This window comes from Centruroides vittatus, unplaced genomic scaffold (genome assembly GCF_030686945.1).
Source record: "Centruroides vittatus isolate TY-2023 unplaced genomic scaffold, ASM3068694v2 contig_364, whole genome shotgun sequence".
Classification (NCBI taxonomy): Eukaryota; Metazoa; Arthropoda; class Arachnida; order Scorpiones; family Buthidae; genus Centruroides; species Centruroides vittatus.
Window position 1 is genome coordinate 1,331,134 of NW_027122188.1, and position 144,179 is coordinate 1,475,312.

The window sequence follows — 144,179 nt, forward strand, 5'->3', positions numbered from 1 at the left end:
TGAAGAAATTCAAACTGAAGATGAAGAGCGCAATGATGATATTGAGAAAGATGAAGAAGACTTTAGTTATAGTATTGATTTTGAAAGTGTTTTGTGTGAGCGTTTGGCTGAAGATCCTTTCGATATAGATATTTCATTTGAATTACATGACACACTAGGTAATGAAATAGTCTGTTCTCAAATCATTAATAAGGTTAGAAAAATAGCAAAATTTTTTCGCAAATCACCTTTAAAGAATAACATCTTACAAAAATACGTTGAACAGGAACATGGGAAAAATTTGCACTTATTTCTGGATTCCAAAACCCGATGGAATAGCCTTTTAGCCATGTTAGAGCGATTTATTAAAATAAGATCATCCATATCGAAAGCAATCATTGACTGTAATAAAGATACGGACAATTTTGATCTTGACAAACAAGAAGTTACTGTAATTCGTGACATCGTGGCATCACTGCAGCCATTAAAAGCTGGAGCAGAAAAGCTTGGCAACAGAGGATCGACTTTACTTTCATCGGAAGGTATTTTTTCTTTTATTATAAATGAGTTAAATCAACTAAACACACCTTTTTCAAGAAGACTAAAAGAGTCGTTTATTCGACGCATAGCAGAGAGAAGAAATGTAAAACTGACTGGCCTCATACAATATCTCAATAGTGGAAAGAATTATGGAAAAGTTTCAACTTTCCCAAGTGAAAAAAGTTTGCCAGCCTTACCAACCAAGACTATGTTAATTTTATCAGCAAAACAGATGTTAGATCGTCTTTTTGAAGTATCTACTGATTCTACTTCCGGTGATACAGATCAACTACCAGATGTCGCAAGCTCATCTGCAATGACTTTAGCTGAAAAGCTTGATGCTGCTATCAAAGAAGCTGAGATAGACAGATCAAGAAAAGTGGACAACAAAAGCAGTACTGAAACGCGTCTCGAGAACGAAATAGAAATCTTTGAGGCTACAGGTGAAAAAACACACATCATCTGTCTTCTGTTAAATGCGTTAAAAACGATTCCACCCACATCGATTGAATCAGAAAGGGCATTCTCGGCAGCAGGACTTTTTATTACCAAATTAAGAACCAGATTGAGTGATCGGAGTATCGACCATCTTTGTTTCTTAAAATCTCATTATAAAAATTTACAGTAATATTTGTATTATGTTTTATTTAAATAAAAAATATCATTTTCTAAGTTAGAAGTTTGATCAAAGTTCAGTTTTTTTCTTTAAATTTTTAACTCAATTCGTAGGCAATTTTTGTTATAAGCAGTTTCGAACAAACTTTAACAAATTTTTTTTTATTTGTGAATTTTCTACGTAATTCAAAGGTATTTTTAATACATATTTTACACATCATTATTAATACGATTTTGGAGGTTGTAGAACACTTAAATTACTTCAAAAAATGAAAAATAATGATATCATTCGATTTCAAGATATTTTTTATATTTTAAAAATAATTTATTATATCCCGGGATCCCGGGAAACAGTTCACTTTTATCCCGGAATCCCGGGACAAGCAAAAGACCGGGAAATAAGAAACCCTATATGAAGTAGCACAAAAGTTAAAAATGAGATCGAAAACGTACGAATTTCTAATGTATTTAGCACGCATCATTAAAACTAACGAACTAGAACGTTTTATTGTGTAATTCACCAATTTAAAAAAACCCCAATAGAAAATTATAAATATAAATTTTTATTTATTTTTCTGGTATTATTTTTTTGTGTGTTTTTTTTTTAAATCGTAAAATCGATTTAGTTCTATAAATCGTCGCGAGATGGCAATACACGCATATATTGTATATATTTCGTTTACGAACTGTAAAATTACAATTGGTCAATTAAACCTTCCATTAGTTACCTTCGCAATAACATTAATAAATAATTAACACCGGGACGGCTTAATGGAACCAGGACGTCTTTAACACTGGCACGACTTGCGGTATATAAATGGAAGGAAAATGTAATCATTCAAATATATATATATATTATCAAAAAGATGGAGAAAAATAATACTTTTAGGTAATTAAAATAATTTTTAAACGGCGCGGAGTGTTTTAATAAAGAGCGTGTATATAAAATATTTCATTAAAATTCTAATTAACTTCAACCCAATCATTCAATTTTTGCGGCCTTTTTTCTTCAATTAAGGCTGTTGTTTGTATCTATTAATACTACCATTTATTTAATTAGCATCGAATTATATACGTATTTATTGTGTTTAAATTAAGTGTGGATCGTAATTAATATATAATTAATTGAAGTATAATTTATTATTTCGGAAGCACTTACAACATTAAGCGTTTTTTAAAAGTTGTTTCTAATGTTTTAAAAAAAGAATTCAATGATTACAATAGCCGAAAGGTCATTCTTATATTTTAGAAGGTGCATTAATCTTCTTCGACTCGTTACCTGAGAAACATGCATCTATTCTCATTCGGAAAGTATTTTTAGCAGAATTCTCCCAAACTATACATTTATAATGGTTTGGAAAACCTTCCACTTAAAATAATTGCTGGAATTTTTCAGATCGTAGTTAAAATTTATATATATATATATTATTTTTTTATTTTTAATTATTATTAAAGGTAAGTAGGAATTTAATTATTCGGTTTAATGTTACAAAATCGATTAAAGATTATAATTAGATATTCTATTCCAATTCCTAAAATAGCTTTGCTATTAAAATAGTGGGGAAGAGAGCATTGAGAATTATTTATTTGAAGCATCGACTTTCTTCCAAATATCCATTTACAACTGTCAAAATTTTATGAATGCATCCTTCGTGCTAGGAATTATCAAAATTTTATCGATCCGTGTCAACATTGCTATACAAATCGATCAAAATTACGTTCGAAGACAATCCACTAGTAAATTTGTCAAAATTAATAATGTCATTTTCTCATTGCTCGTCTCTCTCTATATATATTTTATTTATTCTTCCACGAAAGATGGTCGTGAGTGTGGGTAGAACAGGCCACCGGGTTATCCCACGTTCCTCACCCACCATTAGCTAAAGGTTATCTTCAACTGTGGATAAAAGTCGCAATCGAATGTTTTGACATCAACGGTAGATTGGTCGGAAAACTTCTGATTAATTTCACCGTGGAAAATTTCAGAAAATGACAATTACTTAAAAATTGCCTCGAAATCTTGCACGCATTTTAAGCGAAAATAAATTAATAAAAGGGGGGAAAGCACGAGGAAATTCGCTGGTGAATTATTCGTCGCTTACGTCATTGTCGGCTTTTATTAACTCTACAGTAAATTTCCTCATTTGTTACATTAAACAACAGTTTTATGAATTATAAAAGCTTTATTAAGTCATTAAATCTTAGAGTTTCGGACATTTCTCTTTGGCAAATTTTGCATTAAAACTCGCTTAAATCATCCAACTTTTGTTTTATACAAAAAATTAAATAGAATAAGATGGAGTCGAATAAAAAGATAATTTTTCGATCAGGAATGACGTCACGGCTGTATATTTTAGATGCGACGGAAGTAAAGACTTACTATGGAGAGTGGCTCCTCCCCTATGGTGCTGGAATGGCCCGTCCCGTCCGTATTAGTCGAGGCAGCAGCTGGTCGGAGGGACAGACAGCGACACCTTGTGGTCGGAGACGTCTCCAGGGGAAAGTTTCTAGGAAAGTAAGTAGGACTGTATACCTTACACCTATTTTTTGTCCGTTTAATTCCTCCAACAACTTTGTTTTTATGCAAACGTAATTCGATTAATTTAATAAATTAAAAGCCCCAATTTTACACGTATAACTTCTTTTTGTAATTTTAATTAGTTAACTTAAAAAGGTAATAATTTTCTTCCATCGAGGGATGATTATATTATAGTTTATGGCTTTACCATAATTCCAGTGGTACATTTTCTTTAACGTTTTTAGTTTCGATTTAAAGTGTCATTAAGAATTCGTTCTATAAAGTTGAATCGAAGCCTCGAAACGCACCGCACTATTTCTAAATTGTTTTTTTTTTTATTATTAATCAGTAACAAAAAGAATATTGATGAGTGAGGAGAAAGCACGTGATTGCCACACCTCCTTAGTAGAGTACACTTTTTTTTATTTTGTCCAGATCGATGACGATTATCTGCATAATCGAATCACATCTTATCATCCGAAACTGCCATTTTTTTCCTTCTTATTTCTTCAAGTAAAAAAAGTGAATTCGCACGTGCTTTTTATAAATGCCGAAATGTATATTCTCTCAAAATTTTTTTAAATCGATATTTAAAGAAATTTTACTATTACTTGGGGAAGATTTTGGTGAAAATGAATATTTATTCTTTGAATATAAGGGGGTGCTTTATCATTTTACGGACTATAAAGGAGAATTTAGGAGAAAATGATTTAATGTAGGACTGTGGAATCCTCTTTGACAATATTAATTTTCGGCTTTCCGGCCTCTGTAAACAACTAAAAGAGCAAATGAGTATTTCAGAATTAATGAAACTGTAGTCGAGTAGAGAACTCCTCATCGATCGATCCTATTCTTTCAAAATTCAAAATTAGAAACAAAGAAGATTTAAACTGTTCGTTAGGTAAGTTGGATCTCTCAGATACGAGCATTGTCGTTCAACCTGCGATTCGGTTTGTTCTTCCTCGAAGTAACGCAACTGTCATTGGAAACGAGTGGCTTGTCAATTTCGTACAACTGTTAATGACTCCATTAGTTTCTAACACCGACCTGTTAATGGCTCTTTTCTTCAAACCTTCGCAATCTTCGCCTTCGGTATTCACTAACTCCTTCTCTCCAATTATTCTCAGTTTTTTTTCCTTCTTTTTACGGTTAAACTGCGACTTAATCATTTTTACGAGTTTCTTATATTACTAGATCTATTTTAATTTTCGAGTCGAGGACAAAATGAACTGGATATACGTCATTCGGGAGTATTTTCTATTCCAAGTTATTTTTTTTAATATACATTTTTTACTTAAATAAGTAAAGCAAAAAACAGTATCACGTATGAAAATTAATCCAGTAAGGATTTCTTGTAACAATAGTCATAAATAGTTGTAGTGTAGAATAAGTATTTATGCACCAGTTATTCTTTCCCCGCTCTGAATAATGATTAGTCGTGCTAGCAATCATGCGTATTATACTTCTTGGATAATAGAAACTGTGAATTGTATACGAAGTAATTTTCTCTAGCAAGCTAGCGACAAACATCATTCGAAGCCCTACTCAAACTTAATTACAACAACGTCCATTTGGCATGCAGATATCTGCCGTTTGTTAAAGCATCTGTCGACAAAGACAAGTTTGGAAACATTAAAATTATTTACACTTTAAATGCCTGATAAGGTACAAATCTCGAAGGGAATTTATAATTCGGTGACTGTCTAACGTTCAAAGTAACGTCTTTGACATCGCTAATTTAATTTTTAACATAAAAGATCGACTTTAGCGTACAAGAGTAATTCCGAATTGTTTGGATGCGAGTATTTATTGTTCCGAACACTCTTTTTGATAAGAATTTCCGATCGAAAATATAATTTTGACGAGAATACGATCGACAGATGATAGAGTCCCAGTGGAAGTGAGTCACAATACCAATGTAACCTAACCTGAAAAAATTGAAAGTTTTTTTTTTAACTTTTTGTTTGTCTATTTTTTTCCTGTTAAGAACTCACGTCATCAACTATTCCCTGTAGGTATCATATCTATAAGTATGAAAGAACTGAGGTGCTTCTGGCTCATTGTGTACAAAATTGATAAGGAAAATTGCCCAGAGATGAATCTATCCTTATGCAATAGCCTACGTACAGTGCAGAATATAAATTAGTTACTTTTTTATTGAGCAAATCTGTGAATACTTGCATTTTTCTAATACTACAATTATTGGTTTCATTTTCTTTTTCCTTGAGAATGATAAGAATGAAATTAAATTGTAGATTCTTCAACGCTCCAGACAAATGCTTTTCGCCGGAAGAAAATGAAAGGGATTAAATAATTTTGATTTATTTAATTTTATTTAATTATTGTCTTCATTGCTATACACGACTAATGTCATTTCTGTTTTATTACCATTAATTTTCCTCCAACTATTTCAATATTAGCGACAGCAATATCATTGCATTGAAGAAAGAAATGGACAAAAGACCGTGTTTAAAGGCTTCTTGATATTAATGCCCGCACTTAATCACATAAAAGGTCTTTGACTACATATGGCTAGGGTGGTACTCTTATATTAACAATTCAAGCGAGAAAAAGTGGCAGATGAAACCGCGTTAGTAAAATGCAATTCGGCCAACTCTCGGCCATGTCAAATTTCGAAAAACTGTCATCAATTGTTGAAAAATTCGATCGTTGTAGAGAGTCGACTTTCGAAGATTACTTTAATATAAAATATACGTAAAAAAAGTTATTACACTGTTAACCATAATTATTTGATAAGAGACAAATTGTAATAGTTATGGAAAAAATTGCAAAATCATTTAGATGTCGATTGTTCTTAATAAAACAATTAAAACACGGACAAACAATCCCTTTCGGGTTATTTGGTCATCTTAATTGACATCTTTATTATTATGGATTGCTAATTAATCAAATCGTTTCTTCTGTGTGGAGTGAGAATGAAATTATTTTTCGTTGCGAATGATTTGTAGACAGAGACGTTAATTGAATTAATACGAGACTAGAACACCAAGTAATTTCTAAGCATTAATCTGTAATTTTATAGCCATTCGTTGCGGAATGTCAAAGTAAAATAAACAAACTTACATTTCTCGATCAAGTAAACTTTTAAGGAATCATTCACCGTTTGAATATCAAAGAAGAATCTCGATTCTAGCGAAATTATACATATAATAAATCCGGCCCGTGTTTAATTTGGTTACTAGAAAGGGAAATAATGTATTTTCCATCCCAAATTCTAGTTCGGAAGGATCTAATAGCCTGTATAGTTATTTTTTTTTTTACAATAATAAAACATTTCGAACAAGTACAATTAAAACATTTAAAGAACTAATTAAAATTTAAATTTAAAAAAAAATCAGAAAAAGGCAATTAGCATTTTAATCGATAAGTTGCATCGATAATGTAATCTTTCAAGGAATAATTAAATAATTTTCTACGAAGTAATATTTTCATTATGAAATTAGTCGATTTTTAAATTCGGATTGAAGTAATTTTAAACTGATAAAATAATATTTGAAGATTAATATAATGCGAACGATCGAAGTCTGACAAAATTCAAATAATTTTAGATGAAAGAATATTATTAAGAATTCTAATATTTAATCAAATTATTATTTACATTCGACGATTTAAGTAAGGTTTGTCGAATCATTATAAGTTTAACGATGAATGGATAATTTAAGAGTTACGTTATCATTTTACGTAAATGATAAAAAATTAAGCGAACAGAATCGAATTATCTAATCTTTTTTAAATTATAATTATTCAATATTTTTGTTTATAAGACCCGACGTCGTCGTGTGTATATAGCACGTGTTGCTAGGCAATCCGGTTTTAGTGACTTTCGTAATATTGGATTTGCTCTCTTCTTTCTTTTGTACAATTACTACATTTCTTTAACATTCTATTAAATAAAGTAACCACGAATTATCGCTTTTCGTAATACGTTAATCGATTATTTTCACACGTTTCCTACATATATAGCCCTATAGCATATTAACGTTATTGAATTTTGTTTTATTTTCATTAAATACGTATTCAGTTTAAACGTAAAATTTGAGTTTATATGTATCGTTTAATGCGTTAATAATAATTAAAATAAACTTTGTATTTATTGCGTAGAAATTGGAGAAAATTACCGTTTAAAATAACGTAATCCATACACACTTCTATATTTAAATTGATATAATGTATTTTATTATCAAAGTTGATTATCTTAAAACACTACTCGAAGTGAATTGAGTAGTTTCTGCTGTATTATCAGATAATAAACAAGTTTGAAGCTCTGGTAAAATGTTTTCCTTAAGATAAACCAAGCACAAATTCTTTATGACAAAATTTTCGGAAAATGTCGTTCATTGCCAGTTTCAGATTTAAGAATTTTATGATCCTTCTAGAGAATATTTCTTTCTTTTTTTTATTTTATTTTATTTCTTTTGAAAATTTCGAAAATACTTAAGCTTAGGAATCATTATTTGGACAAACGATCGCAAACAGATTTGTAAGGACAATACTTTAAAATTCAGTCTAAATCTGTTTTCGGAATCTCGGCATCTATAATAATCCTGGAAAAAAAAAATAATACTGAAAAATCCCTGTTAGAAAGAAAGTTTTTTCGTCCCGCTTCGATTTTGCTGCCTTATCGAATACTTCGTGACCAACAGGACAACACACTATCTATGAGAGTGTTCGAGTGGAATAAAGCAGTACGACGTAAACTTTTTCCTTCTTTAATTATCATTGCAGAAATGTTTGGATAGATTTTTCTTTATCGAATAATACGGTAAATCAAAATATGGATAAAAATCACACGAATAGTTACTTTAGTTAACTTAAAAACGAAAAAAAATTCTACAACAGATGACTTAAGAAATTTTCTGTGTTGAAGGTTAGTCACGCTTTTTGCATTCTTGCCCGTATCGCTCACGCTGAGAGATTTATGACATCCTCTCTTGCAGATTAAAGAAGAGGTTTTTCCTCTTCCATAACTGAAAACTTAGAATTTAATTTAATTCTTGTATCGAAAAAACTTTCTTTTAATCTGGCAGCGTTATTTTCTTTTATCAGATTAAATCAAATTTAGAAGGAAAAAAAAATCTTTCAAAGTGATTATCGAATGGTAATCCTTTTCGCTTTTATCCTTTGAAATGTGAGGTTACCAAATATTTCACAACAAATGACGTCATAGATCAAAAAGTGAAATTCTTTTGTAACTGGAGCTTTTATAAATCTTCTAGATAAAATTTTATGAATAACATCTGAGGTCAAAAATATTATTTATTTTCTCTATATTTAGAGTAGTGTTTTATTATTATTATTATTATTATTTATTTCTATTAAATAAATATTTAATTTTATCGTTTCTTAATGCAAAGTAAGCTCGGATATTAAATACCTTTCGACATATTTTAATTTTTAATTAATGTTTTACCGTAACCGCATGCTAAAGTATAATTTTCGTAATAAAAATAGCTTTGTAATAGAGGAATTTTTCACCAATCGTTCACTCACGTGGATCTATGATCACTCGCATTTGTAAAATCGATTCCGAATCAATTAAGCTATTTAAATTTATACCAGAAACTCTCAATTAATCTTAGTCAAGGAAGGATATCAAATATTAATTAGTTTTTATGCCGTTCGATATATCCGATATCAAAATTTCCTAGAATTTAAATGAATTTTAGTTTTATAAAAATCGAAAAAAAATTATTGAAAACTTTTCATAATTTCGATATCCTTCTAAAACATTTTCCCATTAAAGAATAGGCCGATCGGTTAATTTTATATTAAGTTACAATTTATTAAAAGTTTATGTATTAAATTGCATTATTGGATGATTAAAAATAAGATTTAAAATTTTCAATAGATGTATATTTTTTTAAATATATAATAATAATAAAAATATTTAAAATAAGTGTGCAGGCAGCCTGTGTAATATACACAAAGATAAGAGTGAAGACTGGTTATTGCACATTTATCACATTCTCGTAAAGGTGTTGCGTCACAATACCGGACGAAATCCGTCGTACGACTTTTCTTCTGTGTTGTATCTCTCCCATGCACGGCGCTCGGTAACTATCAATATTTGGCCATATTCCAGATCGCTCCCACCTGTTCAAAGCTCATATCTAACAATTCTTGGTGTTTTGCTCGCTTCGGTATCGCTACGACGTCATCTCTTCGCTCGTAGTCACTCCCGAAATATAAAATCGAATGGCGTGATTAATAGGAGACTATAAACAATTAAATTTCTGTGTATTTTTTTGAACGGTTTCCTTTTTACGGTTCGAGTTCTATCCGCGTCGAAGTTGGAGCCATAACTGCGAGTATTTCCGAGCTGAAGAAGAATCGTCTCGACACTTTACTCTAACATTTGGACATTAAAAGTTATCTCCGGAAATAGGGTTGTAAAGTTTGGTTTGATGCGATCCGATAGAAAATCGATTCGGGCACCGTAGAGATTAAAAAGCAAGAAAATGTACTCGCCATTTTTTTTTCCATTCGCCATTTATCGAATTACTAAAACTAGATTTTTAACTTGTTTAACTCATTAGTACGTTTCTTTAAATCGTTCGTCTGCCATCTTTTTATTTTCTTAAATAAAATTGCTTTTATTAAATTTTGTTATCGGGATTTCCTGTAAAATTTCAGGATATTTTATGTTGTTTGTTCATATTTAACTGGAGAGTAATAAAAAGTGAAAGACATATGGAACACTCGTAAAATTGTTCTTTCAAAATTATCGGTTAGACGTGTGAAACGAGGACATTCTTTCTCTTCTGAGAGGTAAGTAATTTTTGTTAGAAAATTGAATTCCCATAAATAATGTAGATGGCATCGTTAATATTGTTGTTAAGCTAAAATAGGTGGAAATGAGTTAGTTTCGTCCATGTATTAAAGAAGAGTTCTTCGGAAGTTGCTTCGGGTGGGATGCTCGAGGTGGAAAATCGCCTTTTTTTTATTGTTATTTTTTTATTTTTCTTTAATTGATCAGGGATGTTGTTTGGAAATTATTCTTCCTTTCTGTTTTTATCGTTACGTGGTAGAAATTTCCAATGAAACTGGAAATTAAGTCGAATTTAATTATAATCCGGTCGGTTTTTTTACATAATGAATCACACTGATAAATGAATTTTTAAATGCAGCCACTTAGGTTTATGCAATTAAAAGTTTTAATTATTACATTTTTGTTTGAAAGTTTAATATAGACAAATAGTTAAGATTCTTGTTAAATTTTAGAATTAACAAATTTTTATTCAAATTCAGTTTTTAATTTGATTTCAGCATTTTAACTAAAGCTTTTATATCGTATTTCTAGCTGTTGGTATTCATGATATTCATAAATCATTTTGCTTACATATAATTGTTTTGTTGAAGTTAAATCAGATAGTTCCTGTCTTTTCTAAGAATTATTTCGCTATCAATTATTAAGAGCAGCCGGGAGATGAAGGTCTTTAAAATGTCCAGAGACGTAGTCAAATTTTAAAGACCTTCATCTTCAAAAAATTTTAGACAAATATAAAATAACGGATGTAATTTTATCGCTTTGTGTATTTTTTATCTCCCGTATTCATTACTTCGAGATACTTAGATGAATTAAACGAGAAATAAACGATCTAGATCAGTCTTTCCCAAAGTTTGTAGTTAAGAGTCTGTAGTTTACAGTAATTTTCCTTAACACTCATCTGAAATGATAATTTCCATCATAACTATCATCTTACAAAGCTCATGATAATTGTGAAATATTATGTAATAAGATATTTCATTTAAATAATAATAATAATAAAGTTTTAGACCATCAAATTTATTATTTTGTAATGTATTTTAAAATTTTCCATAGATCGGTATCGAATTGCAGCCATATTTTAAGAAACTCGGATCTAAAGCATACGCATATAACAATTATAACACAGAAAAGACAGTCAAAGAAATAAATTTAGTATTTTTACTAGTAAATAAATTAAAAATGAATAATCATATAAGTTTGATTCACTTTTAGACACGTAGTTAAAGAAATTAGAAGTCTTTCGAAGTTCATTAATCGCTTGCGAAGTATTTTTAAACAGAGAGAAATGAAAGTAAATAGCAGGATGACACGAATGGAATTCAGTTGCATTCCCATTTAAGAAAGGAATTTCTATTCTTTTGCATCAATTCGGAAATAATCACCCGAATTATTTTAAAAACTTTCCTTCAATATCACCGGTTTGAACTACTGTATTCGTATCGATCACGTCTTTTCACCATTTCTGGTATCTCTGAATCTGTAAGAGAATCGATACGTGTAAAATCGCATATTTTAGCTTTTGAATAATTCGAAATAGTCTCGTTTCTTCTGAATTTATATTTTATGTAGAATATTCCTACTTTATTTAAAGGTTAAACATCTTTTAAAAGAGTACGCTGCTCATTCTTAATGAATATTTTTATCTTTTTTATTGCTTTACCGATATGCTAATTTCTTTTCAAAAATAAATTATCTATTTGCTTCGGAGCGTAATTTACTTTAGATTAAAGACATATTCATTTAAATTTTCTTTATTTATGAAAAGAAAAACATTGAATTATATAATAAAATACTAAATGATTAAATTCATTCTTTCAATTTCGTATTTCAGTCATTTCGTTTAAAATATGAAATTTTAAAATGTATTTAACAATTTAAAATTACTAATAACTGAAGAAAAGTAGCATCGCGGTCGAATGTATAAATATTGGAGGGGATATATATAATATTATAGTTAGTTTGTAGTATGGTGTAAAGTAAAAACACGTTGGTCGGGGGCAATTTGTCGATACAAAAATATTGGAGGTGGATACGTCTCCTCTGTCTCGTGTGGATTGACCCCCGTAGAAAGTAGTATTTATAGGAATTTTACAGTAAAGTAGCGACGAAAAGAAAACGGTGTGAAGTTTAAAATCCAACAAGAAACTATTCTTCACGACGCCAAAAATAATTGCATTAAATCTTTACGTTATGGAATGGAAAAAAAGAAAGAGGAAAAAAAATGCTTAGAGATCAGATTTAATGAGGATAATGCCTTTTAACGAATACTACAATCAACGACTGCGATCGGAACGAGACTTACTTTAAGCTGTAGGCAACTTTAATTAGTCGAGATACACGGAAAGCAATAGAAACGATTGTTTGACAGTTTCAATTTACTTCGTCGTCGAATAAAATCGAATGAAAATATGAATTTAACAAACATTACTCCTATTTACAATAATGAAAGAGAGAAAATGCAAGAAAGTCGTCGCATTTATAGCTTCCGAGGAGTTCGTCTTTCATCTAAGAAAATATTTCGATGTAGTTCGAGTGGATTCTCAAAGAAAATTGAATTCGAATATTTTTCGTTTCTAGTGAAAAGAACTGAAGAGAGTAAGCGGTAATGGATAGCTCATAGGTGTTTTCCCCATTTACCTCGGAACTTACATTCTTATCAAAATGGCTTGCCATACTTGTCAATAGCTTCCCGCATCGTAAAATACAAAACATTTTCCTTTCGAAAACTGCTAGCCAATGTCTGCGATTAGGCTTCTTTACTCTATATAAAGCTAAGGAGGTAATAAAATAAACAAAATAGCTTATCTTGTAATATTTATCCAATAGTAGAAAAGATTTCTATAAATATTGTATTCGACGGCTATTTTCTTTGTTTATTATTTACTCAACTACGTAGACGTATCGTTAATTTTGTATAGAATATTCTCTATTTATTGCGAAACAATTGAGTAAAATTCTACTTATTGTGATTAAATTATAATTTTTATTAATGTTTCTTTTTACAGAATAATTAGAAGTAAAGTGCTATTCGAACAGTAGCGCGTCATTCTATGGAGAAAAAGGGCAATTATTGCCCGAGGGCCCCGAACCAATCTTTTATAAACTCGTTACTGTAGTAAGAATATCGAAATTTAAATTTGGTATTTTTTGGAGGGAAGAATTCCCTCGTAGAAGAACGTTTGAAGTCAACACGGTACATTGGACCTCCTAATTCAAATTTGCCTGGGCCCCCATAAAGCTATAACGCGCCGCTGTATTCGAATAATCTTTAGATATTCAAAGTTTCGTCTACTCCATAAAATCGATGTCATAAAGTTATATTTCTACCGAAACGACTTTCTAGAATGCAAGAGGCTAAAAATAGAATTTTGTTTGCCGAAGTCTTAGTATTGTTTATAAAATAAGTTAAACTGTAAAAAATCGAAATATTTACGTCGTTAGAATTTAAAACCAGAAGGAAATAGTAGAGAGTGTAATTGTTCGTTTGAATATCGATCGGGAAATAGTGGAGGAAAGTATTCCGTCAAAAAATAATTCTCTTTTCTGCGCACGACAGAAAATCAATTTTGACAACTTATATTATTTATTGCGAGAACTAAAACAAACTGGCTTAAATCAGTTTCTCTTAATATACTAATTACTTACAACAGGGTTATTTTTGTTGGTAGTGAACAATTCATTTGTGTTCGACGTAGAGGAATTTACACCGACAATACTGTCAGAGAGCGAGGCATTTCGGTCATCTGTGTCGACATTCTCGACAAATTTCATAAATTTATTAAAATTAATTCATAAATAGAAACGGAATATTAGACTTTTTATAAAAATTCTCACTTTTAAAATCAATTCTAATCGTTAATTAACGAGTTTAAAGAATTATAAACTTTACGGAAAATTTTAAAGTTTAATAATAGGAAAAAAAAGTGTATTAAATTAATATATTTTTAAATCGTTTCTAATAACTCCTAGATTTTAATCGAGTAGCCGGGTTTTTTTCCGTTATTCAGTGCAATACATTCGCTTACCTCACTAAAAAAAGAGTAGCAAACGTTATTCTTTCGGGTTGGTTGCCAAGATCCCAAATACTTAATTTTATCTGGATAATAAATTAGTTTTGAAATTTTAAGTTATGAATAAGTAATGGACTAAAATAAAAGTGAATTCCCAAAAAATAATTAAGAAGAAAGTCTTTGGTGATCCTTTTTTTTATTTCTGTCTCTTTAATTACGAATCAAACAGCGTTATGTCATTACACCCATTCAAATGGAAAACCATTCTTTCATTTTTCTAGCTAATCACAATTGTTTTTTTGTTCCCGTTCCGACAGACTTATTTTTATAGTTTTATTTCTAGAAACGTGTTCTAATTTTCCACAAATTATCCCGTATCGAACGTTGCGGAATCGCACATTTTGATTAAACGTCATCCTTTCGCTGTGGTAATATTTATTTTGATGAACAAGCGGGATGTATCCGTCGACTAGTTTTTATCTTTTCTATTCTCTTGGGTATATATATATGCCCTTTCCTTTTCTCGTCTCGTAATTTAAAACTGAGGCAATTCGTACTTTCGATGCGGTGATCAAAGAAGTGAGTACTGAAGATGAAACATCTCGAATGACAGGGCATGACGAGAATTCTTTACCGAGCTATCACAACAAATCGGGAGCCATATAAGGAACGTGTCACATCCTCTTTACTTTCGCCTCGTCACACCACTAGAAAAAACAAAATAAAAGGCACGAAGAATGATAAATATTATTTCGGAGATTACACATAACGGCGATTTTAAACTTTCTGAATATATTTGAAACGAAAATAAAGGGCTACTTTATTAGAAACATTTGATAAAACACTGAAAAATTAGTATTTTTTAATATATAAATAATAATAAAAATAATTAAAAAATTTAAATATCTTCCAACACTTTGTAATTACCGTATTTACATACGTCGGATAAGATTTAATAAAGTTGTTAATAAATGATTTAATAAATTCCGTATCTTCAATAACGGTTGAATAGAATTTTTCTCGAATGTGTTACGGTTTGGCCTTTAACGAGGAGGCATTTTATCAGTAATTAATGTGGATATCGTTCTCGTAGACAAGACTTAAACGTCGTTCCCCGTGGTTGAAATACGGATGTTCTCCGAAGATACCTCACACATCTTGGTAAATAAAGCGTTGCTCGTTGCCAGTCACGCTCGGTGGTCCATTGATAGACGATGACTCGTGACTGGTCACGGATATAATTACGAGGAAATATTACTATCCGGGGACGAGAATCTCCCGTTGACATTTTCTGTCTACGTCATATTAATAAGAATATTATTTTGGTCCCCGCGGGTCTCGAAACGGAAACGAAGCTTCGGATAATATTTGCTACCATTAATAGAGATGGGAATTTTTCTACCCTATTAAAGCGCCTAAAGTGAATATTTATGCTCCAACGTTCTTCGTTCTTTGATTTATATTTGCTAATATTTTTTTATGCGTATTTTGATGCCCGCAAAATCGGCTTTCCCTTAATATAGAACCTGTAATTGTTTTCACTTTTTTTCAATCTAACATTTAAAAAAAAAAAAGCTAAATTTATTGCTCTATATCGCCGTTATCGGCAATAAGAAGCGACGAAAAGAGCTTCGGGCATAGTTATAAATAAAAGAAATTAATTAATTTTTAGGACCCGAATGCATTTTTGGTTAATTTAGATTTTTATTATAATGCTTTGGAATTCAATTTCGAAAATCTATTTACTTTTATTACAAAGCAGTCTCGATAATCTGAACGGAAACGTTTTGGTTAAATATAATCAAATATGATTTTATTGCTTAAAAACGGCTTTATATAATGGTATGAAATGAAAAAATAAATCGGACCATTAAAATTATTACATAAAATATACTTTTAAAACGTCATAAATGAAATGCACCGCATTCAATTTGCAATTGCTATCGAAACCAATTATTGAAATCGAATTTAATAGCATTTTAGAAAAAAGAAGAGGATGGAAAACCGATTCAATGCAAAGATCAATAAATTCTAAAAACTCCGTGAAAAAAATTCCTTTAGTAATTAAGATGGAGGAAGAAGCGATTTGAATTTCTTAAATTATAAAAATATACTTAACAATCAATTAATTTAATCTTTCTACTGTCGTAATTGGGCAATATTCTGTTTCCTCTATTGTTTGGGCGAACGTTTCTCCTCTCGTTACTATTGTGAAGTAAATTTAGAATTTGAATCTAATTCCGGTCTTCCTGATTCTTTTTTTTTTTACTATTATTACTTCTGATCGATGTTCCTTTCTTCTTATTTTTCACTTATGCTGATCTATTCGATTAAAGAAATGGATTTCCGATAGATTCGCTTACTGTTAGATACTGGTTCGAATCCGTTTCGTATCATTGCGATTCGTAATGAACAGATCAGATCGGAGCTTTTGTTTTTTTTATCATTATTTATGTTACCCGATACCATTAGAATTCGTGCTTTTCCATAATGTTAGAAACAGAGCTAGCTACATAAATCGGGCATTATTCGTGGTCTTATGCAAAGCCCAGATGTAACTCTAAACATTTTTAGCATTACATTATTTTGTTACTACATTGTAACGAACCGTACAATGTGTTATTTCTTTTCCTTTTCAGTAATGCACTATTCGGAGTAGTTGAAGTATCTGAAGTTATAATCGAGCTAGAAACTCTAGAATATGAAAAAGGATAAAAAAAATTCTGTACAAATGAAACATCAAGCTCGGGATAATCAAAAAGCAGTAAAATTAAACAGAGACAATAACATTCGTCGAATAATTAATGACGAGTTGTAAAAGTCAAATGTTTATTGTGGTTAAAACCGATTTATTTGGCGTTTTAATTATCTTGCTAATTCATTGTTGAGATTGATAAAAGATTCTATTACCAATAACTCTCAACACGAATGGCTTTCGACTGTTAAGTTCGACCTTAATTAAATTATTATTAATGTCGGTAGGAAGATAATAATTCGAGTAAGATATGTTTCGTTCCGATATTCAACGTAATTAATATTATTGCGTTCCTAGTTTCTGCTACATACATACACTAATTAGTTTTTATGGGACAGTAAGCGTTATGAATCAGAATCTGACCGTCGGCCGAATAAGTTACTACACGTAGATTCCAGAACGTCATTACATAGTTGCTCCTATCTCGATTAAAATACTAAGTAATTGATTGGAATAGCATTTATTTTCTTATTTAGAACGTCAAATATTTGTAAAATCGCACAAAGGGTTGGCACAAAAGAATCATATCTTTTAAATATATTATCGATTTTCTACCAACGGTTCTATTTATTTGCCTTTATAACAGTTACAAGAATAAAAGTACGTATCGAATTTTATATTAAAGCACTAGAACGTTCTACATTTAGTCTTTAAAAAATACTGTCGGTGTAAACAGAATCGATTCTATCATACTCGGTGTTGCACGAATTGTTCGTTCGAATAAACTGTTGCGTGTCTAGAAGATTACTTCTACCGTATACGGTCATTGGACTTCAACGCAAATTTGCTCACATAATTCACGAAATTCTAAATAGGAGGGAATCCGATTAGAAATACTTTAAAAATTGCTGCAGTTTAATAAATAGGTTTCTGAAAATTGATGACGATTATGTAAAGTTAATTAAGTTCAAATAAGTTTAATATAGTTAAAGTAGTAACGATTAAACTGCTTTTATTTGGTCAATAACTTACAATTTAAGCAATTTAAAAGCCTACGGATAAATAAATTGTCTCTTGAGATGTTTCGGATGTTTGCTGTAATTTTTATTGGAATAAAAGTTAAAGGTGTTTTAAATGAGTAGAAAATTCTTTCTAAATAAAGCATATTTGTACATATGCATTTTTAATGAAATAATTAAAGTTAAAAATTTTAATTTTCTTTATTTCTGTCTTGTTCATTTGAATAATATTTTTTGTGTTTGAAATCGAACAGAAGAGTATCATATTATATCTAAACTTCAAATTAACTTAGCCTTATTTTAGGCTAAGTTAATTTGAAGTTTAGGTTAATTTTAAGAATGCTTTCAAATTATTTTTTATTTCTACGACGTTATAATTTTAATATAAATCAATTTATCTTTGCAAAAACTTATCAAAATTAGAGTTTCTTTGAAGGAAGAACATCGGATGCACTTCAATCAAAATGCAATGCGTGGAAAAAAGTAGATGATAGAAAGCAAACTCTGAGTTTTGATGAAGCGAACGACTGAATTTTTTGGTGCAAAAAGATGTCCAAATGACAGGCATAGAAACTTATCTATCATAACGTCGAAGCAAGACTGTTGCAGACAGAAACAAATAGCCGAGGTCTTTTCAATTTCTCCATCTATCAATGCGCGATAAGATAGCATTTTTTGGATACTTCTGCTAAGATTATATTGCTTTGGAAATTTTAAATATTTTCTTTTATAAATAGAATATTTTTAAAAGATTACTTTTAAAAAATATTACATTTAACTAAAGAATTATTTATTAATTAATAAATCGCTTACTTAGTATAGAATTACTCAAAATAATTTTAGTGGCTTTTGACGAGACTTACGGGATCTATTTTGCATCTGAAAATCGTTATGTCAGTTTAATTCTACAATAATAATAATAATAATAATAAAATTATTAAAAAACCTAAATGTACGTTTTTATGTAGGCCTATATATGATTTAATTGATCTGCATAGATATGACCTACGATGTTTTATGAAGATCCGTTTGAAAACTTCCCGTAGAAAATAAATAAAACTTGGAAAAACTAAATTTATTCAGTATGCTGGTGCTGGAAAACCGCCGAACTGTTTATTTTATCAATTGGCGTGACAGCAGCGATTTGTATGGCAGTTGAAACTCATTTGCATCGTTTGAATACTGTTAAGGGTTTTCTACTAAAACATTCGATTCGTGGATAATTTATGTCAACGAAACTTTAAAAATGAATACAAATGTCTTACACAAATACCGATCACATTTTTTAATATACTGTCTTAAAATATTTCAATTCAGAGAACAATATTAAAAACTTGTAGACTAAGTATATCGTGGAAGCTGTCGATCAAATTGTAACAACCACTTATTCGATCGTACGGTAGAGACGATACTTCTATTTAATAAAGCAGAAGTAAATATTGCTAGAAGAATTAGTTAGCCATGTCCTTGTCATTCAAAGTATAAAGATTTATGTATCGGGAAGATGCGAGTGTCATCGGGATCACTCGTGCGTATTACCTTCAACATATCTTCATTCCGAAGACTCGACTAGGATTTAACTTTACTTTTCTCTTCCTTACATCTATTCATCTTCACTTCGCTAACAACGTGATTACTGCAAAGTAGACACAGATGTCATCTTCTTGTGCTAACGATTCGTCTTTTTTCCCCCTCTCTCTAAATGCTCTGCACCCATCAAATAGATGTGACAGATGGCATCTCATTAACGCTCATTCTTTTGGCAATATCGTAAATACCTTTTTATTACCTCAACTATGTAGTTTACCCTTTAATAAAAGGTGTTATTTATTCATATCATTTCTCACTCGCTAATGTATTTTAATAATTAAGAAGTAATGTTTCGGATAAATTATGGCTTCGAGAAAATTTGCAATGTTGTTATAAAAAGCCTATAGAATATCGAAATCGTTTCTTAATGAAAATAGTCTGGCATATTAAAATTATCTAAGATTTATAATTATAAAACTCAATAAACTGTGTGATACGTATGAATATTTTTTAAAGTTTTAGTTAGAAGTATCGCAATTATAGTATTAATTGATCACAATACCTAATTGAGAAGTATTACAATTAGATATTTAGTCAATGAAAAATCGATTTGTGAAGATTGACATATTTTAATCACGTTTACTGCAGACACTACATACTTCCTTACAAGAATAGTTTCTGATATTAATTACTTGTTTACAAGCTTCACTTCCTCCTTTCTTTAATTAAAATTATTTATTTTTAGTATTAATATTTTATTGTTGATAAGGACATTTTTAAATTTTTGTATAAAGGTAAAGTAGAAGTGAGTAAATTTTTCTATGTCTCGAATGTATGATACTTCTTAAATTAGACTTGTAAAAATTAAAATGAAATAATATAAAATTGAAGTGAAGCGTGTCTTCGATTCAATAGGATAAGATTTGCGTGTGTTGGCTTTATTCTGGTCCATTGATGCTGTCTTTAAATAGAAGAGATGCTGGCGTAGACATTAAATAAGTTCATTTTCTATCTTGGCAACCAAATGCAGTTTGTAGTTTTGCTGACTAAAGAGAAGTTGATATTTTTTCAAATGTATTATATCAAAAACTTGGAATATTTGTTTTTGTATTGTTTTGTTATAAATAGAATTTCAGAATTGTACCATAAAAAATATGTTAACTCATCGTTTAGAAAATTAAACTATTAACAAATATACTTTTATTTTGTCCTTAGAAAACAAGAAATGATGATTTTATTTCATAGATATTATAAACTAAATTGCTAGTGTAACCTATGTAAAATATTGAATATAGGAAAATATTTTTAAAGATAATAATAATAAGTATTTACCGAAGGATATATTTTGTAGTCCGGCACGCTATGACTTTGTGGTTAATTTTAATTTTGCATTTTGTATTCGCTAGCATATTGATGAATGCACTATGCATGAAGGAAGGAAACAACGTCTATGAGGAGGGAACCGAAGGTTCGAATTTCACATTCTTCATCTTTCACATTTCTAGTCAAGTGGCATTCATCTGTCACATTAAGAAAAATTGAATAATTCAAAATAATTTAGCTAAGAATATTATAATAAAACGTGGAGAGAATGAAATTACTGGACTCGCAATATCTATGTATGTAAAGACATTCGCTGTACACAATTGACGTGTTAATCTAATTAAAAGAATACGTCAAGTTTTCTGTTTAAAATATGTTATTTCAATATACGGTAGGATCTATTTTGTTCAAATTATTATTTTGAATAAAATTATGAGAGAAAATTTCCACCGATTCAATAAAGATGCGCTATTCATTTTAAAATAAATTGTTTTTAAACATTATATAATTAAAACATCTTATATTTAAGTTAAGTATAAAGTTTTCTATAAAGGATCATATAAATATTTTACGAAACAGATTTACCAATTAAAAATAATAATCTTATTCAAGTATTAAAGACTATCAAAATACAATGACATTTTTTACAGTTAATCTTTATAAACTATTTGTTTTTATTTAATATTGAATTGTTTTAAAATATTTTGGCATATTATTCAGTCTTTCCATTTTATATTATTGTCATAATATAGAACGGAAAGCCTGAACAGTAGTTTAAAAGTTAACTATAAAAAACGTCATTATATTTTTATAATCTTTAATACTTGAATAAGACTATTTTAATTGGTGAATTCGTTTCGGAAAAATGTTATTTATATGATCCTTTATAAAAAAATTTCATACTTAAAATAAATTATTTCAGTTATATTTTAATACGTTTAGAATAATTCCATTGTAATGTTTTAGCATTAACAATTCGTTTTCCAAAAATTAATTTAAATTTAAATCTAACAGTCAAAATGAACTCAACCTTGCACAAAACAAAAATATGCTGTACATTCATGTATGGTAGATTTTATTTTGGTCTAATTTAAATAAATAAAAATGGATGAGATTACTCGAAGAGATTATAAATTTGCTTTACTGTAAGTGAAAAAAAAACAATTTAAATGTGCATATTATATATCTTATAATATGGCGGTCATTGTTAATTGGTCACTAATTATGGAAAGAAGTTTGGTTCCTGGCTTTGTATTAGATAAAAATCAGTAGGCTTACGTCTACGTAACTTTCACCTTATTTTATCAGAAAGCAAATTTAATAAAAAATACTTTGGCGTATTCAAATTTAAAATTGAATAATATTCCGTGCAGATGTAGGGAAAAAAGAGAAATGCAAAATTATCTCTAACAGGAAAATGAGAGATGGCAATTAAGTTCAATTTGACCAATCAGATGCCTATTTTTGTACTAGTGTACTATGAGAATGCAAAAGTGAACATAAAACATCATATGCAGCTATAATCGTACAAAGTTTTTCTTTTTAAGAGAATACAGCCACAGTTGTAGTAAAATTGCCACTGTTTCAAAGTGTTATCCTAGTTTTGTTTCGAGAACTCTCAAAAGATGTAAAGCTACCGGCGAGGTTGCCGATAGACCGCGTACAGACCGAAGCAGAATCGCGTCTTCTCGAGGGGATCGAATTTTCCAGCGGCTGTCACTCTCTGGTTGTCGCCTGAATTGTAATGAACTTCAGCGCCAGATGTCAGAAAATCACAATGTGGCTATTAGTGCACGCACGGTCTCACGTCGACTTAAAGAAAACGTCCCGAAAGCTTGTAAAGATCGAAGAAAACCACTGGTTACTGAAAGCGACTCTATCGATGTGTCGAGTGGGCAAAACAGAACAAAAATTGTACTGTGGAAAGTGAAGGAAACTCATTTGGAGTGACGAGACTGTTTTCTTAATTTCCCAGATCAATGGCAACACGTGGATTCGCCGACGATCAAATGAAAAGTTCATTCCTGTCTGTATTGTTTATCATCGAGCATCCTTCAAAGATGATGATTGGGCTTGCGTGTCAGTCTGTTGTATGGGCCAGACGCACATCGTGTGGGGCTCAATGAACGGTGCAGAATATGTTGAATTACTGGAATGGAAATTGTAGCCTTTTGCACCACGCTTATTCCTAACAATGACTTCATTTTTATGGGTGAAAACGTACCGTGTATTGTCATCGTGCCAGGTGTATTCAACAGTGGTTTGAGCAGCGCAACATACAGAAATTTCCTTTGCTCGCTCAATTTCCATACATTAAATTTAAAATTTTATTTATACAAATTGAAATAGCGCAATATACTATTTTAATTTAAATAACGCCCGAAACAAAGTTTTAAAATATTCGTAAATTTTGATAATTAGAAATTTATAGCTGCGAGAGATTGAGAAATTTACCAAAATTCTAATCAGGAAATGCTTTGGGTTCGATTTCCATACGAGTGTGCTTAACTTTTCTCCATTAATCACGTTGTAATGAGTTCCAACTTTTTGTTTAGGTAATCGTTAATGTATCCAAGTAAAATAAAAAGACTAGAAACTAAATAGGTACGTGATAAAATTGAGAGTATTCTGTGTTTATATTTTTGCAATTTCAAAATGAAAAAAAAACTAACGACAAGTTTTTCTTATTTCGGAATCAGAATTATTTTTAATGACTTTTACATTTTCACGTTTTACATTTATTTATACGGGCGCAAGTAAATCCGACCTAAATATTTAGGTGCGATGATATCATTTTTAATATAGTTTTTAATCTTAAATAATAAAAAAAGTTTGGCAAACTTTTCCTGGTAAAATTGATAACTGGAAGCTTGGATATTAAACCGACGACACGGTTTAATTTGTTGTACTGTATAGCGAAAAGCGCTCGTTCTAACGATGCGATAGATCATCCCCTTCTAATAGATTTCGGAATAAGACCGAGAGAAAATCCTGAGACAATCGCTTTATTCTGTAGAGGACTTTGCATAAATCGTGTTTATCCATTCAGAAATACAAAATCAGATAAAGGAAATTGTAAAATTTACAATTTACAATTTACATTCTCGTCGTTTCCGGTCACGGCTGGAAAGTTTCATATTTCGTAGGACGATAACCACTCTTTCTCTCGTTAATTGAAGTGCATATAAGAGAAATTTAATATTTCGAATCATCCATCTCACATATTCTGGATTCTTTCAATCAATAAGAGCTTACTTTCCCGATTGTAATTTTATGGCTCACTTAATAGGTCTACATTGTTGTCGATCGAATACTGCAGGCCGTATTCATCCATCAAGCAGGAAATTGTTACGTGTCTGAAGTTACACATACAAACCGAATGCCATAAAAAAAGCTTTATCGAATCCTTTACCTTTTATAATTTCAGAGTTGACCTAGCGATGGCGTGTCCACTGTCGTTGTCGTCGTCTAAAATTTTGAAGTTACCCCAGAGGATTTTTTAAGATTAATAATTAAAGTTTGTAACTAAATAAAATTTAATATTCTTTCTTTTATTATATACTTTCGGGATTTATAATAATTGTTGCAACTGAATTTAGTTCGTGTCGAAAATGAACCCGGCTACAGGCAGACATCCGATATCCCCTACTTTCTTTCGTTTCTACTCGACAATGTCTTTCCAATAAGCCTCGTTTAGTTCTTTAAATGAAGCTATTTTTTACAATACATTTTTAAAACTTTCAACTTAACCTTTTGTTTTTTTTTATTATTATACTAAGTCGTGTAATTTTTAACCTTATTACAGAAGGGTTAATTTCATTGGTTACGCACCATCGAGTGCAAAATTAATAAGTCTAATGATCATCACTTTCTGGTTGACGATAACAACACCAAACTGTTGCTTTAATAATAATAATAATAATAATGTATACTGTACTGTTATATATATATATATATCATCGATGATTTTTCATAAATATTGAGTATTTTCATGTTTAAATTGGTATTAAATATTAGAGATAAAGGTTATATATTTTAAAAACTTAAAAATTTATTTAATTATAAAACTTTTGAAATAAAAATTGAAAGTATTTTTATAATAGAAATGTTTCTAATGGTGTGTAGTAAAATATGTGGATAGGCGCTTCTGAAGAAAATAAAATGAAATACGCAGGTGATAGAAATGTTATAAGACAATATACTCGAACCCATAACGTGATAAAGAATCATTAAATTTAAAGAAATATCTTTCAATCTTATTTAAAGTTTCGTTAGACTTAAAATCGATGGTTTAAAGAAAAATGGGTTTGGATGAAATCCAATAAGAAAGCGAAAATTTCACAATTCTTAAGCTAATCTAGTAGGTGACTAGATTTACCTATCGAGATTCATATTTATTTTACTCGTTCGCGCTTTCTAACTAGTATAATTTGCATTTTCAGAAAAGGTACAAGACTGAAAATGCATAATGGCTCTACATAAATTTCCTCGGCGACTAATCTACATTTATTCGAAGCTCTAAACCGATCTTATTCACTTTTAAATTTTCCTTCTTCGCCTCTCTAATCTGTTCAAGTAAATAGGACAAAATCGAAAGTGACATTTTATGGAAGTTTGTTGATCGGGTTGCAACCAAAACTAAATTAGGAACTCCGCTTTCCTCTCTGATAATGCTTAGTGTTTAGACTGAATTTCGTTTATTCTCTTATTTACAACGGATAAAATCTCGTTCCATTTTAGATAAGATTCTTAATTAAAAGAATAAAAGACGATTTTTAGTTTAAAAATATTAAATTTCGTTATTGTGTTGAATGCGTAGAAGAGCCTGAACGATACTAAAAAAAGATTTTAAAATGAGGGAGGAATACATTATATATATATACCGAGCGCAAAGATGTGTTTATAAGGCGCATTGCATAGTATGGACGAAGTAGAGCCGTCGACAGCTGTTTTAGACAGTAAAGACAGATGGTAGACGCATATTCTTGATGCTTCTTATTCTTAAAGGCAGAATTCTGTTTATCTATAACTGCTGGGCAGGTCTCTGTTTGAGACTATTATTCCCCAAAGATTTTCTAGAAAAGTTATAACTTGTAAAAGATACAAATCTCCGGACGGTGGGCGTTAGCGTATCGTTATTTTTCAAATGAAATATTTCGATTAAATTGGTTTAGCACCCACGCGGTTACTTTCAAAGACAAATTTCGTAAGTCGAATTATCGATCGATCGATCGAATATAGTAGAAAAAGAATCATTTTAATTTCCGCCATATTAAACATTTAACGCCAATGATCAATTTTGTTTTATCCGGAACCACTCACAAAATTGAAGAAGGGAAGCTTAAAAAAATGAATACAATCGATCGAATTCAGACTATTTATGGTAATTATAATAACCCGATGTATTTAATACGCTTATTATTTATTTAAATCGATTAAAATTACGGTTTTATCTCGAAGAAGATTCATTTACGTTCCGATTTATTTAGCACGGTAAGAAAGGAGAGACGTCTCGGATGCTATTACAAAGAAAAGATGGCCGCAGAGTCCTGTTACATTTAAATTAATTGAGTTTAAAGCATTTTTTTTTTTAAAAAAAAAAGAGAAAAATATCGAAAATCGATCGGTTACAGAATTAAACGAGAAAAGTCATTGTTTCAGCTGACGACCGTGACGCCCTTGACCGTGGCAAGGGCACTCGACGCCCGATCTCAACGAATATTACTAACGACTAACGCGCCATTTCGTAACCTTAAAATTATTAACGCTAATTACAATTTATTAACCACTTAATCCTTATTTAGAACCATTCAGGAGAACATGTTTGGTCGGTGTGAAAAGAGTAGAACCTTGTATCCGTGTAAAGAAAAGGATGTTTATCTGGACGCTGAAGTTTATAGAAGACATCATTACCGAGTCGCAAAATTTCATTAGCACCAGATAACGCCACCGGTAATGGAAGTTTTGTCGCCCCGCTGCAAATCAAGTTTACTCTCTTTCTTTTTATTATTATTTTTCAAATCACCAGAACGTTTATATATATAAGAATCATCGGTCTGCGGATAAATATATTTATTAAATTTAAATTATTCATGCGTATTCCTGAATATTTTCGTTGCTTTAAAAAAAAAATTATTTATTCTTACGATTAGATTAATAATTGAAAATATACGAACGGTAAGAGAAATAAGAATTTATAAATTATTTAAAGTAAATTCTTCAACAAGTATTTAATTTTTTCGCCTTCTTTATTTAATAGTAAAGTGGAAATATTTATGTTTTATCCATTACCTTGGATAAAAAGGAGGGAAACGAAACATTAATCGTATATATAAATATATATATATATATATTTTTTTTTTCTGGAAATATTTTTTGAGTTTATTGGTCGTCAACGATTAAAATTTTTTTTTACTGAACATTGAGATTTTTTAACAGCGTGTTTGCTCTCAAATTGAAATGGAAATCCAATGTCGATATACTTGGGTTTCTGGTAGACTTAACACTTTCCAACTTCTAATGGATGCGTTTCTGGTCGAGAGAAACTCCGAGTTGGACATTAAGTCCAGCTTTTACTCCTTAAGTATAGAGCCCGTTCGAGGACGTTAAGTTTGGACACACGTTCGATTTATTCTATCTTAATTCATCTCCGGAGATGACGATAATCTGTACGCGATTCTAAACTGTCGCAAATGTCGTCTTAATAAATTACCGAACATAAATGTTAGCGACTTTGGGTTTTCGTCGATACTGTAAATTAATAAAATGAATCGGACGAGCTTATCTTAATCGAGATAATTTTTCTTTTTATATTTAAGTCGATTTATTATTTTTCGATTAAAGTAAATAGAATCGAAATTCCTTTTGTTCTATTTCTATCGATTTATAGATAAATAATTTATATCGTAGTTAAAGTACGGATTTCGATTAAGATATAAAACGGCTTAAAATTGGTTCTTCTTAACCTCATAAAGCAAAATTTGAAAGACCTTCTGCGATAAAGCCAACTGTTCGTCCGTTTTCAGCCATGCTACAAACGAGAATGACACATTCTATCCAGTTTCTTCTCGACAAAGAAAAGTTGCCGAACATTTCTTCTGCTTTTCTGCTCTGTAGAATCCTAGGCAACTGACTTGGAAAGAAGAGCCCTTGCACCAGTCTGATTGAAGAAAAAGCTAAATTCGAATATCCAGATATACGAGAAAATGTTTCTACTGCACCCACCGCATAAGAAGTAAAAGAGTTTTGAGATTCGGATACCTTAAAATATTTCATAGAATGCATGTAAATGGTTAGAATAAATTATTATATATATATATATTGTTCTGAAAATATAATGTGTATTCTGTATTATTAATATTTATTATATCGCGGCGAAAACTTATGATTAAGATGAAAATTAAGATTTAAATAAGGAAGTAGAAGCTGTAAGACCTCAGAAATCAATCATATTACTCGATAACCAGTGACTTTTCGAACCGTTAAGTCCAAAATGATTTTTAAAAAAGATTTAGAAATAATTCATAATTTGAAAGCAATATAAAATCATAAATAATAATACTATCTTGAAGAAAGTTTATTCATAATTTAGTATAAATATAGTATTAAATCTCTTGTAGTTTCTCCGCACTTGCCGCGCGATAACGATATAACTAATTGCAAATGAAAATGACCCTCGTTCAAGTTTCGCATCGAAATATACTTAACTAACCGCAGTTAAATGTAATCTTAAATTAATTCCATAATGTAAAATGTATTAACGGTGTGGAAAATTGATTTTTCTGAATTTACTCGATACGAAGAAATGAATGAATTATTATTATTTTTTTAATCCAACTTATCTTTTCAGATAAGCAAATAATAAAAGATTTAAGGTGAAAAATGAAAGAATTAATGTGAATATCTGTCGTACGTGCAATGTTGTATTAAGCATTATGGAGGTTAGGAAAAGATGACAAATTGAATTAAATCGTTCAGAATATGATGTCGACAAATATAGTGTCTTTCATGAAAAAGGTAGGCAATTTTATCATTCAAATATATCTACGTGATGAAAATTTAAGTGGTTTTAAAAAATCTATTGACTTTTTTTACATGTATAAATTTCATTTTAGTCACGTTTTACAATAGTTTATTTTAGTCACGTTTTGAGTGACGTTAGTAATGAATTTTTATTGCGAAAGAATAGCGCTAAGATTAAGAGAAGTGAGGTATATCTACCGGTGGATTCAGTAATTTAATTGGTATGGTGTTTTTTTTTCAAGATCGTTAAAGGTAGTGGCGGCGAAGATGCTATTCAGAGAACAACGAAACCCGTTCTGTCTCCCGCCGTTCAGGAAAATCCATCTGGAAGGCCTTCTCCGGGAGATTTGAAACATTTAACTAGCGAAGAAAAGCACATTTTGCAAAGAGTTTGGGAGAAAGAAGAAGAGTTCGAACAGGAAACACAACGATTGAAGTGAGTGTTGTTGTTCTGTTATCTTCAGTGGAACGTTATCCTATGGGCGAAAAGGCAATTGGCTGGGGGCCCAAACCTTTATATACTCATTACTGTAGTAAGTATATCGAAATTTAAACTTAGCGTCATATCTGGGGAAACTAAATTGCCGGTGTAGTTCAAGCGCAGCGTAGAACTTAACCCTCCAGAGGAAATCAGGTCCCCCAAAAATTCCCCCAAAGAAAAATGCCCGAAGTCAATCCTGTACGTGGGTTTCCACCAATTCAAATTTGCCCAAGAAGCTATAACGAGCCACTGGTTATCCTCTTTTTACATCTCGGAAAAAATTTTACAAAGTTTTATTATTTTTTCCCCATATTTAGAGTAAATACTAAAGCAGAAGTAACAGAAAAATATGTCAAACAGCCTTGTAGAATTTGTAGAAAAATTTTAGAACCCAACGAGAAGAGTTACATGTGTGATGGATGTCAGCAAAGAGTGTGCGACGATTGTGCTTCGTACACATCAGAAACTAATCAGGCGAGTCGAATTATGTAAATTGTTTAAAGTTAACGAATTTAAATAAATTAATTAATACCAATTTACTTTTTATACTCTCGCAAAATAATTGAAAATGTGTATTAACTTCGAAATATTATAAATTCATAAATTCATAGCAAACAAATTAAAGTGGCAAATCTTACTTTGAGATTTTATTAAAGAAAATTGGTTTAAATAAACTTGTATTTTAGTTAGTTTACTACAAAATGATTTTATAATACGATATTGTTCTATAATTTGACGAAATTAATAAAAAAATTTCCACAAGATATTTTTATAAGCTGTAAAATCATACGTTAATGTTACCTTAGGTAGCCAAGATGGCGGCTAGTCTCTAATTCCAGCAAGGAAACAGTGGGACGCACGTTCTAACCTAACCTAACCTATTCTAATAAATTACCATAATTATTAGCAACCAAATTATTACAATAGGTTAAGTTAGAACGTGTGTCCCACTGTTTCCTTGCTGGAATTAGAGACGAGCCGCCATCTTGGCTACCTAAGGTAACATTAACCAAACCATATATTGTACTTCTGTGTTTGTTTATTTTTATTGTACAAAATACGAAGAGTTTGTAGAACGTCATAGTACGTGTTGTTATATGGAAGTATAATACGTGATTTTACATCCTGTAAAAGACTATCTGACACTAAACTTTCTATTAGTTTCTGTGAATTACAGGACACTATCACATCATAAAATCATTATGTAGTAAATCAATTGAAACATAGGGGTTTATCTAAACCAGTATCCTTTAATTAAATCTCGAGTTGGGTTATACCTTTTAATTTTACTTCATATAAATTTATGAATTTCACAAATTATAGATCTATAGATCATAAATTCATTGTTACATCATAATTCCTGGTAATAGCAGAATTTCTGTATTGTCTAATGTCAGTCCAAATTCGATAAATGCACGAAAGCAAAGAATGAGAAAAGTTAATATTAATTTTGCAGAATTGCAAAAAACTAATTTTATTAATTTCTTTTATATAAAATATAATATTGATATTTAAAATTTGTGAAAATGAGTGAAAACTTTTAGCTTATATTTTCCAAATTTCATATGCTATATAAGACTATGTAATAAATGCAATTTGGAAATATTTTATAAAGTATTACAAAGTAATAGATTAAATTTACAAATTTGAATTCATTTCTCTAATATTGTATAATCTAAATAAGAAATCTTAACGTTATTTATAGATTTTTTCAAATATTCTTAAAATAATTTCTCTTATCGATTACTCAAATTAATGATCACTGCTTTTTAAATGTATATTCTTTTTATTTTAGACACAGATAATTTAATTACCTTATTATTATTAATGACTAATTTTTAAGTCTTGCTATTCTTCCAGATTAAGTCGGACACTAGAATTTTTTTTTTCCTTTCAGCTTGTCTTTATTATAATTGAAACAAGATACATCTCCCGCCTTTGTCTCTCCTCAACTTTTACAACAATTCTTTGCATAATCCAAATACATTAAAAGAGATGAAAGGCACAATTTGGAAGAAAGTTTTGTATATAAATTACTGTTAAAAATACAGTTTTGGGGGCTTTCTTCTAATATTAAACCTTGTTACTATTAAGGTGCCAATAAAACCTTATTTTGGTTTATACGAATCCTAAAATTTCTGTCTTAAATGTTTAAAAAATTCGTTTATTAAAGAAAGTTTTAGACACTCGCGACTTTTAAAGGAATTAAAAACGAATTTACCAAAAGTTTTATACTTTTTAAAACATTTTTTAAGCATTTTAATTGTAACAAACTTTTAAAATTAGAAGAGAAATGAAAGAAATTTTAACATTTTTAACAGTAATTTATATGTAAAGATTTTTTGTAGTCACGTTTATTATCGTTCTTTGGTATGTTTAGATTGTGCAAAGACATTTAGAAGCAAACGAGGAAAGGCAGAAGCTCGAAATACGTTTTGTTTCAATTATAATGAGGAGAAATTGTTGAAGGGAAAAAATCTATTTTCTTATTTAATCCGGAAAATGACAACAGTCACAAGTTTCTTTAATAAAAAGAAAAAAAATGTACAGTTTTCATTAAATAATTTAAGTCTTGATGAAAGTTCTTATTAGACTTCGAGATATTAATATGTTTTCTCATGTAAAAATCATTGTCTCGAACAAATGCTTCTCAAAATAACAAATATATTAACAAAAATGCTTTTGTTAAATTATAAAGAAAGGGATAATATTCGAGTGTACATTTTAAATATATAAACAGTCAAATTATACAACTTACAAAACGAAACAATAAATTTTATTTCTAGATAAATGTATTAAAATTCCTTCATTGAATTATTAGATTAAATCAAATTATAAAACGCAGTGACATAAATCTAACTAAATTTTAATTCAGAGAATTTATCTTCCTATCATAATTACAAAAAATATGTCGGTAATTAAATTAATCGAATTACGGTAATATTTTGAATGGCCAGTGTCTGTTTCTACAACATAAATCCAGGGGAATAATAATTCGAGATGTAAAGCTGACACCTTCCTTTGTGACGAGCTAAAAATTTAATCATAATTGGTTTATTTCATACGAAGTTCGTTTCTTCAACTGTTATTTATAATGATAAAAAGGAACAGACAGTTCTTCATTAGTTAATAAGAATTTTAGTGACATTCTGTTTCAGATAAAGATTTAAAAAAAGGTTCTAGATCGAATAAAGAGATTTTAGTTTGCAAATCACTAAAAACTGAGCTGTAAATCCGATGATAGAAAAAATAATTAAATATAAGAAGTAATTCATAGTCTATTCGGGACAATTACACGATTAAAAAACGCATTGGAATAGTAAGAATTTGAAAGGAAGAAGAGACATTTCGTTCGTCTTCCATCAAATTTTTCTTTGCTGTAGGAAATACACATAAAGACATGGATCGAAATTAATAAATGCGTGGATATTCATCATCTTTTAAAATATCAAGCTGAATTTGAAAGACAACTGGATTCAGATTTATTTAACTGAATTTGAAATTCATAACCGGCATTTAATAAACTAAAATATAAAAAAAATAGAATAAATTTCTATTAATGTTACTTAAATATGTTTATCTCGATACCGAGGATCATTCAAAATGTCTTCCGTATTATCTAAACATATCCAAGAAATAAGAAAAAGTCAGATATTATTTTGTATGCAATTACTTGTAACTATATTATCAAAAAATAAAAAATAATATTAATTTAAATAATTATTTACGTACATAATGACATAAATTTATTTTATTTTATCTTATTAAATAAAAATACAAATATAAAAAAACACAGTCATCGAATAATTTTATTTATATGTTTTATAAATTTTTAAAACAAGAACTCGTATTAAATGTATACATTAAAAACTTAAAAACAGAATGCAGAAAAATTCTGTACTTTATTTACGTAATTATAGAAATATTTCTGTATTCTTTTATCATTTTTTTAATTAAAAAAAACATCCAGTTGTTGAAAATTATCTTTCCAGAAATGGATCTCGGCAGAACTACAAAAAAAAAAGGAAAAATAAATAAATGTTCTTTGTGATATTTTATCTAAGACTGTACTTTCGAATAATGTAGGTTACGTGTCATATTAAGATTAATTCGACGTCCGTCTACCATGCAAGATAAAACAACTTTGAATCCTCCGAGAATCCAAGTTTCGTTCTATTCTCTATTCAAGTTTGATCCCGCTGTGGATTGGTCCATTCGTAATGGACTTGCGTAATTGTAGCTGATTATACACCCTTAATATGTCAGCGCCTAGCGATAACTAATCAATGAATTAATTTATTCGGTTTCCGAAGCCTTTCGGAGTTCGAATAAATGTATTAATTATTTGAAAATAATCCGAGAAGTAACTAAAACTTGAAGCACCGTGATATCTGAAATTTTACGAAGTGGTCAGCTGCTGAGGTCGCTTAGTAAAGTTTATACAAGTTTCTATTTCGAGATGTCTCGGTAATATAAGAGTAAAGAATCTTACAAATGTATCAATATTTTGTCTATTTAGTCTATTCATTTGATTTTATAAATATTAGGAGACGTTGGATGGATGAACAATGCGGTTTAGACATCGGTCTTCCACTCTAGTGGATCCAGGATCGAATCTAGACGGTCGAAAAACTCCATGAAGGTTTTGAAGTGGTTTGTTCTAGATATTCAGGTCCGGTCCCTCACCTCCGACCGTCCCATTGTGTGCACTAAAAAGGTTTCTTTTTAGTGCCCACAAGTTAGAGACCTGAAAACGAAAAAATGTATATAAGGAGGACTGTTTTCAAAACTTACACATTTTGTTAATATTTGCCATTAAATTCTAAAACTTTCTGCTTATCTAGGCCTACAGTTTAAAATATACAGTAATTTTATTAAAGTTTAAATATGGTAAATGTAATTGCATGTAGAATTATTTGTTAGTTTCCATTGCAGAGCACTTAAGTATTTAAGAGGTAACCGCCGCTTTACTTTCTTATTCGGAAGCGACCGTATATTTTAATATTATAAAATGATAGATAACATTTACTTTCTTGTAGTAACAGATCATTTATCATTAATAATTCTACGGATGGAATACAAGATAGAAGAATATTTTGAAATCAAAATAATTTATGTCTTCCATCGATAAGCTCTTCTCGATGGATGTCCTCTTTTATGGCATACTTCGTAATAAATATTATTCGAACACTAAACGAAACATTTTTAGATTTTTCTATTTAAATGCTTCTTTTACGATTATTTGTTTTGATATTGAAACACAAAGAATATTCAAATTCAAATTCTTCTTATGGCGTATCAAATTCGTATATATCAGTCGAAGTAGAGGGTGTTATTCATTTATAACACATTTAAAAAATGAATATTGTTCGACACTAACATCGGAAATAGTCTAAATTATGCAAATAACTAGATCGAGATCGGTTTAGTGGAGAGTTTTCGATTAAAAAATGAACGTTATTTGATAACTATTAAAGTAAAATGTCCACTTTTCGTTTCAGGAATGGAAATGTAGCTTTTGCAGAAGACGCCATCACAATCAGGTTTCGAGAATCACGGTAAGTCGAGCATGTTGTAAATACTTAGATAAACGACTTCTATATTTCAAGGGAACGAGTTTACGGCTATTGTAAGACTCGCTAATAAATCATTGGCAGTGTCGCAGAATCAAAGAAACGGGACGAAAGTAATAAAACGAAAACTAACACGTCGTTGTAACGGCCGGAAACTAATTCGTTGTAATCCTTGTTGGTAAATCTTAGAAATATCTCTCTAATTGCAAATGGCGCTTCTTTAATTACACGTTATTAAAACAGAAGAAAGGAAAAATCTTATAACTTAATCCTTTGTTCTTGACATTTAATCTTTTTATTCTCTCTTAGTTGATCATCTGTTCTTATAAGTGATTTCCAATTCGCGCAAATATCAAAATATCGTGTTTCGTTTTATTTTAATAATTAAAACTTACGATAATCGATTTAACTTGCAGATAAAACTTTCTAAGTTATAGCCACCAATTACAGTAATATGTTTATATTACGCTTTAATGTAAATTTATGTTAACTCCGGTGAAGAATAGCTGAAGAAGTTTCATTTATTTATTTATTTCTTGTAGTAAGAAATGCTTTATTTACCATATTGAATATTTCAGTTAATTATTTTCAACTTAATCAAAAAATATCCTTGGAAAAAAATATGAGTTTCATATATTTTTTCAAGATATTTACTTCTTAAAAACCTCATGCATTGAAATAATCAGCTAGCTTTATTTCCTTTAATTACATTAAAGCATCATTTGATTATGATACATTTTAATAATAATTTATTTATTTATTTTTTTTTTACTTTTTTAACGATATTTTCTCGTTACTTAAGTTAGAATTTTATGGGTCCTATATGGCACGACTCTTACAATCCTTTTCAAAATATTTTAAAACGGGCTTTAATGGATTTTATATTTTCATTTTACATCAATTTCTCGTCATTTTCTCAGTTATCAAAAAAAATCTTATTGATATTTTAATGTATTATTAAAATATTTTTATTAAAAAGTAAAGAATCAACGTAATCGAATTTAATTATTGATAAATTTTAAAATATATCAATATATTGATAACTTATTTGTTACTTGTAAAATAGGTCATCTTTTTTCTTATTTTTATGTCATTAAAAGTTTTTAATATCAATATAATGAACACGAGATAACAATTTCATAAAGAAAGGTGCATTTACTGTCTGAACTAAAACAAATATCGCCAAATGCTCTTGTTCTGTTAGGTTTTTAAGATAACAGCTTTTTTTAATCTGGAGTGCATGAGAGGTAGAATGGAGAGTATCTGGTAGAATCTAGTAGAGGTAATTCTACATCTGTCAATGTCTTACAGATTTTTCAGTTGCTTCTCGAAAGGTTTTATATTAGCCTTATTCTATACATCTAATAAAGTAGAAAAAGTATTAATAATAAGAAATATACTAATATTAATAATTATTTTGAAAGAACTAACACCCAAAACCACCGTAAAATAACGTATAACACTTGAACTTTTCGTAATAAATATTCAGTTTCTATGTCAAATTCGAATTAATTATAAATTAAAAACAGCACTTTTTATTTGCGAATATTTTTTCTAAATTGAAAAAAAAACTGAAATCAAACATCCAAGTTATATTTTATTATCATTTTTGAAATATCTTTAATTAAATTCATATGTAAGAGATGTAAAATTTTTAAATTTATTTATAAATACATTATCAGTTTATATTATCTCGATTCAAAGAAATAAACTGTGAAGTACTACGAATTATTATTTTTAATCAATTAAAAATGCAAAAATTTGTAATGTTCAAGCATGTTTAATGAAAAACATAAAATAGATTTTGTTTTTATATTCTGTAGGCAAATTTTTTTATCATAATAAGTTTCAAATTATGCCTTTGGCAATGAGAAAAAGTTCAGATAAATTATCGATTTTCACAACGCTATGCTGTTATTAAAATTGGAATTTTCATCCGAATTCTTAACCATTTCCGTACATGTGTAGATGCGAATAAATATTTATTTTTCCAGAATCAAGACGTATCAAAAGAGATTCCGAAAGAAAGCTCGCAAATTAAGATGACAGAAAAAAAGCACGCGGAACCGATAGAAAGAAGCAAGGACGAAGAATTGCCGTTGCCTAACCAGAAAATTAAACGAGAGCTTTCGAAACAAGACACTCGTAGAAGTAGACCTCCAGTCGAAAGACAAAGTAAAGTTGATGTTCCGGAAGAAACGGAAACAACTTCGAAACAAAATACACGAACGTCATTTTCCCGTTCACCCGCGGAAAATATAAAACCCGATCAAAGTAAATCTCATTCCTATTCTCATAGCGATTATTCATCAACTACGGGTCAGCAAAGACCTCTTACACCATCCGATTCCAGTAGAAACGATCATCCGGATCAAAGTTCATCGAAATCAAAGCGGGGAGGTTCCGAACAGTCTTTCTCTCGACCGGTTGATCGGTCAATTAATCAAAGTATTAGAACAACGAAACAAAAAGCAGACAACGAGAAATTTGTGCCGCCTCGCATGTTTTCTACCTCAGAGAGTTCTGTCGAAGATCCAGAAGACGAAGACGAAAAGAAACGAAAAATTAAAATTAGAAAGAAAAGCAAATTTCAGAAATCTAGAACAGAAGTGGATAGTCCTTTCAATAGCATGGGATCATCTACCGAAACCGGAAGTGCTTTTGAAAGCTTCGACAACGATTCGCGCACTTTACTCACCGTACAACGAAGAAACTCCGACAGCTCCGACGTTAGTGATCTTAGTGGAGACGGATCTCACGACCATAATCATCGACACGGCTACGTCGATAGAAGAAGGAACACCAGAAGAAAGTCGCTTAATTATGATTCTGACGGTCCCGCCATTCGAGAAAGTCACAGACATAGTAACCGTCTTTCTTCGCAGAAATCTTATTCTTTTGAAGATACTCCTTCGGAAGAAAGAAGAGCGAGGAGAGTTTATACCGAGGACTTTCCCATTCGCAATCGTGCAATGTCTTTTGATCATGGTCTAGCCATTGACGAAAGAAGACATCGAAGTCTTCCTCGAATACCCCCAGTCAGACCTCGATATCACGATGGAGACAATATTAAAATAATCATCGACGATGTTGACGGCGAATCCGTCGGTAAGTTTTGTAACTTAGCTTTGAGACACGTTATTTCTTTTTAGAAACCGAATAGCAAGAATTTCAATTGGGTTATCATATTTTTCTTTGCAAAAGAAAAAACGTTTTATTTATTAATGATAAATTACGGTATGAAGTTTATAGTTATTTAGTTTTCTTTGACGCCTGGCCTGTAAATACTGTATTTACATTATAATTTTAATGAATTGCGAATGCATTCTAGATTTACTTTTGAAATCATATAAAATTTTACTGTATGGAAAACTAATATTTAAAAAATAACTACGTGAACGTGGATTGACGACGGGGCTAGTAAATTTGTTTTGTATTTCAAAAGTGTTTTCATACTTACTTTTAATGTTCTTATATGGGTGATCTGTCAAGGGGTAAGTGCCACCGGGAGGGCTTTCTATGGGAAACTGATCCCTATTCAAGTGTTAGACACGTGAAGAAAGCCTGAAATATTTCATATAGCCACCCCGTTGGCGTGGCGCAAACCCGCGACCAATTGTTCGATAGTTTTATCCACTCGGTCACTGGTTGGCGGCTGGTTTTCAACTGACTCTCTACCAACCTCCAGATCAGTGAATCTCAACTTTTCTAAAACCGCGGAACACCATTCATATACTTTTTCTTACAGGGAGCATTAGCATCAATACATTCGAAAATAGATAAGCAATTCCATGTTTACTATTCTCGGGAAACAATGAAGCAATAAACTAACAAACTTTAATATATTGAATAAAATAAAAACATAAAATTGCCTACGAATATTGCAATGGGAATAAATTTGAATAAAAGCTTTAAAATCTTTTCTTTCGTGGAACACTCGAGGAACACTGGTTGAGAACCACTGCTCTATATAAAGCTCCAATCTTTCGAAATGTGCATAAATATATACCAGTGAGACTCCTATATCACGGTACTGTACGTTAGGTACTGTACACAGCAATTTCCTTAGCATGCCGAACTTGCTCCGGTTTCCTATATTACTGCATTAACTATAAATATTAAACCACAAATTAAAATAGATATATTCTGTGTATTTAAATTTCAGTCGGACGTCATTTCAGCTGGGAAGATCGACTGAGCGAACCTCCATACAATTCTTCTTACAGGCAAGTATCGATAACATTTCTTTTCCAATGCAAATACTGTATTCTCATAATATTTTATTTGCTTCCATTTTAACATATAAGTTTAATTGTATGTGTTGTCTGTCCATACAAATCACACGATTTAAACAGTAAATACGCTGTAAATGCAAATATGATAGATAAGAAAATGGTAGCGAATTATTTTTATATAAAATGATTTTGCTTGTAGGAGTTATAAATAAAATATTTGATTGAATACATCAGAGTTCAAAATTGGTATTTGAATGTGTATAAAAATTGGGGAAAAATTGAATTTTTAAGTTCCATTTTGTTACTTCAATTTCTTTTATCTAAATATAACATTGTCTGATAGAATTCTAGTCAATTCTTCTTTTAAATTCTTCTTGATAAAGTGAATTGTTATAACTGATTAATTGCATACTAAAAGACGTTTTAAATTTTCAGATATTGAAATATTTAATTCTTTTAATTTCATTTGTTTTCGTGATAATTTATCTTTCTAATTACTGCCTTTTACTAATTTCTCTTACTTATATTTTTTATTAAGAATTAGGTATTTTACAGAAAAGGATTCTAATACAGCAAAAACCTGTCCAAAACGGAACCCGAATAAAGAAACAGGAAAAACTCTTCGGAACAGAGCGGTTTTCTATGTTTAAAAAAAAAAAAAAACTTGTTCAAAACGGAAACCTACCAAACCGGAAAAATATTCGGTACCGTGCCATTCCGGTTCACACAGGTTTTACTGTATTCAGAATTAGAAAGCAAGCAAAAGGATAAAAAAACAAAAAAAAAACAATTATTGCCAAACCTCTACACTCGCGCCTCACACAAAATGTCCGCCGATAGGTTGTCCGTTATTGGAGGTTCGACTGTTATATCACGACAACGATAATGTATTATATCTCTATAAATCTCTTAAAATATTGAAATTGTAAAGCTTGTGAATGTAATCGATAAATTTAATTCATAAATATAACTGATTCGTAGGTAAGCGTCGAATTTATTATTGAATAAGAACTGTTCAAAATTTGTAATAATATAGTAATTAACATCATAGATATGACTTTTAATTAATTGAAGATAAAGATTATTCATTGTGTTTGATATTTACAATTACATTAAATGGTTTATATTATACGATTCATCATTTTAAATTGAAATGTTTCTGCCGATTCTTAACATTAACATATTTATTATTCTATTTACAATAAACTGTCTAGATTCTAATCTTAAAGCGAAAAGTTTGTCATAATTAGGAATTAAACAAAGTTTAAATTAATACGATAACACGAACAAGACAACACGCTGTTACCAGTTTAGTTTCAATGTATTTATTTAAAATTCTTCGCTTTTAAGAACAAAAGTATACTCGCTGAAATTTTCTCTGTATAAATCTTTAAATATTTCATAAAAGCGATATTTTTATAGCGATATTAAAAAACTCAAGTCTATAAATTCATTTTTAAATAGCCAGAATGGTTGGTTTTTATTTATTGAAGTTTTTCGTGTTTTTAGACCTAGCCATAACAGACGAGGTAAAGGATCATCTTCTTCCTTGTTGTCCTCGGGTAAGTTTATTGCAATATTATTTTAATATATTGTAGAGTTCAATAAAGCATTATTTTTATGTAATTTATATAATAATTGATAGAATCAAATATGATACAGTTCTATCTGTGGTGTACATAATTATAATATGCCTAAGCAGGGCCGGATTTACCAATCCAGGGGCCCTGGGCACAAATTCAGTGGGATTCCCCCTTTTAGGAGTAGGCAAATTTGATGATTTAGAAAGTTTACACAAAATACTGTACTTTCAATTAGATTTGAACTAGGAAGTTGTAAATTTCATTTAAAAATAAGGTTATTGTAAACATACATACATTTTATTGTGTAAAACTAATTATTTTAATTTAACTGAAAAATACCTATGTGAAATTTTTTCCCGAAATTTTCCGATGTTTTATAGCTTTTTTTTCCCGGGTTTGGTTTTCTCTGCCTGTTGCCCTCATGATTAGGCAACACTAGGCTGTCGCGGTAATAGAAAAAAAAATTATGTTTAAACATAATTTTTTTTAGTTTTGTGGGGGCCCCTATTTTGTGAGGGCCCTGGGCACAGGCCCCAAATGCCCTTATGTAAATCCGGCCCTGTGCCTAAGTGTAATTTATAGAAACTTACAATAACGTAATGTTTTAATACATTTATTTAAGAAAAATTTCTAAAGGTGAATGATTAAATGAAGTAATCTAAACCAGAAGCAATCAAAATTTGAATGTTCGACATAAATTTCTATGTGATTCTAAAAACAAACATCTCAATAACGTGTACGAGTTCAATTCGTGCTACTGATTTATTATTCTATTATATAAAAACGTGAGCGAAACAATGAGTTTATCGATTTTTTTTATTTAGAAATAAAAATATATCATTTCTATGGTTTATATTTGATGAAAATCTATTTATAATTTATTATTTATATCGCTATTCTTAAGAAATCCTTTATGTATACAAGCATTATAATTTGTGAAAATATTATTATTAACACTTATCTTACGGAGTAACGAATGTAATAGAGAAAAATTTAAAAAATTTATTTACTCTCGTTTGTCTGCACCGAATAATTCTTAAAATAATATAATAATTATGTAAGTAATTATTGAGTCGCGTGTACCAGCACGTAGCTAATTACGAGAGTCGAAACAAGAGACTTATCTAGCTTCTCTTATCAGAATGCATAACACAGTTTCTTTAATATTTCCATTCATTAATGTAAACGTTGTTTGTTTAATCAGATTTTAAATTGAAACCGTGCATAAGTGCGTCGGATATATATTTAATGACGATCATTTTGAAACATAACGAATGACTTCTTTACGTTGGCATTTAGACACACGAAACTGTTAGCTGCATTATTATTTGATAAATATATTTCGAGATGTGCATCGTAACAGATGAAGAATGAAGAAAATGTCCGGTTGAATGATCTGGCAATAGGATAATCGGATATAAAGGATGTACGACTGAAATCATTCCGTTGTTGTTATGGTTTTTGAGTCGAGAAATTGGATTGGTCAACTCTGCTACGGACTGAGTAGCGTGCAATTGCAAATATTCATTGTTCGGTTCAATACTTTAGCATCAATTCCATGTGTTTATGCTAAATTACTGGAAAAAATTAAAATAATAATATATGAATTTATTGCTTTAATTTTCTATACATAAATATATTTTTAATAGAAGATAGTTCAGAAACTGAAGTATCACAGGTTCTATCAGTGAGAAGAAAATTGCCTAGGACACCAGTAAGTAAAATCTGTATAAATATCCAGAAATCGTATTTCATGCGAAGTTTTGCAAAATGTAATTTTAAATCATATTACTAAAGGATCGGTACAGTCGCAATAATGGCGAAGTTAGCTTAAAAATACAGTATGACCAGATTCATATGGAGTTAATTGTAACAGTCATGGGAGCTCGGAAACTTCGTTGCAGAAGGCATTCCATCAGCACTTTACCTCGTGCATATTGCAAACTTCGTATTTTACCACCATCGTGAGTAAAAATATTTATTTTGACGTTTATTTTACAGTTTTTTTTGTGCATATTAAATCTCTACTTTTCCATTTAGAGGACAAGCATCAAGAAAATCGTGCATAGCGGAACCAAGTATTAATCCCGAATGGAACAACGTCTTTGTCTTTACTGACATATCTACTGAAGACGTAAGTTATTAGTAAATTATTCATTAAAGCGTTGTTTACTTTAGTCTTGTAAATTCTGTGATAATCGTGCGGGATTGCAACGAGGCAGGAAAATTTTATTCAATTAAATAAAACTGAATAATTATCAATGATTAATAATTATCAATTAAACAGTTTTCTTGCCTGGTATTTTCTTCTTGGTTATCGATGGCTATAATTTAGCATTGTTAATACTTACTTCTTTCTACTAATAATTTATAAATCATTATAATTTAGCACAAACACATTTTAAAAGATCTTATCAGCCGTTGAAGAATTGACGAGTTTTCCACGGGATAAGTGCCATAGATAAATTCTTCAACGTCTAGATAATTTATCACTTTAATCTTGAATCAGTAATTAGTAATTTTCATTTAATATTTTGAAATATATTATATCTGAATATTGTAAATGATGAATACGACAATTTTCTAAATTAGTTTGCTGATATACAATTATTCTTACGGATTTGTCGATAATTAAAGAAGCACGGATTTACGTTATGTTATAGCTTCATATGTTATAAAGTTACAACACAAAACATTTTGGGACGGCCGGATGGCTAAGGCGGTTAAGGCATTAGGCCCCTTGCTTTGGGGGATTCAGGGATTTCTCGGGAATGGTTTTTCCCGGCTTTGTTGGCCTCGATACCTATGTCTAAAAATGCGCTCGTGGTGCACACAGGGCAGAAAGAGTCAAAAATAAAAACGAAAGAAAAACCATATCATTTCATATTAAATTTCGCACTAAAAGTGTCTTTTTTTGCAAACCCTTAAGTGCTTGCTAAGAGAGACTCTCTTAGTGTGCCCACTGAACGGAAAGAGTTAAAAAAGATAACATTACTGTGAAATTTAACCTTTTATTGTATATTTATAAAAACCAAATAACAAATCAACGTTAGTGATTTCATTGCATAGAAAAAGGAAATGCTATTATATTTTAATGCATTGTTGTCAATTGTATGATATTTTATGTCTCACGTATGCACTGTGGATGTCCGATTACGAGCTTTGTATACTTTCAATATGAAATGAATATAATTTCAAACAAGAATAAAAATTTAAATAGTATGCGAAGAAGTGCATGGCCTATTAAATTTGATTTGGAGCCTATCTCGTCTCCAGCTGCAGAATTCACTTACTGACACCGACAGCCTGGAAACAGTTCGAATCTATTTATGTAAGGAAACATTTCCATAATTGCGGGTTATGTAAATAATTATAAATTTTAAAGCTTTGCTGAATATTTATAAGGAAACATTTACATAGGCTCTGGCCCTGCTTTTCCATGGCTGTGTTCAAACCATATAAATCTTAGTGACTGTTGATCTGCAAAGTCTCCCCAGATATTTAGGCAAAAGCATTATTGGAGTTACAACCATTAAAAAGGGTTTTTTTTTTTTTTTTTTTTTTGGACGAATAAAACGAAATCTTATGTCCTTCGAATCCGACGTTCACCCAAGTTCAAGAATTACACAGAAGACGAATTTTTTCGCAGATATTTTATTTTAAATGCATTTCGGATCGGAGTTTTCGCCGCTCCCTCTTCAGTAAAAGTACAATCTGCGACAAAGTTTACACCAATTATTAGAGCCTCTTCGATATCAATTAGGGTAAAAACTGAGTTTTACCGCGAAGGACATAACATTTCGTTTTATTCGTCCAAAAAACCCCCTTTTAAGTGGGTATAAAAGTGAATTATATATTTTTATCTTATCTTATGATGTATAACACAAGAAAAGGTAGAACTCGTGCTTATTAGGAGAGACAGCATGTTTTCCTTTGTGTTGTGAATCATCAAATGAAAAGTTTATTGCTAGGAGTAGACTTTACGATGTCCTAACTAGTCGTGTTTGTTACTGCTTCTGTTATACGTTAAGAGAAATACTTAGGCCTAAATCTTGAATATATATTTAATACAAACTATAGGGATAATATACCTATTATAAACTTCTTGCAGTCGTCTCGTCGCCAAGTCTACATGCAAGCAAGCTTTTTGTTTAATCACTCTGTATTTTGGCTGGTTGGTGCAAAGAGCAGTTTGGCAACAGTTCACTTTGGACTATTTAGCTTTTTTTGCTCCAAGGACACTAAGAAGACCTTTTTATTAAACACTTTTATTACCTCGTTTTATATTATATCATCAAATTTTGTCTATTTCTAATTAAGATAGAAGGTTAAAACTTTGAAGACATAACTATGAATACACTTCGATGACTAAGCATTTTAATAATGTTTTAAGAGGTGGCTCAACCTTTACCATCCTCTCTACTCCGAAACCCGATAAACATAACCAAATATAAAATTTAATCACGTGTTTAATCATGTGTGTGTGTAAATGTATTGTAGGTGATGTATATGAGAGGAGGTGTCATCAGCTCCTATCTTCCGCCTCAATCTCAAAAAATTTCCAATAATAGAGTGTTTGTTTGTTAAAGTTTAGTTTTTAATATATTAAAATTATTTTAAATAATACTCATCCTGAATTAGGATAGGCGTACAATAAGGGCAATCGATTGGTGACGGACAAGATCAGACATATCCAGAACAGACCGTCCATGAAAAATTTGAGGCTCCTGATCTGGACTTGAGTTCAGATCCTCCAGAGAGGCAGGCTGACGCTTTTAAACACCTCAGCTACCTGCCATCATCTAGCGTTAACGAGGATGCACCACAAGGATGCATTCCACATTACATAAAGGATACGTCTGTAATGATTTAATTCTTGAAATATAAAAGATTCAAATTTGCTTACTTAGATCGTATACGTGTGGATAGAAAAATATAGAATTGTTTTTGTTGGACACTTTGTATGTGTCTTTTCACCCGTAGTCTGGTTTCTAGTTCGTTTCCGAGATTGTAGTACTTCTCTTGCTCTTTAGTATTCTTGATTTGTCTGACTCGGCTGCTTTAATAGCGGCATCGAGCTTATAGCCCGATAATTCGGCAGTTCGTTTGGCTTTAGTAATTAGGTTTATGAAGAAAAACTTCATACTTGCAGACTTCGTAGTCGTTTGTATCCTTGCCCAATTTGCACAACTTAGCGTTACGCAGTTATTGAAGCTACTGGAGATGGTTAAAAATTAAGACAGCATAAGCAGAATTATTCCAGATATTACAAGTTGTGACAAGTAAAGAATTTTCAGAGTCCTGCCACAAATCAGCTTCGTATTGATTATTGGCCATTTGTGACATGCCATAACGAGGAAAAATTAAAAAAAAAAACTAATAAGTAGGTTTAAAATTAATAAATACAAATGTGTTCTGACAGTTTATGAATTCATTATACTGTCTATTGGCAAAATTTCCACAACCTTAACATAAAATAAGAAAAAAGTGAATTTTTAAAAAATTTTCGGGATTTCCCTGGTTAAAAAAACAACCGGGATTCATCCCGTTTGTGTAACTCTATCAAATACATCTCAAGTTTCGGCAATTTTATTCTTTCAAAATAACAAAAATTAGCAGCTTAACTTCTCTATCGATAAAATATCAATTAGAAAAATAACTGGTGAACAAAAATCATACATCTCATAATAATATACGAGGCAATAATTTAATAAGTAACCTTAAAAGTACTGTGAAAAATCCACAACAATTGAAATTTTTTATTACAGTGGAGTTTCCTAGGAGTTGCCTAGGACGCATTATAGAGCAAATCTTATCGTACAGTACATGACAACTTAGTACAACATGCACTATCACGTCAATACTGCCAGTACAAGATGGCAGCATTTCTTGAAGTTTATATCAAAGAAGGACACCGTTCTGTTATGTATTTTTTCAAGTGAAAACCAAATTCACGACTGTTATCTTCGATAAAAGGTATAATGTTAGTATCTGCCTATTCCTCAAGCAAGTCAAATCATTATGTGAGGTTTTGCAGATGAATGGTAGTTCAACGCGTGATAAGCAACAGCGTTGGCTCGGCTATGATACGTTGCAATACGAAAAGTGTCCGTCAATTTGAGAACTCACGGAGTTGATGCTAGAAGTGAAAAAAAAAAACAATAGTAAAATTTGAATGTCTTTTTTCGTCCTCCGTACGCTCCATACTTGCATTGTCAAAATTACCAAACCTTTAGACGTACGGAGAATCTTGCAATATCCCCTAATTGCCCTTAATAAAGCATATTAAAGTTGCGGTGATACTGTTGTTATGAGTAGGGGTTTTATTTAACTAAAAGTACAGAATTTTTAAATAATTCGTATTTAGATTTTCGGAAATTGTCATTTTTATATTAAAATATGTGTTTAAGAAAAATAAGAAAGAAAATTATCTGTAATTATAGCAAAGTATAAGATCTGCTAGTGTTACAACTAAGCATACTGTAGTTATTTGAATACCTGCTATAAGTAACATTTTATTATCATGTAAATGTGTGTTTGTACTTTAATTTTGATATAAATTTATATGAAAAAATAGAAATTATTTTTATGATTTTTGTTTGTTTTCTTATTCCATATAAAATTCGGTTATTCAAAAAAAACCACAATTGGCAATAATACAATATTGTTCGATATTTTATATTAAATTATTCCCATTGTAAGAGGAAATAATTTTATGATTTTATAGCTAATGGAAAAAATATTGGACGTTACTATTTGGGATGCAGGAGTTTCCGAAAATCATTGCTTTTTAGGAGAAACTCAGATTCCATTTAGACAAGTAGAGCTACATAATACTCCAAAATGGTATTATCTATCATCTCAAACGTTATTATTGCCTTCATATAAAGCTGGATCAACAGGAAGTTTGGTGCCTTCTACTCCAGCTCACGACATGGCTAGACAATTATTGAGAAGAGGTGCTCAAAGAGAAATGTTACAGTCGCGCTCGCTTACAGGTACGCTATTATAAATTTGAAAATATCTAAACACATACACAATAAAACTAATCATATAATAATTATAACGAAGTAATTAATAGATTATCATTTTTAGATGATTATCCTTATTGTCGAGATGAATGGAAACTAGTTAAAAGCTCATCGATGGATTCAACTTGTAAGTAGGTGTGTTGCCTCATTTTGTGTATATAGAAATTTATAAATTATGCACTTTTTTTCATTCATTCTTGAAATGTTTAAATTGTCAAATTCGCCTTAAAACTTTAAAAGTTTAGTATCGAATATGAAAACGATAATGTCCTGTAGCTTATCCTCAAAAAGATGCTATCGAAACGCAACGATAATTATATTTAGGATATTCATTTTATTTAGATATAAAATAAGATTTCAGTTAAAGCATGTATTTAATTTTTCGTAAAATATAAGTAGAGTATGAATTTGTATTTAATATTTTAAACTGTAGGTAATTGAATTAGAATACATTAATCACTATTCTGTTCCGAAATTTAAGACGTAACTCGACTTTAGAAAAGGGTTTTCTAGAAAAAAATGCGTTTTAGATTCGAAATAATATTATTTATTTACGATAAAATAAATAAATAATTCAAAATTTCAAATGACAACAAGTTTTAGTCAAAATATTCATTTAAGTTCGAAATGTTTTCTGAACTTAAGATTTAAAAATCAATAAATATTTTAATATTTAAAATTTGTGAGATATTTTCTGAAAATTTTTCTCAAAAATAGGCAAAGGAGGATAAAAAAGTAACCAAATGGTTAAAAAAAAGTTTCCTAAGATATGTTATAGACTCCAGAGCATGCTACATTTTTAAAAATAAAATATTTAAATATATAAGGACAAATACCGTATTCAAATAATATGTCCATATATCAGGCAGATCAACGAGCTGCTAAGCATGGCTGGAGGAATGATTTTTAATGTCACGCTACAGGTTCCGGACCCATAACACAAACGAAAAAATTGAGCAGTGGAAAATACTTAAATATTACATTTATAATTAATTTGTTGACCGTTCAAAACAATCTTCCATTCATTTTTATCATTATTTTCTTTGCACACTCCTTCACTCTAAGCACAAATTTGAAATAGTCGTATTGTGTTTAAATACACCTTTTTTTTCTTTCGTGTTCCTTTCTTTGAAGAATAGACAACGTAAGTTATAGCCAAATCTGAGAAGTGTTACCATTTGGCGAAAATCAATTACCAATAGCTTAATCTCTATATACTGTATTTAACATCATCAGCGGATTTCAAGACCGTAACATTACATAACGTTTACGTAAACATCCCCACTCTCTAGTAACGCATCGTAACGATTACCGGCATACTCACCCATATCTGTGTTACGTAATTTATAGACAGCCTTTGTTTATTACTATTCGTGACTAACATTAACTGAAGAACTGCACAAAATATTATTTCGCAGTAAATACTTAAATGATATATGATGCTTAGTTTTCTTTAAAATTATGTACTTTTCTGCGGGTAAGTTTATCTGTCACACGTTTAATGTTAAAGTGCCAAATTCGACCCTTACTAACTCCACGACCAATTAACCGATTTGGATGAAATTTAAAATAGTTAGTGTCCGCGATAAATACTATGGACGTCTTAAATTTTGAACAAATTCGTCGGATCGTTTTGGAGTTAAGCGATCGGCATTTTGTCTTCCGTATTTCCAACGAAAGAGAATAACGATACCAACCTACCAGGGTTTGCATATATTTAAACATATGCAGGTTCCTTCTAGATTTAAAAACTCGTTTGAGAATCGACCACTTGTTATTTGCTTTTTTGAAAGTTTTATTTTAAAATTATTGAGTATTTATAAAATAATAGTCCGTTTTTAAATTTTAACATGTTATTGGTCAATCAGACGTAGTGCAAGCTATCGCGTTTACTGTCAGATGAATATAAAACTTACTTGAAATCCCATTAAAAAAAAAACTGATGAAACCAGGTTGAAAGGTAAAGCTCGATGAAAACATTTAAATAAAAGAACACGTGATTAACATGTGAATAAAGTACACATTACACAGACTACAACTACAGGAAGTTTTGGATAAAACAGTCACCATGATAATAAATCAGGAAAACAAGCATCGTTATAGAAAAAGGCTTCGAGCTTTAATTTGTGCCTTAAATTTCATTCATTAATACAGTTCAAAGATGCTCTAACATTCAGACAAATTATTATAGGTGCGACGATTTTAAGGCACAAAGTAAAACTCGAAGCCTTTTTCTGTGACGATGCTTGTTTTCTCGATTTATTATCATGATGACCGCTTCATCCAAACTTCCTGCAGTTGTAGTCTGTAATGTGCACTTTATTCACGTCTTAATCTTACTGTCAAATCTGGTTCCAGTATTCTTATGCCACGACTTTCAAAAATTTCTTTTATTTAAATGTTTTCGTTGTGCTTCACTTTTCAACCTAGTTCCACTAATTTTTTATGGGATTAATATTGAATTGATATTTCGCATGACTTGTTACCGAAAATTAATTAATTAAATTACGTTTAAAATCTCTTTTGTTTTATAATAAAGTAACTTCAATAATATGAAAATATTTTAAAATTATGCTTTAAAATACTATATAGAATTATTATTTAAAAATCTATACTTAATACGGCTTTCTGTCAGATATATTTTCATCGATTGTTTTTAGTTTTTCATTTTTTCTGTCCTCACGACTCTAAAGTGTCTTTTTTCGTATCTCATTGTGACTTCGGTCAGACTCAAAGGGGTGGCCAACGTTTTCGGGACAGACCACGTCTGAAAAAATTCTGAAGTTCCTACCCAGACCAGAGTATTTTCAGTGAAATGTTCGTTACTGACGATTCGGATTTATTCGAGTTTGATACGAACTTTTATAATTTTCACGAGAAATTTGGGTTAGGATGTCTTACACCATTCTTCTACCATCTGCCCGATGACATTACATTACGAAATAAACTGTGCCTCATTCAGAATGGAGTCGATATAGACCACGTGTCTCTTCCTCAGAAAAAAATCCGATCTAATCTCTTGGTTAAGACAATATTCCACAATGCCGGACATAAATATCTTCATATTTTATTATATATAAAAACAATATATATATATTGTTATTTTAAATAATAGCTTAGCCAAATTGTATAGTTTATATTTTATTAATACAGTGTTGATCTTGTAACAACCAAAACTTTATAATTCCAAATAATTCAAATTTTAGATTTCGATTTTCGATATTGAATCAGCGATGTCATTAAAATCGCTTTTCTCTATAATTAATTCAAGATTGCTATCACTTAAATTTACCTAACTTAATATTTGACCCTACAAATAGTAATTGGCAGTAAAATCTTAATAGAAATAGGCCTACTTTCGAATGAATATTAAGGCATATTTTTATATCTGGTAGTAACATATTTAAATAATTGGAATTATTTGACTAATGCAAGAAATTAATAAATAGACGGATAACTTATTACGTTGTCAAACGAGTCATTTAAATTTATTTGGTTCTGATATTAAGGATATTTATGATTTACTAACGACGAACAGTTTCTCTGACAGTCACGATTAACTACGAATATCCAAAATTGATTAATGTAATTAAAATGTCATCTGTTATCGAAAGGAAATATTCTTTACAATTTCATTATAAAATTTAAAAAATTATATTAATTCAGCTATTCGAATGTAGTAAATGAAAAATGAAAATAGAAATTAATTAAAATGCTCAAGCTATATGTATATAATAATATTCTCGATTCTTCTATCGCTTTCTCTGTTCGGATAATAAAAAAATAAACAGAGAAAATAAGATTCTAATTTAAGTTTTAAGTTAAAACGAAAAGTGTTCCTGTTCCTGCTGTATTTGAACTCCAACACGTTAAATCTAGTCGTCCACAGCCACATACGAAATAAATTAGATTTAACGATGTTGTTTCCAAATCATTTCACACATAAATGACTCTATCGAACATAATATTTGAATCCGTCAATATTCTCATTTCACCTCCAATCATTCGTGACTCTAATAATGAATATTCGTAGAACATTTAAATGAGTATTTATTACTTACGTAATCTTTACTTTATTCAATGGTCCCATCAGTTTTATTCCCCCATCTCAAACTATTATTAATTAGTAGTAATTTATCCAGTGTTGTTTGCCTGCTGTTTTTGCAATACCGTTTTAAACAACTAGCGTAACAATTAAAGTAAAATATGTTAGCAATTGAAACTATTATATTTCTATCAAAAACCATTTTAAACGATTATTGTTTAATGTTTATAGCATTAATTTAGCTTAATAATGATTGAAGGTTATCAGTCGCTTATTGAGGCCGATAGTCCAAAAAAGAGAACTTAAAAACGCCAATTTATCTGAAGATAACGATAACTATAACCGAAACTGATTACAATAAGCGAAGTTTTATAAGTGTATTTTAATTAATGCTAATTCTGATAAAATATCCGGGATTTCAGTAAACGGATTCTACTGTAAATGTTCTTTTTGAGAAATGAAAATAATAAAATCTTTATTTTATTGATTATCAAACGCTTGTACTTACTTAATTGCTCGAGCCATTTCTTTTATTTTTAAATAGTTTTTCATTAAATATTTTAAATTTTTTAAATATAACATATATTTATTTCCGCACTATAAAAAATATTATTTGAGATCGTGTATCTTTAACAAATTCTTTTTATCAATGATTTTACTGTTCAATGTCCTTCTAGACTTTTCTTTTGGGTATGACTCGTATACAGTGGTACCTTGGTATTCGAACATAATCCGTTCCAGAAAGAGGTTCGAGTACCAATATGTTCGAACTCCAAATCATTTTTTCCCATTACAAATAATGTAAAATAGATTAATGCGTTCCAATCCCCAGTTGATTCGCTAGTATGTTTTTTATTGTTTCTTTATTCTTTAAAATAGTCGATATCGTCGACTTAGCCATAGAATATTTGACAGCAAGATCCGAAACACGCCCTCCATTTTCGTGTTTAGCAATGATTTCTTTTTTCAGTTCGATTGTTGTTCTCACTGTTTTCTTTTTCACTTGACCACTTTCACTTTTATTCTTCTTGGGACCCATGTTTAAGAGCTAATAAATCAAAAGAAAAGGATGCTAATTCAAAAAATATAGCACAGCGTAAGTTAATGTGCATGCCAAACAATGACTGTTTCGTAAAGACCAACAACTGCCGTATTATCGGGCTAGCAAATGGCTATAGTAATATTAATAATTTAAGATAATTTGGTACTAGAGTTAGGCGTTAAGCGCCATCTCTTGCTAAATTTAATAGTTGGAATTTTAATTAAATAATTTAAATAAATTTAAGCCTAACTGGACTGTCTCGTAACTGACGCCGCCGCCGTCGACTTGGCGGGCTTTCCCGTTCGAGTACCAAAATTTTGTTTGGGAACTGGGGCATTTTTTTTTTTTCGAAATTTTTGGTCGAGTACCGATTTGTTCGGGCTCCGAAACGTTCGAGTACCGAGGTATGACTGTACTTAGATTTTATTGTTAGGATTTGTTATATCGAAGGGAGTGAACCCACACAAATTCGTATTAAAATTCTTTATTGTATCCTTAAGCTCAAGGTTACAATAAAGAATTTTAATACGAATTTCTGTAGGTTCACTCCCTTCGATATAGCCAATTCCCTCGAGTGTGACGTGGCTAAGTCACACTCAATATTATTCCATATTTAGCAGTTCCGTTCGAGTGGTTTTCAAATTTACCATATAGGTTAGGTGTAAATTTTAATATCTATCTAATAATTATCTATAGTACAAATGATTTACAGATGGCTTTTATTATTATTAAAGTAATAATGGTAAAGTTTTCAAAAGAATTGTGATTTTGTGTCAGGATTGCTTACCAGTCGATGTAAAAAGGAAAAGCTATTGTGCCAGGTCAGGCGGAAATTCAGAATAGTAATTTATAGATATATTCGACATTCCCATGTTAAAGAGCACAGGGACGATCATAGCATCTTCTATTAGCCCCAGCAGTTAAAACTATTCCGATAAACGGCCCAGTTCCTAGTAACAATTTTTCACGGCGATGTCGATGCTCCAAGAGTGGAAAACCGAAGTAATTTACTTCACACAACTAAAATAGAAATCTAAGTGTATAGTAAAAATATTTCGACAAAATTATGGATATATTCAGTGGAATATATTTTACCAAATATAATAGTTTTCTTGAACGAATATATGTCTTATTAATAATGTATTGATATTATGGTCTAAATTACATGCTTCAGAAATGATAATGTCGATGATATCTCAAATGATCTTTCAAGCAGAATAATCAACTCTCGATGTCAGCATGAAACACTTATACACGTTGTAAGTTTTCAAAATAAATGTACTCTAACAGATGTCTTAAACATTAGTTTGAAAATTTGAAATACGTTTTGGTATTGCGGATATCTTAGCAACTAGCGATGAGATGTTGCAAAAGCAGTAAAACCAAATCCGTGGTGCTAAGTATTAAAGTTGGGTGGTCTGAAAGAATTGAATAGATCAAAAATAAGATTTTTAAAACATTTATTAACTGCTTAATAACATCTTGAATAAATAGTAGGCGTACTCATTCACAATTTATACGTTTAATTTTGGGTATAACGACGTCACAGCTGCTGCCTACCTCATTTACATATGCATTGTGGTCCTATTCTTCCCGTTTCCCTGCTGGCAGCAACTTTAGTCCCAACAAATTATGGGTAATTGTATACTTAGGTAAACCTGATGGCGGCACTTCCTGAATCTCTATAACAAGTCTATTCCAGTTTTTATGGAAAAGGTAGACCTCAAAGGATTTTTTTCCATTATTTATAATCAGATTTTCTGAAATAAATGTTGACAAAAGAATATCATGAGATGTTAAGTTTGCCATAAAGTTTGGTTTACAACCTGTAGATACAAATTGTATGAAATGCGATGGTCGTCGTAAATTAATATATAGAAAAGATCGTGATTTAATTTGATTTCGATGTTGCAAATGCAAGCTGAGTAGTTCGCAGTTTGACGGAACTTTTAAAGGTAAATTCGGGAAAATTTCATGGGAAACTATTTTTTCTATCATTTGGCATTTAATTTGAATAGTGTACGTTGAGAACGACCTGTTTTGCTGTGGGAGTGAGTAATACAGCTGTTGACTGGGCAAACTTCATACGATTTCCTTGTATAATTTATCCCAAATGAAAATCGGAGGTCCTGGAAAGATTGTCGAAATCGATGAAACAGTTGTGAGTAAAAGGAAAAACGAAAACGGTAGGATTTTGAAAAGAACCAGATGGGTTGTTGGTGGAATTGTGCCTTCTGCCCCAAAGCAATCTCCAAGAAATCTGAAAATCAAAAGAGGAAGAAAGACGAAACGTGTGTTAAAAGTACGGAAAAAATGTGTTTGGGTTTCCCTTACATTCTTTCTTCCTTAAACGAAATGCTCATATTTCCAAATTTCTGCCGTGTCTGAGCTCGGCAAAGCTCACAGCTGAGTCTAACGGGCGAGCTGCGAGCTGAGCTATGAATTTGAACCGGAGTTGAGGGCTAAGCTGAGGTGTAAAATAGCTAAGTCTATTTTTGAAATTAGATTGCATCTGTAATAATAACGGATGTACAGTATGTCGGATATGTATATGTTTTTATTTATCTGTTATTAAAATGAGAGAATTCAAATACTCGTGAAAATTACTTGAGTATTAAGCAATTACAACTATAGGAGAATTATTAAAAATAACAAAAGTATAACTTTTAAAATGATGTTAATAAGAACAACCATTTCTAGCAAAACAGCTCTTGTACAGTAGAATCCCAATAATTTGAAGGAACGGGACCGAGTTTATCAGGAAACATAAAACTTCCCATGGATAGCTCGGTTTGATAGATTCTTGAACTCTCGAATAGTAGCGGATTCCTTGTATGAACAAGACCATTTGGGAGCAACGTCATGCCAAAGTTCTGAGAGCAGATGACGCCATGATACCAGGACCGTGATCGTTTATGTTGTAAGCATGCCGTTATTGACGTTGGACCTTTCTGATGTTCTCTCGGGCGTTGTGTAATATCTGCTGCATTTCCACTAGTCTCTACCAGGTGTTTTGGCCAGGATATATCCAAAGCTATCATGGGTTTTCCCTACAGAACGTCATCGGTCGAGCTCCTGTAGATATTCATGCCGTGTCTACCGTGTAGATGTCTGCCGTGTTTTTATTTATTTGTTATTAAAATGAGAGAATTCAAATACTCGTCGTCCACAAGGTATGGATCTTGTGGCCTTTCATGATGTACAGTATACAGCTATCATCCAGCCAATCGACCAGTTTACCTGTCCAATAATGTTGGACTCCGGCTAGTAAGGAGTCGTCAAATTGTGCTTGATGCCGAGCTGAAAACTTCAGACAATAAGTGAAATAAACTTTGATATTTTGATATTTTTTAGCCAGTAACACTGCTGGATAACTTTTTAAGTCGTTTTTATACCGTTAAATGGCCGGCGGTTGGATGATTTTGCAATTTCGCTAGGATTGTCAGTTTCAGTTCTGTGGTACAACATGCCAGAACCTTACAGATGTAATACAAAAATGTCTTTAGCGATATTACAATGGAAGAACCAACTAACTACCTCAGCAGCAGTTCAGAGATCGATAGGTAATTCGTTGGTACCGAAAAGGAGGTATATTCTTGCATCCTTTTTCTGTACCTGGGAATCTTATTTTGGTCCTCGAGCAAGATGGAATTTACCGTTGGATGCAGTTTCTCAGTGGCCTGTTCTTGTGGCAACTGATATGCGTATGGTAACTAATACAGATTCTCACTACGATGCTGAACTGTACAGTTAAATTCTTGCAACCGAAAAACCCTAAAGTTGAGATGTATTTTAAACTTTGTAGGCATTAAATTTTAGTTTGTGTATTAAGATATAGCAAAGCAACATTTGGACGATCTGCCTAGAGGCAATGCCTTCCGGGAGGTTATTTTAAGGGTAACTGACCCCTATTCAGGCGTTACAGACGTGGAGAAAACCCAGAAAAACTACAACTCTACGTGGCCAGCCCGTTCTGGCGAGGTGCGAACCCATAACCGAACTCAATTCTGTTATGTTCATTTGCTCCTTAAATGCTCATTTGTAGATAATTTGGAAGTCGCACCTCCATTTCAATTAATGCTGTCCATCATCCGATTCTGACCGGTGCATTCTAAAATACTCAAACGGTACGTTGTATTGTCCCTTCATATACTTTTCCAGTTCACTTTTTATTACCTCATTCGGCAATTCGCTAGGAGCAAGAGTTAAAATCACATTACTAACCTTCCTATCCTAAGTACTCAGACAGATCTCATTTCGATAGCAAATATCTTTCCGCAATCAACACCACGTCATCTCTTCCTTAGAAAACGTCAGTACGACGTAGCTCCATATATATTCGTTTAACTGGATCACTTCATACCCATCGCAAAAGTGATGACGATGAGCTCTCGCAGGTGATGCTTCCTCTTCAGCAATCGCATAGCTATTACACTGGGTATCTGCACCCGATTTCCCCCTTTTAACACCTCTATACATCCCCTCTTTCCACCAAGTTCAATTTGCCATCATGTCGATTCGTTCGTTCATCTTCTTGTAGTGGATTGTCTTGTAGAACATGAGTCTTCTTTCCATTCCTCTTTTGGAGGTTATAACATTTGTCTTTTCCTCTGAAACGATAGGAAATAAGTCAGTTCAATTTGAAAATGTTTTTTTATACATTTCTGACTAATATGCATGCAAGTCATCAATGTATCAGCTTTCTATCAACATCCATATGTAGGCAGAAATCCTAAATAATTTTCTTTTTATAAATATGACTAAAATATTTAGTTAGTGGGATGAAATTCCATTTATTAGTAAAAGGTTACTAGGAGATTATGCGAATGAAGATCTAGTTGAGAAGTGTTGAAAAACAATGGAAATATAACGTAATTCAACCCTTAATCTTAAAATAACTCAAACAAAATGAAAAATAACGCTAACCTAACCTAATGCCCTCTTGCTGTCTCATAAGCTGTATGCCCAGTTTTGCAATTCTTCCCGTATGTGTATATTTTATGGAAACGTTAAATATTAAGTAAATCTCGATATTTGCTTCATGATATATATATATATATATATATATATATATATATATATTAAATATGTAGCTCCATTTTAAAGTTGAAATCGATATATAAAAAAAGGAAAGTGAACAGAAATTGACTGATCGAGCCGCAATTCCCGTAAGAAAAAAACTGAAAATTTAAAAAAATATATAAATTGTATTTTCTAGATAGAGTGTAATATATCATAAGTTTGGAGATTGACAGAAAATCTTTTTGTCTTCGAATCTGAATATGAAAGACTTCAGTAAAATTATATATGAATAACTTATGAATTGATAAATGATAAAAAAAAATTTAATTTTACATCAATCTTTTAACCGATAAGTCAGATTTATATGTAAAATTACCTGAAAAAGATATGGAAATAGTATACGATATCGTTAAATTATTATGCCAAATTGTCATTTATAAAAAGATATTCATAATATTTTTTTGAATTCATCTATTCACGCGAAACAATTTCCGTTGCTTGTTATTGCTAATATTAGGAATCTAACTGTATTGAATAGTGAAACGGGCCATATCTTTATTATATGATTACTTTTATTATTTTTATTGATATATATTATATATAGGGTTTAGAAAATAAAAGTACATTCTAAAGTAGGAAATTATTTAAATTTATTTCCATTAATTGTTTTAGTTCACTTAATATATTCAGCATCCTGACATCAATCTCGTTTTTATGCCGATTTGATATGGCAGCAGTAAATTGCTTATAGGTAATAAATTAAGAAAATAAGTGAGATAGTTTATTCCCGCAATCCTACATTTTACCAACAATTGTAATCGAAATTTGACAGTATTTAGAACCATTGAAAAGTCAATTTCAGATATATTTTTCAAGATTATTAGGTTGTGTAATATAATGTGTTAGAATATTTATTTAATATAAATTAACTTATAAAAAATAAACTATTACTTAAATCTATTAGGTTAGAGTAAATAAGGCCTAAGTAAGATATATAAATCCGAATTATTTAAACATTCAGATGGCAACTGCAGTTTGTTAGGGCACGGGAAAATGACAACACGGCCATTTCAGCAACTTTTCACAAATATACTGAAGCAAGTTGAAGTTTCTCTTTGTTAAAACTAATAACGATTAGCTGATACAAAAAAAAAGGTTAGTACAAAGTATTGTCTGCACTCTTATCTTTATGGCAAAATGTTCTTTAAATGTCATTTTAAAAATAAGAATGTAAATTTGTAGTGAACTAATTTTTGTTTCTTGTAAATTCTAAGTTTGTATCATTGTCGTTATTAACTATTACAGTCCACGAAACTATTTTAAGTGTAGCGTTGTGGTAAATAATTTTACAAAAACAGTTGAAATTTTCAAAATTTTCAAACGTTTATTAACGGCGACTGTAACGCGCGATTTGCCAAATTTACACGTGCACAGATTCTGTGAAATACAAAGGTATAAAAGTTTGAAACTTATTAGAATACCTTCTGTCACAAACGTCAATGGAAATAAACACGTAATCATTGTCCCTTTTAAATCAACACGCATTTATAATATTCACGTGTCCACCAAAAACTCTGTTTTCCCTCCTCTTGGAGGCATTTTGCCAGGCTGCAAGCTCTGAAATGGCGCACAAACTGCAAAAATAAAAGATACGTTTCAAAGAATTGCGAAGGATTGCGCTAATATCGGAAACTGCAAAACACGACCAAATCGTTACAAAAATTATACTTGTGTAACCATGTGCTTGTAAATAGAATTTTACTTATTTACAAAAATGCTTGTTATTTAAGATTTGCGATTAAATGGGACACTTTTGCATATAATTGGAACAAAATTGCAGATATTACGGAGATTTTAAATTTTGGAAAGCTGTTTTCGCAATTTCAAGTTATAACAAACAATAATTAACAAGAGAATTGCTTATAGTTTTACAGAAGGCAGTGAACATAATGTTATATTTTAGTAAATAATGACGTTTGCAATATGGATTCCTGTTTATGAGTAATATTCATTTTCATCGCACTAAAAAATAGTTATCTATTATTGTGGAAAGAGTAAGTGCAGTTTATATTTCTTGCACCATACACGCTACAGTTAAAACCAATAGAAAGTGTTCTGTTTTCAAGAATAAATGCTATGTCAAAACCCCGGCCTATCACCACTGACGATTCTTGTGTAAAACCGATAATCGTTGCCGTAAATAGTGAACTGAACCATGTGGTATTTTATGATTGTATGATTAAAAAATTAAATTATTAAATATGTATCCTACAATATATATCTAAAGAATATAATTCGTATAATACCACAAAACTCAAATCAATTTCTCTCTTTTTATCGCAATTTTTAAAACGATATAAAACTATGTTCTAATTATGCAGTAAGTTCATTAATTTCTATAATATTTCTAATATTTAATGTCTCACCCACCAGTGGATTAGTGGATAAAAGCACTGAACACTAGTAGTTTACGCCTGGGCGGGGGTTGGACTCGTGGAGTTTTCCGGATTTTCTTCACATTAGTAATACCTAAATAGGGGTCAGTTTCCAAGGCGTCCCCTCGGCAGATCACCCATGTGTCGCGTTGTTGTATACGAATAAAACCTGATCTATTCTACGCTAATTTCGAACTAAGTGTCTTAATTGATGAAATGTTTAATAATGAAACGTGTGTTTTATTCTCACAAAGTAAAGCTTTTCTCGTTAATAGTGCAATCCTTCCGCAACTTTTTGAAATCTGTCTTCTAATCTTGCAATTTATGTGTTATTTAACGAACGTTTTTAAATTTTTGAACTATTTCTTGCCAAGTTTTTTTCTTATTTTCCACAATTCTTCGCTTAAGTCGTTCTAAGGATATACGCCGTACTTTATTGAAAATCTATGTAAATGCTCCTTGAATAAGTAACTGAGAAATAGAGAGATTGTTTCCCTTAGATTTTCAAATTGCATTTATCAGGCCATGAAATCGTATATATTCTAGTCCAGTATTTTTCAATCTTTATAAATAACGGAGTACTTTTTAATGTTCTATACATCGTAATATTCGCTTGAAATTTCACAGAAAATCTCAATCGGTATCGACGAAAAAAATGTTGTATGGTGGAAAGTTGCTAATTTTTCAATGGTATTTTCCCATTTTTTATCTAATTACTACATAAATTTGTACTTTGTATCTAGTTGCGAGCATTCGGCGTTAACGACAGACAAGAAAAAAAAAATGTTTGTGTCCGGAAAAACCCTGGTAACTTAATGGAAATCCTGTTATAGCTTATATTAAAGCACTTACATTTACGGCTACAGCGTTTTCATAATAGCTTAATTAATTAAATAAAAGTCTTCTTTTCATTGGATTTTGCTTTACCAAAATAATTACATTTTAAATATTTTCGCTCAAAATGTAGACGGTAAAATTTTGCTAACGTTTCTACTTTTATTTAATTACATTCATTACTAATTGATACACGTATTATATATCAATTCAATTTAATTTATTCGCTATCACTTGTAAGTTTCCTGAAAGTTGGGTACGTGTAAGCATCTATTAATATAAATATCAGTCCAAATTACTACTCCTTAATCAATAGTTCGTGCTGTAATTTTTCGATTTCTTCCTCGATGTAAGAATTACGATTTGAAATTTTCTATTCGAAACACTCGCGATGCATATTAATATAAGCTTTTCCATTTATCTCTTACAAATACGTAACTAAATTACATTCTATAAGGTGGCCATTACAATTTTTTTCCTAGGCGAAACAGTCAATTGTTATACAGTTGGTCTATGTTCAATCCAGTACTTCACATAGACTATTTTAGCTGAATTTTCTTTCTTTTAATCAATTTATTTAATATTAACTTTTTATAAAATTGTAATTCTTTTTATATTTTAAAACGTTGCAAAAATTAATGTCTTCTGCTTTATTAATGAAGTTTACGAGGAAGTGATCTAAAATCGATGGATACTATTAAAGCAGAAGTTTTTCGATAAAAGTCACTCTAAGAATTATTGCTAATTACAACTAAATATATCTATAAATAATGTATATATTCCGGTTGAAAATTTAAAAATTTTTTCGGCCACTCTTAGGAAATCTCCTCAAAACTCATAACTCCGCCCATGGGCATGAATGCTCATTCATCTGCAGTCGAGTCAATTTTGAGCATCACTTTGCTAGTGATGCTCAAAATTGCACGATTGTCTAATGTACTGTACAATAAATAGTTCTACAATAACTGTACAATAAATAGTTCTAGTTAGAAGAGATGAGAAATGAGAATGTGAATGGTACCACGAACCGTATTATCCCTGAAAAATTAAGAGAATTCGAATCCGATTCTCTCGTGATCGAAACTAAAAAATAGAACCCATCAGTAAAACAGATGTACGAATTGATCCTTTTTGGCTTACTTAATATCTCATTACTGGACATTTGGATTTTGTGTGTATGTGACCCAGTGAGCGTGACATAAATTGCTCAAAATAAAAATTGGATTGGATTGGATTAGATTAATAAAAGAAAACAATGCAACATTTGGGCAAGCTGATAACTGGATGCTTTCCGAGAGGACTTTCAACAGAAAATTGGCTCTTATTTAGTTGCTAGACACGTGAAGAATACCCGAAAAATTCCACGAGGACAGCTCATTTGTCAGTCCTGAAGTCGCGACCGATTACTAATGTTTAGTGGTTTTTATCCACTCGGCCATCGGTGGTCTTCATAAAATAAAAAGACGTGTTGCTAACGCATCGGTCCTCGAGCCTCTATTAACACCTCATCTAATATTGTTTGTGAAGAAATTGAATACTCAGCAGCAGACAAAAATGAAGAAAATAACGAAGTCCAAAGAAAGTGTCACCCATGTGTAATTGTTCGTTTATCGAATTGTAGGAAACTGTCATCTCCATTTTGACGACTCATTTTTGGAAGATTATAAGCGACAACCGCATATGTGTAATGTTACATCCTAAACTTATTGAAAATGAAATTGATGCAGCTGGTCTTGAATTCTTTGCATGCAAGTGCATTTCCTATATTAAACAAATAAGTAGTTTTGAGAACTGGTTCTCTGCAATGTCATAAAAGTGTCTGACGTAAGGAAGTATCTATTGAACACTTTTAAATGTATCGTGCTATCGGAAATCAAAACCGGGACAAGATTTCTGAAAAAAAAGCGAACATATATAGAATGGTTATTGTTCATTTTATGTTACCATTTAAATATACATAGAAATATTTACCAAATTTAAGGAAGTAAGGAAGTAGTATTGACTGAAACCGTATTATCTCGAAACAGTGTTGACAACTCTGAACGTATTTCAGTTCTCCGAAACTGCTGTTATTATTTTCAATTGCTCCAATTTAGTGGATATTAGTTTGAATACCGCAAGACGACACTAAAAATGTTGAAACGATAAAATTATTTGTTTCCAATGCCAATAGTATGACGGCATTCGACTTTCGCCAGAATTCATGCATTCCTAATAATGCGAAGTATCCCTTTTTACTCGAAACAATACGTACGCTTCATATATTATTATTAGGCCTACAATATAAAAATTTTTATTATATAAGCCTATATACAGGACCGTTTTAGCGTTTTTTGTTCAATTTATTTGTGTGCAAAATCTTTCCCGAAGTTATTTGCGTTGATCCATTAAATCTCCAAATCGATGTTAACACGTCGCAGTTCCTTTTCTCAAATTCCTGAAATTACATTGAAAAATTTCAGAAATTTTCTAGAAATCAGCGCTAAGTTTTCCATTATATATATATATTAAAGTTTAACTTACATTATAAAACACTTTTTTCTAATTCAATTTTTTATTAACGAATTTCAACATTTGAGGATAATGCCACGTGGTGTAAAACCACGTGGCATTATCCTCAAATGTTGGAATTCGTTTGATCTGACTATAAAAATGATTTAATGTATTTTGGACATATTGTTGAGCTAGAATTTTCAAATTGCAAATCTATACATTCCCACTGTCGTCCGTCCGTCTGGCTATCTGTCCTTCGTTAACCTCGAAAACGGAGTTTAGATGAAAATCGAGATCAGACATACAAAGCTTAGGGGTCGGAGGAACCAATTAAGTATATACGAACTTCCGGTGTGGATAGGAAGCCACGTGATTTTTTTTTAAATTAAAATATGATTACAAATTTCAGTCCGACATTGTAACAGTGTCACAGTAAATAATTGCTGATTATTTTTAGTTTATCAGCCAATGATGATATAAACAAAATTGTAATAAAGTTAATTTTTTTGCATTTTAAGTTTTTTCATACGACATAAAGTCATGTTCCATAAAGTTTTCCAATAAATGAATAAGTATATTATATAGGATGATCAAAAGTCATCGTTTTATATAGATGTAGTTACGTACTGTACAACTATTTAAAACGATAGAACACAGTGACCTGGTAAACAAGCAACACGCCCCAATAACTTTTTGATCATCTTATGTTAACTTCATTAACTCCAGTCATGTATATTGCATTAACTTCATTTGTCAAAATACGTTTAAAAATTCAAATTTATATTTGATCGTTTAGAAAATATCAAATATTAAAAATAGATTGTATATATTTTTAAGATCATTTTAATCGTTAATATATATATTTATTTATTTAAACAGAGTTTTTAACGTTTTTTTTTAACATCTTTTTCAATTCAATTTTTTCATGTTTCTAATTAAAATAATTTGTCTTAAATAATTTTTAATTTATAAATATATTAATGTAACTCTTTCATTTATTAAAAATTAGAATATTAATTCCCGAAATGTTTTAAGATGGCAATAATTGATAATATCGGATAGGATTAATCACCTTACCTACTGAAGATTTTATTATTCTATCTATAAGTATAAGTTCTTAATAAATAATATAATTTGTAAAATAAAATTTTTATAATATTTCAATTTAATGAATTACATATTTTCATTCCCAGATAACTTTTTGTAACAACATATCATCAAAATGTGCCAAAATGCCGTAAGTTATAATTATTTTACTAAACCTATAAATATATAGCCTGAAACCAAAAACAGTTATACACTATTTTAGTACATAAATTGAACTTTATATGTTATGTACATAAATACTTTGAATTATTCTAATGCAAATAATTTATTTATTGTCTTTGTTTAATTCATTAATTGCGCTTACAGGAGTATTTTATTTACATCTGGAAATTTTTATCAATGAAATTGATTTTGTCTTTGTAATTTTTCTTGGTCTCTATGCTTAGTTTTCGTTCGAAAACCGATAGAAATACTCGAATTTTTTTGATTTTAAAGTCATTTTTTATTTTATTTTACATTTATTTGTGTCTTGAAATGTTAATAAAATAATAAATTGAAAATTTTAAAGAATGCTAATTACACAGATTGAAGGCGATATATATATTTTTAATTATTAAATATAGATGAAAGAAAGATTGGTAACGATATGTTTTCAGTTTAAATTTCGCATGGTAGAAAAATATTTCGGTAGTGCTTTGTTGACGTCGACCAACGATGCGTTATTGATTTATCATCGATGTTCGTAAGATTTTCTATCTACTACGTTGTAGACAAATGCACAATTGTTCTACCTGCTGTAATGATCTCTACTCTTTTGAATTGCTATCGTTCTTTACCATTTTCAGTTCGAGAGTCTAAAATATTCCACTCGGAAGGAAGAAGAGATTTTTCTCTTGTGAACAAAAACCGAAAGTAAAACTCGGACCCCGTCCATTCTCGTGTCGACATTCCGACAAAAACAAAAGATCATTTTTATCAATTTTTGAAAAAACTTCTGTAAATATTTACAGAGAAATCGAGCAAAGCAACAACAACAAATGCCAGCGATAATAAATCCTTGAATGATATTTTCTTACGTATATTAATATGAAATTTTCAGAGTTAAAATTTAGTAATTTCATAATGGCTGCTGAGAAATGAAATCGTGAGTCATGCACATTACTTTTATTATTTCTTTTTATAATAATGAGAAGTAGCGGTAATAAAATAAATATATGTGTATTGATTTTTTTGTATTTTTAAAAAGTGCATTTATTTTACTATTTATATTTTTTCTTGTTATTATAAAAAAAAAATAATAGAAGTAATACGCGTGACTAACGATTTCGATTTATATTTAATGTAGTCGTTAGGCCTACACAGGCTTATAAATATTAAAAATTATAAAAGGTTTAAGAAAAAAATTTATTTGTTCTATGTAATTTTTGTTTCAATTCGAAATAACTGCAATTCGAATTTGTAACGTTTGATGAAAATTTATGAAATTTTACTGCTCGTGTACATCTACAGCAGCAACAGCAAATCAATTAGGCCATAGCTTAACGAGTACATAGAATAAACTGTATTTCCTAGCTTATAAGTTTAAGTCAAATTTTATGACTTTTTACGGAGGAAAATTTTTTAAAGTAACATCAGGTTAGAAAAACAATACTAATATCGTAAAACAAGTAATGTTTGGCAACTCTACGTGTTTGTTTGCATATTACAACAATTATTCGTTTTAATGCTGCATCCAGTTTCGTGCGTAGGATTTTTAAAAGGGTGGGGTTTAAAAAACAAGCTATTTTTCATAATCTAGTTTATAGTATAAGTATATAGAGTAATACAATACAGTAGACTAAGAAGAACCGATACTGTTTAATTTTAATTTTATTTATTTTTTTAATTCGTATCAAATGAGGAGAAACCCCAAACACCCCGTGGCCTAGAGGAATCCTAATGTAACGTTAAACGTTAAAAATAAGGTCAAATTCAACGCTTCTAACCGGTAAAACTCACTCGTAGTGTGACCTTTGAGAACGTCTATTGTGATAGCGCCTCACGTGGTTCGCCGGTGATTATTTTTTTGGACTGCAAGTGTAAGAACCATCGATTCTACGCTGCACCTCAACTCCGGATAAGTAGAAATGGGTAAAAAAAAAGTGTCTTTAAAAGTTTACAAGTTAGAATCGAGGAAATACAGTATATTGCAATTTGTGTTACAACCTTTTAATATTTAAAATAATTTGAATACGCTAACTGGAATACCGAGGGCAGTCTAAGGTCGTAATCACTTCGAGCCTAATTTAAACAAAAGCAATTTGAAGATAAATTTGATCAACTTTTGTTGTAACCAGTATTTCATTATTCGGTATATTTCATTTGAAATCACCATAGAATCGAATACTTTAGTCTCAAATATAAAACATTCGTTTCAAAAAGGAAAGATTTTCAAAGCGCTATCGTTAATGCAAGGAATGAAGAAACATAAATCCATTCCATACTTTTCCTTTTTTTTACATTACGTGAATATGGACGACCTATTAAGAAAGCGTATAGAACATTTAAATGATTGATACACCTAAAAGAAATGGGGCAAAACATCCGATAGTGCTCGTTTAAGAGTTTAAAGTGGTTTCGAGAACGTTTCCGATCCAAATATAATGATAATATCTTACATTCTGTTTATAATTTTAACAAATTAACTCATCATTCTAGACGCAATAATGTGAAATGACTATAAGAATGGAGGGGAGGAGATTAGTAGGTCAACTTGTAAATGAAAATATTTTTCTCGTGTTTCTCCATGAGAAATGGATATAAATATTGAAATATTTCTGTATGAGTATAAGTTTCATTCATTTGCTCATATTTCTATATGAAAAAATCCGGGTATTATCGATATGTTTTTGGCTTTTACTTTAGTAACATGAATTGTTTAACATACTCTGAAATAATTGAGACATAATTTAATATTGAAAAATATCGAATTTTCCATCTGTTTTGTGTTGTCTAATTGAAATTATGAATTTTTCTCTACAGAATTAATAGTTTTTTTTAAATTTAAATGAATGCCTACTGAAATATCATATTAAATGGGTTCTAACTTATTAATTTCGAGGAAGAGTATATGCATTTAGAATTTCTATCATCGATAGTATCAAGTTGACATACAGTACAATAGTATCTAATTCGGTAATTGGAAATATATGTATATTATTTACATTGATTATTATTATTATTCCAATTAAATATTTTCAATAATTAATAATAGGCAATTAACAGCAAATTAATTGTGTCTAATAGGCCATAGGCACTCAATAAAATATTCGGCCTATAAATAACAATATATGAAAATAGCATTTACTATGATCAAATTTTTTATCGGAGCTCAGAAGGCATAATGGCAATTTATCAATGTTTTATTTAAACTATATATACTTAGTTTGGTGTATACCTCCATCACTTTTCTTTAGTTTTCTCTACGTTGTCGTTCTGCTCTTCCACACTAATCTGTCGTGCGCTAATTTCCACCACTCTTCCACCTCTTTCCTAATCGTTACTTTTAACATCTTTGGTTCGCCTCGCTAAAGATCAAAATTTAATTTATTAAGCTTATCTATAGATTTGTCTTCAAACATCCACAACCATCTCAATCTATAGTCAAATGTATATTTTTTAAAAATTATGCCGTCACCAGAGGAAATTTTATAACGTTTTATATATATAGTAAGTCTCTAAATAAAGGTCGGCTCCGCCTTGAGACTCCGAGGTGTAAAAGCATTTTTAATGTATTTAAAATAAATTTTCTAATTCGAGCTTTTATATTTATTTTTTCCCTTAATAAGCTATATTCATTTCTTATTCTCTTCTTAATTGTAAGGCCGCACATCTATCTATCTCAGCATTCTCGTCTCTTCAATCTGAATTTTCCTAATTTCATTCTGTTTTAATCTCTAACCTTGTCATCCTTTGCCTATATCATTGCTGCTTTAACAACTTATATCTCTTTTAGCTTCATTAGTATTATCTTATACACTATACTATTCACTTGCCTCCATTTTTGCCAACGCATTTATTCTATTTATTATACCTACTGTGAATCTACATCTCCTCTACTGAGTTTAATTATTTAACTCTAATAATTGGTCTAATATAATTTATTTTCTCTCCACTAAATTTTCCATTCTCTATTCCATAAGCTATTTCTAATATTTTCTAATCTAGCTTCAACTTCTTGAATATTCTCACTAATTTAAACTATATCTTCTGCACAGAGCTTACATCAATATGGCTTCCTATTTCTTCAAGTATTTTTAATATTATGGTAAATATAATTATAGATTTATTGGTGAATTTTGGGGTAAACTTACACAAATACTGTGAAACAGACTGACTTGTTACTTTCTTTCTGATAAATATACTGAATTATTTTAATAAAATCCTGTTTTTTTCTCAAAATTCTTTATGCGAAACTTTTCTTTTATCCTTGTGTTTTGAAACAGTTTGATTTTTTTGAAAGCGTGAATTGATTTTAATGTATTTCTCACGATTTCTATGATTTAAAATCAATCAAAAATATTCTCTTTGAAATAATATTCAGTTTTCTTATAATCTTTCTTTTGAATAGTTCTGAACTCAAACTCGGATGACACTGTTCTTTTCAACTGTTTTCTATCATTTGACGCAATAGTTTTTATTTGAAGCTATTAATTAATATAGTACATCTACGTGTAAACATTCACCTAAAAAGCTGTTGTAACAGGCCCGAGAAAATTTTTGTCAAGGAACTATATTAAAAAATCCAGCAACGAGTTGCTTAACTTTCCCGGCAGCATTTCGTGGCGCCATCTGTTATGATTTTTTTATTTGAAATTTTTATATATTTTTTAACTATTATAAAATGGCAAAAAGCTTAATTTTGAAAGTATGAATGAGTTTTACTAAAAAAGTTGTAAATGCTAATAACAAGTAAAATCGTCGTTAAGTCCGACCTTACTCGAGATACACACGACCTCTTTATCTCCCCACCCCCTCGACCTTTAATCGCCAAAATTTAATAGCATCAATGCCCCTAATAAACAAACCTCCCTGCAAAATTTCAGAACTTTTCGACAAAAAGCGCAGTTGTTGTTAAGCTTTAAAGACTGTGAACAAAACCGCCCCTCAACACACTAACATCCATACATACAGAAAAACTTCCCCGAAGTTTTTTTTTGTTGCATTTCTGAACGTTTCAAAGTCCCCCGAGTCAAAAAATGTAAATTTTGGGGCGGATCATTTTTTTACCGATCCCCTCTTCTTATATATAACAGCCAGGAAAGTAAAATGGTAAAATTGAGACAATTTGTAAATATTTAAGTTATATACATTATATAGGGTGGTCCATTTATAATGTCAATTGCAAATATCTTCTAAAATATACATTAGATTGAAAAAGTGTCTTAATGAAAGTTTATTATTTTGGAGGGGCCTTTTGAACCACATAGAAGTTAAGCCACTCCTTCCTCCTTTGCGGGTGGGCGGGATAACTTTAGATTTTTCAATGGATCCCCACTTTTTTGCATTCGTTATTAAAAAGTAACAATATTTTATTCCTAGCATTTTTTAAAAAGTTATTAGCATTTTTAATATTTTTTTTTAAATAAGGCTTCTCTCTAAAGCAGGGGTGATAGAAATAAATGAGTTTATTGAAAGAGATTCACATTTATCATTTTCTACCTGTCAAACACAATATCATTTGCTACTTTCTTCGCTAACAATTGAATATATGGTTTCAACATGACGGTTGTCCAGCTCATTATTCACTTTGAGCTAGTCAAATTTTCAATGGGGACTGTCCTGACCGATGAACAGGACGTGGAGGACCAGTCTCTTGGCCGACTCGTTTGCTAGATATCTCCATGTTTTTATTTCTGGGGAATGACAAATGAAAAGTGCTATCACGAGGGACCACGTGAAAATATGCAACGACGTATTATTGATACTCGAGCTTCAATTAACCCATAAATTTTGCAAAGCATTATGTGGAGTTTACGAAAACATGTTTAGAAATGCATTGAAATCAACGGTCACCTCTTTAAACATTTGCCGAGATGAACACTACATATTTTTCTTAAAATTTGTATGTTTTTACATAAATTTATAGCGGAAATTAGTATTTATTTTTGATTTCTGTTGTTATTTCTTATGTTGCAATGAATTAAATGATTTTAAGAAACATTTTATAAGCATTATTTTTCAAAAATACTAAAAATGCTAATAACTTTTAAAATTAATATTCTATTTTTTTTTAAATATAAATAAAATATTATTTTTCAATAAAGAATTTTAAAAATGGAAGGTCCCCATTTTAAAAATCGAAAAACTTAGGCACCTTTTCAATTTAATGTATATTTCAGGAGATATTCGCGATTGACATTTTAAGTGGACAATCCTGTATAAGGGAATATTTTAAACAAAAAAGATCACAGTAAATAGCACTAGATAACCATTTATAGGAAATTGGATATCAAATTAGATATTTGACTAAAAATTACAAGTCATATTTATTAAAATATAAATTGAATATATTTGATTGAATTATTAACACCCTTGGGAGAATGAGGATCGAACACTATGTCAACACTGTGTTCTAGCATAGAATATATCTTAATTAAAGTGTTAAATATTAATGGTAAAAGTCTAAAACATTTCAAGAGCCTAGAATATTAATTCAGAGTCCAAATTTACTTTCTATCCTGGCTATCTATGGTTATTAAAAAATAACCATAAATGTAATAAGATTTGTTTAAACATTCTACATTAATTTTATTACAATATTTGCGGTACTTTTCTGTTTTATACTTTATAAATATTCTACCATTTCATTTCGGTTTATTATTTACGTGTGTTGATAATTCATATATTCGGATATAATTTACTTTTCGTTTCTTATTTGTTGGTTTATTTATAATAATAATAAACTAACTTGTACTGTACTTCAGTTGTTTATATACTTTAATTAAAAAGAGATTCTCATATAGCTAATACCTGGAGACTCCAAATAATTTACAATACTTCCATAACTGCCAGATATCTACTGGCAGAAAAACTCCGGAACTCTGTAAGATACAGGAGGAAAAATGTAATAATTGGTTTATTTATTAACTTTTATCTGTTTTATGACTCGATAAGGGATGGACTTGATAGTTTTTGTGACAAAAATTATATCGACCAACCAATCGAAACAAGATGTCTCCAGTCTTTAATCTACTAACTTACGGCCACTCTGTTTATGTATAAAATAACGTAGAAAATAATGTTTTACATAATTATCCATTTATCTTCCAGAAATATATAAAATTTCGGACATAAATTTTATTAAAGCAGAATGCATTTCACTTTGCGAATAGCACGCATCCTTATGCTTTTAGAGAAGAGTAATATTTCTGTTGACATAGTCTAGGATTAATAACAATGTAAAAATGTTTAAACAACTCAAAGAACAATGTCTTTTCTCCATTTGAGAAATGGAAAACATTTCTTTCGATGTAAGATTGCCGTCGAATATAAAATTATTTGAATCGTTACGGATGGGTGTGTTTAATTTTCAGGGAAACGAAAAACCTTGCAGGCAAAACATTTCTAATATTTATATTTCTTTGAAAATTGGCATCTCGTGTAAATTTTGATCGGTTACAATGTTCAAAAAGCATTAACGTGTACTTTTAAGGTTGGATTCTTACGTCTTTGCAGGCAAATCACTTCTATCGTCCGATGTGAAACTGGCAAATATTAACCACAGACCACAAAAACATTAAGAATCTAATTTAATTATGTACGAATTGTTAAATACAATTATCGAGAAGTTAGTTACCCTTCCAGGTAATTGCTTATTCCTATTAATCGCATTGAAAGATAATCGGGTTACTTAATTCGTTTCAAATCGCAAAATCCAGTCATTAATGTCAGTTATAATATGTTAAACTTTGTACCTTTTAAATATATCGCACGGAAAGCCTTTATTACCTAAAATTTAATCACATTTAAATAAATAAATAAAAGTTGTAAAACGAAAATTTTCGAGGAAAAGAGATACTTCAGTTTTGAAATCTTCGAAGCTGCTGATGCTCAATGCCGATCGTCGATTCAAAGGTTGGTTCGGCGTTTTTCTTCTGTATTTCTTGTAGTTTTTTCTTGTTTGAATGTTAAAATAAAAGAATTTTGTCCTTATTGCATTTTTGTCCTTACTCGTTTGCAAGTTACTTGTGCGGTGAGACGCTTTCAAACATTGAATGCAAATCAGTGAATATATTGTATTGGTTAATGTTACCCTTGGTGCCAAGATGGCGACTCGTCTCTGATTCCAGCAAGGAAACAGTGGGGACGCACGTTCTAACCTAACCTAACCTATTCTAATAAATTATCATAATTATTAGCAACCAAATTATTAGAATAGGTTAGGTTAGGTTAGGTTAGAACGTGCGTCCCCACTGTTTCCTTGCTGGAATCAGAGACGAGTCGCCATCTTGGCACCAAGGGTAACATTAACCATTGTATTTATTTGACAAACAAAACAAACATTTACAAATAAACACAGGTTAAGTAAAACACCAAATTTTGAAAGCAAAAACTCGTACTTTTTTGCGCAAGAAAAAATTCATAATTTTTTCATAAAAATAATTGTGCATATCACTTGAATACTGAAATAGCTTAAATGTTTATGGAAAAATTAGTTCCGAGGACTCCACGACTACTGTACACCCAAAAGAAATAAATTCCCAAATCATAACTGTATAAACAATGGAAAAAGTATACCGGTAATATGTAAGTTTACTCCTCCATTATATGCGGTAGTTCCAGTATATAATAGCGAACAAAAAATACTCGTTGCAGGCAACACATTACGCATGCATTCAGGCTTGACGACTCTAGTACAAAATTAATTAAAGCAGCTGTAGCATATAAGATTTTTCAAAATGACTCGAGCATCTTTGAAATGCAGTGCGGTCCGTTTAGAGTGCCATATCGGTGGCATTTTTTAGAGCGACAGTCCACAAAGGGAGGAATATTCTAAGATTTATAAGGGATCTTTACTCTTATGGTACGTCACCTCCCGGGGATTGTGGCAACAGGGCTCTTATACTATGGTATGAGAATATTTGGTAAAACCTTCCATTAATCAGTTTTATACGAGATACACGAACAATCAAAAGATTTATACAATCACAATGAACAGACTTCATTGGATACACGTGAGAAGCAATTACATATTAAAAAGTACATATCATAAAATATACGTGAAGAAACAGTGCATATCACATATATAGTACGTTCTCATCTCGAGTGGAGGAGGCAAGAAGTGATACGTGACCTCCGAAATTGATCGCTAAACTGTTTCTAAATTGTACAGTATATCCCATTAAGAGCGTTCAGATTTTAGAGCAAGGATGCTCACACTTTTGTCAGCTTGGCCCCTATTGTACTGTACAGTACTTCGGGAAGATATGGAAATACGAGTAACACGACTAGTAAATATACTGTAGGACCGTTTACGATGGAACAATAAAATTGATGATATAAGAATGGAAACCGATACAGTATAGTATAGTAAAATTATGTGGATGGAAACCAGTACAATATAGTAAAATTATGGGGTGATGAATTTTAACATTTCCAAGTGTTATAAGTTACACAGCCTTCCTAAGACATGAAAAATTGGAGAGAATTGAATATGATTAACAACTGTGTGGATGATCTGGTTACTTCGGATAAGAAAGCGTGATGCAACGACCTCGAGGATGCTTTGTTAAGCGTATATTGTGTACAAAGTTAGAATAATTGTATTCTATAGGGTAAATAACAGTTTACTTAACAGCTTTATCATAAAGTATCAGCGAGGTTAAGGCCGAAGTTTTAAACGCGAAAACGTGTACGTCGGACGTTCAGCGCCACTTTCCTGTAAGTGGCGCTGAACGTCCGACGTACACGTTTTCGCGTTTAAAACTTCGGCCTCAACCTCGCTATTATTTTTGTATGCATTTCGACAACGGTTCATTTATTAAATTAAATGTCACCTTTTATGTTTCACTTCCCTACGGATTCATTTCTGAGTTTTGGCGGTGCTGGCTTTTCCTGCAAAGGCTTAAGGCACTGGGATCAAAGTTGCACAAACGAATTTATAAAGATTGTTACGTATAGCAGCTGTTATAATTTTACATTAGATGTTTGACTTTGATATACATTTTTGTAGACAAGACAGATCTAATGCTAAGTTGTTATTAACCCAAACGAAAATGACGAATTAGAAATTGGCGCAATGAACTTGTCATTTTGTGGTAGTTGATAGAAATGTGGTTGTTTTAGTTATTTTCCCATTGTTTATATTGTTATGGTGAGAATTCTTTGAGTGTGCCCGAAGTCATGAAGCATTGTAACTAGTTTTTTCATAAACACTTAAGCTATTTTAAGGACGACTGTAAGCTCTAGTTATGCACGCCATCTCCAGAAAAAGCATTAAATTTTTAACGTCAAAGGGAAAATCCTTTTTCAAAAAATTTTCGAAAACCGAAGCAGATATAGCTTTTTGCGTCCTATTGTTTTTTGAATCCTGTTGAATTATATTATTACTCAATTCAGAATTTTGAAAAGGGAATTCGTTAGTTATCTATTAATTTTTAAAATCGTACAAAATTCAGAGAGAATATATTGTTTACAAAAGGTCGAGGTATTGTCTACGTGGACTTTTTTAGTTGGTATTAGTGGCATGAGAATTTGTTCTTAAAAGCCTACTTACTAATGGGGTAGTACTCTCCGCATCGAAACTTTTCTCTACTGGTTTTTTCAAACCTCTTTTCGTGGCTCCAGATTATTAGAGATATATTTATAAAAATGTATGTGACTGACTATTAAATCCATAGATCATCTGGCCCTCCCCTACTTTCCCAATTATCACCCAGGTGACAGAGGGTTCACTTTTGTTTACACAAATGCTCTTTACGAGGAAAAATGATATATTATGCTGTACGAGTTTTATCAATTATAAGTATTCGTGAATGTAGCAAAATGCCAAAGAACTATCTCATTCTGTCATGCTATCCCCCTAAAATAAACACAGTTTTGACCAAGTGCAATCTGTCATCGCCCAACTGTAATTAGAGGACAGGTTTGCTAAAAGTATTTTTGACTCTCTTTTTCTTTATTGTGTACAAATTAACTTGTACGTGTAATTAATGGACGGCTCCAATCTCTGATTTTGAGAATCTTTTTTAATCCACGTAAAGATGACTGTTGAAAATTGTCTCATCAGCACTATCAACTTCACAATTACTACTTCCCATAACAGATTGCATATATGCATTGTTCAAATGCATGAAACCTGACAATGTATTAGAACACCTCTTTTAGGTATTCTAATTGTATCTCTTGGTCAATAACCTGTTCACATTAATCTCGTGATTTTTTGTCGTCTGTCGTGTTCTTTTTCTAAAATAAAATTACTGCAGGTACGCATTTAGAGACTAAAAATAAAACTGTTTTAGAAAAAACATCAATAACTAAAAACTTGTTTAAAATTACTAATTTTTTTTTCTTTCTATATGTACAGTGCATTTATATTATAGCAGTTATACAAAATATTTGGAAAACACTACATTCCCGTCTGAACTTTCTTTCCCATTTCTTGTTTTGTGTCAGTTACTAAATGGTAACTACGTTTTTACCTTTCCCTTTGAAAATATTGCCATTTGTCAAGAAACGAAGTACAGAGAACGTAGCGGGAGACAGACAATTAGCAGATAGTCCTTTCGTCGAAAGATGGCCTCCATCTCGTTTGCTTTTTACGTCGATTCTAATCGGTCCATGGCATTGGTTGTGGCCTAGTTCTTTATTATTGTGCCAGTCACCAGACTTCTCGCCTGAATGTATAGAATTTTTCTTGCATAGTATCTATTTGGCCCTTTAAAAGAAGCTTTGAGAGACAAACTTCAGCGTTCTGGGTGAATTTCCTTTCTGACTTAAGCACGACGAACTCAAGTCATATATCGTCATGCAATGACTCCGACACCAGCCAAAAACTATTCCCCGCGCACGATATTTGTTGCCAAAACGATGGGAGAAGTGTCAGCGTATGGTAGTAGTAGTCCCAATATTTTTCTCCCTCCAGAGTTTCACTGTCATTACTGAAATTCTGGACATACGTTGAACCGCTAGTATATAAAGATTTCGTACAGAAGTGATATGTATTAGGGGCAGTCAAATGAAAACGAGACAGATGGAGGAAAAGTAAGTAAACTGTTTATTATTTCAAAAGGTAATCACCATAACTGTTAATACATTTATCCCACTGTGAGAAAAGATGGTCAATGCCTTCATGGAATAATGTTTGCGGTTGCCTACGGAACCATGGTTGTACCCAGGCGTGCATCTTTTCGTCCGAAGGAAATCGACGGACGGCCACGAATATCTTTCTTCGTGGCTCCAAAAATATGGAAATCGTATGGGGAGAGATCGGGACTGTATGGAAGATGTGTACAGGCTTCCCAGTGAAACTTGAAACGCGCCATCAAGTCCAAACGCCCAGGAATGTTGATGGACGGCATTATTCCGTTATGCCCGCCCACATGTTGCCAAGGTTGTTTCGACTACGCTGCAGAAGTTTCGCTGGGAAGCCCTTATACATCCTCCATACAGTCCCGATCTCTCCCCATCGATTTCCATATTTTTAGAGCCCTGAAGAAAGACATTCGTGGCCGTCCGTCGATTTGCTTCGGACGAAGAGATGCACGCCTGGGTACAATCACGGTTCCGTAGGCAACCGCAAACATTATTCCATGAAGGCATTGACTATCCCACTGTGAGAAAAGATGAATGTATTAACAGTTAACTGTTTATTATTTCAAAAGTAAATCGCCATTACTTACTTTTTTCCCATCTGTCTCGTTTCCATTTGACTGCCCCTTATAGCAAATGCCAGCAGTGGTGACAAAAATTCTCTCCTTTGAGTGGAGGCAAAATGTGATTTATGCATAAAAAGAAAATAGATCAGATTAAAATTAACATAGAATAGCAGCTGTTAATTTTAAATTCGTTTATATATATCCAACAAATTCGTTTGGACTGATACAAGAATCAAAATGTGAAACATAATTTTTACTTTATTAATTTCAAAGTGACAAACTTTAATAATTACAATCAAAATCAATCAGTAAGAATTTTTCTTCATATTTTATTAAAATTCTAAACTTTAGCACAAAACACAAAAATGTAATGTTTACTACGATTTTTACCCATTTTTCATGTGCAGAATTTTATCTGGTTGGGATAAAGATCCTAATTTTATTCTCAATTTTTTAACTTCTCAGAAATCTAGAACAACAGATTTTTAAGTATACCAAACGTAAGTTAAATAAAACATGTTAGTATACTTATTTCTTTAAAAAAAAACTGAAAAACAAAGGACAGTATTTGTATAGGACTATAGTGACTAGCACAATAGAAATCAATAATTGCACTGTTTGTTTCCTATTACTCTAATGGGCAAGATTCGTATGTTCGAACTACGGCTTATTTAATGTTTATATAATGTGTAGCATGATATGACATTCGATTTAATACGCACGTTACTGGATTTTTATAATGATAAAATCGATCTAAACAGGACAAAAACGATTAAAATGGCAAAATTTGATCAATTTCAGCTTTTCATATTCTAAAAACGTTTGCAACGTTTGGGTCTGCTAAGCATTTCATATACAGATTTTTTGCGCATCCTATCTGCCAAAAAATGTAATTCTAAATCAGTAACATTTTCAATTTAAGTTTATACCTAAGCAATTCAATACTTTCTAAATTATATATGATTATTTAGAATTCTGTGCTAATGATAAAGTATAATCTATGAATAAGCTGCAAAATTTTAACACTTGTTTAAGCTGCAGCATAGAATTCAATTTGGATGGATGAACTGGAGGAAGCTGAGCAGTGTGTTGCGTGACAAGAAAGTTAGCTGCAAGCTCAAAGGTAAATTGTACAAATTGGTTGTTAGATCTGCAATGTTATATGAGGCTGAGACATGGGCAATAACAAGAGCCCAAAAAAGAAAGATGGAGGTGGCAGAGATGAGAATTTTGAGATGGATGTGGAGTGTCAAGGAAGGATAGAATAAGGAAAGATTTTATTAGATGTTCTGTTAAGATGGGCCCCTTGATCAGGAAGATGCAAGAATGTTGGTTGAGGAGGTTTGGCCACGTAGAGTGAAGTGCAGGTTATGTAAGAAAGAGGGTGGGAAAACTGGTAGTAAAAGAAAAGAGGAAGACCAAAACTGCATTGGAAAGATAAGGTGGAGAAAGACTTGAATCAGAGGAGACTTGCGAGAAGCAGCCCTTGATAGGGAGAAATGGAGGAAACGTATTAGAGAAGGAAATGCCGACCCCGTATAAACATGGGAAAAGGTGAAGAAGAATGCGAACACTTGTCTTTATCGTCATTAGACATGAGATTTTAAGTAAAGAATTTTTTACAGTGCATTCCTAGAGTCATGTGCACATTTCATGAATAGTTATGCCTGAGAATATGTATTTTTAGGTACTAATAAAAAAACTATTTTATCATTAGAACCTATTTTTGACTACTTTTGATAGCAGAAAATTATAATGGATTTCATGGATCTGTATCATCTAAGAGTGTGTTAACAGACCAATATTTGTTTTTATTAGACTGGTAGGAATAAAGGTTTCAGTACAGATTAATTCAGTTTATAGATCTAGAACAAGAAGAAGAGCTTTCTACTTAAGCAACTGAGAATAGAACTACTGAATTCAAATTTTGGTACTAAATTGTCTACAAGGATTTATATCAGTGACCTGGTTCTGCAAATTAAGAAAACAATTCAGAAAAAATCAGAATCAGGTCACCGGTATAATAAGTCCTTATAGTTTTGTACTTAAATTGTCTACAAGGACACAAAGGCATAAAATTTGATACTAAATTCAGAGTTTGAAGAATTCTTTAGTTTGTCAATTGTAATAAGAATTCTAACAGACGACAAAGTAATCTATTACAAATATGTTTCAAACAAGTTATTTAGACAAATTACAATGCACTGAGTCATATAAATGAAAGTCTTAGTTCCTGGATAATGCCAGTCTAGGTTTTGGTTTGAATATTCAACTTTGACAGAATTATAATAAAATTATTGTCTGCTAATCCATAGCACTAGAACTTAAATCAGCTTGAATTGCATGGTTGTGTTTCCTTTGATTATAAATTTAAAATAATGTCATTAATGACAGTTTTTTTTTACATTCTATATCCTACTTTTTGCTTTTAGAAACTATTTTGCAAAATGAAGGAACCTACTTAAAAATTTAAACACTAGTAATTTTTACTTAATTGTGTGACATTCTTTAATAATTTTCAATTTATAGGTGTTTAGAGATACATGAAATTTATTTTTCTAAAAAGCATATGTAGACTGGAAAAAGTAAACTGTTTTTCTGGAGAATAAAACTAAATTTTAGACAGACCCATGCAGAATGAAGTTTAAAAAATATTATTTTTACAATATAGCTATATAAAGTAATACAATACAGTAGAATAAATAGGAACTGAATGAGTATGAATTAAATACAAGGGGTTATATACTATATTAACAGTGTATTGTAACATTTTTCTGTTTGAATTGCCAAATGGAATGGTTAAACCCCCAAAACTCATGTGGCAGCATTGGTTTTAGATCTATATATTTTTTTTCCTATTACTATCATCAATCCATATACTCTTCATAAAATGTTGGACAAAGTTAATTTTAAAATAATCCATACACACAATCTATATTTTGTATGATAGACAAGTGCATATTGTATCATGAAAACAATAGCAACAGATCCAAGAGATTTTTGTGCTTTTTATGTTCATTTAAGAATATGTCTTTAAAAAAAGTATGAATTATTTTGTCATGTTACTTAATTTTGGTATGTCTCAAATTTCACAGATTCGTTTTTTTTATTCTTTAATTGGAAGTGTATGCTTAGAGAAATTATCTAATTTATGCATGTTTGGAAAGGGCACTAGCAAAATTCTTGCAGGGATTCCCAACTACTGAAATATACTATTGTTAGAAATGCTGTTAATATTGCCAAGATAAATTATTTAATTGTAATTTTTTATATGATAATTTTATAGCTTAAATTTTTAATACTGCACTGGTTTTTAATGAATATTACACTGAAATGAAGAGAGAAATTTTATTTCTAATAATTTGCTGAGAAACAAAGTTTTTTTAAATTTAAACAATTCAGCTATTGTTCAGCTGAAGTCAAAACAGCATTAAAGTTTCTTAACTGCTTAGAAATGACATTGTTTCAGCTAAGAAGTTCAGTAAGTTTGAGTTCTGTTCTATTTAGCCAATTTTTTTTTTTCGCGTTTTTTGAAACTAAATTGAAAATATCCCACATTCAACATGAAATTAATTCTGTTGCAACAGAGTTTGATTGTTGAATTATTTTAAAAAATTTATGAGATATTATTGCTTAAAATATTGATTTGCCATACATGCAGCATTAAGAGAAAAAATATATATATTTAAGGATAACTTTTAATGCGTTAAATCTTATTATACAAAGATTTAATACATTAAATCTATCTTCTTAAATAGTTTATCACATTAAATAACACAGAAATTAAAAAATTGTTTATGTATTTATTTTATAAAGTATTACATGTAAGAATAAATTATGTACTAATACTTTTCAGATGATATAACTTATTCTATTTATATTGCAGACTTTATAAAGAATTTGTTAAAAACTCCTCAAATAACTGTTCCACTTCATTTCAATAAAATATATTTTTGAATAAAATGTAATGAAATTATTAATGGTATTTAAATAACAATGCAAAACAAAAATATTTCAGATTTATATTCAAATACATAAGTAATAATCAAAGTCATACTAATGACATTTTTTGTTACATTTTAGGTATATCTTATCACCATTGAAAAGCCCAAGCAACTTGCTGTAGTTGTAGCAGCAAACCATTTTTATTACTGTAGATCGACAAGCTACTGGAAATGGCTAAATTTTAGAAATGTTATTTGACATCTTTCCTGGGACCAACAATAGAAAATGTAATGATGTTATTGTCTATAATTTTCAGTATGATAAATTCCTGCATTAACATAAAACAAAACTGTCATAATTATATAAAAAAATAAATACAAAATGTTGATATTTCAGCAAAGTTATAAGTATTAACAACAAAACATTTTTAAATTGAACAGACAGATTTTATATGTATATTTATGAACATATATGTTTAGAGTTAAATAACATTCAGATATTTCAAATGATTATTTAATGGAATGCTTTTAAATTAATAGACAAGAACTAAACTACACAATGTACACAGTGAAAGATTTTTTAATAATCTCTCCTGTTTTTATTGTATCTTCCCATTCTTCGTGCAGCAGCATCCTCTGCATCTCGCTTGGACTTCCAAACTTGATATCTGTCTGCCATATCCACTAAGTCTTGAGATATTTCCTAAAAATATCACACAAAATATTTCATATATAACAAATTTTTTTCTAAAAACAGTAATCTAATTATTCATAGGATTTCTGTTTAAGTTGTTAGAAATGAAATTTGTTTTTTCATTTATTTTCTGGATTTTTATTTGTTTATAAAATAAAATGTTTAAAAATTTTATCCAAAAAATATAAATGCTGCAAATTACTTCAGAACATATCTTACATTTAACTTGAAAATTTTCCAAAAAAGAAATCCAATTTTCATTGATTTTTAAAAGTAAGATCATTTTTAATTATTTTCCTTTATTATAATAGTGTATTTTAGACTATTATTTATGAATTATAATCAAAAAGACTTATTCAAAAGGAAATTAATTTAATCTTTCTTTGCAACAATGGAATATTGAAACTATGCCTTTCACATTTAAAAATACATAGAAATTAAACTTTATTAAACAGGAGTAATGAACTTTTGAAAGCTGGATAAAATAAAAATTCTCTCTTTTGTATTGATAAATAAAAAACTGGTCAAAATGCTGCCCAATTACCATTATGAGTAATAAGCAGCACAATACTGTACTCATAATATGGTTAAAGCATCTACATTTGAAAACTAAGAAATTCAAAACTAAGAAATAGCTTCTATAAGCATTTCTTGCTCATGTTCCAAATGAAAATTTTGATAATTTAAATAAACAATAATTATTAAATAAATAAATAAATATACCACCCCACACACACACACACGTATGTGGAAAGACCTTAATGTTTGCCTAAATATATAAGAATACTTATTTCAATAAAAAATATATTATATTATGCAAATAGTTTAGATGAAAAGTAACATATTATTTTCTCACTAATAAAAGAACAAGGATTTTTGCCTGAAGAATAAAACAACTACATAAATCATCATTACAGTAACTTATACTATTTTCATTATTAGTACATTTTTCATTTTATGAATTTTCTATATTCTGGAGGAAATTCCCCCAGGAAAGTTTCAATTTTATTTATATTGTAAATATGTTGACTAAGAAATATATGGCCTATCATTTTGTTAGATTATAAATACAGCATATTATTAAAAAATTATAATTATTTCATGAAAAATTCTTTTAAATTTAATAATAAAACTATCAGAATTTTAAAAGCATGACAGTGAAAATGATTTGTAATGAATTAGAAGTACAGTGCACTTTAATCTTTAATCCATACTAATTATTGTTGGGGAGTTGTTTGGATTAGAAAAGAGTTCAATTAGCAGGGTTATATATAAAGAAAAGAAACCGATTACAGATAAAAGTGTATATATTTAAAAATATTCTGTGATTTCTTCTTGGCTGGAATATTTATCACCATAACTAACATCAGTTTTGATTAGGAAAACTGCACTCTAGTTTTCAATTAAATAATATATCCTAAATTTCATCTTTTTATTAAGAATTAGGAGAATAGTATAAAATGAAGATATCAATTTTAAAAGAAGTATCTCTAATGCCATATCATCATGATTGAAAAGTTAGACTTTTATTTAATAACAACAATAATAAAATAATCCAACTTATAAAAACAACATTTTCAGAAATTTCACTCCCATTTTCAATTAGAAATAATTACAAAAATGTGTTATTGTAAAATTAAAAATTATTTTATTATAAAAATTTGATTTAAAATTCATCCATTTCATTATTAAAAAAGTTAAAACACACCACAGTTATTTAATACTCTGTTTTAAAATCCAAACTGGATTTTAAAAAAGATTAATATTTTAAAAATATGTAACTACAAAATTTATTGTAATATTCAAGTCTAATAAATATTATTTTTCAGTCAAACACATTTGTTACATACTGATACATTTTTAACTACATCTAATATATTGAAATATTTCTCTCTTTTCCTCCCGCCCAATATTACATGCTAATATAATCTTTGAATGAATAAAGAAAATTTAAGTATGTTCAATTCTAATGGTAACAGTTAAATAGATTATTGTTTTTTATTCTATAAATTGCACTATAAATATTTAAAAGTAAAAACATTGATTAAAAAAATTAAATTTTCAAAATTTGCCATCATAACAAGTCAACCTCTGGGACAACATAAAATGAAATAAGCCTACATCATAAGTCATTAATTTTATTATACTATGGTCTATGCAGGGAAGGAATAGACAAGAGTCAGCCTGAGCTGGAAGGGTCTATGTCAGATGAAAGGAACAGGAGGAGACATTTGTTACCTCCTTGTGAGTTGAAACAGGGATCTGTCTCTTTCAGCTGTTTTTTTTTTTTTTTTTTACATTTCTGAAATGTTTTTATACCATGTTTATTATGAAGTAATAAAATTTGTATTAAAAAAATTATTTGTCTTCTAACATTACTCATACCTCCTTCCATCCAACACACACTTCCAGTTCAGGCAGGCTGATGTCTACTCTTTTGCTGTACTAAATATAATTATGTTAGGGACAGTTTGAGCTACATTTAATTCAAGTTATGAAAGTAATTTTTAGAGTTAATATACCAAGAAAATTTGAGGGAGTTACCAAAATAAAAAGTATATTTCAAAATTTTGTCATAAAATTTACTTATTGTAAACAGAAATAAATTTTTCTTTACAAACTAATTCATAAACTACTTAGCTTAGTTTGTTATAAAATCATTTGTGAACAGGCATTTATTTAACTAAAATCACAACCAAATAGTCTATCATGCATTATGATATTTTTACATAATCCATAAAATAAATAACTAAAAAAATTTTCTGATAAAAAATAGTAAAAAAACAATAGCTCTTTGCTCTAAGTAATTATGTAACAAAATGAACAAACCATTAAAAATTCAATTTTTTCATACTTTGATGCATTTTGGATATGAGACTGAAGTGTAATAGACACAATGAATTTCAAAGAATGAATCTTAACATTAACTATAGAAAAATAATGAAATATATCAGATTTCATATCAGCAATTTTTGACTTTAAAACTATTCTAATAAAAACCAAACAGTTTTTAAACATTGAAATATTATTATTAAATAATAATAAAGCTTAAAATATACAGCTAAATATTTAATTTTTAAAAGATATGCCAGTGGTTGAGCAATAGCTGATTGTGGCTTTGTACCTGCCCAATGGATTGTAGTTTTATGGGTTTTCTTCATGTATCTATGACCCAAACAGGGAACAGTTTCCCTAGAAAGTTCTCAGAGGAGACATCCTGTTAACAGATTCTCCTTTTATGGCATAATCTTATCCCTTCAAATCCTTATTCCATCCTAATTCTATTTTGAGGTTAAATTGCAAAAATAACCACAGAGAATTAAACCAAATATCTGACTATAGCAGCAGTAATTTATAATGAAAAATTAAAAAGGAATCAGCATAATACAAGAAGGAAGAAAACAAAGACAAATTTTTGGAAAATGGACAAAATCATGAAATTAAACTCCTAAATTCATAGAATAATTTGTTAAAAAGTTATATTTAGTTATTTGAAAGTTTAGTAATTTATTTATAAGTATATAAATGCTTTGCTTTCTATGTTAAAAGATATACAAATACTGTAATTGAAAAGAAAACTTTTTGTTTAGTATTTCCAATATAATTATATGAATATAAAAAGGACTTTAGAATGTAAAAATGATTACCAAATCCATTGAGATTATCCCATTTTTAAAATATGTATTAAATTTTTAAAAAATGTAAATTGATTGGTATAATGCATTTATGGTTCAGAAAGATAGATTTCCTGATAGATATGCAAGCACACAGACACTCAAAATTTACTGACGAGCTACATGTAACATATTGGCAGTAAAGGAATAATTAACAACTTAACTATGATGATACACAGTACAATTCCAGTAACCTGTCAAAGATCAGAACCAAATGTGTGACAGATTAATGAATTAGGCAAATTAGCAAACGATTAAGAACATACATTCATTATGTACTGTACATACATAACTACATATAAAACTTTACAAAAGTATAAGCCATATTATAACTATATATAAAGTTAAATCAAATGAATAAATATTCTCTACTTTTGAAAAAAAAAATCCATAATTTTTGTCTATCTCTATTTATTTAACCTTTTTTGAAGTTACATTACAAATGGCCAGATGCCAGAGACAATTGAAGCATTAGCTTATCATTCTGAGAACCTGGGATTGAATCCAAATGAACAACCCAGGAATTTTTCATCATCAGTCTGAACCAGATGTATTGGGTCTCATTTTTCACCACCTGGCCACCCTGACTGTGAGCGTGATCCAGTGGCGTAGCGTAGTGGGGGCAGCAGGGGCGGCACTTGTACATTCAGATTGCCACAGTTTTGGTAGAAGTGATTCCACTTAACCACATACAAGTCTACAATTGCAACAAAATAGACTTAACAAGTTATAAATTTGAAGAGATCTTATTTCAAGTGAACGTGAAACTCAAGCTTAGTAGGTTCAAGAATTGACACAAAATTTTGTGACTATGTTGTAGAAAAGACACTATGAATCACTGTATTTGTGCTTCATTTTCATAATGTCTTTTCTACAACGTGCAGTCACAGAATTGTGTGTCAATTTTTGAACCTACTAAGCTTGAGTTTCATGTTCACTTGAAATAACAAGTTGCCATTAATTTTCTTATTCAACTCTACAGCTTTTCCTTATGTTACTTCAGTGTTTTGTTGAACAAAACACTGAAATAACACAAGATCTACTTGACTGTTAACTGTAGTGTTTCATTGTTTTTCTCTCAGTAACATTCCCACCAGATGCTTCTATCTTACTAATTTAATCAACTTTTTCACTATTCATTTTTAAGTCATTTAGAGTAGTTCTCCCAATCCTAAATAATTTGACAAACTTGTAATTTCACCCCCTTTTTTAGTCATTAAATAACTTCAAAATATTTTTTAGACAAATCTAATGTTATGTTTTTGCTCTTGAGACATTTTAAATATTCATATAATATAACTTCTTAAAATTGTTACTGCATAAAAACACAAACAAAGATTTAAAAAAACTTTGTAAGAATTTAAGCTAAGATATGTGGTTAATGGCATTGTAAATGATTAATTGGTAATAACATACGGTTGAAATGGAGATATTGACTGAGTGTCAGATTACAAAGAATGCAGACTAAAGAGTGGCAATCTAATAAGGTTCTACTGTAAAATGTATTGATATTGATTGAAAAGACATTTAAAAGTAAAAATTTAGGTATCTAATTTCCTACATATTCAAATTTTTATTCTTGTTTTGTTAAATTTGTTTATTTTTGTAGGATTAATATTAATTTAATGATTTTGGTTCAATAACAATGTAAAATTGAATTTTAGAGTTTTTTTCTATAGAATGATTTTTCCATCAAATTTTAAAACATTTACAAAGCAAAAATATTTTAATTTCTGGACCAAAATCACTTAGAAACAATTGATATATTATTATGTTGTCAAGCAATAATCCTAAAATCACTTAAACAGCAAAATGAGATGCTTTTGTAAGAAAATATAATGTAACATAACTAAAAAAAACTACAAAAACGAACAAACAATCTTTACATAAAAGATGTTCTATATCAGGGTGGCCAACTTTTGTGCACATAAGATCTACTTTTTATCGTAAAAATGTTTTGCGATCGACTTGTTGTCATAGGCATAGTCTAAGTGGGGAGGGGGAAGTGTGAAATACATACTATGTTTATACACTGTTTCAGTACGAAGTGCACTCACTGCTTATGAGTCGAGTCATAACTGCATGCACACAGTTGCGTTCGGTTACAAATATAATACATTAAGTCAAGACATCGCTAGTGATCGACCAAAATTGACTTGGCGATCGACCGGTCAATCGCGATTGTCTTGTTGGCCATCCCTGCTCTATATAATTTATGATTTAAAATCATCAACAAAGCTGAAACAAAAATTAAAGTAAATTTTTCTCTTCTTTCCAGCACAAACTTTAGTAGTACAAATGAACATTTTTGATCACTTAAATGGCCTCACCAGATACAAATAGCAAATTCAGAAGAATCTGTTGCATTCTAGTATGTTTGAAGCTTTTTTAAAAATTTCACACAGCCACATGATGATCCAAACAGATCCAAAGTGTGAAATTTTTAAAAAAAGCTTCAAACGTACTAGAATGCAACAGATTCTTCTGAATTTGCTATTTGTATCTGGTGAAGGCCATTTAAGTGATCAAAAATGTTCTTTTGTACTACTAAACTTTGTGCTAGAAAGAAGAAAGAAGAGAGAAATATTACTTTAATTTACGATTTATTTTGAATAAACCAAGTAATTAAAAATGATGATATAAAAACAATAAAAAAAATATATTAAAATGTTATTTGTTATATATACTAAGTTTTTTTTTTCTATTCAATTTTATATGAAATCATTATATCTGTCTTACAATTTATTTGCAGATAATCAACTTACCTGGCCAGCTTCTTCCATAATCTCAATAAGATCCTTAGCTTTACTCCAATCATTACGAGTCATTAAAGTAATGGAAGCTCCTGTTTGGCTTTAAAAAAAAAATTAATTTAAAGTTATTCAATTATTATTAAAAATGATAGAAGAAATAATGTAAATATTAATAATAATAATAAAAGTTTCGTGTGTGATGGAAAATGGCTAATAAATGTAATATTAAAAATTTTAAACAAACCATGCACAAACTATTAATTTTTCATTCAGTTAATAACTCATGAAGTTTATAAATTGTGATAATTCAATTACTTCATAGCCTATTTAATCCTATGTGATTTTTATAAATAGATTAAAACAATTTTAAATGCAAATTGATTTAATTATTTATAAGATAAAAAATAGATCATCTATTAAAATTTAAATTCCAATAATTTATAATAAAGAATTTAATGTATTACTATATATTTTTCTATAAATATGATCTGTTAAGTTTTTGAAGTTAAATCTTAAAATGAGACAGGAATCATGACATCTAATTTTTTTTATCATGCATCACAATTATCTACATTTATGAAGATATTCATATAAACTACAGTTATTTCTTGGAACATATTGCTACAACAATAGCAAAGAAGAAAAATTTGACAAGAACACTTTACAGTATATATCTTGTTTGCTGATGAATAAAAAAGGGTATTAAAGCAATGAAGAATATACACAAATAAACTCAATGACAAAATGTTACCAAGAAGAAAACTTAATAAAACTATTAGTGTGAACATAATGACCATAGTAAGATTGACACTGACACAATTAGGATGAGCAATTCTATATTTTTAAAGAATGATATAGATATTTGATTTCTGATTTGCTGCATATGAAATAAAATTTGGTAGGCTGGTTTCTTATACTTTTTGAAATATGAATTTATATATATAATAAATATTTTATGCTTTATCACATTTTCATAAGGATTCTGCATACATATTTGCATATTTGTTATATATTTTTATATGTATAAATTTGATTATATATATTTATATATTTTATTTATTTACTTAATTTTACATATAAATATCAGTGAAAGATTTTAAAAATAGCATCATCATCTATGGCAACAACATCAGTATATAAATCAGTAATACTGCAAGTTGATACATCCTTCTGTAGTTGTTAATTAAAAACAAGAGATTTGTTCAGTTCATCTGTTCTAAGTTGTTACCATACAAGACCTATCGCAATTGGAATTTTTACAAAATGAATGAATTTAACTAAAATTATTCCTCTCCTGCATAGTAATTATTTTTTATGATATATCATAGAATTCATCTAAGTTACATTTTATTTATTCAATTATTTAAAGATTTAAAATGCTTAAAAGAAATATATTGAAGAAATAATGACAAAGACATTTGGAGAAGGAAATTTAAGAGATGAAATAATAGAAAGGAAAACAATATTAAAGCTGCATAAAGTTTGCTAATGGTATCAGTTTTGAAAATATAAAAAAGACATTATTACAAATGGAAAAATGAGAACTAATTGATAAATAATATCTCCCACAGCAGTCTGCAAAGTGTGTGATAAAAACAACCATCATTTAATAACCATAAATGTTGAGTCTGTTTTGAGAAATCTCTTAAATTGTCATTCAGAAGTCGTCAAGTTTAAAAATAAGCTCATCTTTATCATCCTGTAGAAAGAAATGATCAAATCAATTTTGTGACTCTTAAGTACCTTACAAGGATTTGAAACTGCACTACAGTAAGAAAACAAAGAACTCTTAAGAAACTAAATCTACAGATTATTCTGCACCCTACTTACAGTCCAGATCTGACATCCCCAGATTTACAGTTGTTCCCTAAAATTAAACATGGTGTTGTAAAGGTCAACACTATCAGATTCTGAAGTTCAAGCTGCTGTACAGGAATGAATTGAGAAAGAACCAGAAAATTTTTTCAATTACAAAATGCAAAAATGAATTGAACACTTAGAAAAAGGTATCATTCTAAATAGTAATTATATATAACAAACAGATCAAACAAACAATATTTCAGAATGAAATAAATGACAACAAAAAGCTATAAAATTTAAAATCAAATTAACAAGTATCAACAAATATCATATCTAAAGGAAAATTGTAAAAATCATTGTTTTTACACAGTTATAAAGTACATTGATGGAAATTGAAATATGACAAAAATAAAAATAAAATAATAATAAGATCATTAAATCATTTTTTGAATAAAAAATATTATTTTACAATGAGAAAAAACTTAAGTAATTAAATGCTGCACTATACCATAAGCTGTTAAAATGGGAGGTATCAAAAATATAAAAAAAAAAAATCACTGAATCCTAAACTTTGATAAGGAAAGAGAAAATAAGTATAAATTATTATAGACAAACTAAATGTTTGACATCTCTTAATACTTCTTCATATGTGAAAATTTAAAATTCATTTTATCAATTTATTAAAATCTACCTTAAATAAAGGTTGTGTAAGGGGTCCAAAAAACCAAAATTTCTCTTCCGCATGGCAGGCTTCTAGTAGAAGCTTCATGTACTAGATGAATGTTCAATGAATCCATGCCATTAGTTTATCAGATGGCATTGGCATTGTTGAGAGAGACTGTTTTGCAGCAATGAACTTTGAGATTTTTTTTTCAATGCATTATGCTATTTCGTAATGGCTGACGTGATAGATATTGTACATTTGGAATTTGTTCCTCCAGGTCAAATCATTAACCAGAGTTTTTATCTGGAAGTTTTGAGAAGATTGTGTCAAGATCAGAAGAAGCATCCTAAACAGGTGACTGGGGTTTCCACCATAACATTCCTGCCTATACCAAACTATATTCAATGGTTTTTGGCCAAAAACAGTATGAGCTCCATGCTTCACCCTCCCTTCTCCCCTATGCAACTGTTTGAGAACTTTTTCATCCAGGGAGGAGAAAAAATTTTCTGGTGTGAAAGAGGTGAAACAAAAAACTGCAGAGGCATTAAATGGCATCAAAATTGATAAATTCAGGAACTGTTTATAGCAGTGGGAAAAAAGTCTTGATAAGTGCAATGCAGAGTACTTTGAAGCTGACTAAAGTGAAGCATGAGCAATACTTGAGCTCACGTGTTAAAAATTTAATAAAGGTGTCAAATCAGAGGATCAAGCTTTGATTCTAATGCTTGTAAAAACTTGAAGAAAAACGTAAATAAAAATGGGAAAGAATTAAAAATTTTAATTGAGAGAACAAAAAAAACTTTAAAAAGGATATCTAGTGCAGAGATTGTGTTTCAGACTTAAAGAATTGGTAGTAAACAATAAGTAAATACAAGTAGAGTTTTCAAAGTTTGATTAACTTCCCTTGATCAAAGACGCAGTGTCAAATTTGACCCTTCATGGCTCAAAATGGTCTATTATCCACCTGGATACAAGAAACTCGCCAATCGGAAAACAGATTGGGGTTCTTTAAAAACCCCAACCTCAAGATCAAAGCAAGACTTTCCCGGTCTCACTGTGAGCTGTAACTGTCACTCGCACTGATTGCTACCTTGGTCACATTGCCTCCAGTGTTCTATGCACACAGACTTTCATCCTTATCTTCATCTTACCGCATTGGACTGTTTTTCATCACTTTTGTCACCATACTTCCCAACATACAACTCCTTAAATCATCATCTAGACCGACCATCCCAGGGCCATCAACTCTCCAACAGACCAGTAGCAATTGTTGACAAGTCACTCCACTTGATGCAAGACTTATAATTAATAAATTGGTTTATTTGTAACTGCAGATGTCTCCCTCACTTCCATTCATCCCATATCCAATAAATCCTGACATTTGTTTATCCTCTAATTCTCAGCAACCTCACAAAAGTTTGAACATTAAAAAAAAATTGTATAGTTATTTTTATTAGATAAATTCTGGATTTTTCGGTCCCTCCCACATATAAAATTTATAAACAATTTTTTTACAACTTTTAATAATAAGTCTTATTACATAATTAAATACATACCCTGCTCTTCCAGTTCTTCCAACTCTGTGAACATATTCTTCAATATTTCTTGGAAAATCATAATTAAAAATATGCCTAAAAAATATTTTGCATATTTAAATTTTATACATACATATATTCCTTTTATACAAAAATAAATTTCTATTGTAAATGTAAAATTTTAATTTTTACAAAATTTGAAAAATTAAAATAATAAAAAATAATAATAATAAAGTTTTGATTTAGTTATATTAGTAGCTTGATTTACGGTTATGATTTTTCAATTTGTTACATCTAAATATGATGATGATAGTAACTATACAACAACTAATTATACTGCAATTAAAAGATTAATTGTGCATTGTTATGTTAAAATTATAGCCAGCTTGACGTGCATTGAAAATGTATATTTTTTTATTATTTTTATTATTAAAATGAAGAAATCATTATTTAAATTAAAAATATACAATTGTGAGAATTCGAATTGACCGGCAAAATAAAAATTTAAATTAGTCTTTATCTTGACATCAATAACCAAATTCCAAACCAAAAGCCGACCCATCTTAGGGGAATGACTGTACTTTCCCTCCCCTCGAAACTCGAAACTGAGTCACTCTTGGAACTAAAGACAAAATTCGCTTATTGGCGAGAAAAGTAACAAGGGGACGAAATAAAAAGGAGGGGAGCAAGAACAGAGGGGTCGTCGTTCGTAGCTCCCGCCTATAGTCGGACCTTTACGCCTTCACGCCTAAAATCTACGAAGCCTCTACGGCACCGATTGGAGTGACTTCCGAATAGACTGTATCCTCGGACTCTGACCACCTGTTGAGGTATGATGACCGCTTATTTGTAAACTCTCTCTCGGGTTCGAACTTTCCTATGTTAGTACATAATATCTCTGTCAATGTTATTCGGTGTAACTGTCCTTTATTGTTTTGTAATAAATTCTGTTTGTTATTGTAACTGGTGTCCTTTATTCGAATCTCGCCTCTGTCTTATCAACGATCCCCCCTCTCCTCCTCCACTCGCCTGACAAGTAACTAGTTCCAGACTGGACCAGCCATCCTCGACAGTGGGCAGGTCTTAACCGACCTGTTAACCGAGATAAAGGAGGCCGACTCCGTCCCACCTCCCGGTGATCCCACACAATATTTTTGTTAATAAATTTATTTTTAGTTATTATACAGTATATATTTTAATTAATTTTTAAGTAATATTAATATGAATTAAATAAATTTAATAATCTATCTAAAAGATGTTGTGAAATTAAATAAACAGCAGAAAGAGAATTTTTCAGTAATGAAACTTCTTATTTTCTTTGAATTCCTCTTAGACAGGATTAAATTATACTGTATTTCCAAAAATATTTCTTACTATTACTGTACAATTTTCTTTAATAGAGTATAAAAGATTCAATGTAAAAATCTGCTCTATGCTATATTAAGTTTAGCATAAAAAACCTAATACAATTTTACATGGTCGGCGTTATTTACATCTAATAAAATTTAAAAGTAAATACGACTTAATCAAAGATGAAATCTTTGTATTCTGTCTTTTCTTTTCGCCATTTACACCATCCGTAGTCCTTTAGCACTTCACAAAATCTCAAAGACGACCTTTCCTTTGAGGCTATTGCCTCTGCAGAAAAATGTAAAACCAGGTAAAATGTCATCTGGTGTTAAAACCACAATCACAAAATTACATTTTAAAGTAAAAATCAATACAATTTTACGTGGACGGCATTATTTTGTGAAGTGCTAAAAGACTATGGATGGTGTAAATGGCAAAAAGAAAAGACAGAATATAAAGATTTCATCTTTGATTAAGTCGTATTTACTTTTAAATTTTATTAGATAAAAAACCTAATTTATAGAACAATAAAATTGAGATATAAGATTATTCTATGAATATAATTTTATAATTATTTGATGTTAATTAATTGCAATTCTAAATTCAGAAAATATACACACATCAAATTCTGTTTTATTCCAAATTTGTTAACCTCATTATTTTTTTTCAGAAAATACTCATTTTAATCATTCTGTATTATTTAATTTTATGTGTATTCTTAGGTATTGATATATATTATATAATATAACATTTATAGATGGCATTTATTTTTAAAAGTATTTTACAAAAAGCTTAATAAATGAGCCATTCACAGGCGAAATCAATTAACCCTTTTAGTTATGTGAAAAATATAAAAAAATAGTATATTCTTGGAATGATTGTTAACAACTTTACTATTTTAATTGTTGTTATATATAAGATACAACGTAACAATACATTCTACAAGGTTTACTTAAATTTTAAAAAAGAATATCTTATTTCTTCAATTTATGTACTTTGTTTTGTGGAGTTAATTGATTTGACAAATAAGCAACTCAAATGTGCCAAAATAAGCATTTCTTTAAATTATTGTAAACAAAATCGTAAAACAACCATATGTCAAAAATAAAATGTTTTTATTAATAATAGATTCATGTAGTAGTCAAATTCACAAATGTACTATAAAATTTTTACAGATGAATACAACTTTCCATCTTGTCAATTAAAAATTATTTCTTAAAATGTACTCCTTTATGTCAGTCAATGTTTATTTTTACAGACAGGTTAAAAATTTTATCAAAAAGTTACAAAATTGTATATATCATCTTAAAAGCAATAGGAAAATAGCCAATCTTGAGGATACTATTAAAAATACAATCTCTAGTTCAAAATCAGTTGCGCACACTAGTCTCTTGTCATATGTTAAAGTATGTATATGATTTGCACATAAAACAACAAAATAAAAAAACAGTTTCAAAAATGGGAATAAAATTTGTTTACCAGATTCTGCCAATAAAACAAAATGTAGAGACTGTGTAAGTGAAACAGTAATAATTATATGTACAGTACATTGTACAATAAAACATTGTGTTTTAACTGTTTTTATGGTAAATATCAGCCCAAAAGCAGTCAAATTAAAAGTATTTTAAACTTTTATTGAAATATATTTTTTGTGTTCACTGAGAAATTTATAAATTGTTAAACAGGCATTTTTAAATTTTTTGTAATAATAAATTTTTGTATTAATATTTTAAAAATGGCCTAAAAATTGTATGTAATAATTTAAATGTAATCTGGTACCTCAAGCAGCTCATATGGTGTTTTAACTAGATCATCACTACCAACTTAAACCCCCCTCTTCCATAACAGTATAGTAATCAGAAAAATTTAGTGCTATTTTCTCAATAATATACAAATAGTGGGTCTTTATGAGACTTTGGTACAGTGTAAGTATAAATGAATAAAATATGCTCACAAAATTTCATTGAAATTAGTGATTACAGTCAGTCAGGTTTGTCAGCAAATAACTCTCCAACTGAATGTTTAAATAAAACAGAAGACAGACAAATTTCTATTTTTGTTGACTTGAGTATTATTTCACTTATAGCAAAGTAAAATATCATAGCATCTGGACAGTAATTTCTACACTGTTGTTTTAATAATATTGTAAAGTGGGGGATGTTCCACGGTAGATTGCATTAAACATATGAAAATTAGAAAATTTGTAATTTTGTCAAAATTTGCTATAACTGTATAGTTTAAATCCTTCCAAACAAGCTAAGAAAAATTCATAGAAGTTGGAAGGTGCGTAATATTAATATTTAGTAAATTATACTCACGTAATATCTTTTATATCTAAACCACGAGATGCAACATCAGTTGCAATCAAAATGCGAGCTATACCAGTTCTCAAATCTTCAAGAGCCTGTTCACGATCACTCTGATCTCTATTAAAAAAACGAAAAAAAATTCATTGATTCAATTATAAACCTTTTATAATTTTATAAAAATTTTTAAAAATTACAATTTATATAAATTTTTATTAGACAGAGCTTCTAAAGTTTATTACTATTTCTTAAATAAAAGAAATGTACAATTTATTACTATGTAAATAACATTATAAAAAGAAAGAATACCAAATTTTGGAGATGAGATTTGATAGTGGAAAAAATATCATTGGACATGTTTCTGATTTATTACAATAAATCCACACAGGTAAATGCAACTTTTTTACATTTTATATAAGTCCATGAAACTATCATTTCCCCCATATTCATTGTTTTTTCAGATCTCCCAACAAAAAGCAATGAATTCAGGCTTTACTGTATTTAACTGCTTATTAAATAAAAATTTGATCAATTATCCATTACACTTATTCATCCTCATTACTGGTTTTTCCTTAGAGATATCTCAAAAAAATGGATAAACTAAAATCATTTAACAAGCTGATGTCAAAATTATGATGATCCTTGGTACAGCAGAACTTTGTTAAGTTTATCAAGAAACCAATTTAAAAAAAACTTGATAAGAGAAACTTCTTAAGTGAAAAATTTTCTTAAACAGGAACATCTTACATGAAAAATATTTACATTTCTCTTATGGAGAAAAAAATTGGGACTTCTGAAATTAAACTTCACATGGAAGAACTTCTAATGAGAGAATGTCTTAACTAAGTTCTACACTATATACAATTAGCATGGAGAGATACACATTTCAGACAAATTACTTTAAAAATTCAATTTGAAAAAAAAATTGTTTTCAAACAAACATTTCACTTATATATACACTCAAACCTGTTTTTGTGCAGTCTTTTTTTTGTGCAGTATATGAAAATGTCAATCAAATTGGAACATAATTGACTTCTGTAAAATTTTTTAAAACTCTATTGGATGTTTTCTATGACATCAGCAGGTTTTTTTCATTTTTTAATTCAGTAAAATTTTTTTTCTCATACATTTTTTTTGGACCCTGTATTTTAATTGCATAAAAATCAGAAATATTGTGTTAAATGTAGACTGCAGGTGTGAAATTTCACACCTTGTTAAATGAAAAATATAGCTGCAGGAAGTGTTATTCTATCAAATAAAATCATTTTTTAAGGATTATTTTTAATTTTTTATATAGTTTTCCTGTAAAACCACTTTTTGGGAAGGTGTTTATTTCCCGGGAATTATTTCCCAGCAAATTTTTTTAATGTTAGATTCGTATTTAAGTGGAAATAATTAATTAATATAAAAAATAAAATTTTTAGAGGATTTTTTTCCCATTAGGGATTGCAGAAAAAGGCCCAAGGAGTTAAAAAAGCAATTCCTAGTTATTTCGTATGGTTTTGAGTTATTTTCTACGTGAGACTTTTTTTATGCAGTGAATAGGGACTGCATAAAAAAAAAATACTTTTTGTGTTGCGAAAACTTTTTTTACAGCTACTCGTGAAGTTTCGTGCCATTTTTTTATGCAGTCCCTATCCACTGCACAAAAACAGGTTTGAGTGTATACTAAACCCATATATTGATATCACTAAGCCCAATGTATTAATAATAAACCAAAGAATTGCTGTAATTAATCAGACTAATTAAGTGCTATTATTAATAATTAATAAAGTAATTTGGTACTAGAACTAAGAAAGCATTAGGTGCCATCTCTTATTAAATTTAATAATTATACTATTTATTAATTAATTTTGCAGTAAGCAGGAGTTGAGGAATCAAGTTCCACTCCGGAGAGTCATTCTTCGGAGTAGGACTCAAACCCTCAACTCCTGCTTACTGCAAAATTAATTAACAATTTCATTGAAGAATCATTACAAAATAATTGTATAGCATTTAAAATTTCTTTAGCTAAAATTTTTACTTGTCTATGAAATCCAACATCTAAAGGTTGGCATATAAATGTACACTTTGGTAAAATAATTATACTTCACATGAATTTTGATTCATAGATGTTTGAAATACTGTATTATAAATATTAATATTTGTTTGTCCAATGAGTCATGATGTAATATTGTTGTCTTCCTCTGTGACACTTTCACTACTAAAAATTTTCACGTTTGTGTTAAACTAATATAAAATAGTACCACATTTGATTGCTATTAACTCTGATTAATAGTTTTAAGTGAATATTACAAATTTACTATAAAGTTTGTATACTTTTAATGTAATATTAATTAAATTTTATTAATATTTATTAAAAAGACACTCCAACAGTTCCCTCATGAGTGCAAAAATTAGAATATAAAATTCTATATATTAAAAAAAAATACTAACCTGTCACCATGAATTGACTGACAATCAACACCATTTAACAGAAGATCGCTCGACAAATCGTCTGCACTAAAGAAATATAAATGATTAAAATTTTAAATAATGTGAATCATAATAAAATTCTTAAATACACAAACAGTATCTATCATTAATTACCATCAGCAACAAATACAGTAGAACCTCGATTATCCGGATTAATTGGGGATGAAGGTAGTCTGGATAAGAAAAAATCCGGATAATCTAAAAATAATACTGTACTGTATTTAAATTGTGATCAAATTTTCAAGAAAACAAACGTTTGTTTCGAATTTGGACTACTACTGACCAGCACTAACACTGTCTATTGTTTAAAGGCCCTCTGGTGGCACAAGAAAACTGATTTTATAAAATAAAAAGCAGTTGAAACTGTCAAATTTTTATTCATAAAAATGCAAACTATTTATCGTTCTATGACAGGTAAAATTTTTTTGTTGCGTTCACGGCTTTTAAGTAATGCATAAACCTTCGAGGCTCGAGGCCCCTCAGACTGAGGCCATAGGCGGTGGCCCACATCGCCCATGCCTTACACCGCCCTTGGCCATAGAAATGATGTAATTTGAATATAAATTATTTATAAATGTGTGTGTCAAGTTATATTTTTATTACGACACACAATGTATTAAAAAGTTTAGTACCACTGTGCCAGGTGAGATGTTGTCGGGACAAAAAAAGTTAGGCATTCCATCACGTATATAAACAGTGTCGCAATTGCCAAGTGTAAATCAGCAAATTTGTAAAATTTTTGTTTATTTTGAACAACCCAGATAATCGAGGTTTTACTGTATATGCCTGAACTACAAACTTAACAAAATTAACTACACTTCATGCCAAAATAGCTATGATGTAATGTAATTAATGTCTTATAGCATTAAAAATAACTTTTTATTCAAAACTGCAAGTACTTTCAATAGCTTACAACTATCCTCATCAGTCTGGTTCAATTTGAATCAAATCAAACAAGATTTTTCATGTTTGAACAAAACAATAACACAACAGATAACTTTTTAAAAAAGTTCCAGCTGCATGCCCATGGAATGTTGACTTGCTGGAGAAATCACTATACAATTTACAACACACTCTTGGGATGACAATCAATTATATTGGAGCTACTACTAGAATGCCATAGATGTATCCAGGATCATCAGGAAGACATGAAATAATAGGTATACTACAGAACTGGCCAGAAACGTCCTGGACCAATGAGTTAAATGAAACTCCTTTAAAGTTTTCTCTCTATATATATAGTTTGACTATCATCTTCCTTCATTCTTAACCTTTCATATTTTCACTAACCATTCCTGCTTCCTTTTTAACTGCTACTTGTGCCTCTCTATTCTACTACAGTCTTTTTATCAATTATCCTATCACCTACTCAGTGGTGATATTCGGCGGGTTCGCAGGTTCGGCCGAACCCGTTGTTAAAATTTTCAGTTTCCCGAACCTTGTTAAACACACAGAACATTTCTCAGTGGGTTTGTTTTTTTTTTTTAAAATATATTAAAATATGCATATTATACTCTGTAATACTACTAAACTAGGGCCTTATACCCGGTTTGCACTGAGCATTTCAATCTAGATTGTGAGCAAGGTCAGGGAGTATGTCTTGGTGCGATCTCTCTCGACCATTTCAATCGAGGTTTAATCGCAATCGATTCAAGAGTGTTCTTGAAAGTAGATCCAGTCATAAGAGATTCCAGAATGCCACACGCGCGAGACAATACAAGATGGCTGTGGAACACGTGTCGGGCTATGGACAGCGAAAGAAAAAGTATAATGTATCTCGAGAGATGATGACATGTGCCTATTTCTAGAAGCGCCATATTGCGGTAAAGAATTTCTCTGCCTTGAAAAAAAAAAGGTCGACAGTTCTAAAATACTATTGTTACCTGGCCTTCTCCCATGACTCGTTACGTTCTAAATACGCCACTGATTGTTAGATATATGGTTGCAAGAAAAGGTATTGTATTTATTTCTAGCCAAAACTTCCATTTCGTTTGTCGGTGATTGTCAGGGAAAAATTTTCTGCTAGTGAACCCCTTGTTAAATATTTCGAATATCACCACTGCACCTACTGTATTCTAGTAGTTCCTAAAACTCTTATTTCTCTAATTTTACCTTCTATACTTATCCACATTTACTTTGCTCTGTCTCTAGGTTTATTCTTAATTCATCACCTCTTTCAATTCAACTACAGTAGAGCATCGATAAGTGGAATGTCGGTAAGTAGAATGGCCGGAAAGTGGAACGATTTTCAGTCTGACTGTGTCGTGCTGAATCGAATGTTTTTGATACTAAATTTACTTCTAAAGTATAATTTTCATGTTTTTTATATTCTTTAACATATTTATTTTGTTTGTACAAAATGCAGAAATAATTTTTAACGATACAATAGCCTTGATGATTATTATGAAAATTTTCATTAGGCTTAAAATCGACGAAAATTCAACACGAAGCAACACGCAACGGAGAAAAATTCAACAGGAAGCGATACGCAACGGAGAAAAATTTGAACATCGGACAGGTTAATGTATTTTTTCGTACAAAGTCGGAAACTGGAACAAATCATTAACTGGAAGGACCCCAGTCCCCAATTGGTTCCACTTATCGACGCTCTACTGTATTTGACTACCTTTTCATCTCCATCTATCTTCCTTTCGCTTTTTAGCTAACATATTTTCTATATTCATAATTAAAGGTCTCTATTAACTATCCAGATTCATGTTTGAGACTATTTTACAATTTCTATATTACTTTAATTCCTTTCTTGTAATTAGGAATAAATTTCTTATTGATTTCCCTTTGCTATTCTTAAGTATAATCAAGTGGTTCATCCTCCTATAAAAATAGTAAATAAATATTACATGCTATTGTAACTTCTAATATGAATTCTCTCTGTTATATCTCTTGCCATGAAGACATTCATACAGAAATATTCCTTTGTTTCATTGATATCCTGATAACTTCTCCTAACCTTTCTTACATGCTTATTAAAGTCATCTCCAGCTATCAATTTCTCATAAATTTTCTAATGCATCAAATTTCTCCTAAAACTATTTTACTTGATAAGTCTAAATCAACTTCAAGGATACAAGTTTGTACATTATAAACTTTTCTTAGTATTAGATAAAAAAAAATTGTATAAATTAATTTACATCCTTTTCATACATCTCTCGACTTACTTCCTTTCCATATAATCAAATTTTTATTAAACAATAATTTTCAGTTTTGCATAAATTTTGATTACACAAATAAGTTATATAATGTAAGAATTATTATATAATCTTTAACACTTAATTAAAATTCTGAAAAATACAATACTTACACAGCTTTCTTATCAACGAAAACTATCACTTTATCTTCTGGTGTCATATTTTCAATGAATTCATATAACTGAAAAAAGCTTTACAAATTAATAAATAGTAAAATTGATATCTATAATATGATTTCTATAATATAAAAATTTATATTTGTGCTAATGTTGGTTCAATGATTAGGAAATGTTTTAAATTGATTCAGATATTTTATATCTTATTTTAATTATAGATACTTCTACAAATTAAATTTTTAAAATACAATAAAGTCAGCTGTATCATGGGCAGCAAATTAACAATATTTTGCCCAACACAGTAGTAAAATAGTATAAACTTAAACAACACCTTAAATACCTTTTCGGCACAACTTTAATTTATTTAAATGAATGCATTTCAATTTCTTTTCATAAGTCTGTGTTAGATTTAACAGGAAGATTTAAACTTTAAGTTCTGACATTGTAACATTTTTAAAAAACAAATTGAAATAAAGAACTTAAAGTTGGAATCTTCTTTTCATAAGTGTGTCAGGTTTAACAAGAAGTCGAAAATGTTCATTTAAATAAATTAAAGTCGAGTGGTAAAAGTATTTAATTGTTTTAGCTAAATACGTTTCAGTTTACAGAGGTGTATTTTAATAAAATAGTACTTGACTGGCAAGTCATATATTTTTGTAAATATTCACAAAAATAACTTATAGTATCTTATTATTGAATTATTATTAATGTTTTAATTGTAAGAGCATTTTAAAAGCTGAAAATAAAATATTTAACTATTATTATTTATGCAATATTCTTAGTATAAAAGGTTTCATAATTAAACTCCTTGTTCAGAGACATTTACAGTTCAATCTAATGATAAGAACATTGCCAAATTTGGTAGCTAGACTAATTAAAACATGGGAAGTAGTTTTTATGCACAAAAACTTACCATTAGAGTATAAGTTATATTTTCCCCATAGCATTAAACAATATAAAAACAGCATTAAAATAGAGAAAAACATGAACAGCAACACTAAACTGTAATGAATGATTGTTTTTATTGCATTTCACTAATAACAACACAGCTAGAAAACAGTTAATATCAATAGTCAAACAGTCATTCCAAACATATCTGATAATGCAACTTATGCTCTACAAATCTGTTGCCCAAGTCAAGCACCTTGTATTCAACTATGCAGAATAAGACCTGGTTCAATAAACTATCATCTCTCACACAACATTCTTAATAGCAGAACACATGTCTTCAGGAATGTTCATCACAAATCATGCTACAGTGCCTTTTAATGATGCTAAGTTTGAGACACCTACATGGTACACTTTAGTTTTCAGATAACCCTACAACCAAAAATTGTCTGGATTAATGTGGGGGAAGCGTGGTCATGCAAGTTGAAAGCAGCAATTAATTACTCTGTATAAGAAAAAAAACCCTGTCTACCATAGTTAATTTGATTTTAATACCAGAAAAAAAATCTCCCTGGTATTTTTAACATTAACATTGTATTCATGCTAGTCAGATTGAACATAGTAAAAAGTTTTTATTTTGAATGCTATTCCAGAACAGAATAGAAATTTTTGTATCCAGAATATGCAGAATATGCATGTTTTACATTTGATCTGACGAGCCTGAAGACAGCATTAATACAATGCTTCAATATTGTATTAATTGAAAGTACTAGAGTTTTTCTGATATTAAAATCAAATTAATGCCAACAATTAAATTAAAACCAATTCAAATTTAAAATATTCTAGAATCAACTAATAGGATGCATCCAAGTGTTAAAGTTCTAAAACCTTTTTTCATAATGATATATCAAAGTAGGCTTGCCACATTTGTGAAATGCACCTCTCCTCCTTAAAGTTTATACATTGTCCATGCTTCTCTGCTTTAAAAATCTCTAGTACCTCTAGTACTTTGAGTTGGTCCATGTTTGCCGGTGTTCTAATTAATGCAGCACATTGTAAATCAGGTTTAACTTCCTCCTCCCCTGCATATTTCAAAAAGGCAGTAGTCTGCTCTATCTAGATAGGGAGCAATAGTATGCCAGATAGATGCCAGACTACTATGTTAAAATTTTACAAAGAAAAAAAATACATATAGTAGAAAATTTAAAGAAAGAATAGAAATCCTCAAAAGTAAAAATATTATTAATAAAAATCTTAGTGTCAAAATAAATGAAAACTGGCTACAAAAATATAAAATGTTAAAAATAAGGATACATGCAATAATTGCATCTATAAATTAATAATATATATAAAGGTAACTCAAACACATGACTAAATGTAAAAATATTGAAATTTTTTGTATATATTCAACACAGAAATTACTGGTTAAAACCTGTATAATTAATCTAAAATATTTCAGAGGCATCAAAAATAGAATTTGTCAAAGTTTTTTAAAAATAGTTTTTTAAATATTTTAATAAAACATGATAAATTTGAGATTATAAAATTCTCAAAGTTTGAGATTGGGTTCAAGAATAAGATGATGACAGCTAGCTGAGCTGAAAAATGAGAACTAAGTGCCATTTAAGAACCCAAGTTTTATATGTATTTTAGTGTTTTAAAGGCAAAGGCCTTTAAAAACACAAATACTATTATACTTTTTTGAAAAAGTAAATGTATAACACCTTAATGGGAAAAGGTACATTCTTTATTAAGAAACTGTTATTTTAAGTGTTACATTGAAAATCATTACATCTCTTGATTGATTGTAGCTAACAGAAGAGGGGCAAAGACCCAAAATGTGTCTCGGCAAATAGAAAAAAAGAATTAAACAGATGTCATTTATATTATACTTCATTGTGAGAAATAATCAAATCAAGAAATACTTTAATTTAAACAGCAAATTTTCTAACAAAACAAATATACTTCTTTTCACTAGAAGTATTTCATACACTATTAATGGAGATATCAGAAACTTATCACACTGTTGCATCAAAATGACACTTCAACAGTTAGAATAAAACTATTTCTGATATGCATTATGGTTCATAAGATCCTCTTCAGCCACACATAAACACAAATATCTACAATCAGTTTAAGATTATAAATTATAAAATAAAAATTATTAAACTGTTTAAGCTTTCAATTGTAATTGTAATCCATGTTATACTTATGCGGGAGAACCTTGACACTAGAATTTTACAAGATGTATGTCAATAAATTACAATTATATAAACTCAGAAGTAGCTTCACATCGTAACAAAAATGGTTGAAAAATTAATAAAATAACAATTAAAATATTAAAAGAATTGAATACATTGGCAATATTATGAACATTTAAAAGCATTAGATATACAGATGAATACAGAATAAATAATAATGAATGTAGAAAAATTGTAAAACCTTGCTACCATTCTTGTCCAATACAGGAGTTAATAATATCCATAAATAGCTACTGAGTGAGTACAGACTGTCTATATTGAGCTAATTTGCTATGTAATAATGTAACTTGTATGTAGAACTGCATATTTAGATTAGAATTGATTGATGATATTAAGTAATTAAAAAAGTATTAAAACATTTTAGGTTTTTATTAAAATAAATGTATTTAATGAATGAAATTATGCAACATATTTACAGCAGGTTAACTATAAAACATGCAAATGAATTTTTAACTTTCTTATTGTTAATAGTTCTCATTTTATAGTTTTATAATCTTATATTGACTGTAGATACCTGTTTATTCATATATGACTGAAGAGGGTCTTATAGACCAAAATGCATACTAGAAATAAAGTTGTATTCTAACTACAGAAGTATCATTTTGATATCACATTTTTACTGTGGAAAAGTCTCTGATATCTCTGCTAATAGTGTGCGAGATACTTTTAGTGAAAATTAATTGAGAAAAGAAGTTTTAATATCTTAAATATATTTCTTTATTAAAATATTAAAAATCATTTGAATTGAATGCAAACTGATTCTAAAATAATTATTTAACAATGAACTCAATTTGAGGCCTTTTTTTAAAATGAATACTTGCCTTAAGTCTTGCACTCTGGGGAAAAAGTCCCAGCAGAAAGCAGTAATCATGTCATTCAATTAAGGAAAATTTCTTGCTCATCCAAGTTATAGGTATTATAACTCAAAATAAATTTGTTTTGATTAGTAGATACAAGAATTCTGAAAATATTGTAAACACTTGTCAGAATGACTAGTGTTTGTTTCCAATATATCCAGTATTATTAAAAAAACAAAAAAATTTGAAATTATCTGAAATTATTTGTGACTTTAATTAATATATGATTTCTAAATATTTCAAGAAAGAAAGCAATTTGCACAGCAAATTCACAAAATTGAATTTCCATATATGCTTTATTAACCCACACAGATTTCTGTAGTAAAAATACTTAAATTTATAATCAAAAACCTTGTTTTTATACATGTACAGTACACACGCACACACACACACACACACACACAATTATAAAAACAAATACAGAATGATGACAAAATATGTTTCCCTAAAACAATTATTTTGAAAATGATTATGCAACTATTGTAAGTCTTTTGCCAATACATATCTGGAACATGGAACATACTGTAAAAAAATGAAGCATGCAGTGCTGCATTTTTGTCATGCACCATTACATAACAAGAGTACATACAGGAAGGCCTAAATGCAAAATTTACAATCAGAAAAATTACCAAAAAGTGATTAGAAAAAAAAACCACTGATGTTTACACCTTTTATTTTACATAAAATAACAGTCAATGATGTTTACATAAAAAACAACAACACACAGTTGTATCATTAAAACTACAGAACTCTGCAAAACTAATATGTCATCCATTACAGTAGTACAAGCAGTCATTTGCAAGCATTTTAGATATGTAAACTCAAAGAAATATACAATGATTTTTAGTATTTTCCATTCAACTAAATTGTTTTGTAATCAAATTTTTAAAATGTTCATTTAACCCAATGCTACAGAAAACAGTTCTGTAACATTGGCTTAAGTGAACACCTTTCATCTGATAATATCTGTCAACAGATAAAACATTCATTGATATAGATCATTTAGCCCCCCCCATCCATGGTTGTATGAATATCTCAGTCAGTCTCTCCCCATATTGCAAATGTATTATGAAGTGATGTGTGAGGTCCTACAGATGTTCAGGCATCCACCTTAACACTCCTCCATTAAAGCCAGACAACCACTGAATTACATTGAGCTATTTTTTCACGATTATATTTAATTATTTAGTAATTAATTAAAAATAATGGAAAAGTAGCCCAATGCAATCTGGTGGTTGTTTGGCTTTACAAATTTATCAGGTTTCATGAGGTTGGATTGTTTGTGTTTGTATATACCAGACATGGGCAAATGCAGCTCTTTTTGAGTTACATGCGGCTCTTGCTGAAAGTGTTAATTTCTGTTTTTTATTATTATTTTTACAATTTTATTTTTATAATTTTGTGAAAATATGTTTGTTAATTCAATATTTGTTTTATATTATATTTATATTATATAACAAAATCGCGTGCCTTACCATACTGTGAGATCTGGAATCCCCTTGAACGTAAAGTTTTCCTAAATTATATCCGAATTAATAATTACCCCTTTATATTCGGATATAATCCAAATTATACTAAAATTTTACCCTAAATCGAATCGAAATTTCTTCTAGTATAAACATCCTGCCAAAAACTGTCTTGAATATAAACATCCTGCCTAAAAACGGCCCTGGACAAGAAAATATGCGTCCCCGGTCGTATAATCGTCAACTATCCATTGTTCTTACGCTGAGTACAGATCATCTTGCAACTTAAGTTTATAGTTAGCGCCCGAATTCGCCGTATTGTTTCCAATCCCGGGAACACCTATGGCCTAAGCACCTGCACGTGACCAAAATTTCCAGCAAAAAGATATATATAAGATGCTTCCTCCTTCCCCCGGTAGAGAGTCAATCATCGATTCATATCGAGTCGCGATCTTACCCGTTGTGCCTACGGAATATATTTGACGATTGTGCCGCAAGTGCCACGGACCCTTCCCTACAAAGGAATAAGCGATCATCGTGACAAACAGCATATTTGAATTACTGACTGGTCAAGAGGTATGGAACCCACTTATGTGAACTCTCTCTATCCTTCGCGTGATAGGGATATATAGTCATATATATATATATATATATGTCACCCCTTTTAATGTCAGATTTTTGTAACGTATATTTTGTTTTCCATTAAATCATTGTTATCCTGTTAAATGGTGTCTTGTTTGCTCGAATATTCGCTTATCGTCTTACCACGACTCCACTTTCCCTCCTACACTCGACCAGATAAAAAGCAGTCCCGTCCCTACGGGATCCCTACCGACAAATTAAGCCATTTCTGACAAGTGGGCAAGTCCCCCCCCGACTTGTTGCCGACATTAACCAGAGGTCTGACCTCGTCGACCCTCCTCGGTACACACAATACTATCCGCCACGACAGTGCAGAACTGCGGCTCCCGTGCATTTCGGAAAACCTACATTTTGGCTCCCACTGAACTCTTGCTTGTTCACCCCTGGTATATACCATCTTCATTAATAAATTTGCTACAGAATGTGACAATGTGAGAAAGTCATGTTCAAGTCACACTTGTACATCAAATATCTGTTGAGGAAAGGTATATTCAGCCTCATTTAAGACAAAGGAGGGTACAAAGATCAGTAAATATCTCTGATTATAATCAAATTTGGTGTTGACTTAATTATCAATGTTAACTTCTTTCCAAGATCTATGGCAAGCTCTATTTTCACTTAGAAACAATTGAGAGACAAATCAAGCATCAGAAGGAATTATTCAAGACCAATTAGAATGTTTAATCTAAGGACCACTCTATAAAAGCATATGTCCCAAGGATGCCCACTTTTCCATTGTTAATTATCGAAAGCAACTAAGTGTATTTTCAATGTCAACAGAACCTGCTGAGTGCTCTCTAACATCTTCAGATAAGTCCCAATTGGGTGTGGCAACTTGCTCCATCATATTCTTCTCTCTTCAGTGAATTCTACTGGGTATATATTTTTTGCCTCTTTTCTCCAATTTGTGAGACTGGACTTTATATCTATACTCAGATTTTAGAGGAAGATAGCCAGCTGGATGAATACAAAAACAATAAAATTGTAGACTTGTCAGACTGTATATGAAACCAAAAGATAACGTAAAAGTGCACTCTCTCACACACTCCAATAAACAGTGTTTAGTAATGGAAACAATTGTTCATCCAAATGTCCATCCCCTCATATGTGACTTCTTTTCTGCTCATGCTTTCAGTTGTGACAACTTACATCTTTAATTTGAAGTTTAATTGATCATCTTGAATATTGGACCATGACCAGAAGTCATATGATCCTCACAAATGTGGATAGGAGTTACCTTTTACCATCTGTTTTGGGAATCCTCTTAGGGTGGAATCGAGTAGAGACAGGATTCCCATTTCTTTTCAAATGGGTAACAGTCACCGCCGAAAGGCATGACCATTGGATTCGAATTTGTAGACATTGATTGGTCGACAGCATCACACCACCACTGGACCTCAGAGAAAGCTTTGTCCAACAGTGATTGCTGATTGGCCAACTGCTTGCCGTCGCCGGATATAAAAGACTAATATTAAGGCGGGAAATTAGAGTTTACTCCAAAGTTCATCAGTTTGACTCTAGAGTTTTGTTGAGTTTCACTTCAGTGTATACTCCAGTGAGTTCATTCTCGGGATGTCAAGTAACCCTTAGACTTTGGGGTCAAGGAGAGTAACCCCAGGGACTTTACAATATCTATACAGTTTGTTAGCAGCAGCAACTAAACATCAGAAGATAGCTACTAGCCATCCACCATCCAAGTCGTTGCAAGGTATCTTTCTGATGAACCAGATCAACACACAAGAACTGTTTGAACTTTCTGAATGCTATCTAATATTATTGGCATACCAAGTCGATCGCCAATCGAGTGTTTATTGTACATTTTAAACGTCACTAATCCCATTTTACATTTCAGAATACAAGAAAAGTTGAAATTACATAAGTCATTCTCTGAAACTTTATAATTAATACTGATGCCCTAATTTCTATTAAGAGCTGAGATAACTTCTCTCCTTATATCATGAAGGATTGAAGACAAGATAGCAGTACCATTCATAGTTTCCACTTCTTCCTCTCTTAAAAATGAATTCTTTATGGACTTAAAAATATTTTTAAAATGCTTAAAGCACTTATCTCAAACTCTAATGAAAAAGCATATCCAAAGAGCACAGCACATCTTTAATTCACTTTAAAGTTAAACTTAAATAATCCTATTGAATACCCAGTTCTTTGCAAGCTTCAAACAAATTATTTTAACAAAAACTGTTAATTTTGTTTCATAAACTATCATCTGCAAATATTTTTTAATAGCTTAATTTAAATCTTAGAGCTGAACATTCTTTCTTTATATAATAAAAGAAAAACATTAAGCTTTTGTAATTAATTGTTATGACTAAAAGCATTGTTCATTTATCAGTTTCAAGATATTCTTTATTTTTGATTTAATCTATTGTAATTCAGTTTTCCTGTTCAACAAAAACTTTTAAATCATCAACAAAATTGTCTGCAGATTAATTACAATCTAAAGTTTGAAACTTTCCAGTCAAAAAACAAAATTTCTTCTCTTTCATCACTCCTCTATGAAAGGTAAACATATTGATGTCTGGCTCAAAAACAGCTAGCCATAGCTGTTTAGTAACTTTCCAAAATATTGATATAGTTGATGTGAACGTAGTAATAACTCTTGATATAAATCTCACAATGTAAGCCTTCAACGCCTACAGAAATGGTTTTGTATTTTTTTTCTAATTGTTTTTATAAGTTTGTTGTAAATTTAAGCACTTTTAAGGACTTTTTACACAGTTTTGCAAAAATTAATTACTTTTGAGCATCACAAATAAAAATAAAGTATATCTAAGAACTGTGGAGGGCCCTACTATCCTTAAGTACTTGTTCAGTTAGTATATATTGGCAAAAAGTCCACAGTGATGAATCAAGACACAAAGCTGCTTACTTAAGAATATCAATGATATTTAAGATATTTTTGGCTTCACTTCAAGCCATTTTCAGTGTTCACGTAAATCAAAGATAACACAAGATAAAGAACATTTACAAAATGAAACATTTTAAAAAAAAATATATATATATATATATATATATAACATATTTTAAATTTTGTATATATTTTTGTATATTTTTCTGTAATTTACTTTGTTAATCTCGCCCCTTTTGGAATGAGGTTAACAACACCAATAAAGAATAAAGGAGAGTTCGAGTGAGGACCTGAAAGTGAACGGACGTGTTTTTATGGTCTCCAATTTTCTTTTGTCTTGCTAACCCTACACTCGACCCCACGACTACGACTGCAAAATAATACGACAATTTATAAGAGTCGACAGGATTACCTTATCCAGCAATGAGTAAATCTAGAGACAAATCCATCCCAGAAACAGGTAGTTCTACCTCTCCTCCTAAACTAAATCTTATTCCGTTTAACCCACGTGGAAAGCTAAGTCTAACTTCGTGGATGAGACTGTTTGAGAAGCAAGCGGCGAGACAAAGGATTGACGAACAAGAGCTCCACTTTTACATACCAGAGTATTTACAGCATGAAGCTTTCGACTATTTTTGTGAAAATTTAGTGGAGGAAACGGATTGGAACAAAATTAAACAAAAATTACTCGAGTACTTTCCACAGGAAGAAGAAGATTACTTCACCGATTTTGTAAATCGACAACACCAGCGAGATGAAGACGTCTTAACTTACTATAGGGAAAAAACCTCCTTGGCGGAAAAAGCTAAGTTAAACATGCAACAGACCATTACAGGTCTCAATGCCGGCATAAATGCGGAAATTAGAAAATATATGATAGCCGCACCGCCAGCCACCGCTGTCGAATGGCTTCAGAAGGCTACTAAGTTAATAAAAATTCAAGAAGAAGCAGATCATCCGCCGAAGACCCAGAAAGAAAATCATCCGGCAACTAAACCGAATCGAGAAAATTACACAGGATCCCAACACTTTGCCAAAAACCAGATACTGTCATGGCCGCACACAAAGAAAACGACGCCATCTTGGATTCCACCACGGGGTCAACCCCAGTACAGAAATTTGGTACATCACATGAGCAGACCGCCATCCCCTTGCCGTTTTTGCTATCAGCAGGGATTACCAGCACAGCACTGGAGAAGAGACTGTCCCCAAAGATATTCAGCTCCTATTCACAGAGACGTCCACAAGGTATCTGAAGCAAATGAGGCAGAACCAACTTCACCATCTTGACTACTACTAACTGTTTCAATGGAGAACAAGACGATGCCTGCGCTCATCGATACAGGAAGTTCCATCAGCCTTATATCCCAAAAACTATTAGATACTTTATCCAAATACTTTCAATACCAATCGGATGTGAAGATTATCACTACAGCTGCAGGATCTACCACAAGCATGGCTAATGTATCAATCCCTCTTAAGATTGGAAACCTGACAAAAAACATTACTTTACATGTAGTATCCAGGTATTTCCCTTATTTAATTTTATCTTATCCAGACATTAGAAAATTTAGTCTTGTCATAGATTCTAGTCTTAATCAGATCTCCCAAAATCAGACTATCCTAGCATTAGATCCTAATACTTTTGAAGTACGTTCAAATCACTCTAGTTCCACAAATAGTTACTATAGTAGAGACATTAATCATTTTTGTAATAGAATAAGTAAAAATAGTAATAGCTTATATAAGATAGATCAGAAGGAGACCCCTCAGGCTCCTAACCTTGTCTTCCCACCTCCTTTGGCTCAAAATGCAGCAGGAACTTGTAGGGGTAGGAATAGTTCTACTTCCTTAAAGGAATCTCTGTTAAATATTTTTAACATTAGGGATGTTGTTAACCCTAATCTGAAGGATGATCAGAAGCAGAAGCTAAAGAGCATTGTTTTAGGATTTCGGGAAGTTTTTTCTGCTGAGAAGTTTTCAGTGCCAGCCCTAAAAATAGCTTCCCCTAGAATATTACTTAAAGACGAAAGACCCATAACTTTAAAACCTTACAGAGCATCTTACCGTGATAGGGAAGAGATTGATAGACAGGTGGAACTATTGCTAAAGTCGGGATTGATTGAACCATCGTCGTCCCCTTACGCTGCCCCAGTCACATTAGCCAAGAAAAGAGATGAGGGAAAAACTAGATTATGTATGGACTATAGGAAATTAAACGAGAGGATTAAAGTTAACAATGAACCTATTCCCAGAATAGATGAGCTACTGGATAGACTTATAGGTGCGAAAATATTTTCTACGGTAGATATTCTGTCAGCCTATTGGCAGGTTCCTCTCCATTCTGAAGACAAAGAACTAACTGCCTTTGTAACGAATTCTGGTCATTTCCAGTGGAATCGTTTACCATTTGGCCTAAAGACTTCACCCCAGATTTTTCAGCTAGTTCTAAAAAATATCCTAAATAAATATAGATTTCCTTTTCTCATCAATTATTTTGATGACTTGTTAATTTTTAGTCAGAACGTGGACGAACACCTAAAACATTTAACACAAGTATTTGAATTATGTTCAAGGGAGGGTCTCTACTTAAATCTTAAAAAATGTCAGTTTGTTAGATCTGAAATTAATTATCTTGGGTTCAACATCAAACCAGAAAGTTACTCCCCCTCATTACCAAATATAGAAACAATACAAAAGTTAAAATGTCCAACTAATATCAAACAATTACAGGGCTTTTTAGGGTCCATAAACCATTACCATCGATTTATTCCAAATTATGCAAATTTAAGAGCTCCTCTAAATAAGCTCCTAAAGAAAAATCAAAACTGGGTTTGGACGACTAAATGTCAAGAATCTTTTGAGAAATTAAAAAGAGCACTTATCTCCAGACCCATCTTAAACATGTATAACCCTTTGCTTCCTACACATCTTTATACAGATGCTAGCGGAGATGGTATAGGGAGTATCTTGAAACAGGAACACCCTGTTAAAGGATTACTTCCTATTGCCTATTTCTCCAGGTCCTTACGTGAATATGAAAAAAGCTACACCATTAGTGAGAGAGAATGCCTTGCAATTGTAGCATCTATTGAAAAGTTTCACTTTTATCTTCATGATATCTATTTCACCATACACACTGATCATCAGGCTTTACAGTGGCTGAAAGGTATAAAAAACCCATCTGGAAGGTTATTTAGATGGTCTTTGAAACTAAGCATGTATCAGTATGATATTAAACATCAGAAGGGAAGCCAGAATGTAGAAGCTGATTATTTATCCAGAGCCCCCGTGAGCCATTTTGTTACCACTGAGGAAGTCCTTTCCAACCAGGATACCTCATTACTCACCTCACCCAAATTCTTCCGAGATCGTGAAGATGTAATCTGTATCAGAAAGAAGGGATTTACAAAGAAAGTCATACCTCCATCGCTTCAATACAAGGTGCTATCCAGGGCACATGCACACTATGGTCACCCAGGTATAACACAGATGCTGAAACTAATTAGTCCACGTTACTATTGGCCGAATGTCATCAACGATGTTGTAGAGTTTGTTAAACATTGTGATGCTTGTCAGAAAGCAAAGACATACAACCATAAAAGGTTTGGCTTGTTAGGTGATTTACCTTCATCAAAAGCTCCATTTGACATGTTATCTATGGACACTGTCTCTGGAATGCAAAGATACGGATCTACTAAAGGCTACCTTCATGTTGCCATCGATCACTTTTCTAGGTTTGCTTGGTGTTTTCCATCCAAATCTACTTCTATAAACGCCTACATAGATTGTCTAGGCAAAATATTACAGACAGGCAGCCCGAAACGTCTACTAACAGATAGAGCACCTTCATTTACCTCCTCTAGATTCAGAAGATATTTAGAAAAGAATGGAATCAAACAACATCTAACAAGTACTCAGCGACCTCAGCACAACGGGATAGTTGAGAGACTAAACGCCACACTTGTCTCTAGACTAAGAATAAAATATTCAGAGAATCCAAAACGATCCTGGACTCAAATGTTACGTGACGTTGTGAAAGAATACAATCAAACGCCTCATACTATAACAGGATTCCCTCCAATGTTTTTAATGTACGGAGAAATCCCCGATTCACCTGACAACTTGAATTATCCCCCTCTCAGTGAAGCACGTAAGATTGCCACTGAAAGAACCGAAATAGCTCATGAAAGAAACAGAGATAAATATAATAGTCAACACCAAACTCCAAACTTCAAAGTAGGAGACCAAATACTACTACAAACCTTTTTCCATCCCGACCAAGGAAAACTTGCTCCAAAGTATCATGGACCTTTCACCATATTAAAGATAGTATCTCCTTGTAACGTAGAAATAGACAGACCTGTCCAATCATTAAATAAATTAACTGATATTGTGAATGTAGATAAAATTATACCGTATTATAATCCAACCAACTTTAGAGTTCAAGCCGATAAATTGTATAACACCCAGCCCAACCTCCCTGAGGCTCCATGATGTCGCCTTTTCAGGAGGGGGGCATTTAACATATTTTAAATTTTGTATATATTTTTGTATATTTTTCTGTAATTTACTTTGTTAATCTCGCCCCTTTTGGAATGAGGTTAACAACACCAATAAAGAATAAAGGAGAGTTCGAGTGAGGACCTGAAAGTGAACGGACGTGTTTTTATGGTCTCCAATTTTCTTTTGTCTTGCTAACCCTACACTCGACCCCACGACTACGACTGCAAAATAATACGACATATATATATATATATATATAATGTATTTAATATTACGTTAGAAATAATGTCCTTTTTTTCTTTTTTTAAGTAATATAAGCATTTCTGAATAAAATATCTTAAGTTAAATTTTATTTAGTTTTAAATACTCTTGTTTTGAAATTCAATTGAATAACAATCTCTCTAAAAAATTACAAACTCAAAATTAACTGAATCAAATTTCTGTTAGTGGAAGAAATGCTTATCTTTGCATTTGTACAAAGTAATGCAATGCTACATAAGGCATTAATATTTCTCTAAATGAAATAATTGCAAGTAATCAGAGTAAATCATCTCAAAAGGAATTTAAATTTCACACTTGATAGATGTATCTTCAGATTATTTCTTTTGAGGAGTAGTGAATTTCATATGAAATGTGGATTTTACTATTCCTCAAAAGAAATAATCTAGGTTATTGATCTTGAAACAAATCAAAGTTACAATTTGTCACTATACTAAAGTAAAATAAACTGTCATATAATAATACAGTAATAATAATAATAATAAATATTTGCAACACTATTGCTGTTTATAAATTGCTATAAAGACTTATCAATAATACTGTAATTTAAAATACTTTACAAACTAATATATTTTACATAACATTAGATTTTATAATAATTTTACAAGCTTTCAAGTTTGCTAAATTATTTTCAATACCAGCATGTTTCTGTATTCTTTAGAAAATAGAAATATAATGACAAATAATGATCACCACTACTTTGTATACTATTTTGGATTTAAACACTACATATGTGATTCATATTCAAATATGTTTTAGATCTTGATAACAGTTTTAAATTAAAATACTTTATTTGTTTTCATCTTTGAAATTAGTTTCAATAAAAACATTTTAACTTAAAAATAGAAAACCAAGAGAAATGTATGCTACTTTCAAGATCATTTCTCAAAACATTAAAAATACACCTCACATGTGTAAATTTTTACTATTCTGATTCTATGAAAAATTCTTCATATAATTAAGGTAGTTATATAGAAGCTGAAAATTTTTTAGAAAACTGATATTTCCACTTAGATTCAACTAATACTACTATTTGCTAATATTACCCTACAGAATTATATCTAATCACTTCTTTCTTAAATAATCTGTCAATCTGCAACAAATCACCAAATGTATTATTTTCAAACACATTTATAATTTTCTATTTATTGAATTATCACATTTCGTATCACTGTAATTATTTAAATATTTATAAGCACGTGTACGAAGCCTTAAATATTTACATAGCAAATTCAAATTAAACAATTTTTAAATTATATAATCATCAATATACTTACCATTTGTTTTTTGTCATCAGCTGAAATTATATGTACTTCTTGATTTACACTATGAACTGCCTATAAAAAATTTTAAAATAGATGTCTTTAAGAACAATGCTAACAATTAAACTTAAATGATTTAAGTTAAGCAAGAATAAAATTAAGTTATTATATTTCCTATTATACAAAAGCAAAAATTTAAGAATTTAAATGTTAAATAAGAACTCTTAATATTCTCTCTCCTCCTACAATCAGTATATGATTTAATGATTGTAAATATGCAAACACATTCTGAAATCAATAAATTGTTATACTGATCAATATATAACCAATACCTACAGTTCCAATGTAATGTAAAGTATTGTATATTTTTCAGTTGCTATGTAAAAAATTTGAAGTTCTAAAGTATATTAAAATAAATATTTTTATCATTAAATAATCCAATTTTTAACTTCTTACAACAATTTGAAGTAGCTCTAGAATACAATGCACTTCCAAATTATATTACTCTAATTTTTGTCTCAAGAACAAAGCAATTGACACTGATTGCTTTGTTCTTGTGTCTTGTTCATTTTTCATGCAAATTTTCTGTTAGGCACACACAATTCTAGCTTGTTTTATTTTTACTCCCTAAATTCTGATAGGCATGCTCAATTGTATCAGACAGCATGATTCATTGTCACTTTGATCTCAGCATATCTTGAAAATGAAGTTATGAACCACCATTTTTTATTATTTTTGGATTCCTCATTGCAATTAATGGAAAATGACAAACTTAGAATTTTATTGAACAAATTTTGATGAGAATAAAAACAATTCTGTAAGCTGCATAGAAGAGGCTTCACTAATGCTCTGCCTCAAATATATAACTTTTACTCTGTTTTATATTATTTGCTTGAATTAGGTTTTTCTCATCTTTAAGCATTCTAAAATTATATCTAAAATACAATGAGTGTTATTTCTTGCCATTTGTTTCTTCTACAAACAATATTCTCATTATGAAAATTATAAATATCAGGTCAGTCCATAAGTTCATGCATATTTTTATCTACAAAAAAAAAAAACAGCAAAAAATTTTAATTAAATTTTATTTCAATCTATAATGTATTCACCATTATTTTGTACAATTTCTTGCCATCTTGATAGTAGCTTTTTAATTTCGTCTTCGTAAAATGATTTCGGTTTTGAATCAAAATATTCAGAAGCAGCCTTTTTTACATTGTTCTCATCCTCAAAAGTTTTCCCTTTTAAAAAATTCTGCAAACTGCAAAAAAGATGATAATCACTGGGAGCAATATCTGGTGAATATGGTGGATGAGGTAAAATTTTCCAGTTGTAGCTTTCAAGTTTCTGTACAGTTATTTTTGCAGCGTGTGGTCTGGCATTGTTATGCTGCAAGAGAACCTGCTTTCTGTTCACTAACGACGGTCGATTTTTTTTCAATTTTTCATTTAAACGCTCTAATTGTTCACAATACATTTGAGCTGTAATTGTTTGATTAGGATCTAACAGCTCAAAGTGAATTACACCTGACATATCCCACCAAACAGACAAAAGAATTTTTTTTGGATGCAACCCACCTTTTGCAGTCAGTTTTGGCTGCTTGTCGCAATCCATCCATTGTCTTTTTCTTGTCACATTATTATAGAGGATCCACTTTTTGTCTCCAGCAACCAGCCTACCAAGAAAAGGTTCTAAAGCAATGCGGGATAAAAGAGACGTGCAAATGTTTACACGTTGTCGGTTAGCTATTGACAGTTCATGTGGTATCCATTTTCCTAGCTTTGAAACTTTTCTGATTTGTTGTAGGTGTTTATGAACAGTTCCGTGGGATGAATTTAAATGTTCCACAATTTCATCAACGGTTAAAGATGGGTCTGCTTCAACTAGTGCAAAGAGAGCATCATCAAAGTCAATGGCTTTTCCAGTACAAGCCTTATCCTCTACACTAAAATCATTGTTTCTAAATCTTTCAAACCACTTCTGCACAGTCCTTGCACTAATTACAATTTGATTATGTACAGTATTTATTTTTTTGGCTGCATTTGTAGCATTCTCACCACTTAAAAATAAAAAGTATAAAACATGTCTTTTATATTCATCCATTACTTCCATTTTAACGAAAATAAACAACAGAAATGTTCACAATTCTGAACAGTATTATATGAATGAGATCCAATTTAACACTTCAGTGTAAAAATTATCACATTAGACTGACATTTTTAACAGCAAAACAAGATTTTTCTCAAGGTGGTAAAAATGGGCATGGACTTAAGAACTGACCTGATAGAATAATTTCATATTTTATTTTATATTTACGAAATGCTGTTATAATTTTTTAATTAAAATTATTATTAAAATAGTTTTATTTATTGTTAAACTCATTTTAACAGTTCCACACGTTCTTATAAATCTACTAATATCATTATTCATTCAATATGCATGATGTAACAATAAAAAATATATCATGCAATAACATCAGAATCATTTTACTTTGCCACAACTAAACTTACAAATTGTCTTAAACACTAGTACTATTTTTGTTAAAGAGCTATCACAAATATCTGAAACAGATGCAGTTATAATTTATCATCATCTTTTTCCATTTTTGGCTCTAAAGAATTCCCAAGGTCTTATAAATTTATACAATCAATACATAAAAATAGCAAATGCACCTAGCACATTAATATACAGTTTGCCTCTGAACTAAAGAAAATGATTTGTAAAGGGAAACCAGGAAATGCAACTATTTTATGTTCAGAACACACTGTTGATTCATTATTTACCAATTATTTAATTGTCACTTAATACAGCAAAGATGATTTTCCTTGTATTTAATCCCATAATTTTGTTATCCTAATTTAAATTACTACATATCTAAAGTTAATGATTTATTTCAAAGTTGAAGTAATTTCTAATCTAGGTTTTTCATAGCTAGAGTAAAGTAAAAATATTTCTTATTTTCAGAGTAGATCAATTCTACTAAGCTGAGTCTAAAATTTATAAATGATTTCATTATTGGTATACATTAACTCAGGTCTTCTGTAATATTCTAACATGAACTCTATTGAATCTTCCCTGATCAAACTCTATTGGGAGACATTCCAAAGTTTCACGTAAATTCATCTATGTGAAGCTTTGATATGTACGTGTCATTAACAGATCATTCTAAACTGCTTAAAAATTAAACATTGTTCAATTCTGCATATTTGTTAATGCAAAATTATGGCAGATACTATTAGAAAAAAACATATCATAAGAAGCATTTTTTCTAAATTACTGTATTTACTTGCATATAAGACAACCTTGCATATAGGACAAGGTGTGACTTTAAAAATCAAAATAAAGAAAATTAGATTTAATAATACAATTCTAATTTTATTTTGTTTAATCACAAGTAAAATATTAAATGCAGGTAAATGCACACATTGTCCTGCAAAAATTACTAGCATTTTAAATTTTAAGGAAAAGTCTTGTAAAATCGACAACATAATTTGTTCATGTAAAGCTGGACAAATCGGGAACATTTTTTTTGCCAATTCTTAACAGTTGAATCCACTCTCCATCGATTACACTTAAGAGTTTCTCTGAATTCTGATTTCTGAATAATTATCCATTTTCACTTGGGAATGGATTAAAACTTATATCGGGCACCCGTGAGATTTTGGAATTTCAATCTGGAATTCAATTCAAAAGCTTTGCTTTTTCTATTGCTATTGTATATTGTCAGGAGTAAAGATAAAGAACAATTCAAACAACCCAGATAAAATACTTGTGTTTTTAAATACAAAAAATCTGGCATCCTTTAAAAAATGCAAACACACGGTGCACAAAAATTATTTGCAAAAATGCAAAGAATCTTTCACTCACGCATATAGGATGACCTAGGAATTTGAAGCTATAATAAATGAATCAAAACCTCATCTTATATGCGAGTAAATATGGTATATATATTTATATTTTATAAAATATATTTTACACTTAATTTTTTAATACAGTATATACAGAGAGAAAGTAACTCATTTGAAAAAAAAAAATAAAAATTTATTTTCTAAATGACTTCAATAAAAAATAAAAGCATTAACAATTTTGCAATTGCGTTTATAAATGACGATGATAATAATAATACATACTCTGATATCCAGTGAACCAATAAACACTAATAATGGTTTTGACATATATTGTGTTGCCATTCTGCGGACTCCTTCAGGCCAAGTTGCACTGGTCATCACAGTTTGTCGGTCAGGTCTTATATCCAAAAGAACTTTTTTAATCTGAGGTTCAAATCCCATATCCAACATACGATCTGCTTCATCTAACACCTAAATATATTTTAAAGTGAGATCTTTTAATTCATCTTTTTTTATAACAATACATTGGCATTCAAATCAAACAACAAACAAAAAATTCTCTTTAATGAATTTTAATACAATTTCTATATTAAATGTGTTATATCATATTGTAATAATACATAAAAGAAAAAAAAATTCTGTTGATTATTTAGTGGGATGAGAGATGAAAATTACACAATATGAAAAAAAATTATTGATGTTTTACCATTAAACATTTACATTTAAGTATTTAATTACTCAATGATAGGGACAAGCTCTACAATTATTCAACATGCTGTAAATAAGATTGTTAACCCTTTGTGTACTAAGACACCAGATTTACTACTATGAAAACAAGAAAACCACATAGATGATAAAGAACTAACCTGTATCTAACATATGGCAAAACAATTTTGCATACAGTGATCATCTAATCAAAGGCAACACTTAATTTATAAAAAGCTAGTCAAAAGTATTAAGAATATATGAATGGTATAATGAAACCAGCAAGTTTGTCTAATTTATTTGTTAGTTTCTTTATACAATTTCTTCAAATACACACAGCTACCTGCTTTCTTGGAGATCCAAAATTAAAGAAAATTCTTGTTAAACCTTAGCATTTTCATACTTTCCAGCCCAGTCTCAAGAATATTAACTAAAGCTTTCTATCACTTCAAATAGAAAGTTATCATCACATATTGTCTCCACACCTCTCATTAGCCTCAACTCACTTGTACCAGACAGCTTCCTTTCCATTACAAAAACAAATTACCTACTCTGTAATAATCCCTAACAATTACCCCCTTTAGTTCCTCCATTTACTCAACTTCACATCTTTTCAAACTAAAAAGAAATATATATTCTCTAACCACAATCCTTTTTTTAAATTTAACTGGTTCTTCATAGCTTTATTTCATGCAGATACCAAGAAATTCCATCCCTTGCATATCTCCTCAGCAGGTAATCTAACAAATGCTAAATAAGATTTGTGAGATAATTGACCACAATGCTAGAACATACTATCAAGCTACCATTTCCAAATATTCCAACCATCCACTAACAAGTATTGATATCAGGTTTCACACTGTCTCCATATGAATGCTCATTAAAAATCAATTTGACAATTAAGTTGGCACTCAATGAAATCAATAGTAGCAAAATGACCTACAGAATAGTCATGTTAACACCAATTCAATCTTCAATTCAAAGTTCTTTTCCACAAGGACATTTAAGTGACAAAACAACTTGTCATCTTGCATAAAAATCACCTTTACAAAGCCTTCTAGACATTGCTGAGAAACAGCTCTTCCTATGGATGCAGCAAAATCTGAAGCAAGTAGCAATGTTGTATAAATAGTGTCTTGCATTTTGCATTTTATTTGCATTTAGCAGCATATAACAATCCTTCCTTGTCTTTAGTCAGCCACTAGAATCCAGTCTTCTGGAGATATTATGGATGTTTAAAAAGGTTTCTAAAAATAGTTTACTATGTAACAATATTTAGTAGTGATGTAACAAATAGTATATTTGGCCTCAGCTGAATACCAAATATTTGGCCAGGAGCGTGGCCGAATGGCCGAATATTCAGCCAAACTATTCAGCTTGATTAACGCACGTATGAAAATTGGTGCGCAAACCGCATTATGGCAAGAATCGCACACCCTGCTCTCTACTGGCCCGCTGTCACTACGATTTTTTCTTCCAGCAGGTCTAAATTATTTAAATTAATTAATTAAATTATAATTATTAAACTTAATATGAGATGGAGCCTAACGTCTACCTCTAGTGCCAAATTGGTTTATAACTTATGTAATAGCCGTAAATAGCCTGATATGATTCAGCAGTTGTTGGTATTTAGATGTAAGTTATAACTTATAAGTTATTTTAATTGCAATCGATCTTTTTAACTCTTTAATTAAGCACTAAAATTTTGTTTTTACTATGTATTTGTAGACTGAATAGTACCCTAAGGATATACTTTATTGGGGACATGTGGTCTAGTTTCTCCCCAGTTGTGGAACAGTTCAAATATATTATTGGGGGTTTCTATTTGTGATATTTTGTTGCTATTGTTTTTGTCAATATTTTTAAAATTAACATGATTTCAAATGTTATCTTTTGCATATAATGTGAAATGCTCATTCTTTGCTTTATATATAAAGTAAATTATATATTAGTTACACATCTTCTGGAAATAGATAAATAATTCTTTCATTAAATACGATAAGTTTCAATAAAACGTTTTGTAAATCATTTTAAAATATCGTAAAAAAATATTAAAATATACACAAATACGAATATAACATTATTAACTAAACAATAACATTAATGCCCGATACATTCTAACCTACACGCACGCCATCAATGCCATAAGATATCGGGCTAGATAAAGGCTATATTATTATTTAATTATGAAATAATTTAATACTAGACTTAGACGCTATTTCTTATTAACTTTAATAATTATAGTTTAATGTTCAGCATTAATAAAAGTTACCAAAATTATTAATTTACTGTGTTTTTGTTATTTCTTACTCCTGTTTTTAGGTATTCGGCCGAATAGTGAAATTAGGCCGAATACCGGGTAGTAATCGAATATTTATTACATCACTAATATTTAGTCATCTGGCTATTTATGCTAACTTTCATCTGTCTTTGGTATATCTCTTACTTTCCACTTCAATTTTAATTACAATTATTTCTTTTAGGCATTGTTTAAAGGTTAGTACAAAACTTCTTAAAACTGAATAAATGTTCAATTCATAATGAGTGAGGAAAAAAAAAAAATCTCAATTTTCATAAATCCAGTGCCAATTTAATAAACTGACAAACATTTTCAGCCTATTTTATAGGTCAACATCAGGTCAAAATTATAACCTACATTAATACAATCAATTTTAGAATAAAATATGTACTATTTTGACCTGTTTTATCTGTTCTGTCACATTTTTTTGGCAGTCAGTGAAGGTGGTGCATTATAAGGTGTGATTATTGAAGTTTGACTGTATATATTCATAATAATTGGTTTACCTAGAATTAATTTTCTGTATTATATTAGATGAATCCCAACTTAATTTACAGAAATGCTTTTTCTAATAAAAGGAAAAGAAGAAAGAATAATGTAATTTCAATTACAGTAGAAACCTGATTATCTGAGGCAAGGTAAAATAATGCTACCTTGGATAACTGTAAACAAATAAAAACAGACAGCCACAGCCATTTTGAATTAAAAATTACAAATATAAAAGATTTATATGATATCAATAGAATGCTCAGACAATTTCCACTCAAGTACTTTCAGTTAAGAATAAAATAAAAAGTAATAAACAGTCCTTTTGACATTATCAGTCTCAAGTAAAAACGTCTTCCTTGGGTGTATTCCAGAATATTAATATTATTTTTAAAATACATTGTTGATTCATTCCATTTAGAACAAATTACAAAACTTAAAAAGAGTTTAAAATCAGACACACAGCTAAATTTCAGTTAAGTTCAATTTAACCTTCTTCAGGATAGAACATAACAGAAAAAAAAAAAAAACAAAATTATGGGAAATTTAATAGCTTGTAAACAATCTAGATTGTTGGCTTCACATTTCAAGTGTCAAACTTTTTTCCATTGTTTAAATCAACACAACATACTTTTTTCCACTGTTCAAATGTAAAATATATTTTTTGGCCCAATATAATGTTTTTTCTTTTAAACTTTTGTCAGATGAGGTTCCTTTTTTGGTTTGGCTGCTTTATATTCAATTTCCCTCCAATAATTGTAAACCATTGTTTTTGAAACTGGTTTTCCAATCACAGATTTCAATTCTTGTGACATCAGTTGCAACCTTTATGTCTATTTTTGTTTTCTACAATTTTTCTAAGTCCAGTGGAACCACACTTAACAAGCACCTCTCTACAAGTAATTTGCATAATGAGCAAAACAATTTGTAAAAAAAAATGACTTGCTTAACGAGTGACATTTCACATAACGAGTGATGAGAAGAGGAGGAAGTCTTGGATTGTGTGCATGTTACATCAGTCTGTGTTTAGCACTCCCACTAGCATCTTAGTAGCACTTGTTATTGCACATTTTTCCAAACTTGTGTTCACACATATTACATATAATCAGTAACAACCATAGCCCATTATGTAATAAACATGCCAAACAATATGCCAAATTCTTGGGCTATGTAAAGATTATAATTAAATATTAAAAATGAAATAATTTGACTAGAGATAGACAATTATGCTTCCATCTCGTATAAAATTTAATGACCAATTCCAAATTAAATTTAGATTTTTTTTTTTGGTTTTCCGCAAATCGAATTTGCATTTCAAGTTGGTTCATTTTGCACTAGAAGAAATGATGATGATTCATGCTCCTTAATGCTGTATAATTTTCTTTGAATAAACATTATATATAAAATATTTGAGTATTTTTTTTTGGCATGGAAAGCATTATCGTATTTTACATTAATTTATATGGGAAAAATTGTTTCTCTTAATGAGTGTTTCACATTACAAGTAAGATTCTAGAACAATTTATGCTCGTTAAGCAAGGTCCCACTGTACTAATTTCTGTCCTTTTTCAAGTAATTTTGGAAAACCAGTGCATTTTTTACAATTTAAACTTCCAGTTTCATTAAATTTTTCAATTATTTTTTTGCACTGTAGACTGCAATTACCCTTTCCTTGCTATTTCTTGTTGATTAATATTTTTCTCATGTTTACAGCAATAATTTTGGCTTTGTGATCCAATGCAATTTTTGATATTGCCTTCCTTTTACAATATTGTCAATATCTGCTTTTATGGTCCTAGTCTTAATTCTAAGAAACTTAGTTAAATGGGAAATCACCCAACCTATTTCTTTCAGCAGTTTTGATTTTTTTCATAAAAAGAATTGTTCACAACAGTATGTTATGCATGTGGGGTAGGTACAGTTTTCTAGCACCAATTACGTCATTCTGACAACAAAGTGTATCCAGTTTACAACATACTATACCAAAATAAACGAAAATGTACCTAAAATTAAGGTGCAGTGAGCCACATAAAAATATTAAGTGGGTTACAATGTCGCCCCAGGCTGGACATCCCTGGTCCATACCATTTTGAGGTGCCTAGGCAAGGAACATTTGGTATCATGGCAGCCATTACATGTGCTGCTATTGACAGCCACCCACCATCACCTCTGTTTGAAATAGTGTTGGCTCCTGATGAGATTGGACCATGATAAAATGGAACTGGGTTGTCTACAGTGATGAATCCAGATTCAGTTCCATGTTTGTGTCTGAAAGGCCCCATGGTAAACACCTCAATCCTGCCTACACTTTGCAGTGGCACACTGCCCCACAGATGGTGTGTTGGTCCGAGGTGCCATCACATACGAAAGCCAGTCACCTCTAGTAGTAATCCAAGGAACAATGACAGCTCAGTTAGTGACATCCTGCAGCCACTTGTGGAAGTGCTCCCAACAGCCATTTTCCAACAGGATAATGCTTAACCACATACAAGTGTGTCACAGGACTGCCTCCACCACATTGCCACACTTCCATGACCTACCAATTTGTCACTGATCGAACATGTCTGGGATCAACTGAGACACCATACAGCACCTGCATGCATCTATCACATGTATTCATGCTAGAGGTGGCCCAACACGATACTAGAATCTCCTTTCACTTGTAGTTTTTTTTTTGCAATAAATGATTCTTTTGCTTTCATTTTGTAATCACTCAATTATATCGTCATTACTCTCATACATGTACAATTTCATTCAATTCCAACACAACTCCTTGGTGTGCTAATTTTCAGGGCAACAAGGGTATTTTAATTTTGAGATATTTTTTCACCTTTAATTCTATAATATCCTTTCGTACTTTAAAGTAGAATAAAAACAACATACAAAATAAAAATTCTTCTTATAAATAAATAAAAAAAGTTAATTTTTATATTAATTTAAACTATACACAAATAATCATTAATTTTAATAGATTCTTTTTTATTAAAATAACTTCAAAAATCATACTAATCCAATTGTGTTCCTTCACACACACTTTTGTTATAAAGTTAAAACTGAAAAAAATTATATCACTCCAATGCAAATAAACTTATTAAAAATATTTAAATTAAAGTATTCTATTCTTTAGTATATACATTTTATTCCTGTAACATTGACACACACATATTTATTTAAGTAAAATTTCATTTCAGAAAGTACTTTTTAAACCAACTGATGATGTAAACATTAACTGGATAAAAAAAAAATCATTAATAATTCAATTATAACTAATATAATAATACAATTTAAAAACTTTTTATTTATTAATATTTTTTTAAACACATAATTTCATACCAAATAAGTGACACAAGTGACATCGAGAAAATTATTCATGACTAAATCATTTAAGCGTCCTGGGGTAGCTATAACTATTTCCACACCTTTTTCAACACAATTTATTTGTTCTCTTCTGTTTCCTCCACCATATAAACACACACTGATAAAAAGATATATTTAATATTAAAATTTTAAAAATAAAAATGAATTTAAATATTTTTAAAAACAGTGATATAAAATTGAAAATGAAAATTATTTAAATCATCATAATGAGAACTATATAATAAATTATCAATATTTTTATTTATTTATTTACACCCTCTTGAAATAACACATTAAAATGTAATAGCTGAACTTTTTTGACTACAGGTAACTCCTGTATAACACGGCACTTCTATAGCATGGATTTGCTCTAACATGGTTTGAGAATTGGGAACATCCCCGTATAACACTGTGCTTTTATAGCACGGGTTCATTCTAACACAGTTCGGGAATTGAATAGAACCCTCGAACAACATGAAATGTAATAAAAACTGTTACCAATTGATGATACTCATGCTGAGATCATCATATAGGATGAATAATCCTGTGGTAAAATAATAAGTAAGTATTTTACCCATGAAAAAATCTACTATATAAAGCTGAAAAACTGGATTCTATCAATGTATGCCAAAAATGGCCACTAGGGCACCCCTAGGAAGTATTTAAATTAATTTAAATTAACAATATAAATTATTTTATATTTTTACAGTATAATATTAAGTATATTGTTATTTTTATTTGTAATTTTGTATTTACCTTTAGACTTGTGAATAATAAATCCGACTTAAAGGATTTAACAGCATGTTTTTTAATTCTTGGAACCTAACTCCCCTTTTCGCACTAGTTCTTTGTTTCGTATAACACGGCAATTTTTTGGAATTTAACTCCCGTGTTATACAGGGGTTACCTGTATTTATAAAGTTCTTATTATATATATCATACAGTATACTCTCGATTGTCCATGCATGCGTACATCACAATAAAAATTTACATCAGGAATACAAATATTAGCATTAAAATTAAAAAAATCTTCATTGTTAACTCTAATTAAAATGATATGCTGAGCATCAGAACTACTTCCAGAATGTCAAGCCATAAATTAAATGGCCTAACAAGTATAGTACATGTAGATAATTCTTGAATAATAAGGCTTTACTGTATATATAGGCATACTGTATTTTTTTTTCTTCATTAAATAGATTGTAAAATTGTTTGAAAAAATATTTTGAATCATTTTGTGAGAATTGGGGCTAGGATTTGTATTTAAAATAATTATTTGTTAGAAACAATAATGTTTTAATATTAAATGGAAATTAAATATTTTGTTAACTTTAATAAATTTGTCAGATAACAGATATAGAATACTTTTGTTATTGAAAGGAAGTTGATTTCCTTTCAAAAGATGACCAGAAATTGAATCATAAACGGGACTTGGCCATCAGTCGGCCACTCGTCCCTATAAAAAGGGGCTGTTTTTGTGTCAAATTGCGCAGTTCTTGGAAGATCAAGTCAACACCAGAATGAGCCATACTAGTTAGGCAGTTCAGTAGACATACAGAATTGACTCAGTTCATGGGAGATCTAGAAATACCTGAATTCGCCATACGATAATTCATACAAGTTGGAATACATTTTGTTAAGTGCCATACTACAGGAAGGACCTTCCGAATATATTTGAATGAAAAAAAAGTATTGTAAAGATAGTATAAATCAATGATAGTTTGATGTAATACTCTCTCACAGCACATAGTATTAGATTTAGAATGAATAGGTTAAATATATATTAAGTGATAGTTTATTCCTTTATGAGTTAAATCTCGAGTTGTATTATTTGTAATTCCATTTTCCATTTGTATATTACTTGTAATCACGCTTAGTTTAGTTTTATTAAATATTATTATTTGTTTATAAGGAAATTGGTTTCCAATTTTGGTTATATTATCAGTGCACTCCCACTCGTAAAATCTTAAAACCCCCTATGTTAAATGCGAACATCAATAGATCCTAAATAGACTAAATAGAAGTAAATGTGTGATAGGGCATGAATTTCATCCCTATCTGGTGTCGAGAATCCTGACGTAAGGAGAACGTTGATCTTACAATCATCAGTCTCTGCTATTTTTCACGAATTAACGTTAAGTCCCTCCAACCACTCGTTATTCAAATTTGAATTCATCTCATATGACAACTGAGAGTCGATCTCGCGATTGACCGCCGATTAAGTGACAAAGTACTTTCCAGACTTCCTGCCCCCGGCCGATCTTACAATTTCCATATCAATAAATCATTAATCTCGCAAACTTGATGATGTTTTATGATGATATCTAGCTGGCAACCTGTCAATCTAGGTTAATAATACAAGAAATTGATAGTGAACTGCAAGGTTCTAGTTCAATAAATTTTTCTGAATTTTCTGTTTACGTTCAACTCTGATCACATCTAAAGCTTTAATTAATTATCACTCTCAAAACATATTTTATTCATAATATATATACAAACTGTTGTGTTAAATTTAATATAAAATTAAAACTAAAAATTTATTAGCTTTCGTTAAAACAGACCTGTGGATTATCAGTGTTTCTGCATAATCTCTGCCTCCATTACCAGTGATTACTGGATAATTAGGAGTATATTGTTCATATAAATGTGTTTTTAGCAAAATACAAAATTATCAGTATTGTTAAATGTACAAAATGTTGAAAAGTACACTAACATTTTAATGTATTGATATAAACAAAATTTCTATTGATAGTGGGTGTGATTAATGTAATATTAAAGAAAAAGAATTAACAAGGAAATTTAAAAGTAAAAATTAAAATATGAAGAATAAAAGCTCATTAACTGTGATATTATTTCAAGCTGCAAGTTAATATGTTTATATAATCTTAAGAACAATCAATAACATCAAAACTTACAAAATGTATTGAAAATAAAAAACTTTTTGTTAAGAGTTTTTTTTTATATTTTGTAATTATCAGAATTTTTTATTCAGCATAAATCAGAAATTTCATAATCAAGAGCGATATATGCATTTAAAATTGCAGTGCGTGCAGATAAAAAATGCCTGAAATATGCATTTATGCATGTTAAAAGCACCAATAACACAAGGTACGCATTATAATTTATAAGTTGAAATGCATATGTACAGTACTTTATTTCTATCTGTGAGCAAATCTTACCATGATCTATTATAAATCACATTTTTTAGGTGAGAGAGGATAAACACATGACAACTGACAATGCAAGGGCTTTGAAAATTATGTCGTCATAATGTGTTTTGTGACATCATTAATTGATCACAGTGAATATATAAACATCTCTAAACCCAACAGTTATGCTAAAGCCAAACAATTGCTGGATTAAATCAGGCTATATTGCTGCTACTATTAATAATTAAATACTGAGTAATTTGGCACCAGAGATAGATGTCATGTGCCATCTCTTATTAAATTTAATAATTATAATTATTAAACTTTAAAGATATTAAATTAAATTTAATATCTTTAAAATACTAATGTGCTAAATTACTCAGCAATAAAAATAGCCCAATTTAGTCCAGCAATTGTTTGGCTTTAACATATTAGAATATTGTATACATCCTACATGAAACATTAAAGTCAATTACAAATAAAATTACGCATTCAATAAAATTTTGTAATTATTGCATTTAATTGTATAAAAACAACTGACAATCCTTCCCATTAAATCTTTATTAATTATTCAGGCAAATGCATTTTGGGTGATCATTCTTCTACACAGCCATAAATTCTATTACATAAAACTAAAAGCCATAAGACAATAAAAGATGTTTTATTATTTTATAAAATTCATTTGCTGAATAATTCATAAAAAAATTTTATTGGAAAGGTTTGTCAGTTCTTTCTTTCATCTAGATTTGAACACTGGGAAGAATAGAAGAAAGATTACTGCTGAATATATTTTTATACAAGGCAGTTTACACTTACGTTTAAATGCAATAATTTTGAATCTAGTCCTCTATATAATTAATATAAAATTTTATAACATTCTATGTATATAATAAATCAATGTTAAATTTATTTCTACATACTGCATACAATTGTTTACAAGATATTTGAGAATGACTGGGTTAAAGTTTGATTCAATTTAATTAACATGTAATTAAGTTCTAATTTAATAAACTTTAAAATTTTTTAATTGAATTATAAAATTTATTAAAATACAAAATTTTAAGAATTTGATTTAAATCTTTTAGAATATCATTACTTCATTATTACAATAGAAAAACTTACCATTTAATTCCTTTATATTCATATTTTTTACATTCTCTTTCGATCTGCTGTGCTAATTCTCTTGTGGGTGCAAAGACAAGACAAGAAGGGCCACCTCTTTTATCTCTTGGTCTATAATATTTTATAAATATATTAGTTTTCCTAATAATAATATAACATCAGAATAAATAACTCATTTTAATATATATTTTAAAATAGCTTTGTTTAATTTCAATTCTATGTTTTAATAATTAAAATAATTATTCAAAGTTAAAAACAATTTAATTTGAAATACAGTAAGACCCCCGCAAAATGTGGGGATGTGTTCCTAAATGACAAAGTGCTAAACAAGATCATTTTAACAGAGTAAATAGGGAAAGGAGAACACGACCAAAAATAATCAAATTTTACTAAATTTTAAGTTATATTATTATGCAAATTAATATAAAAATATGTTACATACACAAACATATGCATACAGAAATGTAAAGTTCATTTTTTGTGATGAAGGTCTTGGCTTTTCTGAAATTCTTGGTTTTTGCATTAAAGTTGTATAGTTTCATTTGTCACTTTTTTTCTTTCCTTAAGCAAATGTCGATAGCAGGAGATTGCATTCAAAACACCTTGTTTTGCTTTTATACTCCTTTCAAAATCTAGATCATTTGCTACAATTTGATCAATGATTTCAGTTATTGTTACAAAATTTTTTACTGAGGAAATCTATAGCAAGTTCTTCGGGTTCTTCGTTTTTAGAATCCCTATTTTTTCTATTTATTCTATGTGAATTCCTTGTTCTGCAGGTCTTGAAGGTCGTCATTGGTGAGAACCTTACTAACAACAGTTGGTAAGGTTCTCACTGCAGTAACTCCTCAATATCCTGCTCTTCTACATCTGTCTTGCTATATCAATTAGGTTGACAATTTGGTCAACCTAACAATACAGCAATAGGCTCTTCTGGTTGAGAATTCTTGGATACCTTTAGCCATAACTTCTTCCTTACTCTGTTCATGCATTTATCAGTAAATTCTTGCCAAGCAAAGTCAATATTGCCTATGGCATCATTGATGTTATATTTTTTTCCAAAATTGCACAAAAATAGATTTAAGGGACATACAGCACAACGATGAATTGCCACCTTTTGCTGATTGGTTTGTGTTCATGAATAATTGTATTATATACGAATCAATGAAATTCTGCAATAATTTGAATCAGTGTAAATTTTGAGCCTTTTTAATGGCTTTGAGCAGACTGCTCTATATCAAATCAGTGTTAATCGAGAAAGCATTAAGCAGGGTCTTACTGTATATTAAATTTAAAATGAAAGTTTTTGTAACTATTATTCAATTAAATACAGGTATCCCTTATTGTATACAATCTCATTTTATGCATTTCTGTTATAATACAATCCATTGATTTGTCAAAAATAAACCTTAATTTTTGTTCAAAGATTTATAGATTGAAAGCATTATAAATCAAATATGTTGAATAGAATGTCCAAAATAAACTGTCATAACTAAGAAATAGATGAAGAAATGAGCAAACCGAGCAAGATAAAGCCCTCTAGTTGGAATATAAATTGATCTAGTAATTAATATATTCACATATGAACTATGTCTTAACTTTTTCAAAACTCAGATGATGTAACTGACATTACCATAATTCTTCATTCATGGAGAAATGTAATCTTATTCTTCATATATATTTTTTTAATCAGAAATATCAAATTAACAAAACTAAACATTAAGCATTAAAATTTTTAATATATAAAATCTACTTACAGTTTAAATTTATTAATTATTAAAGTTATTTAATTAGTCTAATCATAACATAGTTTTGGCAATTAAAACAAAATATTAATCCAATATCTTAAGAGAAATAAAAGTATTTTCAGGGTCTGTACAGGTAATTACATCTGATCCCCTGACCAACTATGACATTACTCCCCAACTTATTAACGTCTCTGCATTTCCCCTTTCTGTTATGTAATATTCAGTCAGGTCTATTTAAGCCCATTTTGTACACAATTATATAATTTTTTTTTTTAAACACTTTAGCCACTTACAAAAACAAAAAACTTTGCATAAAATCGATTACATAATTAGCTATGTAGGCCCCCACATCAACTGACTACAATGAGTTAACCAAATGTCATATAAGTCAAAAAATTGGGAGGGTTGTGTACAGAACATTGTTTAAGGCATGAATCCATCTTTGTTTTTAGAGGAAGATGTAAATGAATAAAATCTTGCTGGTTATCACATTTCAAGTCAATATCTATCATTTTAGGCTGAGGCATACTCAAAATATTCACAATGAAGTTCATGCGATTGGTTTTCTTACACTCTATACACAATTTCCTCATTCAGCATTAGTCATCTTGGGCTTTTCTGATTCCTTTAAAATTTTTCTTTCCAATGATATACATTTCTAATCATATTTCCTTTGCAGTTTCTTCAGCACTATGATTCTATTTTATCGGTTATTATTGCTAAATAATGTTGAAGAGTCTGTCCTATACAAATCAACACCAATTTCAATTTCAATGTCCTATCTCTTCTCAACCAAAGTTTCAATGTCCAAATGCAACACTGTGTTGCAATTTTCAGTGTTCATGTGCAACCACTACTCCTCCCCTGCACACCCCCATTACCCACCATTTTAAATAAAGACAAACCTTCTATCCAACAAAATTTAAATTGTTAGATTATCATTTATAATTTACAAGATATAAGCATGACAAATCTTGACATTTGTTTGGTTGCTCCAGTTTTCATAAACCTCCCTATACCGAACCAAATTTAAAACTGTTTGGATAAAAAAAGGAGCAAGACTGACAGTCTGCAATATTTGCAGATTCCCTGACTTTTTTTCCACTAAAAATCTTATCCCCTGACTTTCCAGGTTTGTATGGATCCTGTATTTTTCTCAGTAAAAATATATGACTACATTAGCAAACAATTCTTTACATTCAAATAATTAAAATATTCGAAATAAAATAACATACGTGATTTGATTGTCAATATGTATTAATGCCGGTAATAAAAATGCCAATGTTTTTCCAGTACCAGTCTAAATAAAATAAAATATTAAAATTTGTTAATTTAGTATTATTTAAAATAAAATCATTTAATTAGCACTATTAAATTTAAATTACAGTATTAACTTACCTGTGCTATTCCTATCATATCATATCCTTGTAAAAGAATTGGCCATGCTTGGCACTATATATATTTAAATATTTAAAATCAATGTAAACAACACTAATAATATAAGTAATATTTATTCATAAAATAAATCTAAAATTATAGTAATAAGCTAAAACAATTTGTAAAATATTTGTAATTATTATTTGTAAAATATTTTTATACATTGAAACAATGTGTTTTATTTCATATTAGGGTGTAAATGCTTAATCATGGTTATCCGTTTATAATAATAATTCAAAATAAAGTGCATAATTTCTGACTATTAATCTTAATTTAGCAGGAATTACATAAAATTATTTTTTTACCATTCTGTAGATTTAGAGCTTTGTTTTGCAATTTTATTTAGTGCAAAATTCACTATAGTGTTGTTTATAATATGCATCAAAGGATTCAATTAACACAGAATGATTCACTACAATGTATCATTGCCAGTCCAATATGCATTAGAGAACTTACTATGGATGGGATGATTATCAAGTTAGTCAATTAATGATGAATGATTAATCAAGATTGTACAATCATCTAATTGTACAATTTATCATTCACTAATCATTGTCAAGCATTTTTCAAAATATCTTATAAATTTTATAGTTTCTATAAAAAGTTAAAAACTAAAAAAAGGCTGTATAACAATTTTGCAATTAAATATTGATATATAAATCTTTAAACCATAAATAAATACTATAATAAAGTTGTAAGAAAATATTGAAAAATAAACAAAAAATTGTCCTTTGATCGAGTAATTACTACTGTATTTTTGTGGATTGTCTAGCATGTTGGTCTATCTGAGACCATAAAAATCAGATATTTTTTGTATGGAAAAACCAGCATGCCAGTTTAACCTGGGGAATTCCAGTTTAAGTGATGTTATACATTCCTCTTTAGAGGACACATGAAAAAATGAACAAGTTACCTCAAGTAAAAATGAATGAGTTTTTATTCTACAACAAACTGTCAGCATTACATCAAAAACTACCATTATATGTTCAATTTCTTCAGTTTGTCTTCTTTGTAAGAAAGTAAAATACTCGTAAAATTCAGAAAGTTCTTTATTTTTGCATTTTTGAATCAAATTACAATAAAATAAACATAAACACATTAAATTCATGAAATGAAACTCCCTGTAAATTATCTCAACTTATATCAATTAACATTGGCTTTGAAATTTGAGAGAAAGGTGTTATTTTTAAGGTCAGGGTAGCTCACACTGACTACTAATACTACTACTCCCACCAATAAATTGTTAATTCTTTTACAGTCTTATAAATAAAATCTCTTTTCTTGATTTTAAGTCAGTCAATTACAATGTTGTTATTTTATTGTACTAGGAAGAATGTTCTTTGTAACATTTAATTAACAACTAGTTTTGTTAGATCTGATTAATTTTATATTTTAGTTGCAGTTTAACACTTACCGTGCTGGTCCAGTTGACCTAGTTCCGTACCTGTGTGCTGACTGATTTAAGCAATTTTACAGTATTTTATACTGAAAATAAAAAACGATTGACTAAAGCTCGATAAAAAGTAAAAACAGTTTCTGATATTGGAAACATTTATCTGTACAATACTCAATTTTGATGTGTGTGGGCTTTATTTTTATGTATTATGCTTTAATGTTATTTTGGACTTGTTTTAGAGATAAAGATACAATGAAAAAAAATTAAAAACTGCAATATAACTTTAAAATTCATATTTTTATGTATGAAATATATAGTACATCGATGAATTTATTCATAATAATGATGTACTGTATCAATATCATTAGTAGACTTTTTTCTGACTGTAGCTGTTTTTCGTAATTGAGTCGGTTCGGCAAATGTACATAAGATGGCATTAACACTATCCGAAATATAGGAATTTGACATTTGTATTGATAATATCTAAAAAGTATATATTAATAAATTATGTAATATAATATAAACTATACAAGTTTTAAAAAATAATGAAATTACGTGGCTTATTTGTATTTTTTTTTTATCTCAGTTAGGCATAAATCATAATCGTGACATTTTCATCAGATAAAATCAATATAATAGGCACTATATATTTGTTGATATTTTTATTAATGAATTCGAACAATTATTAGTTAGTACATTAATACGCCATATCTAAACTTAACTTATATATAAAAAATAAAATGACTCAACATTCACTTGCAAAATATGGCGATGAAACTCCGAATCAGACGATGATAATAATTAGACAAAATTCGCTTATATTTCAAATTTCTGAATAAATAGTGCCCACTATTTATTAACAGACACTGAAATGCACAAAGAAATCATATTTTCATTGCTGAAAATGTATTGTTATGTTTTGAAGCTAGAAATTACAGGACATATTGAGAAACATGCAAAGGAATGCAGAAAAATTATTATGTTTATAGAATGGTAAGTGTTAACTGGCATGCCACTAACCCCAGAGTTTCTAGCATGCTGGTCTCCCGTTTATATATGGCATGCTGATTATTTTGCAAAAATACAGTACTGTAAATTTTAGTAGTCAGATTTAATTCAAGAAAGAAAAAAGCTTTGGTTGTTTTCTGTCACAATTAATTAATGATCATGATTACATCCTTACAAATTAAAAAATTTGTTATATAAAAATTTAACCTTTGTCATTTAGAAGAAAGTTTACGTATATTTTTGGCTGAAAGAACAGTGTACAAAGCAAAAATTCATTAGGTAGAGAGATTTGCTATCTAGAAGTTCATATGGAAGTTTGACTGTATTTCTGAGTCAGAGAGAATATCAAAAAAATCCATTAACTACAATCTAATATCTTTACATGAATTACAGTCTATAGAGAGAGACAACTGGCTTGCCACTTCCAAAACACCATAACTAAGTGGAGTACATGGATTTAAGTAGCTTGTTTTCATGCTGAAAATTTCTCATCTTTGGAAACATTCATTGATAAATTAGATAAAAATTCTTCAGTAGTCACAATGAAACTCAAGCCTGTTGAAACAAGCAGTTTTAAAGGAACTAGATACTGTTCACTTATACAAGTTCCTGTGCAATTCAGTTTCTAAACTTGACAAAGATATCTGTCTGCTGAGAAGCAGTGGAAGACTTTTCAAACACACCAAAGACTAATTGAATGGATATACTTTAGAGAAACAGGAATTAAAGAAATTTAGAGAAATTTTAAAAATTTGTTATATAGAAATGTAACTTCATTATTTAGAAGCAAGTTTACACATAGATATACAGTAGAGCATCATTTATCTGAATACTGATCAACCGAAACATTGGTTAACCAAAAGCATTCCAGTCGGCAAATTCAAATTTCTGTTAGCGCTGTGGCACTGAGGCACTCCCCCCTCTGTCAACGTAAACTGTAGGTCCACTTTGATGTACTACTTTATTTAAGGTATGTACAGTAAAAGCATCAATTATCCAAAACAATTTGGGACTGGGGTTGTTCGGATAACTGATTTTTTCAGATAACTGATCATATATGAAAAAATATATTAACCTATCCCATGTTGAAATTTTTCTCTGTTGTGTGTCGCTTCGCATTGAATTTTCGTCAATGTTAAGCCTAATGTAAATTTTTAAAAATAATAATCATGGCTATTGTATCATTAAAAATTATTTCTTTATTTTGCACAAACAAAATAAATATATTGAAAAATATAAAAACAAAAAAATTATATTTCAGAAGTTAATCTAGTATCAAAAACATTCCGATTCAGCACAATACATGCCCCCCCCACACACACAGTCCTCAGAAAACCACACAAAACAAGCAAAGCTCACCACTCACGATGGGAAAAAGTTTCATTCAAATACTGGCTCATCCTTAAATGCTCTCATGGTCCCGCCAGTGCTGCCAGCTAAAACACAAACACCAACAAAAATAATATTGGAGTAGCCCAAGACATAGCCAAATATGCAGCGCCTCAGCACTAGCAGAAACTTGAATTTGCCAACTGGAATGCTTTCGGTTGATCAGTATTTGGATAATCGATGTTCTACTGTAGTTATAAAATGCACAACACAAAATATATACAGTACAGTTTTGTGTTTAATATATTCTTTTGTAAATGATCAGTTATCCAAACAACCCCAGTCCCAAATTGTTTCAGATAAGTGATGCTCTACTGTATATATAAACTGGAGTTTTGCTCAGTATTATTCCCTGAGTAAAACTCCAGATATTCAAAATATGATTCCAAAGCCTCTTCAGTCACAAAACCTGGACTTTTTAGTAAAAACCAAATAAACTCCTCTAACATCTGTTGATGTTGAGAGATCATTTATGCAGTTCAAATATTTACTTTCTTCATGTCATCTATGGCTGACTGGAGAATATAGAACTGTTTGCAAGTACAATGCTTTCTTGTCTAAACTATGAAATTGATTTATCATATTCTAAAAGTGACTAACTGATTTGAATCTTCTAATCATTTTCTCAAGTTTTAAACATGTAAAATATATACTATAAATAGAGCATACTATGTATACTTTTATGTCAAAAGATCTGTTAAATTATCAGGCATTTTTGGTCTATGCTATTAGAGAAACTGGAGCCCAAAAATAGCCCAATAATTCAGCAATTGTTTGGCATTAATTAAGTAAATTGGTTAGGAATTGTTACATTTAATGCAAATAAAATAAATTATGTTTTTAGCACCACTTTTTCAGCTACATTTTTAAAGAAAATTTGCACCTCAACTTCCCAAATTTCAGAGTAACTATAGTTTAATATATCAACCAAGAAAATTAGATTTATATGTAAATTTTTATTATATAGATCTAATTTTACTCAATAAAATTTAAAAAAAAAATTTACCTGAATTGGAGAAGGTTCTTCAAATCCTTGTTTTTCAATTTCTTTTAAAATATCAGCTATAAATTTTATATAAAATATTGAAGTTAATTTAAAAGTTTGAAAGTTAAGTTAAAACATGTGATATTAAAATAATGTTAATTTACAAATTTGAAAATCAAAAATTTATATTAAAAAATTTCTTTAATCATTGGTATAGAAATTAATTTGAATTTTAGAAATAAAATATTTGAATTCATAAAAAGTTTTAAAATTACTACTTTAAATATTCTGATTATTATTTTAAGTAATTATAATAAAACAAACAAAATTTGTTATCTAAACATAGTTCAAATCAGTTTATTATTACTGTTTTATTTTTTATAAAGTTGAAAACTACCAATCAAGTATATGCAAGTATAAATATCTCACAATAAATTAATAAAATTTCAATATACATTAAAGAATAACTTTCTGAATTACAATTTTTTTTTCTAACATTTATTTTTTATTCAATAATTTTGCTACAAATCTTGAGCAAAATTTGGTAGTTTGCATATCAACTGTAAATCTAATCCTCTATCAAATAAAAAATCAATTTTTGAATCATTTTAAAATAAATCACTTAAATATTTTTTAGTATTCTAATTATTATTAGTACTAATGTCAATATGCTATAGCAGGGCTTAAACTATGGGTCGCGACCCCATTTGGGGCTGCTTAGCAAAATCTTGGGGTCACGAGATTTTAATGCGAAATATTGAAAATAATTTGTGAGAGTGAAAATGACGCGCTTTGTGTCATAGGTTTTGTGAGTTGCGCTTTGTGTCACTTCTGGTGCAGCAAGACAACGATTCAGCAATACTGATTGTAGTGTGAACTAGTGTAGTGTTGTCGCTTTTCAGTGTATTCAGTTGTCTCTGTTCCATTGTAACACAAGAGTGAACTGCAGTAGTACACTATTATTGTTTTTGCAAATTTGTATATATCTTCAATATATATGTATATTTTCCTTTCCTTTTTTGTTCTTGTTCTCTTTGTTTTTAACTTCCTAGAAACTTCTTCCAAGTGTGAGTAAGGAGTAACTGTGTTAGAAGACAAAAGAAAAGGGGTAGCCCAGAGGGCAAAAGATAAGACATGTGAGACCACTTTTGGCTGGGACGTCTGAGAGTGAAGACGTGTGGTGGAGTTGTCCGGGGTCGTTTTGGCATCGTCAATTATCTTGGGCACCCAAAAAATGCAGCTTTGATGAAAAATAGGGTATATAATTTTTGTACATTTTTAAACAAATTCTAAAACTATATTTTTTCATATGTATATATATTGTTACCTAATAAATAAATATTTTGTGATGATTTATTGATCTTTATTTTATATTTTTTGGGTCGTGAAAAAAGTCACAATCATAAATGGGGTCGTGAATAAAAAAAGTTTAAGAAGCCCTGTGCTATAGCTATCCTGAAAAAGTATTTTAATGTATTTTCTAATTTTCCACATAATCATAATTTCAAATTAATTATCTTTTACAGCATAAATTTTACAACAAACAAATAAGGTATCATTTAACATCTAATCATTGTTTTTATTTCTCAGATATAATTTCAAATACACTAACAGCTCCACATTCTCAGTAATGACAGAAATGAATGACAGTAATCCTGAAAATGTTCTGTTTTGAGAATTTTTACTTCAAATTAAGGGGTAAAGTTAGCATGAAATAAATGTTAAAGATTTCTTCAGCAAGAATTTTTTTAAATACACTGATATTTTATAATATATTTTAAAACATAATTATTAAACATTCTTATCTATAGTTTTTAATGGTTTCCTGGAACCATTGTATTCCCTATTTTATTGTTTTTGTTTTAGTCTCCTAAAAAAATTATGCATCAGGGTTTTACTGTAATTATTTTCATCTTTATAATATAAAAAACAACATATTAAAAAGTTATTTTTCATTAAATTTCTTTGATATCATTAAAACTTAAATGTCAAATTATAATCAAATGAAACAAAAAAAAAAATAAAATAATCAGAATATATTTTACTTACGATAATTTTTAAATGCCTGCATAAAATCTGAAATTGGATTTGGAATAGTATGAGAACCATCCTCATCTAAACTTTGCACAACTATATTATTTTTCATTTTCCTAAAATAAAAATATATTATATGAATTTTAAATATATACATACACTACACATATAAAAATTACATAATGTTCAAAAAGCATATTATATAAAACAAATAATCTTATATAAATTTTACATTTATTTTATATTGAAATTAAAACTTAAGCAAAGATCTAAACATAAATTTTATAAAATAAATGAAACGTACTTTTGATTATCATAAACGTATACATATCAAACAAGGTAACAAAACCTTACAATTAAAGCCCTCATCTTGATAAATAATGATCATTAAGTTATAGAATTCCAAATTAAGACGATATTTATTCTAACTTTTATTTTCTCATAAGAGAATCAACATAAAAGTTAGTTGCATTATTTCAAACAAGATATTTGGTTTCTACATTATCATTGCTATATAGCATTGGAAGAATTGGCAACTAAGCTAATAAGTACTTAAAAACTCAATGGGGAAAAAGGTGATTTCATTTTTTCACTAATAAGGTGCAAATTTTGTTTTACTGCTACAGTGAATAGTAGCTTTTTTGGATTTTTTCAAAATGCTAGAAAACTGTAAAGGACTTTCACTTAAATAATTGAAACAGTTGTGAGGGAAATTAAAACAATGATATTTTTAGCAATTCATAAATAAATGTTTTCAGTAATAAAAAAATATTAAAAACTACAAAAAAAAAAGTATTTGTTTGTAGTCCTATCATATAATGTTAATTTAGATTAGAAATTTGTTTTAAAGATGTGCTGATCACAACTAGCTTTCAGATGCAAAACATGACAGCAGACACACATCCAAGTTGAGTTAATTAGAAAATAATTTGCATTCCAATAATTTCACAACAAAGGTTCAAGAAGTATTGTAAAAATTTCAAATATTAATGAATTAAACCAAACTACTGCTATAATTAAATTGGGCTATTTTATGCTACAATTAATAATTTATAAATTAGTATTAATATTGAAGTAGAAATTTCTATTAATGAACTGTAGCATAAATAGTCTGATTACGGCAGTAGTTTGGTTTAATATTAATACATCCAGCTTTGGAATGTTTGGAGATAAATATATATGAAATTTCATTAATCTAACAACTGACTAATCATTAATTAATGCAAAAATGATTTAAGTTAATAATAATAGATTAATTGGATCATGTCAAAACAACAAATCAAAGCTTGGTAGGTAGCTTTTACTGTTTTTAACACTAAAATACATAGGAAATTTAACAGAAAACGATAAGTCATGTAACAAATAAAGTTATTTTCATAACAAAATGCATCAACGTCATTGGCAAAGCCAAATATCCATGGTTCAAAGCTTCTGTTCTGCATTTGGTGGAGTCAGCTAGGTGTAGTTTATTATGAGCTGCTCAAACCAAATGAAACCATCACAGCAGATCGCTATTGACTACAATTGATGCATTTGAGCCAAGCATTGAAGAAAAAATGGTCACTATACAAGCAGAGACATGACAAAGTGATTTTGCAACATGACAACGCTTGGCCACATGTTGCACAACTGGTGAAAACCTACTTGGAAACCTTAAATAGGAAGTCCTACCCCACCTGCCGTATTCACCAGACATTGCCCCTTCCGATTATCACTTGTTCCAATTGATGGCACATGGCCTGGCTGAGCAGCACTTCCATTCTTATGAAGATGCCAAAAAATGGGGTCAATTCTTGGATAGCCTCAAAAGACGTGTCATTTTTCCCAACATTGAATTCAAATGCAGCCAGAACGATAGGAGAAAGTAGTGGCTAGCGATGGACAATACTTTCAGTGACATGTTTATTACGACTCTTTATAAATAAAGCATTAATTTTCATGAAAAAACCA

General features: G+C 30.0%; 3 protein-coding genes across 4 annotated transcripts in view; 2 read left to right on the forward strand and 1 right to left on the reverse strand.

Moving 5' to 3' along the window:
* The first annotated feature begins 3,495 nt into the window (after positions 1-3,495).
* On the forward strand, positions 3,496-39,434 carry LOC136975178 (uncharacterized). The gene is made up of 7 exons (XM_067270214.1): positions 3,496-3,649; positions 28,869-29,035; positions 29,284-29,477; positions 29,840-29,996; positions 35,024-35,080; positions 37,090-38,203; positions 39,261-39,434. The coding sequence occupies exons 2-7, from the start codon at positions 29,000-29,002 to the stop codon at positions 39,392-39,394; spliced, it is 1,692 nt and encodes a 563-aa protein (XP_067126315.1). The 5' UTR covers positions 3,496-3,649; positions 28,869-28,999; the 3' UTR covers positions 39,395-39,434.
* Positions 39,435-40,839: 1,405 nt separating this feature from the next.
* LOC136975086 (regulating synaptic membrane exocytosis protein 2-like) lies at positions 40,840-65,055 on the forward strand. Its single transcript, XM_067270087.1, has 7 exons — positions 40,840-40,892; positions 42,563-42,627; positions 42,711-42,877; positions 42,954-43,047; positions 47,641-47,911; positions 48,009-48,071; positions 65,009-65,055. Exons 3-7 carry the CDS (start codon positions 42,771-42,773, stop codon positions 65,020-65,022), a joined length of 549 nt encoding a protein of 182 aa, XP_067126188.1. The 5' UTR covers positions 40,840-40,892; positions 42,563-42,627; positions 42,711-42,770; the 3' UTR covers positions 65,023-65,055.
* A 16,672-nt stretch (positions 65,056-81,727) lies between these two features.
* Positions 81,728-144,179, reverse strand: part of LOC136975079 (probable ATP-dependent RNA helicase DDX43) — a 107,969-nt gene continuing 45,517 nt past the window's right edge. For both annotated transcript variants that reach the window (XM_067270077.1, XM_067270076.1), the window contains 14 exons: positions 142,245-142,345; positions 140,217-140,272; positions 135,379-135,432; positions 135,216-135,280; positions 132,233-132,343; positions 127,938-128,079; positions 121,397-121,585; positions 117,282-117,341; positions 102,234-102,301; positions 98,876-98,941; positions 96,452-96,559; positions 92,805-92,879; positions 88,797-88,884; positions 81,728-82,366 (listed from right to left, as the gene is read on the reverse strand). In XM_067270077.1, coding sequence (XP_067126178.1) covers positions 82,244-82,366; positions 88,797-88,884; positions 92,805-92,879; positions 96,452-96,559; positions 98,876-98,941; positions 102,234-102,301; positions 117,282-117,341; positions 121,397-121,585; positions 127,938-128,079; positions 132,233-132,343; positions 135,216-135,280; positions 135,379-135,432; positions 140,217-140,272; positions 142,245-142,345 — 1,306 coding nt within the window. In that variant the 3' untranslated portion in view covers positions 81,728-82,243. The remainder of the gene's footprint in view (positions 82,367-88,796; positions 88,885-92,804; positions 92,880-96,451; positions 96,560-98,875; positions 98,942-102,233; positions 102,302-117,281; positions 117,342-121,396; positions 121,586-127,937; positions 128,080-132,232; positions 132,344-135,215; positions 135,281-135,378; positions 135,433-140,216; positions 140,273-142,244; positions 142,346-144,179) is intronic.

Bases quoted from the DNA above. Each gene is read 5' to 3' on its own strand.
- LOC136975178 (XM_067270214.1), top strand. From the start codon at position 29,000: ATGATGTCGACAAATATAGTGTCTTTCATGAAAAAG. The intron at 29,036-29,283 runs GTAGGCAATTTT...TTTTTTTTCAAG, and splicing joins TAGTGTCTTTCATGAAAAAG to ATCGTTAAAGGTAGTGGCGG. The intron at 38,204-39,260 runs GTAAGTTTTGTA...TTTAAATTTCAG, and splicing joins TGTTGACGGCGAATCCGTCG to TCGGACGTCATTTCAGCTGG.
- LOC136975086 (XM_067270087.1), top strand. From the start codon at position 42,771: ATGGAGTTAATTGTAACAGTCATGGGAGCTCGGAAACTTCGTTGCAGA. The intron at 43,048-47,640 runs GTAAGTTATTAG...ATGATTTTATAG, and splicing joins CTGACATATCTACTGAAGAC to CTAATGGAAAAAATATTGGA. The intron at 47,912-48,008 runs GTACGCTATTAT...TATCATTTTTAG, and splicing joins ACAGTCGCGCTCGCTTACAG to ATGATTATCCTTATTGTCGA.